General features: G+C 40.9%; 2 protein-coding genes and 1 non-coding gene across 3 annotated transcripts; 1 reads left to right on the forward strand and 2 right to left on the reverse strand.

Annotated features, from left to right (window-relative positions):
• Positions 1 to 21,643: 21,643 nt before the first annotated feature.
• On the reverse strand, positions 21,644 to 94,514 carry LOC124553591 (heat shock protein 60A). The gene is made up of 11 exons (XM_047127445.1): positions 94,301 to 94,514; positions 93,915 to 94,076; positions 83,761 to 84,013; positions 71,824 to 71,972; positions 63,569 to 63,692; positions 51,561 to 51,729; positions 47,873 to 48,080; positions 43,427 to 43,582; positions 38,306 to 38,462; positions 26,178 to 26,356; positions 21,644 to 22,953 (listed from the first exon to the last, which is right to left on the reverse strand). The coding sequence occupies exons 2-11, from the start codon at positions 94,074 to 94,076 to the stop codon at positions 22,795 to 22,797; spliced, it is 1,716 nt and encodes a 571-aa protein (XP_046983401.1). The 5' UTR covers positions 94,301 to 94,514; the 3' UTR covers positions 21,644 to 22,794.
• A 460-nt stretch (positions 94,515 to 94,974) lies between these two features.
• On the forward strand, positions 94,975 to 96,740 carry LOC124553593 (10 kDa heat shock protein, mitochondrial). The gene is made up of 3 exons (XM_047127446.1): positions 94,975 to 95,134; positions 95,297 to 95,464; positions 96,320 to 96,740. Exons 1-3 carry the CDS (start codon positions 95,132 to 95,134, stop codon positions 96,461 to 96,463), a joined length of 315 nt encoding a protein of 104 aa, XP_046983402.1. The 5' UTR covers positions 94,975 to 95,131; the 3' UTR covers positions 96,464 to 96,740.
• A 38,093-nt stretch (positions 96,741 to 134,833) lies between these two features.
• Positions 134,834 to 134,908, reverse strand: Trnar-ucu. Its single transcript has one exon. It is a non-coding gene; the product is annotated as a tRNA-Arg (tRNA).
• Between the last annotated feature and the right edge of the window lie 6,027 nt (positions 134,909 to 140,935).

Consider the following 140,935-nt stretch of genomic DNA (forward strand, 5'->3'; position numbering starts at 1 on the left):
TACTGATTTGTTTATTGAACAACATCATTTTTTGCTGCTAAAGTTATTCACTTACTCTGCCAATCTTTGTTTACATAGTTTCCCTCCATAACCAGCAACACTTTCTTGATGGGTTGCTTCTCTCTTTACTACATCTCGTGACTAAGCAGTAATGGTTATTTTGTCAGAGTGCAGAGAAGTACAGTATGTGTCATTTCCTAGATACATCCTACAACATTAGAAAACATTTGTCAAAGTTTGAGAATATTTATAAAAGCTCTTAGAACATTATGAAACAATCTCAATTTTTTCCATTTAAAGTGTATTGATGCGAAAGAGACAGAAGATGTCCAAGCGATCACCACAATGTGATGGTGACTACTTCAAACACTCAGTTCTCCACAGCCACAAAAGCAGCCACCAGAGTGCACAACAGTGAACTCTAGAGTATTGCCATACTTGAAAACCAGTGATTGGCACTCAGTGGTTAGAGGTTTCGTCAGCACCACCCACAAACACTAAATTTTGATATACTTATATTGATTTTGAATCAATGATGTAAATTCTGCATAAATCTGTAGTTAATATTAAACAAATCCTGATTTTGTCAGGCTGATAGTGTTCTACGTAAAGTTACATATGTGCTTTATTATAAGAAAACGGGTGCTGAATAGTATAGGACGAGGTACTGCAGCTTTTAGCAACATGACTGGTTTTCTCTTTATATATGTGTGCATAAATTAAAGTCCATACTTTTCAATATGAATAGATTAGCATTAGTCATAACTGGTAGCAACAAAACAACTGCAGAGCAATTTCAACTAATTGAAATGGGATTAGGTTCTGCATGTGGAAAAACAACTCTGTGACAAACATGTAATGCTACACTCCAGACAAAAGACTTCCTAACACTTCAGTTCATACACACTATTAACCTTTTATTCCTTAACAGATAATCTTTTCTTGCTATAGCCAGTCTGCATTCTATATATCCTGTTCTACTCTGACTATCAATTATTTTGCTGCACAAAAATTAACTGTACTACCATTTTTACTTTTGTCACGTCTTATAACATCCTTCCAAGACACTAACCATTCCATTCCATTAAACTTCCAAACCCTTTGCAGTCCCAAATAGAATTACAAAGTTATCAGCAAACCCTGAAAGAGCTTGAAAGTTTTCTCCATGAGCTTTAATTTTCTTTCCAAATTTCTCCTTGGTTTCTCTCAAAGCTTGCTCAGTATGCAGACTGAATAATGTAGGTGATAGGTTACAACCCTGTCTCACTCTCTTCTCAACCACTACTTCCCTTTCATGTCCTCTGACTCCTTTGACTCCAATCCGGTTTCTATATAAGTTGTAGATAATCTCTTGCTTGCTATGTTTTGTTCCTGCTATCTTCAAATTTTTAAACAATGTATGCCAGTCAACATTGCCAAAAGCTTTCTCTAGATCTACAAATGTTGCAAATGTAGGTTTGCTATTCTTTAACCTATATTCTACATTAAGTCATAGGGAAAGTACTGCCTCATATTCGTTTTAAATATCCTGAAGAACCTGGCTTAAAGAGATGTGTATATACTGGGTGATCAGGAATATGTTTACAAACTGACATGGCACATCAGGCATACAATAAGGATCAGTAATCACAAAGGAATTGGGGATCACAAATGCCACCGAAGCTTAGCTGTGAGTGTCATCTTCACTGCTGACACTGTATACTCACTCGAAGGTGTGGTGAACGCTCACAACCTGCCTATGTGGGTGGATGTGCTACACATACGTATGCCTGACAACGCAAATTTGCCCTTAACGTGTGGGCTGGCATCGTTAGACACTGTTCAAATTGGCTGTACATTCCCCCGGACCGACTTGATGGTAGCACGTATTTGAAATTATTGCAAGAGGTTCTGCCAAATGATGTCCCCATGCCTATATGTTGCTGCATTCGATTTCAGCACGACAGAATCCCTGCTTATTTCAGCAAGGTGAGGGCACATCTGCAGGCAACTCATCCAAACCACTGGATTGGTCACGGTGGACTAGTCGCATAGCCACTGTGATCACCCGATCTGTCCCCGATCGATTTTTTCCAGTGGGGGTATCTGAAGGGACTCATGTATGAAACACTTGTTACATTGCTGGAAGACATAGAGGACAGGATTGTTGCAGCAACACGATCTCTTCAAGATACTTGTTCAATACAGTGTCTACATCTACATCTACATTTATACTCCGCAAGCCACCCAACGGTGTGTTGCGGAGGGCCCTTTACGTCCCCCTGTCATTACCTTCCTTTCCTGTTCCAGTCGCATATGGTTCGCGGGAAGAACGACTGTCTGAAAGCCTCCATGCGCGCTCTAATCTCTCTAATTTTACATTCGTGATCTCCTCGGGAGGTATTAGTAGGGGGAAGCAATATATTCGATACCTCATCCAGAAACGCACCCTCTCGAAACCTGGAGAGCAAGCTACACCGCGATGCAGAGCGCCTCTCTTGCAGAGTCTGCCACTTGAGTTTATTAAACATCTCCGTAACGCTATCACGCTTACCAAATAACCCTGTGACGAAACGCGCTGCTCTTCTTTGGATCTTCTCTATCTCCTCCGTCAACCCGATCTGGTACGGATCCCACACTGATGAGCGATACTCAAGTATAGGTCGAACGAGTGTTTTGTAAGCCACCTGCTTTGTTGATGGACTACATTTTCTAAGGACCCTCCCAATGAATCTCAACCTGGTACCCGCCTTACCAACAATTAATTTTATATGATCATTCCACTTCAAATCGTTCTGCACGCATGCTCCCAGATATTTTACAGAAGTAACTGCTACCAGTGTTTGTTCCGCTATCATATAATCATGCAATAAAGGATCCTTCTTTCTATGTATTCGCAATACATTACATTTGTCTATGTTAAGGGACAGTTGCCACTCCCTGCACCAAGTGCCTATCCGCTGCAGATCTTCCTGCATTTCACTACAATTTTCTAATGCTGCAACTTCTCTGTATACTACAGCATCATCCACGAAAAGCCGCATGGAACTTCCGGCACTGTCTACTAGGTCATTTATATATATTGTGAAAAGCAATGGTCCCATAACACTCCCCTGTGGCACGTCAGAGGTTACTTTAACGTCTGTAGATGACTCTCCATTGATAACAACATGCTGTGTTCTGTTTGCTAAAAACTCTTCAATCCAGCCACACAGCTGGTCTGATATTCCATAGGCTCTTACTTTGTTTATCAGGCGACAGTGCGGAACTGTATCGAACGCCTTCCGGAAGTCAAGAAAAATAGCATCTACCTGGGAGCCTGTATCTAATATTTTCTGGGTCTCATGAACAAATAAAGCGAGTTGGGTCTCACACGATCGCTGTTTCCGGAATCCATGTTGCTTCCTACATAGTAGATTCTGGGTTTCCAAAAACGACATGATACTCGAGCAAAAAACATGTTATAAAATTCTACAACAGATCGACATCAGAGATATAGGTCTATAGTTTTGTGCATCTGCTCGACGACCCTTCTTGAAGACTGGGACTACCTGTGCTCTTTACCAATCATTTGGAACCCTCCGTTCCTCTAGAGACCTGCGGTACACGGCTGTTAGAAGGGGGGCAAGTTCTTTCGCGTACTCTGTGTAGAATTGAATTGGTATCCCGTCAGGTCCAGTGGACTTTCCTCTGTTGAGTGATTCCAGTTGCTTTTCTATTCCTTGGACACTTATTTCGATGTCAGCCATTTTTTCGTTTGTGCGAGGATTTAGAGAAGGAACTGCAGTGCGGTCTTCTTCTGTGAAACAGCTTTGGAAAAAGGTGTTTAGTATTTCAGCTTTACGCGTGTCATCCTCTGTTTCAATGCCATCATCATCCTGGAGTGTCTGGATATGCTGTTTTGAGCTGCTTACTGATTTAACGTAAGACCAGAACTTCTTAGGATTTTCTGTCACGTCGGTACATAGAATTTTACTTTCGAATTCACTGAACGCTTCACGCATAGCCCTCCTTACGCTAACTTCGACATTGTTTAGCGTCTGTTTGTCTGAGAGGTTTTGGCTGCGTTTAAACTTAGAGTGAAGCTCTCTTTGCTTTCACAGTAGTTTCCTAACTTTGTTGTTGTACCACGGTGGGTTTTTCCCGTCCCTCACAGTTTTACTCAGCACGTACCTGTCTAAAACGCATTTTACGATTGCCTTGAACTTTTTCCATAAACACTCAACATTGTCAGTGTCGGAACAGAAATTTTCGTTTTGATCTGTTAGGTAGTCTGAAATCTGACTTCTATTACTCTTGCTAAACAGATAAACCTTCCTCCCTTTTTTTATATTCCTATTAACTTCCATATTCAGGGATGCTGCAACGGCCTTATGATCACTGATTCCCTGTTCTGCACATACAGAGTTGAAAAGTTCGGGTCTGTTTGTTATCAGTAGGTCCAAGATGTTATCTCCACGAGTCAGTTCTCTGTTTAATTGCTCGAGGTAATTTTCGGATAGTGCACTCAGTATAATGTCACTCGATGCTCTGTCCCTACCACCCGTCCTAAACATCTGAGTGTCCCAGTCTATATCTGGTAAATTGAAATCTTCACCTAAGACTATAACATGCTGAGAAAATTTATGTGAAATGTATTCCAAATTTTCTCTCAGTTGTTCTGCCACTAATGCTACTGAGTCGGGAGGTCGGTAAAAGGAGCCAATTATTAACCTATCTCGGTTGTTGAGTGTAAACTCCACCATAATAATTCACAGGAAGTATCCACTTCTACTTCACTACAGAATAAACTACTACTAACAGCGACGAACACTCCACCACCGGTTGCATGCAATCTATCCTTTCTAAACTCCGTCTGTACCTTTGTAAAAATTTCGCCAGAATTTATCTCTGGCTTAAGCCAGCTTTCTGTACCTATAACGATTTCAGCTTCGGTGCTTTCTATCAGCGCTTGAAGTTCCGGTACTTTACCAACACAGCTTCTACAGTTGACAATTACAATACCGATTGCTGCTTGGTCCCCGCATGTCCTGACTTTGCCCCGCACCTGTTGAGGCTGTTGCCCTTTCTGTACTTGCCCAAGGCCATCTAACTTAAAAAAACGGCCAGCCCACGCCACACAACCCCTGCTACCCGTGTAGCCGCTTGTTGCGTGTAGTGGACTCCTGACCTATCCAGCGGAACCCGAAACCCAACCACCCTATGGCGCAAGTCGAGGAATCTGCAGCCCACATGGTCGCAGAACCGTCTCAGCCCCTGATTCAGACCCTCCACTTGGCTTTGTACCAAAGGTCTGCAGTCAGTCCTGTCGACGATGCTGCAGATGGTGAGCTCTGCTTTCATCCCGCTAGCGAGACTGGCAGTCTTCACCAAATCAGATAGACGCCAGAAGCCAGAGAGGATTTCCTCCGATCCAGCTGTGTCCAGATATCAGCTGTATCTTGATGCATCTGGAAAAAACTTTGAGCATTTCGTGTAGTGGGCATCCATTTGTAGCCTGTGACTAAATAGCTGCAATGCCATTTAGTAGCCTCGGATGACCTTTGTGACCCCAGTTCCTATGTGATTACCGATCCTTGTTATATGCCCGATGTGCCACATCAGTTTTTAGGCATCATTGTTTTGATAACCCTGTATATATTGATTTACTGAAATGCAGCAATCATATTTTGTGTTTTCAAAAAAAGGGGGCTGTAAAACTAAATATACATGTGGCACTTGCAACAACAAAAATATGTAGTATACAGTACAGGTATTTTGCAAAACAAGAAAAGTACCATCTGGCTTAACACACCCACGCTGGGTGGCTGACGCTAGAGCCCTCCCATTGCACGATATGTACCACCAGGGACTCATGTTTGACTCTACCAATTATGCTACCAGCACAGCACTAATGTAGGATGTATTACGTGTTGGCTGGGTGCAATGAATCGCTGTGATTACAATTTTGTTTGACCCTTCAACAAAACAACTTTTTGAACAAATGAGATATCACATAATTTGTGATTAATTTAGTGGAAAATTATTGATGCCTCTTTCAAAATAAAAGGTCAATATATTAAAATTAGAAATTTTGAAACACGTGAGGCAATACTGACCCTACGACTTATCTTAGAAAATAGATTAAGGAAAGGCAAACCTATGTTTCTAGCATTTGTAGACTTAGAGAAAGCTTTCGACAATGTTGACTTGAATACTCTCTTTCAAATTCTGAAGGTGCCAGGGGTAAAATACAGGGAGCGTAAGGCTAATTACAATTTGTACAGAAACCAGATGGCAGTTATCAGAGTCGAGGGGCACTAAGGGGAAGCAGTGGTTAGGAAGGGAGTGAGACAGGGTTGTAGCCTATCCCCGATGTTATTCAATCTGTATATTGAGCAAGCAGTGAAGGAAACAAAAAAAATTCGGAGTAGGAATTAAAATCCATGGAAAAGAAATAAAAATGTTGAGGTTCACCGATGTCATTGTAATTCTGTCAGAGACAGCAAAGGACTTGGAAGAGCAGTTAAACGGAATGGACAGTGTCTTGAAAGGAGGATATAAGATGAACATCAACAAAAGCAAAACGAGGATAATGGAATGTAGTCGAATTAAGTCTGGTGATGCTGAGGGAATTAGATTAGGAAATGAGACCCTTAAAGTAGTAAATGAGTTTTGCTATCTGGGGAGCAAAGTAGCTGATGATGGTCGATGTAGAGAGGATATAAAATGTAGACTGGCAATGGCAAGGAAAGCGTTTCTGAAGAAGAGAAATTTGTTAACATCGAGTATAGATTTAAGTGTCAGGAAGTCGTTTCTGAAAGTATCTGTATGGAGTGTAGCCTTGTATGGAAGTGAAACGTGGACGATAAATAGTTTAGACAAGAAGAGAATAGAAGCTTTTGAAATGTGGTGCTACAGAAGAATGCTGAAGATTTGATGGGTAGATCACATAACTAATTAGGAGGTATTGAATAGAATTGGAGAGAAGAGGAGTTTGTGGCACAACTTGACTAGAAGAAGGGATCGGTTGGTAGGGCATGTTCTGTGGCATCAAGGGATCACCAATTTAGTATTGGAGGGCAGCGTGGAGGGTAAAAATCATAGAGGGAGACCAAGAGATGAATACACCAAGCAGATTCAGAAGGATGTAGGCTGCAGTAGGTACTGGGAGATGATGAAGCTTGCACAGGATAGAGTAGCATGGAGAGCTGCATCAAACTAGTCTTGGGACTGAAGACCACAACAACAACAGCATATTAAAACAATATCCTAGAGCATTTCACAATAATTGCTGGCCCACCACGAGAAACACGATTCTCGGCACTGGCAGGAAAGTGTTAAGCAGCTAGTAAATGTATACGACACACACATTCTACGTACATATTAGAACAATATGACAGTGGCTACAAAGTATATAAATGATAAATCGTAAGTGACTGTGTTAAAAATATGTATGAATATATAAATAGTTATGATACAAAGAAACACAAACACATAATTTCAAAGTAACAAGTTTTAGATTTTAGCTGTGTCACAAAACCAGTGAACTTAGTTGTAAGTTTCTATTTGTGTTCCTGTTCTTTTGTTTTACTTTATGAATTATTTGCATGTTATCAGTTTTGTAAGCTTTAGATAGTTTTGGATTGAATACACTCTTTGGAATTCTGCAGTTAGGAGGGATAAAATAGTAGGAATGTTACGTTATCTATAATTTGTACAAAAACCACATTGCAGTTACAAGCTGAAGGACATGAAGGTGAAGCAGAATTTGAGAAGGGAATGAAACAGGGTTGTAGCTTATAACTGGTGTTATTTAATCTATACAGCACAAAGACAAGATTTAACTATTTACGGCACATACTGAGGCACTTATGCAATCATACTTTTCACACTCGGTATGTGAATGGAACAGGGAGGAGCTCTAGTTACCGGCACAGTGGCAAATACCCTCTTCTGTGCACTTCAGTGGTTTGCAGAGTATAGATGTGGGTACAATGACCAGTAGTAAAGTAAACCAAGGGGAGATTTGGAAAAGGAATTGAAAGTTCAGTGAGAATAAATTAAAACTATGAGGTTTGCCAGTCACAGAAAGCCTGTCAGAGACTTGGAAGAGCTGTTGAATGGAACAGGTAGTGTCTTGAGAAGAGGTTATAAAATAAACCTCAACAAATGTAGAACGAGGGTGATGGAGTGTAGTGGAATTAAATCAGGTAACACCGAGGGAATTAGATTACGAATGAGACACTAATAGAAGTGAGTGAGTTTTTATGTTCCATAGGGCCTGCAGAGTAGTATAAGTCAGCAAGTGACATATTTAGTGTCCAGACTTGCTGCTGAGTGATATTTTTATTTCTTTCCCTTTCACAACAGTTTTGGCTTGGCTAAATTGCCATTATTGAGTGATACATATTCTCTAGATGGGTCAACACACATATAACATCATTGGCAACAGTATTTTGATGGTTATTTTATATTTGCTGAATTCAGGTAGTAATTAATTTGTTACGACAGTAATTTCACTGTTTTGCAGCTACAATGCCATGATGACAGGAAAGAAAAAGTTTATCGCTTACTGCATTTTCACTGTTCATGCAATAAAAGTGCCACATCAGACATGATCTTTCAATTTATTATTCCTTTACTAATACATCCATTCACAACACATTTTGCAGACAGTAATTGCATATATTGCTGAATGTATATGGAAAAATATATCATTGTACAATACACATTTCAAGAGATATGACATCATAAACAATGAGCTGTGTGAAAAATGAAACTGCAGGGGCAAAATTCGTTAGAGGGGCAGGTGAAAGAAACAGGGTGTACATAAAGTCCAGGAACACTTTCAATTATTTATTGCACAAGAACCAAACATTGTACAGATAAGCCATTTTGAAGAGAAACCCAGAAAGTTTTTTTCATGTATGCCGCCACAGTGTAGTTTGGTAATTTGTCAATAACCAGCGCTAGTCGCAAACGTGGCGAGTTCAGGTGTGGAGAGAGCTTTCTGTGTGTTGGAGTTCGACAAAAACAAGTGTGCTACAACTGTTCAAAGGATATTTAGAACCAAGTACGGTGAGAAGCCACCAAAAAGGAAGGCCGTTTACCACTAGCACAACAAATTCGTTACGATGGGTTGCTTGTGCCCAGCAAAGAGAAGCGGACATCCCAGTGTGAGTGAAGTGAATGTGGAGCACATACGACAGACATTTGGTGCATCGTGCATCCTTTGAACTCGAAATGGCCCCAATGACAATGTAGAAAGTCCTGCGGCAGAAGTTGTCTATGAAACCATTCAGATTGGAGCTAGTGCAGAAGCTCAATGATGATGATGAAGACAAGCGTTTTGAGTTTTGTTTGCAGTTGCAACAATTGAATGAGGATGGGGATGGCATTGTTGTTAGCTTAATTTTCAGAGACGAAGCCACTTTACACACTTACGTGAAAGGGAACAGGCATAATTGTCGAATCTGGGGCACAAAGCATCCACACAAATGGATTGAATTTCAGTGCGATTCCCGAAGGATAAATGGTTTTTGGTACCATATGTTTTCGCTGAGAGACTAAATATTCCTACTTAGACATGTTGCAGCAATGGCCGATGCCTCAAATGCAGTCGGAATCTTTGTTCATCTTGCAGCACAATGGGGCTCCACCCTATTTTCATCGTGAAGTTTATGGGTACCTGAACACGGAGCTGCCGCATCGATGGACCAGCCGTGCTACAGAAGGGGACAGCTGTTTCATGAAATGACCTCCTTCATCACCAGATCTCACTACGTGTGACTTTTTTCGCTGGGGACACATTAAACATCTGGTGTATGTACCGCCTCTACCACGTGATGTAGCAGAGCTTCGGGAGAGAATACGGAAAACGACTGCCACAGTCGACGATGCTGTGCTGGGACGGGTATGGCAAGAATTCGATTACCGTATTGACGTCTGCCGGGTCACTCGTGGTTCACATATCGAATTTTTATAAAAAAGCGTTCAGAGTTTCTCTTCAGAATTCAATATGAATGACACCTGCACAATGTTCAGTTCTTGTGCAATAAATGATTGGAAGTGTTCCTGGACTTTAGGTACACTCTGTATGTAAATTTTGTTAAATATATATGTTGTGCTTATTTGGGCAAAGCCATGGGTAAAAGCACCCTCTAAATCCCTAGATCGATTTAAATCTAACTTTGTAATATTGGGTGATAAGTTCAAATTTTGGCCACCAGGTGCAAATTTAGTGCTGTGAATGCAAGAACACCCTATGGAAATGTTTCCATATGTAATGGACTAGGAATAGGATGGTGGGTGGAAAAGGTCAAACAAGCAAGAAAGGCGTGATGTGGATTTTATTATTAATCACTGCTTACACAATTTGTTCAGTGTGGGCACCACAGACATCAACAAGATGCTGTACAGCACCATATTTGCACCTGGTGGCCAAAATTGGAATTATTTTTTTTCCTGTGAAAATCAGTTCTGCAGTAATGCATTAGCATATTTATCAAGTTTCACTGACGTGTGATAATTACAGTCCACACTGGACTTCTGTGACTGCCTGCCTTTAATTATAATCTCCTGGTATATTACTTTCTCTGGAAAGACACGTTGTGGGGATAGGAGCGAACAACCTCCTGCTGATTAACATAAACAGAGCAGGGGGTGGAAGAGAGGGACAGGCAGAGAAGGAGAATGAGGAAATGGACATGAAGAGGAGAGGGGGGAGGAGATGGAATAATAAAATTGGAGTAAATACATACCTGGGCAACACTAGGTAGCTAGCTAGTCTAATATAAATTTAGGTGTTAGGAAGACTTGTCTGGAATGCAGCCATACATTCAAGTTGAACGTGGACAGTCAATCATACAGACAAGAGGGAAATAGAAGCTTTCGAAGTGTGGTGCTACAGTATTATTATTATTATTTGAATAGATGGGTAGATTGAGTAATTAACGAGGGGACACTGAATTGAAGAAAAAGGAAAGCATCTTTTTATTAAAGATCACCAATTAAGAAAATTTTTAACTGCAAGTCTCTGAAGACAATTCACCAAGCAGAAAGGTGGAAGGAGTATATAGAGGGTCTATACGAGGGCGATGTACTTGAGGACAATATTTTGGAAATGGAAGAGAATGTAGATGAAGATGAAATGGGAGATACCATACTGCGTGAAGAGTTTGATAGAGCACTGAAAGACCTGAGTCGAAACAAGGCCCCCGGAGTAGACAACATTCCATTAGAACTATTGACAGCCTTGGGAGAGCCAGTCCTGACGAAACTCTACCATCTGGTGAGCAAGGTGTATGAGACAGGCAAAATACCCTCAGACTTCAAGAAGAATATAATAATTCCAAACCCAAAGAAAGCAAGTGCTGACAGATGTGAAAATTACCGAACAATCAGTTTAATAAGTCACAGCAGCAAAATACTGACACGAATTCTTTACGGACGAATGGATAAACCTTTAGAAGCTAACCTCGGGGAAGATCAGTTTGGATTTCGTAGAAATATTGGAACACGTGAGGCAATACTGACCCTACGACTTATCTTAGAAGCTAGATTAAGGAAAGGCAAACCTACATTTCTAGCATTTGTAGACTTAGAGAAAGCTTTTGACAATGTTGACTGGAATACTACTCTCTTTCAAATTCTGAAGGTGGCAGGGGTGAAATACAGGGAGCGAAAGGCTATTTACAATTTGTACAGAAACCACATGGCAGTTATAGAGAGTCAAGGGACACAAAAGGAAAGCAGTGGTCGGGAAGGGAGTGAGACAGGGTTGTAGCCTCTCCCCGATGCTATTCAATCTGTATATTGAGCAAGCAGTAAAGGAAACAAAAGAAACGTTCAGAGTAGGTATTAAAATCCACGGAGAAGAAATAAAAAACTTTGAGGTTCGCAGACGACATTGTAATTCTGTCAGAAACAGCAAAGGACTTAGAACAGCAGTTGAACGGGATGGATAGTGTCTTGAAAGGAGGATATAAAATGAACATCAACAAAAGCAAAATGAGGATAATGGACTGCAGTCGAATTAAATCGGGTGATGCTGTGGGAATTAGATCAGGAAATGAGACACTTAAAGTAGTAAAGGAGTTTTGCTATTTGGGGTGCAAAATAACTGGTGATGGTCGAAGTAGAGAGGATGTAAAATGTAGACTGGCAATGGCAAGGAAAGTGTTTGTGAAGAAGAGAAATTTGTTAACATCCAGTATTGATTTAAGTGTCAGGAAGTCGTTTCTGAAAGTATTTGTATGGAGTGTAGCCATGTATGGAAGTGAAACATGGACGATAATTAGTTTGGACAAGAAGAGAATAGAAGCTTTTGAAATGTGGTGCTACAGAAGAATGCTGAAGATTAGATGGGTAGATCACATAACTAATGAGGAGGTATTGAATAGAATTGGGGAGAAGAGAAGTTTGTGGCACAACTTGACCAGAAGAAGGGATCGGTTGGTAGGACATGTTCTGAGGCATCAAGGGATCACCAATTTAGTATTGGAGGGCAGCGTGGAGGGTAAAAATCGTAGAGGGAGACCAAGAGATGAATACACTAAGCAGATTCAAAAGGATGTAGGTTGCAGTAGGTACTGGGAGATGAAAAAGCTTGCACAGGATAGAGTAGCATGGAGAGCTGCATCAAACCAGTCTGAGGACTGAAGAGCACAACAACAACATAATGCAATATCATTTGGATGTTTTTACAACACACAGTTAGATACAATAAAGAATGCAGAGTGCAATGAAAATTTAGGGATATGTCAGTGTGTACAGGACAGGCTGTTCCAAAAGTCTCATTACTCCCTCTACAATGCATACATTGGTGTGAAATGTTCTTCTAACAGCATGGATCTGAGGAGAGGAGGGTGTACCATCAGATCATCACCATTTATTGTGTGCAATCTGTCATTTTCATGGCACAAAATTATTTGCCTCCAGGTGCGATGTGAAATTCGCTGCAGTATTGTTGGTGTGGTACAAGAAAATGCACCAAGCGAGGTGGCACAGTGGTTAGCACACTGGACCCCCATTCGGGAGGACGACAGTTCAAACCCATGTCCGGCCATCCTGATTTAGGTTTTCTGTGATTTCCCTAAATCGTTTCTGGCAAATGCCAGGATGGTTCCTCTGAAAGGGCACAGCCAACTTCCCGCCCTTGGTGACCCTCTTCCAATCTATCTGTCTCTGGATACATCAGTTAGGTGTTCCCTTACATATATTACAAAATGCACCGATGCTCCACCTTGTTGGAACCAGATATGACAAAGAAATCCCAAATGTTCCAATTCCGGTACAAACCAGTCATGTAGCATGGAGAGATACATTCCCTGATTCACTGGCATGGCAGCATGAGTTTCGGAATTTTCAAAGAAATATGGACCAATCATATGTGTGGCACACATTGCAGCCCATATCATGACATGAGGCAGGTTCATTTCCAATACCTCAAAGAAGTACGAGTTCTCCCGACTCCAGAAATAAACATGTCTATCTTTTGCTCTATGGCACACAGCACATTTGTCTGAGAACATGACTTTTCCATGTTTGGGAATTGTGCCAATGCCTCCGGTAACAACGCACAGGTGTTACGTTGATTCTCCAAGTCTTTGTCACTCAATTTATTCCCTGAGGAGGGTCTGAACGGTTTTAGGTTTAAGTCTGCTCGCAAATGCTGCTGTAGATTCGTTAATGGGATGTTCATTTCTAGTGATCATTTGCTAAGTAACTTTTGTAGAGGATGTTCCACCATTCCTGCAACTTCTGCACATCTGTCCGCTCTTTTTCTCGGTCTTCCAGAACGTGGTCTGTCTTTTACGGAACTAGCTTCTTCTCCCAACGTAATATTGTTTGTTTCAGTGGGGCAGCCATATTTAATCTAATCGTGAAATCATTTTGAATCTCTCTCAGTGTTTCACCAGTGTGAGATTGATTAAAAACAGTCTTGGTTACAATTTTTTTTCAACTATACGTTTTGCCTTATTTAGGCATCTTAATTTGGTATTTCTTAGAACGGTCCTTTATACAGTGTAGCCAAAGGGCATTGTTGAATACATCAGGCCATCGCCTTCGTTAAACTCACTACCTGAGCCCCATCCTATTCTATTACTCGCTCCTGTGAATGGGAACGCGTTATGCGGGTCTTGGCTACACTGTATAAATGATTGTTCTAAGAAATACCAAATTAAGATCAACCTGAAGATGTCTAAATAAGGCGAAACGCGTAGTTGAAAAATAAAAAAACTAAAATTGCAACCAAGACTGTTTTTAACCAATACTGTTAAGCACTGTTTTTCTGTATGCCACATATGGATTGGAGGAATTTCTGTAGTGTTAGATTATTAATGAACCCAGGTACTCATGACAATTCACTGTTCCAGGATGTAATTGGATTCATCTGCCATTCTTCTCACAAATCAATATCACTCACAACAAGAAACAGGAATTAGTTCACAGTTAGGTGTGGGATAATGGAACTTTTGGTACAACCTGTAAGTAAACACTGTATGGCACTATGCAGAAAAGCCATACATTTAAATTAGTAACATTACAAAAAAATGCAATAGCATATACAGTGTATAATGGATATAAACATATGAGCACACAAAATTACTGCACGATTCCATACATTAATATTTGATGTGAATGGTAACGATACAGCCATTTCTTGTTAAGGTTCAAGAAAAAGTTGTACAGTAACAATATACTATATGGCCCAAGCAGTCCGTAATCAGTAATGTCATAGCAGCAGTAGTTTGAGATGAGATGTCTGAAAACCTTATCCAAACAATCACTTTTATGGAATCTTATCCTTAATATTTTCCCCACATATTTGTCAATTTTTATCTGTTTATATGTTCATGGTATGCAATACAAGTTATAGCAATACATAGTTGAAGAAGCATAAACCTTCGCATTCATGGTTAATACATTTTGGACAAAATTACAGTTACATGGGACATAAGATGACCTCTGTAAATTCAGTAACAGAACAAAAGGAATGCTGGAGCATTATATTGGTAACATTCTTCCTGAAAGAGTTGTTGTTATTTTTGACAGCCAGATAATTTATTACACAGTATGCTCCCTGTGTGCCTCACACTTTCATGGCATTTACTCAGTCTGATTTTTCAGATTAATGTTACTATCACCACAGGTGTGAAGAACATGTACATTATTTTTTTAAAGAGATGGGCATTCTTATTTACAAATGGAACAGTCTCTAGGATGTATGCGTGGGACGGGTAATATTCCCAGTTCTTTACAGATTGGCTTGGTAGGTGTATGTAGTGATGCTTTAATCATGATCTTGACAATTTGCTTTTGTGTAACATATATTTTCTAATGTATTGACCCACAGAAAGGAATGCCATATGAGATGACTGAGTTAACTAGTGCAAAGTGCACGGTTTTAATGGTAGTCACATCACACCTTTGACTGAGAACTCTGAAGGCTTAGAAGAGGCTACTCATTTTACACAGTAGTCTGTCTCTGTGGATATTCCACTGGAGTGTGTTGTCTATCCAGAGTCACAGTAATTTAGTATCACTGACCAGTTTGATAACTTTCTTGTCTATGACTAACAGTTTTGTATGCCTTGTATGGATCTTTGATGGGCAGAATATTACGTGTGCTGCTTTTTGCGTATTAAGTAAGAGGTTGTTAACATAGACGGACTTAGATGGTGACTGTTCGGGTCTGCCGAGCACTGTTAGAAGGTGGGGTGAACGCAGCCCTTGTGAGGCCAATCGAGGAGCTACTTGACCGAGTAATAGCGGCTCCGGTCACAAAAACTGACAACAGACAGGAGAGCAGAGTACGACACAGCGGTGTCGCTACTGTTGGGCCTTCTGAGGCCTGTTTGGATGGAGTTTAGTTTGTTAACACAGAACCAAGCCTCTTGCTGCTGTCAACTAAGTTGGCTCACATTTGCTGTGGAGAAATGTTACAAGAGGGGTGGTTTGTATCACTGGCAACTAACACAGGTATTGTTGTGGGTAGGTATTCTTGAGAGGTCATTAATAAAGAGAAGAAAGATGAAAGGGACCTAAGCTTGAGCCCTGTGGGACTCTGAATACATCTGAATAGCTTGTTCTTCCATCATGTGGTGTTATTTTTACGAGCTGCCCTTTGATAGATATGACTGAAACCATTCGTTACAGACACTTCTCATACATGGTGTCTGGGCTAGAGGTATACACAACCAAATCCTTATAACAAAAGTACTCAAAATGAAAATATGAAATCAATAGATACAGTCTCCAAGTTGTGATCATCACCGTTTCACAAACAGTACTGAGACATGTGGCGCACGCAAGCCAGCGACGGGGCACGCCTACCTCGGCGTTCCACAGTTGCCATCCGACGTCATTTTCTAGTACGATGCTGCCCCGTTTTCAGTTGCGTGGATGTTGACACATTTTTCCATGACACATTTCCTGAACAATGGATCAGAGGGGGGTGTCCTATTGCCTGGCCCCGTCTTTGAATCTGACTCTGCTGGATTTCAGTGCTTGGGGGCTTATCCAGGACACTGTTTACAGGACAAGGATTTGAGATCTCTCAGATCTGAGACAACGGATCTACACCACAATACAGGCCATAACACCTGTCATGCTCATGAACATATGGGGAGGAGTTGAGTGCAGTTTCGATATATGTTGAGCTACAAATGATGCCCATTGTACAACTGTGCATAAAAATGTTTGAGTTCCTGTGTACAATGTTAGGCTTACAAAGCTTAATAGGTACTGAAATATAAATAAATGTTTTTGTGTATATCTAGCTCAGACACCCTGTACAATAGTTTGTGATCTTCAGTTGTAACACGTTGACTGCCACCGGTGCAGAAGGGAAATGGCAGTTAACATTGGTTTGATGCAACTCTTCACACTAGTCTATTCTGTGCAAGCTTCTTATCTGTGCCTAACTATCCCAAGCTACATTCATTTGAAGCTGCTTACTATAGTCAAGCCTTGGTCATCCTCTACAATATTTTGCCCCCAACCACCTCTCTCTCCACTAGGAGAAAACAAAAAAACACACCATCTGAACAGTCCTTGAGGGCCCAACAGGCCACTGTTTCAATGTCAGCCCTTAGTTGTTACTAGATGTGGATTCGGAGGTGCACTTGGTCAGCACACCGCTCTCCCTGCCGTTGTGTTTTTGTGACCGGTCCCTCCATTAGCAAACTGATGATTTCTTGGTACCTCACGCTGCGTTCCACCAGTCTATCCATTCTTTTAGTAAAGTTGCACCATAAATTTCGTTTACCCCAGTTCGGTTAAGTACCTCATCACCAGTTATTTAATCTACCCATCTAATCTTGAGCATTCTTTTGTAGCGCCAGATCTCAGAAGCTATTTTCTTTTTGTCTCAACTGTTTTGTCCATTTTCACTTCCATCAAGGCTGTACTCTACACCAGTGCCTTCATGAAAGACTTCTGAACATTTAAATTTATATCTGATGTTAACAAAAATAAGGTAATGAAGGTACAATGTATTGATGGAAGACTAATGATGATATGACTGAAGGGTAGTTCAAAAGATCTGGTGTTAATACAAGTATATATGCCACCCAGCCAGCATAGAGATGAGGCAGTTAAAGAATATTATAAGAAAATACAAGAACTCATCGAGAAGGAAAATAGAAATGCCTGCATTATCATCATGGGGGACTGGAAAGCAGTGGTGGGTGAAGGAAGAGATGAAGATACAGTAGGAAAATTTAGAATAGGAATAAGAAATGAGAGAGGTGAACAACTACACTACTGGCCATTAAAATTGCTACACCAAGAAATGCAGATGATAAGCAACCACCTCCTCTGGCCGTAATAACGGCCTTGATACGCCTGGGCATTGAGTCAAACAGAGCTTGGATGGCGTGTACAGGTACAGCTGCCCATGCAGCTTCAACACGATGCCACAGTTCATCAAGAGTAGTGACTGGCGTATTGCGACAAGCCAGTTGCTCGGCCACCATTGACCAGACGTTTTCAGTTGCTGAGAGATCTGGAGAATGTGCTGGCCAGGGCAGCAGTCGAACATTTTCTGAATACAGGAAGTCCCGTACAGGACCTGCAACATGCAGTCGTGCAATATCCTACTGAAATGTAGGGTTTCGCAGGGATCGAATGAAGGGTAGAGCCATGGGTCTTAATACATCTCAAATGTAACGTCCACTGTTCAAAGTGCCGTCAATGCGAACAAAAGGTGACCGAGACGTGTAACCAATGGCACCAAATACCATCATGCCGAGTGATACGCCAGTATGGCGATGACGAATACATGCTTCCAATTTGCATTCGCCGCGATGTCGCCAAACACGGATGTGACCATCGTGATGCTGTAAACAGAACCTGGATTCACTCGAAAAAATGACATTTTGCCATTTGTGCACCCAGGTTCGTCGACGAGTACACAATCGCAGGCGCTCCTGTCTGTGATGCAGCATCAAGGGTAACCGCAGCCACGGTCTCCGAGCTGATAGTCCATGCTGCTGCAAACGTCGTCGAACTGTTCGTGCAGATGGTTGTCGTCTTGCAAATGTCCCCATCTGTTGACTCAGGGATTGAGACGTGGCTGCACAATCCGTTACAGCCATGCAGATAAGGTGCCTGTCATCTCGACTGCTAGTGATACGAGGCTGTTGAGATCCAGCACGGCGTTCCATATTACCCTCCTGAACCCTCTGATTCCCTATTCTGCTAACAGTCATTGAATCTTGACCAACGTGAGCAGCAGGCTACAATCCGACCTTTATCAAAGTTGGAAACGTGATGGTACACATTTCTCCTCCTTACACGAGGCATCACAACAATGTTTCACCATGCAATGCCGGTCAACTGCTGTTTATGTATGAGAAATCGGTTGGAAACTTCCCTCATGGCATGTCATCTTCGTGGTGTAGCAATTTTAATGGCCAGTAGTGTAATTAGTTTCTGTAAAGAAAATTCATTAACAGTGGTTAACACATTATTTGAACACCACAAAAGGAGACATTACATATGGATATCAAATTTGAATAGGGGAAAGATATCAGTTGGACTAGATCCTGATACAACAAAGGTTTAGGAGCAGTTTGAAGAATGCCAAAGCTTATCCATGAGCAGATATAAATTCAGACCAGAACCTAGTAGTGGGAATAATACAAGTGAAGTTGAAAAAAGTCTGGAGAGGTAAAGCAAAAGAAAGACTAAACGTACAAAGACACAAGGAGGTACGAAAGGCACCAGAATGAAATTTTCACTCTGCAGCAGGGTGCATGCCGATCTGAAATTTCCTGGCAGATTGAAATTTTGTGGCAGACCAAAACTTGAATTGGGACTCTGGTGCTGCAGATTGGTTGTAATTAATGAGGCAGAGGAAGTCAGATTTACTGTATTAGCTTCAGTATTGGATAATAGTACAGTAAATTTAAAAGCTTACGAGCTACTTACATACAGTGGTGTATTGCAGCCTTGTACATATTGTGTATCCCTGTTGACAGTACTAGAAACTCATTCCTGAGTTTTGACACTGAACATGTATTTAAATGTGCTTGTAACAACTGGGTTGCTGAAACAGTTACTGCAGCTTTTGAGTATTTAGAACTCGTGTACAAGAAAGAAAAGAGCTCTCCGTAAAATTTTTATTTGCTGTCTCTAAGGCCCTTTTTTCTTCAAATATTGGCAAGCAAAAATGTCAACCTAGCACAAAAGGTTTTTAGAGAAAGAACTGCAGCTGCATTCAACATCGCTTCTTTATGCAAATCATTTGTAACTGCTGGCACCCTGTGAATGTAAAAGGTGCTTATGACTGAAAGATTAAAGAACCAATACACGCAATCTATTAAAGTAAATAGGGGTGCTTCGTGTACAAACCTTGGGAAAAACCCACAGCTGGCACAGCAGATTAAATGGCTGTTGCCTCCTGCATCTCCTGCCAAGATGGTTGTGAGTGCTTCCCGAGTAGAGCGTAAACAATTATGCAGTCTGACTAAATTAAGCTTGCCTTTACTTACCCTTCACTTGTATGGAGATTGTTCGCATACACCTTATCTTTTAACATTCCTGAAGATACACAGATTTAAATCTGGAGAATGAGGAGATCAGCCAACTATCTCATCATCAAAAACACTGATGCATGTATGTAGTTATGCTGTAAAGAAGGAACTTTTTTTTAAAAAAAATTAAGGTTTGCATCTCTTCAGTGCAATCTGACAAGGAACTTTAAATATCCATTCCCAATGACTTTGTATACAACCATGGAAAGTTGACAGTTCCCATTGAAAATGCTGCTCTTGCTCGAAAGAGAAGATTCCACTTTTAATTTGTGTGAGAGTGAGTAATAAGATTTTGGGACATACACATTTTAAATTTTGACATGTACCCTTGAATAACTGAATATTTGTGTATTTTCAAGCAAGTTGCTGATATATAAAAAGGTCCAGAAACAGCTACTTAAATTTAGTGCAACAGAAATGGCAACTATGTGAGAATGTGTAGATTTCAGCTCACCGACCACTAATGGCTGCCGTTCAGCCATGGTACTACTATGCTAATGTGACGAAGTGCACCAAGGATAGTATTTTTCCATCAGCTCTTTTAAAAGTTATTTAAGTCTTAAGTTGTAAAGTCAATTTTAGTATTGGTCGTATTACAATTTCAACTGGCAATAAGCCATCAACAATGGGGGGGGGCCAAAAGATGCTTTTGCATGCCAATAACAGTAATTAACAGAATTAATGGGGTCTTCCACTACTATAATCCTACTGTGTACATGTTTTATTCGGAGCATTACAGGAAACAGGATGTCACACATATGCAAACATAGAATAAGACTAAAATGGCAATGAGTATTTTGGGACACTATGGTGATTTCTATAAATGGACAAGGGTAAACCTGTTGTGTGAATGGTCCCAATATGGTTCATTGCACTGTGGTATTATGGAGACATACTTTTCTTTTCCTTGTCAGAGATTGACAGCTGATCTAGTACGTGGTATTGAGATGAACTGACTTGAGGGGAAAGTTAGCCTGAGAGTTAGATTACCTGTCAAGACAAGAAAATTGTATATGTCATCCCCCATGACAGTAATTCTGCGTTTACTAGCACCTTAAGTGGGGACCCAAACTGGAGTCAGAAACCTGTCATTTTCTTAAACTGTGAATTAGCAGCAAATTCAGTTTGGTGCTGACCTGTCCATAGTGCAGCCAATTTCTGTAAAAATTCCGAGATGTACACTCAGTTATCATTTAGTTATGGTGAAATACAAGACCAACTTTGGTGTTGAAATACTGGTAGATTTTCGGTACGCAGTTTGTTCTAAACTTGTCTGATAGTGTTTCAGTATAAATACATGTTCTTGTAGTCGGTTCAGTGTGGATGCTTTTGATGGACCTGTGAAAAACTTTTTTTTAGTTTGGCGTAAATCTAACCGATCACTTGCTGAAAGATTGTACTGTTATACACTGCAGTAAATAGTGTAAGTAAACACTTTTCACACTCCAAGTACCAGCCAGAGCCCAATAACAACAACAACAACAACAACAATATGTAAGTGGTGAGTACATGAAGAAATTATTTACTACCTGGCAGCTGAGAGCCTGACATGGTAGACTAAGGGAGCATTAAGGATATCCAGTCAAGAATAGTGTACAGGATCAAATTGCAGGTGCGGATGGGAAAAATAAAACAATGACTGTAATACACATATAAACTTTATTTTTATAACAAAAACATGTTAACTACAAATTTTGTGCTGTGATGAAAAGTAACAAAAGAGAAAGACAAAAACTAGTGTCGAACACAAACAGGGAAGAGACACCTTCTTAGCAACCGTCTATATAAACAAGTTAGGACAGTCGATAAGAAAAACAGTAGGGAAAACGATCTTCCTCAGAATTTATTTAAAGCTGCAGTTTATGATTATGGAAATGAGACGAACCAGTCAGTTGGGACTGAATGAAGATGCACCCTCCTCTTCATTGCTGATCCAGTGCACGTGCCCCATGGGAAACAATGCACTATAAAACTCTGGAATGACAGCAAACAAATGCCTACGAACAGCTCAACAATCATACACATACAGTCTTTGCACGGCAGCCACAACTCTGCCCGAATCTGCGCGCGGTGGACACTACAGAAAGCTAGTCTGGTATTACTACAGTAGGAGAACTTCCAGAAACAACACACTGTTCCCCATTTCTGTCACCGATGCAGTTCCCATAAGCTCACTCCTCGAGAAAGACTTAGTGCAGGGGCTGCAATTGTCACAGAAACTTGGAAACGAGCTGCTTAACTATTGTCACCACAGAAGGCGCCAAGTAGTTCTCTCAACAGTTCACAGGCTACGGTAAGATCAACCCACTTATCATCAGTTTCTAAATGTTAGCAGTCTCGCCACTGTGCAGGTAAGACACAGAGATGCTCAGTTTCTCATTATGATTTGGGCAAGATCTCTACATGCTTCAGCACATTTATACCCAACCGAGATCTATGTAAAACAATGTTCACAAGGTTCCACTGTACCCACAACTTTTCTTGGAAACCAAATGTCCAAACCTTAGATGCTCCGATTTCCGAAGTCTGCCAAGGAGATTCTGACTTATCTGAATATATCACTAATTACAGGGTGGTACAATTTTCCTCACACAAATGGCGACACATGCACACTAGAAACACTAAATATAACACAATCCACACAAACACGAGTAATTTTGCAGCTCTGTAAAACTGTCACAGTAGAACATTTGCACCTCCTGCAATGACAGAAACAGGCGACACTGGAATTGACGAGACGATTGGCACAGATCCAAAGGCGGTGTCGTGGAGCACCAGGGTCACTGGCCTTTTACATCATGCCACCCATACCGCCCATGCCACCCATTCCTCCCATACCGCCCATGCCAGCTGGCGCCGTCTCCTCCTTGGGGATCTCCGTCACTACGGCCTCCGCTGTCGTTAACAGCGACGCGACCCCTGCAGCGTCTGTCAGGGCCGTTCGCACCACCTGCATGTATGGAAATTGAGCCATTACTAAAATTATATCCCTACAAATACATAAATGACTACAGACATAATAGCCTTTATTTCTCTGTAATAAACAAGATATTCATTAATCTTCAAACACTTGTTTGCAAATGATGCCATCTTTTACTGCCAAATAAAATCAAAACATAAAAACTCAATACAAAACTATTTAGGCAAGACATCTGCATAGTTAAAACGTACCCTTGACAAAAAAGGGTCTAAAATTTGTCACTTTTGGTGAGACACAAAAGCACACAAAATTAAAGGTTCTCGATTCAAGCAATCGCCCAGTAATTTGAATTATGAACAACATAAACTGGAACCATCACACACAATTTTAGTGGGAATGTTGACTAAATGACTGCACTTTATTAGGATAGTTGCATTTTCTGCCAATAAAGATGCTGCTACACTGCTTGGTCCATCCTCTTTTGGATTACTGCTGCATGGCATGGTATGATATCCTTACCAGATAGGATTAATAGAGGACATCAAGAAGTACAAAGAAAGGCAGTTTATTCTGTATTATAGGAAAACCGGGGACATCGTCAGATTTGGTAAGTGAATGGGGGTGGCAATCATTAATACAAAAGCGTTTATTGTTGTGCATAAAGTTACATCTGCCAACTTTCTCCACTGGGAGAGATGACCTTTGTGATACAATAAGACAAATCAGAGCTTTCATGGAAAAATTTAGATGTTCATTTTTTTCTCCACATACTGAAGCAGTAGAGAAATAAAAGTGGTTGTATGTACACTCTGCCAAACACTTAAGCATAACTGCAGAGTAATCTTTCAGACACAGTTGAAAAAATTGGTGGGCACAATCAACCCACTGCTGCTTGTGGTCTTCTGGAAGCATTTGTGGGACTCACCATGCACACGCCTTGTGATATCGCCAATTTTTCACATAAAATTGTCTCAACTGAGCTAGTTGAAATCTCGGTAAACCGAAGAGCTATTTCTCGGATGGTGATCCTTTGATCATTAGTCTCTTGACCTTTTTGACAGTGTTGTCTGAAGTGGAAGGTTTTCAGCTCCAGCCTTCATTATGAATGCAAGCAGCAGATAACTCCCTACACCATTTGCAGACATGTTTAAGAGCTACACACTTCAGTCAAATTTCGCACAATTGATGACGATTGGCTATGTGGATCCCCAGCAGTGTTTAAAAACCAAATAACTGCACAGATTTCACACCTGATGGTAGTGGCAATCACAACTTCCTATACAGATAGCTGATATGCGAACAGTGCAACATCTGAGAGAAGTGGGGAAGGTTGGGATTGAGAATGGGGAAGCTGCTGTGAATGGGAATGTTGCCAAATTCTGCTTTGCAACTCCCTTGCAGACCCTTTTAAACCAACTCTCCTACACTAATAAATTCCACTTTGGGAACCGTACTTTTTGATCAATCTTCATACACTAATAAATTATCATGAACTGCAGGAATGAATAAAAATTACCACACTGGCTGTGATTCACATTTTTAAGAAAACTTCTGAATGTATCAACAATATCTTTATTAACAGTACTTGAGAAATAGGCCATTGATTCAACTTGTGGTTTCGTGTCGGTATACTGTAGACTTTATACATTAATGTTACAGCTTCCACTGTTCTTTTTCAGGACAGAGAAATTCAGAGCTGCGATTTGGGAGTGGGCACCTCTGAAGGGTGAAATATAAATTCTGATTGACTGCCCCATGTTAACAAAATGTCTGACGTAGTTTGTCAAATTTCCACAATGCACTTTTGGCGAGAAAGAGTTTTTACTGAATTTATTTCACTGTATCGTGAATTTCCAGAATTGTGAAAACTATAACTACATTCAAAAAGTTATATTAATAAACAAAAAACACTGGCAATTACTAAAATAGTAGTGGTGGTGTTTTTTATGGCCATAAATTACAACGGAATACTATAAAAAGAAACTCCAATTTGATACACAACATATAAGTGGGAGTGCAATAAACTAAAAAATAAAAGTTGATGTATCATTGCACCGGCATTTTTTTTTCTCTTTTTCTTCTTCATACACAGTGCTAAGAGTCAATGCTAGATATGCTTGTCTGCATTGGTAGTCATTACCACAAGTTTCAAAATACGAGTAATTAACGATACAATATCCACAGCTGCTTCAAAAGGGAGGTTAAATCTGACAAACTTTGTTGGTACACCTGTACACTTGTTTGACAAACCTGTTGACAGGAAACACTAAGTTTGACAAACTAGTTTTATCATTTACAGTGTCTTTGGAGTTTGGCAAGGGAATTCGGTATCTCCAAAATGTTATACCACCCAAATAAGTTTTAGTTTTGGCGCTCCACTTTTGCGCATTTTACAGTCTAGTATCTTCGCCTAAGAAAAGGGCAATTTCTTTTTACTATTTGTCAAAGTTACTATGCTGCTTTAAATTAAGTAAAACACTGCACATTATTTTAAAGAGTTTTCAGAGGTAAAAAAGCATTGTGTAAACTTTGCATATGGTTGATTGTAGCTCTCACATTGAAACATGTGAGATGTAGAAAGATATCCACATTTTATTTAAAACAGAGCAGAACAGTATCTCCTTTCATTCTCAAGTAATTGATTTTTATACCTGACCAATGGTCACACCCAATACACCCATTTCCATATCTGCAAATCTGAAATTACATGGTCATAAAGAGCATATATAGTGGGGAATGGCGGAGCAAGACGTGTATACACGCCCACAGCAGCGAAAGGGTTAATAGTAGTACTGTAGCTGCAGATGGGAGCTCGTCTGTGCCCCACTCTCCTCCTGCACCATCAATTAGTACTCGTACAATAAATTTGTGTGTAGGACTTAAAGCTGCACTCCTTCGCTTGCCGAGACTGCAGTAGTCTATCCTACAGTGCTGTTCACTTCATCTCGCACCTGGAATGAAAACTGAGGGTAACTGTCCAGCAGCTCAAACTGACAGCTGTACCCAAGGTGCGCTAATGACAAATTCATTATCGAATATTTCCCTCTATTCCCAGACAGACATTAGTAACAATAGGTAACTGCAAACTGCACTGGATTCCATTAGAGTGAAATATTCCACGACTGACATGAAAAATGTTATGTAAATTTACCATAGTAAATACAAAAGTACCATGTGCAGCACAACACTGCAATCTGTTAGTACACAAAGAAGGAAATTGCACAGACAAATGAAAGAGAGAATGTATCACTCACCTTTGTGGGATCAATAATGCCTCTGTCAATCAAGTTAACGTACTCATTGTTCAAAGCATCATAACCCATGTCTCCCGTGGCATCTTCCACTTTCGAGACGACGACCGAAGCATCCACTCCAGCATTCTTTGCAATTTGCATGCATGGCATACGCAGGGCTTTCTTCACTATTTCAATTCCTGTTTGAAAACAATAACACTCATTAAGATGCTTGGTTATGTCACTTTCCACGATTAAAGGAAAACCTCAATAATTTGGGCAGATTTTCCACTGCAAAGTGAAATGCCACATTATTGTACCAATCATCATTTTTGCTTAGCTCATACGCTGCAAAATGCTGAAAGCACCCCTTCCCGTGCACATTACCTGTGACTGATAAATAGCATACAAATCTTGTTGGTCACAAGCATGCAACACAGTCAAAGTCCATTTTGTTTGCTTGCTGAAGCTCTCAGGCTAAGTTGTGTAAAATTCTGTCTCTGTGGCTGCTTAAAATGGGATTAAAGTTTTTAACAGTACAATACAGCAACCACGATGAATGTCAAGAACAAATATAAACCATTTCATTTAGATGATACAATACGAGTGCTTGGTAATATCCGAGCCAGTTCTCCTGTTAAGAAAGTTGTTTTAATTGCCATGTTGACTTTTTACAACATTAACAAAACCTCACTAAACTTTGGAGTTTGTGCTGAAATAAGACAAACTAGCTAGAAAATGAAGACAGACAACTGACAACCATACACGATGCTGTGTACAGTTGGTACAATGTTCTGTAAGAGGAGTCTGACTGCAGGCTGTAGCAGAAAGATTTGCAGATAAATTAGGCCAAACAGTTTTCAAGGCTACTATTGGACACCTGTTCAAATACTGTAATCGGGTCAGTGTATGAGATAAAAGTGCGTAGGGACACACAGTAAATAAGTGAAGACTATTTAAGAATAGAGATTTTTCTTTGGCACAGATCTACAACACACACAAAACTGGCTCGTTTTCACCTCCACAACTCAGAGGGTGACAGGAAAGACAATTCAGCACCTAAATGTAAAGTAAGCAATGAATCTTGTCTTGTGCACCAGTACTGATGACACACACAGTTTAAAATCACTTAATTGGGAAATCCGTAACCCAGGGACAACCTAAAACATTATGAAGCATCTCCCAGTCATCTACAAAGCTACCAGAAAAGCTCAAGTTACTGAACAGTTATTCAGTAACCGGAAGACCTCAGCCCTCAACTGTTCAACTTTGAGGTCCCTAGTCCATTGTGACACATTTTTCTTTGTAGGAAACAGGTAGACGAGCAACGACCTATAGGATGCAGTGCAGAAAAGGAAAGGAACTGGTGAGAGAAAATGGAAGAACAGAGGCTGCTCTACCTGGCAACACCTATTATCACTGTGGCAGACTCATCAGATTGTACATTCTGACTGGTTCAAGGAAGACTTTAGTCAACATATAATATGATATAACTCAAAATTCTTTTCAAGCAGTTTAGTACTATATTCTGCTGACCTCTAGTTTATATATATTTCATTTGACCAATACATATCCTGTTATATATTCTTATTTATAGTCCAAGATAACTATTATCGAAAACATTTCCATAATTTGCACTGGGACTTGCCCCAATTAGCGAGGTTTCACTGTAACCTGTAGCTCGACAAAATTTCTCAGGGATGATAGTGCCTGAGGAAGTATACTGTATAATCTTTTTCAGTTAAATACAAGCAGCCAAGAAATGCTGGTATTGAAGCAATGAATAATTTAACCTTTACTCCTATGTTTCACCCATGAAACATGCATTCACAGTATCTTACACCTAACAACTCCATGAATCGGTAATGAGCAGAGTCTTACCACAATTGTCCTCTAACCAGGCTATTTTACCACAGCACAAGTTGGAAGAGTAAGTGTAAAGTAACTTGTTAAACTTCCATTTCCTGTGGCAAAAATTAACAGAAGATTTACTTTGGTTTCCCTTTAACTGAAATTACAAACCAATTTTTCTTTAACAGTAATGGAAGCTCTACTAAAATCCCAAACATTTTTTTAAAACCCTGAATGAAAATAAAATTATGTAAAAAATTACACCACTGCACGGTGTCTCCTGGAACAAATGTTTCTAACAAGGGAACCTCCCCATCGCACCCCCCTCAGATTTAGTTATAAGTTGGCACAGTGGATAGGCCTTGAAAAACTGAACACAGATCAATTGAGAAAACAGGAAGAAGTTGTGTAGAACTGTGAAAAAATAAGCAAAATATACAAACTGAGTAGTTCAGGGGAAGATAAGCAACAATAAGGACGATAGAAACGCAGGAGCGCCGTGGCCTCGTGGTAACGTGATCAGCTGCGGAACGAAAGGTCCTAGGTTCAAATCTTCCATCGAGTGTAAATTTTAATTTTTTATTTTCAGTTTATGTGACAAACTCTTATGTTTTCATCACTTTTTTGGGAGTGATTATCACATCCACAAGAAAACCTAAATCGGGCAAGGTAGAAGAATCTTTTTACCCATTCGCCAAGTGTACAAGTTAAGTGGGTCGACAACACATTCCTGTCATGTGACGCACATGCCGTCACCAGTGTCGTATAGAATATATCAGATGTGTTTTCCTGTGGAGGAATCGGTTGACCTATGACCTTACGATCAAATGTTTTCTGTTCCCATTGGAGAGGCACGTCCTTTCGTCTACTAATCGCACGGTTTTGCAGTGCGGTCGCAAAACACAGACACTAAACTTATTACAGTGAACAGAGATGTCAATGAATGAACGGACAGATAATAACTATGCAAAAATAAAGAAAGTAAAATTTTCAGTCAAGGGAAGACTTGAACCAAGGATCTCTCGTTCAGCAGCTGCTCTCGCTACCACGGCGCTTCTAAGCACACTTCATCCATGATGTTGCTTATGTGGCCCATGGACTACTCAGTTTGTATATTTTGCTTATTTTTTCACAGTTCCACACAACTACTTCCTGTTTTCTCAATTGATCTGTGTTCAGTTTATCAAGGCCTATCCACTGTGCCAACTTACAACTAAATCTGAGGGGGGTGCGATGGGAAGGTTCCCTTGTAAGTAAGTTCATCAATTGTCTCGAGTGTTCCGATATGCACAGATTATAGAAGCACAAAGCTTCAGATTTTTTAATTTCATTTGTCTGAACTCTCCATTACTAATGCACTGTAGATGTAGCCCAAAAAGGACTATGGGTGGCAGTTACACTTCCTGCCCTCTGCTGGTAACTAAGAGGACTACACAAGGAAGGGTCTCCGCAGTGTAATACCACATAGCATTTCAATTCTGAACTATGTGTACTCCACAGCACTTTGTATGCTGCCACTCAGGTGGCTAGTCCCGTACCTCTTCTGTCTGCTACCTACATCTTTGTTGGCCCACTGCTGATGTTCTACATAGTTTTGACACGGAAAATTTTGATGAGAGTGATGTTTTTAATGCTCTGGGAGAACGCTGAACAAAACTGTTCTTTCATTAATTAGAGAATTGTCTTGTGACACAAGGCAACACGCATTCTTCTAAGTTTCTTGGAATGAACATAACAAGGGGTTGACATTTTACTGAAAAGATACCACCAACTAATACATATCACTGCACCCAATACACATTTACAAGGGGGTTTGATATCAGAGGGGGAAAATGAACTGAAAATGTGTCTCTTGATGGTATCCAAATTGTGATTTAGCTCTCTGAATGCCTGAGTGTTCCCAAAAATAACACACACACAAATTATGTGTACGAATTGTGTGCATTCTTTTAAATTTGGAATAAAAACACAATGACAAAAACTTTTTGTATATCTGCTAATTTTTGTATCCTGTAACAAGACTTACGAAACATCACACAAATTTATTGTGTTCACAATTACGAAGCAATGGATTTTGAAAATCTTAACAGTGGTCCAGCTACCCCATCCATGGTGATGGAGGCCAGCCTTGAATGGGTTCCTAAATATTTCAGGACAGAAACAATGAACACAAAAGTAAAGCAATGAACCACATGTGCACTGTAAGATTCCTAAATTGGTAAGAGGGCAGTTTTAAACAAAAAAACTGCAACACCACCTGCATTCACGACCATATCTGAAAACTGTGATCCAGAAACATGAATAAACTAAACAAGGCATATTAGCAGGGTTGCCACAAGTTTCCCCGAAGTGAAATTCCCAGATATTTCCCTAATTTCCAGACAAGTTCTAGCATTTTTCCCTGAAAAATGCTGAGATCAAGGGTAAGTAGGTACGGACTTCCATATTTCTGCCCCATTCTATTTTGTTTTGTGGAAAAAAACCACTAGGGTCATACGCACCCATGCCAAAACTGTGAAACATGAAGACAAAGAGAGGAGTTCAAAACAACTACATGTCAAACCCCAAAAAATGGAAGAAAAGACAGCTAGAAACAGGGCAACGGGGAGAAAGGTCTATAAAATAGACCATAGAGAAATGGAGGTCCGGACTAAAAATTGAATGGCCTTCACCCTATTGCTACAATGGGTAAAGAGAAATGTGGTCAACAGCTTACGCGTTCGCTGAAACGGCCGAAAATTCAGACTCTCAAACGTGAATGTAACTGGTCGAAAAAAAGATCATTCTGCCAGGAAATGGTGGACAGTTAAAATTTGTGCACAAAGTGCTTAGGGAGCGCCACTTAAATGGTGACGGCAAAAAGGCAGTGCCCCATATGCAACCTAGTTAAAATGACCTCACATGGAGGGAGGGGGCGAGAGGCGGTCATCCAAGCTGCTGGGAGAAGCTTAATAACCCGGGGCTTATTCCCATGAAGGGAGGACCACCTTTTGACAAATTGCAACACAGAGGTCATCAAAGGGAGTGTAAGAAATAGTGGGCCTTGTAAGAACTAGTGAGGTGAAGTACGAGGACTGCAGCCTTGGCAGCAGCGCGAGCAGCCTCGTTTCCTGTCAGAGCGGCATGACCAGGAACCCACGAACATCACAGTGGTTCCATCGAGAAGCTTGCTGGACCCATTGCACTAACAGACAAATGATGTACAGTGCACAGTGACTTTAAAGGGTGCTGAGAGTCTGAGCAGATGACAATTGAGAAACTTGTGTTGCTGGATGTACTCCATGGCTTGACACAGAGCAAAGAGCTCTGCCATAAATACTGAGCAGTGTGCCAGAAGCTGATATCAAAAAACGTCGGCACCAATGACAAAGGCACATCCGACACCACACTCAGTCAGAGCCATCAGTGTAAAAAAAGGTACTATTGCAAAATTTCGTGTGAAGGCTGTGAAACTGAAGGTGATAGGAAGCGAATGCATGGCAGACAAACGGTACACACACCTGCTGAACAGGAAATCATGGCTGTACGACAGCAGTAGTTTAGTTTGGCAGCTTCTGCATGCAGACTCTAAACTGGGCTAGTGTAAAAGGTGCCAGTGGCCAAATGAATGCCAGGCAGGGTGATAGTGGGAGGAACTCTAAATTTCTGCAAAATGGCGGCCCAAGGTATTGGAGATAGCACTAAAGTCCATCTGCTACAGTTAGGCCGGAAACTACGGAATGGATCTTGATCCCAGAGGGCCGTCGGAGGTTAGCCTACATGTCGGAAGAGGGAATGGAACCGTTAAAAGAACTAGTGAATGGAATCCAGCTAGTTTTTTTTGTTATTCTGAAGAAAGTGACAACACTGTGCACACTTTTGTTAATAATGAATGCAGTTTGCCAGCATAGGATGACTGTTAAAAATGTGGAGAGCACGTCTCCGTGCACTAATTGCGGCACACTTCAGTCCACCACGGGACAGAGACACGGTGTGGTAAAGAGGAAGTGCTAGGAATGGAACATTGTGCAGCGGTAAGGATAATGTTTGTACGATATCCCACCTGGTCATCAGAACTGGGATAGCCGTGTTTGTCGAAGGTCACCAGATAGGAGTAAAGCCCCGAGTCAGCCTTAGTAAGCTGCGATTTGGGTGGGCACAGAGGTGGGGTAGGAGTCAGCAAATGGACAGGACACGGGAAATGGTCACTCGAGTAGGTGACAGAACAGACCACTCAAGACGATGGGGAAGTGCAGAAGGTTAGGTCCACACAGGAATAGGTGTGCGAAGAGTCTGAAAGGAACGTGGGTACTCCTGTGTTAAGGCAGAAAACGTTTAGTTGATTAAATAAGGTCAACCAAGAGGGCACCTCTCTGACAGGTTCTGGGAGAAGCTCAATTGGGACGATGGACAGCAGAAACGCGTGAGGTAGCTGCCCAATAAGCTGGAGGAAGTCTGCCCTGGAGACAATGAATGACGGAGGGATGTAAATGGTACAAAGGGAAAAGGTCAAGTGAGGAAGGAAAAGGCAAACTGCAACAGCTTGATGGGTAGTCAGGGAGATGGGTTTGCTATGAACGTCATCCTGTATGAGCAGCAAGACTCCCCCACAAGATGGAATGCCGACCTCGGGCGGAAGGTCAAAATGGACTAGGTTGGTTGGTTTGTTTTGGGTTTTGATGGGGGCTAAACATCGAGGTCATCAGTCCCCAGTTCCAAACAGACACACTTGTAAAAGGCCTATACAGTAAAAGTGTGACCTCTGCACCTAGAGGGAGGGAACACCAAGGGGTAAAGAGCTAAAATGAACACCGCAGTAACACAAAAAAGAGGACACTTAAAAGGAGCAGAGCAAATAGTTGACCAGAGTAAAACAGACTACAGTGGTTGATGGATCCGGTAAAAGGTCAATCACTCAACTACAAACGAAGAACCCCCAGCTGGAAAGAGTTGATAGAGGTACCAACACAACTTGTTACCATAAAAGACACTATTTTGGTATCCACGTCACAGAAGTCACTGGAGTGGGTGTAGCCTGAGAATTCGTGGTAGAGCGTCCACACTAGAGTGAGTGATAAAACCCAGCCGCACGAATAAAACGTAAAAGTGAGTCAGCTATAGAGGCATCGTCACCGAGAATTAAAGGAAGTGCAGTTGGTAAATTAAAGGACTGCTGCAAGGGGGCTAAAAGGGGGCAGTCCATCAGAAGATGGACCACTGTCAGCCCTGCAGCACAGCGACACTCGGGCGGGTTCTCACGGCAAAGGATATAGTTGTGGGTCAACTGCATATGTCCAATTCAGAGACAGCAGAGAACAACTGGGACACTACGCGTGCTCCTCAAGGATGAGTTCCATACGGCCGTGGACGACTTTACCGTGCGGAGCTTATTTGGCGTGTTCGAGACAGACCATTCAGAGCTCCAGACATCGCGGACCTTGCAATGTAGGGCTGACCGGAGGTCTCTTTCCACGAGACCGAACTCCAGGGAGGCGAAGTGGTGGCCTGCTTGGCCAACCGATCGACGAGTTCGTTTCCTGGAATGCCGATGTGGCCCGGGGTCCACACAAACTTCGCTGAACGACAAAAATGGACCAGGAAGAAATGCAAAAGCTCATAGCAGTCGTGAGGATGCTGCAATTCTAAACACAGCCATAAATCCTTTTTGTTGGATGGAAGGCTGTGAACGTTTCATTGGAAGAGTCACAATGAGGAAAAAATGAAGCCTGCGAAGACTTGCTGCTACAGGGCACTGAGGTAGGAGGATCCTGCTTCACGAGGCCCACAGAAGGGTCGGCTTTCTTCTACTGTCGGCCTGCAGAGTCCTCCGCAGAAAAACGGTCGGCGGTGCGCACCGGCGACACTGAGGCCGGCCAGGTGAGGCATCACACGGCGACACCGTCTAAGAGGATCTTCGAGTCAGCGAAGGAGAAGACCGTTTGCATTTGTTGGACATCTTCGAGCCTTTCCAGTTACCAGAGGAAGACTCGGGTGTCAGTTGGCTGGAGGGTCATAGGAAGCCTTCAGAGGAGCATTCCTTCTGTTTTTTCCAGCCTGCCGGTTACGTAGCTGGTGACTTTGCCCAGTGAGGCGAGAGTTTGATAGTTTGTTGCACAGCTGGACAAGGGGACTGCAATGCTACCACAACACTGGGCAATTTCACAACCTCAGAGCAGAACTTTAGGTCGAATATGTGTGTGGCTATGTCCTTCACGGAGCAAGATGTAGCAAGAACAGTACTGCTAATCCCAGACAGTAGAACGCAGGGTTTGCAACTAGCCAACAACTTGCGAGCGACTGGGTAAAGAACTTTTTCCTTTACCAGAGTCTCCTGGACAGCCCGCTCATCGAGATACACGAGACGATCTCCAGAGAAAGTGGCACGGTCACCACTGCAATTGATACAGCAGAGAGGAGGTGGACAATCGCCCTCGTGTGGATCCCTACCACAGGTTACATAATTGGCAGGTGTCGACAAGACATTCGAGTGTGGTCGAAATGATGACACTGGTGGTAGTACACTAGCTTCGGAATGTGCAGTTAGACTATGAGAACCTCATACATAGTGAAGGGGGGGGGGGGGGGGGGGGGGGGGGGGAATTATCACGAGATAGATAAGGATGCTTCGCAACTTTAAACTGAAAAGTAAATCAAATAAACAGAATTAGACCATAAAAGATAAACAATACTAAATCCAAGAATGCAAAACAGAGTATCCCAGAGTCCACCAGGGAGCATCCCAGAGTGACCCAGAGAGCATCCCAGAGAGCTAAAACACTAAGAAGAATCGCTTCTCGGCTTTTGGCAAGATCAATGTGTAGAAGTATATATAAAACTATATGGCGGGTGACCTTGCACGAGTTTCGCTCGACCGCCGCTAGAGCTCGGAGGATCGCGCTATAGTTCTAACTAAGCGCGATCCGCTACTAAAAATGCCGGATGTGGGCGCCATGTTGGATTATCAGCGTGCTGCTTCCTGCCGCGCCCTGCCTGACGGAGCTTATCAGTGGGGACTTCCACAGTACAGGCAGCTGCACGCTCATTCGACTCGAGGCAGCCGCACTGAGCGCACAGCCATGCCGTACAGGAGGAGAAGATATAGCAGAAGATCAAGAATGCCTGTGTACAAGACTGTGGATACATTTACTCTCACTCCTAATAATGTAGCACAAGAAGAGCTACTAAATGGACCTATTACTTTTGTTGGAGCTAAGATTAATTTTTCTTGTACAACTACAGAGGTTGTAACTGGTAATAGTTGGTTAACTATTGCTATTGTAAGGGGCAGTGATAAGCCTCTGTTAGGTTTGGAGTCCTATTATGATAGAGACATTATTTGTTACCGTACCTGTTCAGAGAGGTACATCTGGATTTTGTCCTCGGTCAAACCATCAAGCAGCCTAGCGTAAATAGCACAACAGGATGTATTAAGTGTTTGACGGGCCTCGATACGAAAAGTATAGCCGTGGAGAAGTGAAGCGGCAAGCAGTAGTTGTGCTCGAGAACCAGTAGTAGTCTCCAAAGGCTAAGTGCTATTCCGTAAACAAGAGCACGATTTCACAAGACCAGCAACTGCATCAACACTTTTCTGAACAATAAAGGGATTTACCATTGTGAAGGACTGACCGCCTTCAATACGTAAAACCACGAGGAACCGTGGTGCAGCTGGGAGAGTCTTTGAATCATTAGCCTCATTCCATTTGTTTTGTAGATGTAGACTGTGAGGATGATCAGCTCATTCTGAGAAAATTCCCCACGATTGCCAGTGTCTCTGATTGCACACTCTTTCCAACTGGGGTCCTCCTACACAAGGGGGCGCACACACGTTAGGTAACTGTTCAGACCTCAGGTCACACCTCCCTTTGGCGCAATTTGGGAACATAGCAGCTCTCTGGGCCTGGCCTGTGCTACAGGGTACGTGCGAGCCCTACCTGCCGACCCGGGGCTGGGAATTGCACGTTATCCAGTCACCTGTTACGTGTCAGATGCCTTCAGGAGTGCACTGTAAGGAAAAAGAAAAAAGAGGAGCTTCAAATGCTGAAGCAAAGGGATGATAGGAGAAGGTGAACGAAGAAAGGAAAAAGGAATGCAGAACAGTGGTGAGACTTATGTCAGCTACAGACAGTGCACAACATTCCCAGAAACACCCCAGACATGTTTCCCAAGACAGGGGGGAAAGAGAACAGCAAGAGGATAGACATGCAGCACAGAAGGGAAAAGATGCTGCCAAGGCTGAGGCCCCGTGGTAGATTTCTCTCCCCTGTGAGCAAAATCTTAAGTATTAACATCAACATCTTTTGTAATGAACTGTTTTTAGATGGAGAAAGCAAGGCAAATGGTGTGTGTGTGTTCCAATAAAACCACTGTTATTTTATTTCAATAAAATGAAACACATTTGTGACAAAAATACCCATTTCCTTGGAGGTGCAAGACAGATATAAAATACCTTCACTGGTTTCAGAAGTAACCTCAGAAAAAAGTAGTCTTCTTGAAATAAGTGTATAAGACAGGGAAGAGTTGTATAAACCAACACTATGGGGGGGGGGGGGGGACCACCAATAAAATGTTTGTTCTACTAAGTTCATATTAGTCACTGTGTTATGTCTATTATTTTACAGGTATTGTGTAATTTTTCTTTCCAGAAATATGAGTCATAGCATACAAATCACCAGCAACTGTCACAATTTTCTTCTTCTTGTCATCCGTACTTTCTAATACACACATATTTTCGAAGTGACAAAATGTACTAGAATAAATAAAAGCATATAGAATGCCGCACTGGACAATACACTTGCGGCAAGACAGTCACAATTCCTGAAATCCATCACCTGTATGTAGCCTCTGGTCTGCCAAGGAGCACCACAGTCCTGGGTCCTTGGATGAACCACGAAAATCTTCCGCATCATGCCACATGCCCACAGACGCAAACTGCAGGCAGATTGGTGAGACTAGATCCGATGGGCAGGGCTTACACATTAGTGGGAAAGGTTGGGCTTCAGATTGGCAGGCCCGATCCATTAGATACCCAATGGTCTGCGGTTTTGGCCTGTCGTGGAATTCCAATTGTGTGGCCAGCTATTTACATGTCACAGACACCATGTTGATGAAATGAGACCAATGAGATTTTTCCAGCGTTTTTTTTCCTTCAAATTTCCCTGATTTCCGTGACGCATTTGAAATTCTCTGATTTCCAGAACTTGTGGGAACCCTGACTATCCACCTCTAAGAAATAAAACTCTGAGATAATAGTCATTATATCATCCTATAGCACTTTTTCCTTTCTTTGGAGCTCCAACAAACTGTGCAGCCTGAGGCATAGAATCTATTCAACACTTTTCCTGGCCATGAAAGAAAATTAGAGTAATGCTGTACCCAGCAAAAGACAGCTTTGGTCTCAACAGTTCCTACAAATTTATAAAATTTCTTGTGAATTTAAACAGGACAGTCTATGCGCAATTTCAGACTAATGAACGCACGAAGCACAGACATCACATTAAATTAAGCAATTTTGACATATCTACAGCAGCTGAATGCAGCCTCATAAACACACAATTATGTTTGAGATACTAAAATCTTATACAACAGATGTATCAACTGTGACTATCACTGAAGAAGCTGTTGAGTTCACAATGTGCAAAAACCAGTTTAATTGGGACAGCGGCTATAGCCTTAATAGTGCAAGGAAATGGGCGCTCAATGCCAAAATGCTACACAGAAATGAACTGTGTTATCCACCGTATCAGTATCACTACTAATGTTACAATAGTATCACTACTAATGTTACAAAATTATTAATGTTTTAGGGTTTGTTGACATGTTGTCTATCTGCTTTTTTCTCAGGATATTTGACTGCTGCCATCATCACAGATTAATCTTCTATTGCAGGTGGCAAACTTTCTGCCACCAGCAATCAGCTGAACATCCCAAGTTGGGGTGGGGGGTGGGGAATTGCAACTACTAACATTCCTCCATCACAGACATCAAGCATGCAGAAGCTCCATGATATTTCCACAACATTAAAGTACCTCATGGCCTATTATTACACAACAGTTAAATCCTGTCATGGCGACAGAGGAAGTTGTGTAGAGCTTGAGTTCATAAAAATCTTATGTGGAGAGAAATATGACACATTCATTTAAGCCCCCTCCTGCAGTGATATGATTTCTGCACCAACACTAGTGTCCTCTTTGGCCACCGGTCCCATTACAGTAAAGAGGTAATGCATTATTACAGATATTGGGTAAACATCTGGGGGGGGGGGGGGGAATAAGAAAAAAAATCAAGTAGGTAAAGGCCAGATTAGAGATGTACACACTCACCTGTTGCCTGGTCAGCATTGGTTGGCTTTAGTTTTTCGAGTACCGGGCTGCAGCGGAGCAGTGCTGTACCACCCCCGGGCACTATACCCTCCTCCACCGCCGCTCGTGTTGCGTTCAACGCGTCATTCACGCGGTCCTTCTTCTCGTTCACCTCCACCTGCAACAAAGTCAAAGCAGTTAATTTAACTCTTCAAGAGTTCCAGTTCCTTTATAAATACTTTACCAGATGAACGTGGATGAAATTTATGAAATGCTGACATGTCTAAAGGTATGTAAAATCACATTTGCTCTTTCCCATGCTCATGACAGTACACATCAGTAAAACAAACTACATTAAGGTTTTTATGATGCACTATTAAAATGAAAATACAGGAATGGTGAAAGACACAAAAGAGTGAGCCTGGACATTGGGGTTGGCCAGTAACTGGGTATGCTGGCCATCCTTTGCACACACTTAAATGTACTTAACAGTTTATGTTGGTCAATGCCACACAAAACAAATAATCTTTCCTCATCACAAAATTGAGGGACGGATCTATTAATGAACAGGCTGCTTCTTTCCTATCATTACACAAAACACACTCAGCTAAGCGATTTCAATACAGTGTGATCCATGTATCACTGTATGGGGCAACAGGGGAAGCGGGGAGTAAGGCATGCCTTAGCACCCCATGGCACATGAAGGTGGTGACAGAGAGGAATGACACTGACTTGTCTTAGTTATAACTTCTGGCTAATTAGTCACAGTCCAGATCCCAATGACATTTCATGCCTTCTGGTTGGGTAGGGTGAGAAGGGAACAACACTTAGCTGCCAAGCTGTAGAGGTCACTAGACAGACTGGTGACATTCCTCCCATGGTAATGGATGTGGGGAGGGGGGTTGACAGTATTCAGAGAGGAAAAGCAAGCTTACTAGAAAACATAAAACTGGACCCCAATTACACATTGTTCTGCCCTTTTTGACACCCCCCCAAGACACAAAAATAACCATACTCCACAACTGTGAACAACTCAGAGAAAGGTATGTCATTTCCTAAATACACACGGCTGCAGGCAAAAGGATGAAAGACCTAGGATACACTACATTCTCTGTTCCAGGGACACTCACTCAGAAACATTATCGAATGTACTAAACAGATGTTAGCTTTGATTTACATTTAGATAGATGAACATGCAGTGTGTGTGACCACCTCAGTAACTACATTACTTACATCTAAAACATTCCAAGCTGTTATCCTTTGACTAGTTTCGGGGGTATCACCATCACTAGTGAGCTTTTTGTAAAATATGCAGAAAATATAAATTCTGAATGCAACTGCACTGAGTAAGAATCTTTATTTCCTTGTGTTTCCTAATGATGGCAAAATGATTGCTCGAACTAGTTTGGGGATAAATCGTGTGGTTGCATCAAAGCAGACCTCCATGTCCCATTTTGTTTTTCTACTGACATGTAAAAGTGAGGACAAGTGTAGAGACAAACAGCATAGCTGAGTGAGATGGTGTACAAACACGAACAACTGGAATTGATTACTGCCCAGCACACAGTTTTAGTCGGTCTGGAAATTTCATCATGGCAAGCTTTCCACTGTAGAGGAAAGTCAATTGGGTCCTCGGGCACGGAAGTAGCAAAAGGAAATCTTTTCAAAGATAACACTTATGGCTTGGAGCTTTAAGCTTTGAGAAGTAACTAGTAAGTGTCCACAGACCAACTTGTGCTAGTGTCACACCATTTACTGTGGTCAATCGCATCACTTCTAAATGTCTAACAGCATTGTGTTGCCATCTCAGAGAAATTAAATATCATCATTCCACCAGACAACAATAATAAAAAACCTGACTGGCATGTTACACTGCCTTTTCATGCATGCCTAGTGGCATTTGGTAGCATATTCTGATGGCCAGAACATTCAACATCACTTCTCAGCATAAGTCAAGTACTCTTTCTTATATTCCGGCCAAATCTCTGGGCGGGGAGAAAACAACACTCCCTACAAATGTAAAAACCCAAGTATCAAATTGACCAGTGTGAAGCCCCAGGTTTCACTGTGACGAAATAAGACTTTTGGAGCTATTAACTTATGACATTCTTGTGTGGCTCGATCATGCAATTATCTGTGCCCAATATTTCTTCGTACTGTAAAACTGTAGCCCTTTTTCATGCCACTGAAGACTAACAACACGTTCACCAGACATTGTCATGGCTGCTGCCTAGCCCAAGTGAAGGTACAGCACTATCAGCCATGAAAGGTGGCAGTAACAATGAACCACGAGTACCACAGTCAATACATTCCGAAGGGCGAAACAATGACCACTGACCAGGATTCCAAATCTTACTTAACAGATAACCCTTGTTTCTATTTATAACCTGTGCCACTCTAGTTTCAATGGATTCTTTTAAAAAACAGCCCCAATAGGGAGAGATGGGGGCAACACTGTCTTAGAATGTAACATTCGTGTCCCTCAGTGTTTCCAACAGCAGATATCTCTCAGGCTGCAACAATCTTGTGTGGCAATGGTACTCAGTACATCTGTAAATGATGCAAATCGTTTGGCCAATATATCTTTGAAGGTATGTCCCCAGCATATGACAGTAAAGCCACAAATCCACATGCATCATCTACTGGTTCCAGCAAAGTGCCTAACTCAAAGGCATGACAGATCTGTTTGCACATCCATTCCACTTGTGCATCAGCTCTTGGGTCAAGCATTTTTACATCCAAGATTGCATATGCCATCTTTATTAACATCTGGTGGTCCCCCATGCAATTAGTCCAGTCCGTGCGCATCAGCTTTTGATAAAAACTGCGTCCCAGTGGTCTACTATGCTTCCTGTACACCAACACACATAGAAAGGGATGTTTTCCATTCCTTGTAACCCCCACTGTGAACTTATTACTGGGGTGAAAATAAATTATATGGAAATGGTCTACAGTGTGAATTCCATAAGCCCACACCAAAAACATCAACATTCCTCCAAAAACAGGTACGTTTTAAAACCACGATTCTCAATGTACTGTCTTTAAAATCCTGCACAAATAAGTTCGTGACAGTGGGGTAGTGGAGTCACTTTAGCCACTCCATCCGTTTATTCATACACACTCATGTTCACCGAGCGAGGTGGCGCAGTGGTTAGCACACTGGACTCTCATTCGGGAGGACGACGGTTCAATCCCGTCTCCAGCCATCCTGATTTAGGTTTTCCGTGATTTCCCTAAATCGCTTCAGGCAAATGTCGGGATGGTTCCTTGGAAAGGGCACGGCCGATTTCCTTCCCCATCCTTCCCTCACCCAAGCTTGCGCTCCGTCTCTAATGACCTCGTTGTCGACGGGACGTTAAACACTGATCTCCTCCTCCTCCCCACTCATGTTCAGAAAAAACACATGTCCAGTTGCCTAGTAGGCACAGGATCCACCATGAGCCAAGATTAAATTGTTCCATGTGTGATGGCATCAACGCACGTTAAGGCACTAATGGTGTCCTGTGGTATAGCCATCCATGCTGCATTCACCTGATTTCAAAGTTCATCTGTGGTAGTCGCCACTGGCTCACAGTGCTGCACCCATCATTTCACCACATCCCACACATTTTCGACTGGAGACAAGTCTGGCACCTGGTGGGCCAAGGCAAAAGGCAACATGTTGCCATGTATTGTCTTGCCAAAAAATGGTGTCTGGGGTGTCGCGTATGAAGGATATAGCTACAAGTCGGACGATGTCATTCACGTAGGTCATACTTCTCACAGTGCCCTGAACACACAGTGACTGATTTGTGGTTGTACCCAATAACACCCTACACTATAAGGCCTAGAGCTGGCACTGTATTGCCATGTGTGAATAGTCACTGTGATGCCGCTTCCGGTCTGTGGCAAACCAAAATGATACCATAATTTTCGAACAAACAGAACCTGGATTAGTCCGAAAACACTATCTGATGCCATTCCTGTCCCCAGTGACATTGTTCCATATGCCACTGCCATCTAGCATGGCAGTGCACAATCGTCAAAAGTAGGCAGAGAAATGGACGATGTGCACATAACCTGAGCTGTAATAAACGGCGACAGACTGTCACCCCTGATAGTGTACAATGTGTTACGGTGTTCCACTGTAGCCACCAGAGCCAAGGAAGATGCAGATCTATCCAGCAATGCCTTTTGGATGAGTTGTCAATCTTCTTGTGTGTGTGTGTGTGTGTGTGTGTGTGTGTGTGTGGTGGCAGCAGCAGGGGCGGCAGTGGTCTGGGCGGCGTGACGCGACCTACCTCGTCACGTTCTATGACCATTTTGCACACACCATTTGTACTGCCGGAACACTTTGTCCAACTTGAGCAGAAATTTCCCAGATGGATGTATCACATTCTCTCATGCCAATAATGTGCTCTCTTTCAAACTCACTGATTTGACAGTATGGTCGTGTAACATCTGTGTGACATACTGCACATCTGCTCAAGTCATTCCGATTCATTACCTTTGGTTTATAGCGACGAAGAGGCTTTCATGGTTCAAATGCTAATCATTTCTACAGAAATTTCGTATCTCTAATTGTTCGAGGTGTCCATTTTTCTGATCATGAGTGTATTTGTCATTAAATAGAAGTTATGTAGACATCACATGATGGCCAAGCTTTGTCAGTTCCATATTCTGATTTTCACAAATTAGAATCAAGGATTCTTTAAGAGGAACAACCACAGTAGAAAGAGACAATACATCAAAGCTCACAAACAAATCCAAGGGACCAAGCCACAGAATTCAACTGCTCAATAAATCTTGTAGAACTGGAAATATGGTGTTCACATTTCCTGATATGAGGATAAGTCCCCCACCCCCTCCAAATACAAAAAGCTGCTAGCATTCTTCTCTCAAACAGAACCCCTCCCCGAATGCTTCAGTCGTATCTGAAGATTTCTCCTGGGCCTTTTGCTTATTTTGAGATCCAACCTTTCTGCATTCTTGTCTCATTGAACTACTGACTTCCTACTCTGCTTAAAATTAGTATTTTATGTTTTAAAGCCGAGCAACTGCTTTTTGTCTGAATATCTGCATTATGCACTGCAGAATAACACTGATTACTCCATCACATAACATTAAAACTTTTGCTCGGGACCACACACTGCAATTACTGACCTCGCTGGATCCGCCGACCTTCAGGACTGCGACTCCAGAAGCGAGTCTGGCCAGCCGCTCCTGCAGTTTCTCCTTCTCATACTCCGACGTTGTCGAATCTATCTGGTCGCGGAGCTGGTCAGCACGCCTGTCGATGTCCGACTTCTTGCCCTTGCCCTGTTAATGTGGCAAAGAATATTGACAGTCAATTGTTAGGTGCAATGTTTATCCATTTAACATGTGCTCAAATTGAATTTTAACTCCCAATTCACACTAGGAACCAATTTACATGGGGAAAGGTGACGCACTACTCACCTACGTAACTACTTACAGAGGGCTGGAACAGAATGGGGATATATTGTTAAGAACTCCACAGAGGCAACAAAATATTTTTAATTCCACTATCCACTCAGCTGTATTTATTGGTTTCTAGTTAACATGCTATCAATTTAAAAACAATGTGGCTTCATCTACAGGCACAAGGATGCTGGAACCTATGTACAAGGGCGAATCAAATACAAATGGGATTTTTGTTCCTGAGCGGTTGGTAGCACTGGACCTACACTTCCAGTATTGTTGGGTGGGGGGAGAGCCAGCTATTACATATTTTCAATGGCTTTGCCAGTAACACTATGTCTGGGAAACAGATGCACCCCTCCACTGCACAACGCATAATTATAAAATTTCTTGCTCCTGAACGAGTTCAATCGTCGGATATTTTCCAGAGATTGAATGCAGCATTCAGTTATCCAACACTGGTCACGGACGTGTGTGTGCCTGGCATAAAGAGTTCAAGGGTGGATGAGAAAGTTTAAAATAAGCAATATGATCATCACCCTCGGACCAGCGTTACAGACGAAAACATCTGTGCGGTTTGAGACATTCTTCAAGGCAACTGACGGGCAAGTTTATCAGAAACAGCAGAACAGATTGGAATGATTTATGGGAGCTGTTAAGCTATCATCACAAATGATTTACAGTTCCAAACGGTGTGTTCCAGATTGATCCTTCTCTTCACTGAAAATCAGAAGTTGAGACGTTTGTCAGTCTGTCAGCAGTCTGTCTTACAGCAAGGTTTGCTAAAGAAGGAGATGCATTTATGAGCCAGAATGTCACCTGTGACTGGATCCACCACTACACTCCCGAATACAAACACGCCAGTAAGGGGTGGCAGAGGAATGGTGATTAAGCCCCAATGAAACCCAAGACTCAACTGCGTTGGCTAGATGCTTTTAACTCTCTCACTCTTTTTTATTTAATCATCAGTGAGGCGTCTTGCTCACTGATTTTTTTCGTGAGTCACACATAATCAATGCTGTGCTACCACATGCTATCGAAAAAGGTGGAGAGATGCATGTGGCCGCAAAAGATGCCACCAACCATTCAATAGGTCATCCCCCTCCACAAAATGCCAGGTCCCATGCCGTGGCTGTAATGGTCATCACAAATGCTGCGATAAAATATAGAGAAAATGCACTGGACTCAACTTTATCATCCTCATTACAGCCCTGACCTGTCGCTGTGCGATTTCCTTTTGTCTGAACCACTTAAAGACCTGGGAGGACACCGATTTGAACATGACGAGGGCACAGAGGAATTTGTGCATGCTTGGCTCCTGGCACAACCAGCTTATTTCTGTGATTCTGCGATAAAACTACCTTCCTTCTCACAGGGAAGGAATGTATTTCTAAAATGGGAAACTATGTGGTAAAATAAACATACTGCCTTTAGTATTTCGATAAATGACTTTTTTTTTTTTAAATATCCCACTTATATTTGATTCACCCTCATATGGCTACAACATATATAATTTGATAAATATCATTAATTATTAATCCATACAGCTATCTGTAGGATACGATCGATGGCATTTAAACTGGAAAACAATAACTACAGTTGAGACGACTCACCAAGGCAGTAGCACTGCGTCAACAGATACACAACAGAAGGTACAGAGCTATGCTTTGCTAGCTTTTCAGAATGAAATTCCTCTGTGTGTGTGTGTGTGTGTGTGTGTGTGTGTGTGTGTGTGTGTGTGTGTGTGTGTGTGTGTGTGTATTGTTGACGATGGCCTTGATGGCCGAAAGCTGTAACTGTGAGAGTCTTTTTGTTGTGCCTATCTGCGACTCAGCATCTCCACTATGGTGAGTAGCAACTTTCCTTCTCATAATATTGCTACATTCCATCTTTAACTTTTCATGGTTTGATGTACAAATAAAAAGAATTTCTGTACCCTTTCAAGTATTTCCTTATGACAAGGAAACCCCTCTAATATCTCAGCTTGGCAGTCAATACCCATTGTACAACAATACATTTTGGTTTGAAGGTAGAGTTTCATTGACTCACTTTGTTCAGTCATTTCCACACTTTCATGCTTTTTATAAATAATATGGATGTTGAGTTTATTCTTCCACTTCAACACTAATATGGCAGTGCAGCTTCTCATTATGCACTCCCCTAGCCTAAATTTTGTTTTAACAAAATCTCCTGCCAATTTTTTCTATTAAAATGTACTGTCCCAACAACATCTGTTTCATTTTCAACTAAACAGTTTCTGCAAAGACTACCTCTTATCCATATGCAAAGTGTGTCATTTATTTAGTGTTGACTTCGGTAACTTCATCATTAAGTTTCAGATGCAGTGTAATCAAGATCTCTATCATTTCTTAATATATTTTAAAATTACAGCAATTTACAGAATTTTATTGTAAATCTGACTGTTCAAGAGATGAAATTATTTATACTACACGCATGTCTTCAATTTCATTAACAATTCGTCAGTCGTGATGTTCTCTTCATTGTGTGTACTACTATGAATTTTTTATTAAAATAGTTTATCACAGGTATGACTTTATATAATTTATCATCTTGTTAGTCAAATCATTAGTTACAAAATTAAAATATTTTTAAAGTAGCATGCTTCTATGATGGCTCTTTTAGACCAGTACACCTGTTTTTTAACACGAGCTATTATTACACGTAATGCAACTTACATTTTAATTTCATTACAATTGGCAAAGATCCATTTCTTATCAATTTTCTTTCTTATATTTTCACTGATCAATGTTTGTTCTGTGTACTGGTTCATTTCAGCAACAATATTATCCAGAAACACATTGTCGGACATTATATATAAAGAAGTCTGCTCTAAAACTAGTGTTCTTTCCCCAAGAGTTGGCATACACTCCCAGATTTTTGTCTTGTTATTTCTTTCCAAACCCATTGCTTCCATGACTGCTACTGTCTTCATTGGGAATCAATTTCAATGATTAATCTCTTTGGACTTTTGGGCAGGAAATACACAATACCGCGACCACCAATATCACTATTGGGAGAATCTACTGAATTACTGTCCATATAACAACTCACTTATCACTACTATAATCAATTTTAAATGTTTTTTTATTGACATGACATGGGAATATGGGTTCTTTAGTTACTTTAGGGATTTATAACTGACATGTTCATACAGTGAAGGAGTACCCGAAACTGAACTAAGGGACCAGGCTTGGCTTGTGTACATGTGGTCCACACCAAGTGTGTGGCAGGCTCGTGCTTACTGTTTACGGCCCAACTTTACAACGAGTCTCACTCATGGCAGAGAGGCCACGGGGTTAAGAAAGGGCTAATACAGTAGGTACCAAAACAAAGAAACTTCAAATAATAATAATAATAATTATTATTATTATGAAAAGCCTACAATTTTTTAATATATACAACAAAAGCTCATAAGTGTGAAATATAAACTAAGGGGAACTGTGTGTTTATTTGTCACATCACAATACTGTCAACAAAGATGTTCAAACTTCTAATGAAAGTATGAAGCACTAGACAATCATTGTCAAGACATGATAGCATTCTTCATTGCTCTATTAACAAGTGTTGAAGTTATTAACAGTTCTAATATCTTTGTCAGAGATGACTGTATAATTCCATTAACTACATTTCCAATGATTGTGTGTTATGTTATAGATGGAACATTGCTGTCAGTGTTCCAACTATACACTGCAGATGCCCAAGTTTCAAACGAAGGTAGTCATGTTCTGTTGCTATTTGAAAGAATGGCCACACAGAGGTTGAGATCGAAATATCATTTCTATCTGATGGTAGAAGACTGCTTTTACCACTGGCACCAACTCGACAATCGGCTGACTGCGAAACTAGTGCTCAACCCTTAAAGGATCTGTGTAGTTCCCTTGACAATGCTCTGATAGAGCATTTGTACCTTAGTTGTACAACTTAAGAATTGTGTTGGTATGCACAGTAAAACACATTTGATAGCTGCATGATCGAAAAATTCTGCTCCCCTAAATACATCACTAGGACACACTGAAACCTGGAACGGGTGCCTGCCTGTCAACACCTGGTCCGTGTGTCACGCAGCAATCTATCCTGTTGTTACTATGGCAGTACTGCATATAACACACTTCAGCAATTTCAAATTGAGTTTCTGTTACAGTCTCATACCTTGAGCATAAGTGTATCATCTTTCGTGATGACAATTTCTCCTACTTGGCCGAGGTCGGACGGCTGCAAGTCCTCCAACTTCACTGGGTTCCCCTCGTCGCCGAATACGATGCCACCTGTCGCTATTGCGATGTCTTGCAGTGTAGCCTTACGGTTGTCACCAAACCCTGGCGCTTTCACTGCTGCCACCTGAAGACCAATCTTCAACCTACAACAGTAATTATGTTACTCAACAAAACCAGGAGAAACTCAACAACAAATCGTAGCATCATAACCTATGAATACAAAGGATAGTCTTACTATCAAAAGAGAGAAGAAAAGAAGAAGAAAAAAGAAAGGGATGAAGAAAGGTCAGGCAAGGAGAGGAATGAAACAAATTAAAGAATGAAGGAAGGAAAGAAAGAAAGAACAGTGAGAGGACATGACTCTCACTGACTTTTACCAATGTTTACAATATTATAACAATGGTGCAACAAGAACTTCCAATGTTTGAAACTGAAACACACAATGTTTCCCCAACTCTGAAATGGAAATTAACAAAACAAATCTGTTTTGGCAACATTCCATTAATACTCACACATGTAACCAAATGCTGCCCTCAACCAACACAGAAATGTTTCCTTACAGAGCTGTGGTACTAAAGCAGTTTCCAAGAAAACAGAGGTCCTAAGTTACGCCAACAGATCATTTCCAAACCCTGACAAAAAGCACTTAAATTCTACCAGTGGCATTATGGTATCTCAGTTAATCTGTCAGATATGTAGACAGCATACAAAGTATCCTTAACAATATGTTTAACATGTTTTTACATGCTTTTGAGTTCATGCATGTGTTGTAGCTGAATGTTCCACTTGGGGGCAGTATCTTATAGTCAAAGTCCTTTGGGGTATTTTTCGTAATTATTTGTCAAATTTTGAAACCAATATTATATCTGAATTTTGGGAAAAGTGTGTGTGTGTGTGTGTGTGTGTGTGTGTGTGTGTGTGTAGGAAGGGGGGGGGGGTGTGAGAGAGAGAGAGAGAGAGAGAGAGAGAGAGAGAGAGAGAGAGAGCGCCCATTGGTTGGTGAAAAGAACCTCCTGGCTTCTAAGAAAAGCATGGTTTAAAAGATAAGAATCTTATTTCTCACAAACATGCCTTCTACATGTTGACCACTATACTAGATTTTTTGGTTAATTTTGCATTGGTTCACATGATCTACATATATGCCCCACAAACCACTTTGAAGTGTACTTGGGAAGGCAGTACCATATTGCTCCCCTCTTTTCACTTAAATTTGCAAATAAATTTTCCAACTGCACCGATTTCGCAAAAGATATGTGCAAGTAATATGATGCTGCACTCTTCCGGGGTGTTGTAAGGATACCATTATCGACACCCTTACTAATAGTCAATAACAGCCACCCACATCTGCCGACTACTATACTGTTGGCCTTTTACACCCAAGCTGCTGAAACTTTGCACTTGACATATTCATTTCTAAAGGGCTAACAAGTGAAGAACAAGAATACGAGGCACTAGGTGTATGGATGGCATGAACTAATCCCAGTGTGGTAATCGCTGCTGGTCGTGATGTCAAAGCTCCTGTGTTGCCGGCTTTGTTTTGTGTGTACATTAACAATGTGCACTGTGAATCATTTCTACATGTGCTTGTGCTGTACTGAGCTTAGTTTCACTGCGGTTTAGAAAATTCTGATACTCGAAAAAAACATTGTTTGCAATCCTTTGTGCCAACGTGTGCAGCTAGACAGCGAGGAACTTAAGTTACTATAGAGAAATCTTGACTTTTACGTGCAGGAGAAAGAATATGCAAGCATTCATAGAGAGCCATCAGTTCCTGCTAATGAACTAGTGGAACGGACATCAAACACTCTTGGAATTAATGCAAAAGTTGAAGCTGTAGACATTTTTAGCGACTCCTGGAAAGAAGAAAAAGCAGCCTCACCATGTCATCGACTTAGGTCTTTTAAGACTGGTGCACGTCACAGGCGTAGTTATGCTTACTACAATAGGAAAGAGTATGCTACAGTAACAAAGTTACTAGTGTCATTAAAAGAAAATTAACTTTTCAAGGGTGGGAAAAGTCACTAAAAACAGAGCTGAAAAGCACAGATTTCCATTACAAAGCACTAGACGAATGCAAGTCCTGGCTCTAAATGTATTCTTGTACAATATTGTGGGCTAAGACATTTATTTGATTTGTCTTTGTGAGACAACCATGAAGAATTATGGCACTAATTCAGACTACAGTGACGATGAGGTGGTGGATGGAATGGTGAGGGAAAAGCTACAAATATCCATTATTTATTGCAATGTCATTATAAGATGTAGTGCGAGAAGTTACAATCTTTGTTACTACTAATTTTGTAATCGATGTACCGTATTGTTTTCAAGATATCTGTCTTCATAAAAACCTTATTTTCTATATTTCTTTGCTCCGTTATTGAAAGCATGGTCTCTACCAACAGATGTTGGTGATGTTTCAATATTATTCCACCCCATTCAATGGTTAGTCACAGAGTGGGACTTCACTTTTGACACTGGACACTATTGATGAACAAGTGCCTTAACACAAATTCCAGTTTGTTAAGCACAGTAGTTCTGTGAATGACTCATATTTGCGCAGCAGCCTTGGATTCTTGCATTCTGTTCACTCATGCTACAAAAATACTACACTTCTGAACCAACATTTCATTTCACCTTTACAATGCCATTTTATCAGTGAAGTCTTTACAATGCCTGTTTGACATGTTAGGCCATACTTTCCCACTGAACTGCAAAATATTTCAGTCATGCTGAATTGGGACATAATAGCCTTCTTAGTGGAAACATTTGCAAATCATTCCAGTTTGTCAAATTGCAAGGGACTTAGAAGAGGAGTAGAACAGAATGGACAGTTTTGAAAAGAGGGCACAACAACAACAACAACAACAACAACAACAGTAATGCAAGGATGACAAGTGTAAAGTAATGTGATGATGGGGGAATTACATTAGAAACAGAGGGCTAAATAAGTACACAAGTTTTACTATTTGGGCAGCAAAATGCAGACTGTCAATAGCAAGAACGCTTTTGAAAAAGAAAAATTTATTAATTTTTCTTTCTGAAAATGGAATTATTTTAACTTAATAAAAACTGAAGTGTTAGGAAGTGTTTTCTGGAGGTTATACTGCTTGAAGTGTAGTTTTTACAGGAAGTGCTATGTGGTCAATGAACAGTACTGATTAAAAAATCTTTCAAAATGTGGTTCTACAGAATGGTGACGATTAGATGGGATATATCAGATCACTAATTAAAAAAGTACTTAATTGGGAGGGAGAGGGACAGGGAGAACGACGGCTTCGTTAACAGAAAATATTGGTTGATAGGACACCCCCTAAGGCGTCAAGAAACCGTCAATTTCATGATGGAGGGAAGTGTGGGTGGTAAAAATTGCAGAGGAAGACCAAGCATTCATTATAGTACGCAGATCACCAATAAATTTTATTAACTTTTATAGTTTTGGAAGTGAAACTACTGCTATAGCGAACAGGAAGTTAACAATAAGGACCACTCCATAACTATACCAACATTCTGCAGTAATTCCATTTTTGTAAAGCATTTTCTCTTACATATCATCCCCCCCCCTCCCATTAGAAAGAAAAGAAGTACATGTAGCTATTACTCAAGAGCTCAATAACAATTCTTACCTGTTAACAACGAGCGTACTCAGTGCCTCTCCGTCGACATCTTCAGCAATTATCACAAGGGGCTTGCGCTGAGAATTAGCCAATTCCAATGCTGGAATTATTGACTGAACACTGGATATCTTCTTTTCACTAAGTAGCAACAATGCATCCTGGAATTCTACTTTAGCACCTGGAAAACAAAACCAGCGCCATTAAAAATGAACCTCAAACTGGTAAATGGGAAGAATGACAAGAATACAGTACGAAAAGCTAACAGTGATTAAAGCATTTACCACCCAAAATTTTAACACTTTATTCACGTAACTCCAATACATTCTGCCACCATCTTCACACGCAGAATTACGGTGAATGAAGATTTCTAGAATATACATTTGGGTTACATAATTCAAGTATATTATTGCAAAAGGACAAACTGAAAAGAATAGGAACACAATTCAATCAGCAGAACAATTTTGCGTATCAGCCTATTTTGAGCCTAACAATTTCATTGATAGTAAAAATTCTCTCTCCTGTCTCTCACTCAGAACAGTAGTCCCTATCACTATTCATCCTCACTGTGCATTTATTCCAGTTTCTTCTACCACCTTCCATTTCATTCCAGCAGCAACGTATGTATGGCCCTTCTGTCTTATCAGTTCTCAGTGCATTACACCCTTTCATCATTCTAAGAAACTAATTACCAAAGACTGAATGTCTCTCTTGTAATCTGTGGCCCATCACTGACTCTCATGCAATGTTTTAATAGCTACTGTTTTTACAAAATTTGACCTTTGGTTTTTTTTCTCCCCCTCTCACACAACACAAGACTGTACCTGTACCTGCACCTGCAATACTAGTGGCGACTGTCAAAACATAAAAGGTGTACAACTTTCCTTCTGCCGTTTGCCGATAGGTGGCAACAACAGTAAGTTGCGGTCGAAAGAAACAGATCACAGACGTCAGACAATTAGCTTGGACCTCTGTCAACATAACCTCATTCAAACATTAGTCAATTTGTGTCTGCATCATAAAGTTGTTCTTGATTGAAAATGTCAGTTTACAAGCATAATTCTTGTCATTTGCGGTAGGTGTTACTGCTTTGCTTCAATATGAAGAAAACAGCGGCTGAGTCTCACCAAATGTTCTCTAGTACATACGGTAAGGACACTATTAGTGGAAGAACGTGTTGTGAGTGGTTTCAACACTTCAAGAACGGCGATTTTAATGTCAGACTGGCATAGTGGTGGAAGAGAGAATGTTTTTGAAGATGTAGAATTGGAGACATTGCTGAGTGAAGACTAGTGTCAAACTCGAGAAGAATTGGCACGATTAGAGGGAGTGACACAGCAAGCCATTTGAAAACGTCTCAAGGGTATGGGCACGATTCAGAAAGAAGGAACTTGGGTCCCATGTGAGCTGAAACCGAGAGACGTTGAACGGCGCTTTTGTGTTTGTGAACAGTTGCTTCAAAGGCAAAAACAGAAAGGATTTCTGCATCGCATTGTGACCGGGGACAAAAAATGGGTTCATTACGATAACCCTAAACGCAAAAAATCGTGGGGATATCCCGGCCACGCTTCCACGTTGACAGCCAAACCCAATATTCACGGCTCCAAGATCATGCTCTGCATTTGGTGGGACCAGCTCGGAGCCGTGTACTATCAGGAGTTAAAACCAAGTGAAACAATCACAGGTGCTAGTTGTCAAATGCAATTAATGCTGAAGCAAAGTTGTACACCTTTTACATATAAAAAAAGTTGAGAACAGTCTTTGCCTCAGTGTACCAAGAATTTCCAACACCCCTTGACAAAGCAGAAGCAACTAAAATATATCGTTTGATCACTATGATTTCCCAGGCACCAATGGGACATTAGTAACTGTGGTTTTGTATCCACAGAACAGTATGCTTGGCGGAACAAAAAAGGACTTTACAGTACACACCAGAATGTTTAGCAGGGGGCATAACGCTAGTGGTGGGTAGAAGTGGGCCCTGAACTGGAGCGGTACACAGTGCATTTCAGCACGCCCAATCCACGTTAAGTGGACTGGCCTGCTTGGGACATTGTTTTGACAGACTAAGCAGCAAAGCGCAATCTGCCAAGTTCACATGCCTCACCTGCCTTTCGCTGCCCCCAGCCAAGTCAAGTAATCTCAGCTGGCCTATCAACTCCACTGCATTACACAGTACCTCCATCTGAAAATCCCCGTATCATCCTTCACTTTTCTTTCGATGGGACGTCGACAGCTGAACAGATGGTCAAGTTTGCCTGTTTCCCTTTAATGCCAGTATCTATTCTGTCCACCTCCACCCAGTTACAGTATCCATGTTAGCTATTTTTTATTTTATAATTACAGGTGTGTGTGTGTGTGTGTGTGTGTGTGTGTGTGTGTGTGTGTGAGAAATAAATATTACAAAATATTTTTGAGTTCTGTAGATCGTTTTAGTTATACTCCTTAAATTCCTATATAGTTCACATTGAGCATATGCTGATGGAAATGAAAGCTTTCCATTCCTTTAGGGTGCACTCTGAAAATTGTGACGCGTAATAGATGCCAAGTAGTATACGATGTCAAACATTCGTTTCCTCATGGCAAGTTGACTCTGCCGAAAGATGCAAATGCGCCTCAGCACAGGCAAAGACATAAGCGGAGAGCACAGTAATATACATGGCTAGGCCTGTGGGTTGACCTATACGGGCCAGTAGGTGACACGTACTGAGCAGGACGAAACTGGTACCGTACACATCTCCACGTCAAATAGACTAAAGAAATTGGCTGCACTTTTTATGTTCCAGCAGGCACTAGTAGCACTGAAGACAATACGATCTCTAGCAGCATGACAACAGTAGTCTGGATGAAGCTGGTGGTGATCACCAAATATTTTAGTTTTTATCCCAATTTGACATGGCAAGTATGCTGAGAATCTTTTATACAGCAATCATCTCTATACTCTCTCCTGGCCAGGTGGCAGAACAGAGGTACAGAACATTTTGACAAGCACCACACATGCTATCTTCTGGTAAAGTGTCGAGATTCTGCAGATGGCCCAATACTTCTATGCAAGGGAGGACTATCCTCTCGTCTTTGCTGTGGGCATCAGAGTCTCGTATGCGTGGTCTCGAATCTCTGTACGGCCATTCTCAATTTTATTGCTTGCTAACCAATAATGCGCTCACAGTATACTAAATGAGGCCCCAGAGATTAGAAATGATGTCTGTATAAATACTTTAACTCACCAGCAGGTCCTCATTGCCTCTGAACTGCCTTCATATGCACCAAGACAATTCACTTGTCTCTGCTACTAACTCAAAACTTATTGCTCTAGCCAGTTGTCAGGTACAGGTGGACCATACGTTGTCAGGTACAGGTGGACCATACTAGCGTAGAAAGGTGACTGTACATGAACTTTTAGATTACACTCGTGGACACTCACTGTTGCCACTACATAGACAACTCCTCAGTGCATGGCAATTATCGGTACACTGACTAATTGTTAGCAGTGAATATCCCCCCTCCCATGCGTGTGCAAAAATGTATTTTGAAGGCCAGTGTAAATTTATTAAACAAGAATAGAATCATTTTCTTTACACTGGATGAACTATGTATCTGAAGTGTTTATAGCACTGAACATTTTCTAGACATCACTCTTCCTCTTATGGGGTCAGCTGCCAGATATTTGCACTAAATCACTTAATTTCTGTCCTACACCCTACACCGTCTCTTAAAACATAGCTTTGTTAGAGCTATGTGAGTCCAAGTTTGTCATTTTGACCTTGTTATTGCTGCACTTCACCAGCAAGATTGTACATTCAGTATGCGGGAGTTAGTCAAAGAGCAGGAACTGATTGCAGTGCCACCATTCTCAAACTTGTTATACTCATTGGAACTACAATGGATAGGATGGATGTGAGTATAGCACTGACTTAACAGTGACCTCTTGATTCCTGATGTATTTAACACTCAACTTGAACTCTTACTTATCTCTTATGATCTGTATGATATGGGTAGCCATGAAGAATTGAGAATGCCCAACCCCTTCCTTCTGTCCCACCCAAGCATGATCTTGTCGCCCACAGTCAGATGAAGGGGACAGCAGCTTTCAAATATTAATGTAAGGACACCTGTGATATCGCAAAACTTTGCCAAAAGGTGACTAACACAGCACTTTCCGAAATGCCACAGTTTCTCCACACTGCCACCTGGCTAATAATCTGGGAGCTTTTCGTCATATCCATTTGTTCCAACTTTATGTTTCAGTAAAATTTCTCAAAGCTATTTATCACATCCAAAACTGCCCTAGAATAGGATTACATATAAAAGAACCACAGTAGAGGAATCTCCCAAAGAACCTTTTCTATAGGCTCCTTTATTGGACTTGAAGCCATTATATTTCTGTAAACAACAACAGGTTAGACACAAAATCAGCAAAGAGATGAAGCGAGTCAAATATCAAAAGAGGGGGGTTCTTCATGCTTCACATTACAAGAACAGTAATGATTTAAAAAACACCAAAGAGCCATGTAATCAAGTGTTTGCAATGATTAAATCCACAATCCATGTGAAGGAGTTTTGTGGTAGTTATGCACTGCACTTTTCCTCTTGCACCCATACGCAAAGCAGCCAAGTCACTCGACAACTTGATGCTGAGACAAAGTGCAAAAAAGAGAACGTACATTTACAAAATGTAATTTAATCTGTACAGTCTCAACACCACTACTGAAGAAGAGTGAATTTGACAAATATTGCTCCAAAAAATATTAGTGTTCTGAAGAGGTTAGAAGATTTAATATATTATGTCACTCAAACTTCATCCAGTTTGTCTCATAATTGCACTTTCAAAAATGTCAACAGAACAGCACCTTTAATGAGTCTCACAAAGCACAGGCTTGCTACTGCATGCTGTTCACTCTTCTTAGCAGAGGACAGTACTTTTAATTCTTCCCTCTTCTCTTCCAGGAGAAATAGTAGTTAGTGTTTCACTAATACTTTTATATATAGAATCATGGTGGGAAAGCCATTTTAGACTTGCATTTGCCAAGAAAAAAGAAAAAAAAACAAAAAACTCAAAACCAGCATTTTCTATCAGGAAAGAAGTGCTCAAGGAAGTGAGTAAGATTACTAAAACAAATCTCTATTTAAAAAGAGCAGCTAGAACACACTGCATAAGTAAAGCATTCTACACAAAGATTACTTACAAAACTCAACAGTAGAGGTTAATGACAGAAGGGGCAACTACAACACCCTGCCACATTACAATATATGCTCACAATGTAACTTTTAAAAAAGAAAATCACTTGTCAAGATCTACAATGCAAGCTAGTAATATCTCTTCTTTCTCCCGAGAGCAACATCTCTCTCACCTTGAGGGGATGCTGACTCAGTTTTTCAGGTCGACTGAACAGCTGATCCAGAGATGTGCATGGGGCATAGTAGCATGTTTGTGTCCTGAAGTCACGAGGGGATGTCCAATGATGCACAATGCCTAACTTGTAAAATAGTTCGTGCAATTTGTGTATGATCAGAAGAACACTGTACAATAAGGATAAGCTGAATGACACAGGGAAGACGTTGATTTCAAATTCGGGTGGATGAAGTTTGCTCATTCTGGCCATTCAGATTTATTTCAATTTCCTAAATAATTTCTGGAAATGCCTTGACGGTCCCTTTAAGCAAGACAATGGCCAACAACATGTCCTATCCTCATTAAACATAATTATATTCTCTGTCTGTCCATCTGTCTGTGCGTGAGAGCCAGAAAAATCAACTTTCCTCTTTTTCACTCTTGTAATATGTCTGACTGTCCAGTAAATTTGTTATAGCATCATTTCTCATATTTAAGTCTACAGTTTCTTAATTCTTCAGAGCTCTAGAAATGTTGACTCCCATTGGTAGCCTTCCTAAAATTTTCTACCTAATGTTTTTCAGTCAATGAAACTAGAACAGTGCTTGCATATTTTTTTAAATTCATTCTACCTTAATCACCAGTTTTAATTTGCATTTTGACAGACTAACAGGCATGAAGCCAACATCCACCATGGTAGTACAATTTCATATGCTAGAGCTCCACATATTAAGAGATTGATTGAATATACTTGATAACCTAAAAGAAATTATTCACATAGTTGAGGGAGAGAAAAGTTTCATTTTGATGGGGTTCTGGCATTCAATAGTAGAAAACAAAGGCAAGGAAAAGTAATACAAGGATATGGATTGTGGGAAAGGAATGAAAGAGAAAGTCACCTGGTAGAATTTTGCACAGAGAACAATTTAATACAGGACAATTTAATAATCAATAACATTTTGATTACGAATCATGAAAGTTGTTTGTATGCTTGGAACAGACCTCGAGATGCCAGAAGGTTTCAGATTGATTACATATTGGTAATACATATTTAGAATCCAGATTTTTAAGTGTTCAGACCTTTCCAGGGGCAGATGTAAACCGACCACAATTTACTGGTTACGAACTGTAGATTAAAACTGAAGAAATTGCGAAAAGGTTGCAAATTAAGGAGATGGGGCCCGCATAAATTGAAAGAATGAGAGGTGGTTGAGAGGCCCACAGGGGCATTATGCAGTGATTGACAAACAAGGAAAAGTAATATAACAAGAGAGCTTTGAGAGATTAAATAGTGAAGGCAGAAGAGTATGAAATAGGTAAAATGATGAAAGCCCAGTAGAAATACTTGGATATCAAAGGAGATATTAAATTTGACTGAGGAGAGGAGAAAGTAGAAGCTGTATGAATGTCAAGAGCTCAAATGGAAAACAAGTACTGAGCAAACAAGGGAAAGTCAAAAGGCGGAAGGAATATACGGAGGGGATGTACAAGAAAGATGAACTTTTACAACATTGCCTTAAAGAGGTGAGGGTTTATGTGAAGATGAGGCAGAAAATATGACACTGCAAGACAAATTTAACTGAGCACTAAAAGACCTAAGTCAAAACAATGTCTCTAGAGTAGACAAAATTCTGCCAGAACTACTGATATTTGGCAGAGAGAGAGAGAGAGAGAGAGAGAGAGAGGCATGACAAAATTATCCCACTTGGTGAGCAAGATGTACGAGACAGGTGAAATACCATTAGACTTCAAGAAGAAAGTAGTAGTACAATTCCAAAGAAAGCAGCTGCCGACTGGTTGTGAATATTACCCAACTGTTAGTTTTGTAAGTTCTTGTTGCAAAATACTGACATGAAGAATGGAAAAACTGACAGATACCAACTTTGGGGAGGATTACTTTGGAATTCAGAGAAATATATGAAAACGCTGGGCAATACTGACTCTACCACTTATCTTAGAAGATAGGTTAAGGAAGTGAAAACATACATTTATAGCATTGGTAGACTTAGAGAATGCTTTTGACAATGCTGATTGGAATACTCACTTTGAAATTCTGAAGGCAGTACAGGTAAAACAGAGGGAGCAAAAAGGCAAGTAGGTACATTTGCATATCAGATGGACGTACCACTACAGTTTTAGGTTGACCGATTGCACAACTGACACAAACCACTATTCGATCAGAAGTTACCAATTTGCTATGTATAATTATCAATGTAAAAGTGCACAATTTATTTAAGTAATTACTAATGATTCAGTGGTTCCATTTTTGATAAATGATTCTTGTCACAAACTTATTGCTTTGCCTTCGGTAGACTTATTACTAGGGGGTAGTCAAAAATTTGAAGTTTTGATCAGCAGCTAGTGACGGTACTTCACAGTAGTACACAACAGCTCCAAGCACCATTTCTTTGTGTAGTCTAGTAATGGTTACTATTACAGAAACCGGTAACCATTAATAATTAACAGAATAAATTACAATTTAGTCTCGTACTTATTACTTTTATATTTAAAGAAAAATTTCCAGTATGTAGAATCTTTCTTTCCTAATTATCACTTTGAAAAATAACAGTGCAGATTTTTGTTTGTCAGGCATTTCTCATCAATACCGGTCCCCATACCACAGTGCCATAACGCGGCGCGAAAAAGAGTCAAAATATTACGGCACAGCCCACTGGCAAAGTGGAGAACACCTGCATCTTTTGGCTCCTCTAGTGATGAGCAGCATGCTACATTAATGTAGTTCAGGTATTTCAATATGTACTATAGCAGCAGACACAAACCTTTAAATCAACAAATCACCTATGTTTTCAAGGGGATAATTAAAACTTTACGACTACTACTCATTTTTGTCTTATCAAAGTTGTATGCCAAATAAAGTTATATTTCTCACAAATAAATAGTACATCTACACATGTGAAAACTATCACATTCCAATTATCACTGTTTTCTTTTGTGTGATATTTTGAAAATGTCCCTATTTTGCTCTAAAATAATATAAGAACTATATACATAACAGCAAATATACTACACCTCATCTCACACCCACCTTGTCAATAGCTTTAAGTAATTTATATCTAAAAAGAAAGATGATGAAACTTACCAAACAAAAGCGCTGGCAGGTCGATAGACACACAAACAAACACAAACATACACACACACACACACACACACACACACACACACACACACACACACAAACAAAATTCTCTGACCAATCCAGTATCAAACAAAAGCGCTGGCAGGTCGATAGACACACAAACAAACACAAACATACACACAAAATTCTAGCTTTCGCAACCAATGGTTGCCTCGTCAGGAAAGAGGGAAGGAGAAGGAAAGACAAAAGGATATGGGTTTTAAGGGAGAGGGTAAGGAGTCATTCCAATCCCGGGAGCGGAAAGACTTACCTTAGGGGGAAAAAAGGACAGGTATACACTCGCACACACACACATATCCATCCACACATACACAGACACAAGCAGACATTTGTAAAGGCAAAGAGTTTGGGCATTTTTTGGGCAGAGATGTCAGTCGGGGCGGATGTACAGAGGCAAAGATGAAGTTGAAAGACAGGTGAGGTATGAGCGGCGGCAAATTGAAATTAGAAATTAGCGGAGATTGAGGCCTGGCGGATAGCGAGAAGAAAGGATATGCTGAAGGGCAAGTTCCCATCTCCGGAGTTCTGACAGGTTGGTGTAATTTTCATCATACTACAAGAGGCTGGTTCAACAATGTCGTCCCCCTCCCCTACCCTCGCCCCAGGCCTCCGCACAAAGGTACCTGCGACTCATTTGCTGGACAGGATACCCATCTGGTGGCCCTTTTGCACCACATTCTTGCTTCCTTCAGCCATTTGACTGAGCCTTTGCCCACCCCCATTTACGGGCATTCATTCGCGGCGTATGACTGAAGGCTGCATCTCAGCTGTCTACATGTGAAGTGTCTAACTACCCCTGTAAATACATAGGCATTCAAGCTGGAACAGCCCCCACTGCATGATACTTTTTTCAGTCTTAAATCGTAAGAGTAATGGTGCCTCCAGTGCCGCAATAGTTTCCGCCCAAACAAAACACTACTACCTAGGCTCACCACTTTAAAAAAGTGGAAAACAATGGATTTTAGTCTTACTGCAGCTCACTTTATTTACAGGTAAAATTTTATTCCTTTTGAATTTGTAAAATCGGCCAAATACTTCACTGGTCGTACTGGTTAAGTGTTCTGACAAGTTTCGTGCAGGCGATCACTCCTGGCCATTCGGGTGGATTTAATTTTGAGCGCTAAACAGTATGGTCGTCGGTGCCTGTTCTTAATACAGCAGCCCAAGTACTCACTGTTAAAATTAAAAATAAAGACTGTATCTACAAACACAATCACTAAAATCTTGCACATCTTTTCACCCGTATCTCCAGGTGTATAGCTGCCACACATTTAAAGTAATGATGAACAGTTCACTGCACAACACAGACAGCTGACTGCACTATTAATACGATGGACCAGCCATTGACGAACACCATGAACTCTGTCCGATCATATTGGGCATCAATTCTAACGCCACACAACATTGCAACGATTTTCCTGTCACTGAGAAAGTTTTAGGGTAAGTCTCTCTAAAGGCAAAACACATCTCTTCTCAGCATATAAAACTGACTTTAAAACACGATTCACTTTCATGTTAGCTAACAAATACCGTACTCCAAATGGTATTTGTACAACAAGCGGTAAGTTTGTGCCAGTGGGCAGACTAGCCACTTCATCCCTCCTTTGTGACTTTAAAGTAATGTACCACAGTCGGGTTGTCGCTCTGCATCATCATGCTTCTCCCTTCCTGCTACTGTTTCCCACTCAGCCATCACCCATTTGTTACCCAAGACACTACAGAACCTGTATGAGAATACGAACGACAGTTTTTCCTGGCAGACTACTTTAGCTGCTCTACAAAGTACCTGCCATCCAGCACAATTTCACATTATTGTAGGAAAAAGCAGAAATACCCTGGGCCACCTGAATTATTTTCTACAGATATACTACTTATCAACAGCACGAGAACACAGAAAACAATGACAACTGCAACGTTAAAGACCTAAAGTTGTGGATAAATATTGTGTGTCTTTAATGCACTGGTAAGAATGCTGTAATTTCAGTTCCAAAAAAGACAGGTGTGAATACTACTGAACAATCACTTTAATACATCATTGCTACAAAATACTGACACAGTATTTACAGAAAATGGAAAACTGGTAGAAGTCCAACAATGGGGAAGATCAGTTTGAGTTCCAGAGAAATGTAGGAAAACACAAGGCAATGCTGACACTATGACTTTTTCAGCCTGAAATGGTAAGAGTAATGTGACTCCAGTGCCACAATTAACATCGAGAAAACTGTCGATGAAACCAAGGAGAAATCTGGAAAGGGAAATAAAGTTCAGGGAGAAGAAATAACAACTTTGGGGGTTTGATGATGACTATTCTGCCAGAGAGCTAATGACTTTGAAGATCAGTTGAACAGAATGGGTAGTTTCACGAAAAGATTATATAAGGTGACCATAAGTGAAAGTAAAACAAGGCTAATGAAATGTAGTCAAAGCAAACTGGCAATGCTACATTAATTAGATTAGGAAATGAGACATTAATAGTAGTAGATGTGTTTTGTTATTTGGGCAGCAAAATAACTGACAACTGACAAAGTACGGAAGATTTGAAATTCAGACTGGTAATGGCAAGAAAAGCATTCTTAAGAAAGCGGAATTTGCTTTAATATCTATGATAAAATTAATTGCTGTAAAGCCTTTCCTGAAGATATTTATCTTGAAAGTAGCATGGTATGGAAATAAAAAACGGCCAGTAGGCAATTAAGACAAGAACATAGAAGCTTTTGAAATGCGGTGCTATGGAAGAATGCTGAAGGTTGGGTGGGTAGAGCGAACAAATGAAGAGGTACCGCATCAAACTGAGCAAAAGAGAAATTCATGGAAAAAACACGACTAAAAGAAGGGACTGGTTGATAGGCATGAAGGGTCGTCAGTTTGATAATAGAGGAAAGTGTGGAGGTTCAAAAATTTTAATGGGAGACTAAGATTAAAATACAGTAAGCATGTTCAAGTGGATAAAGGTTGAAGTAGTTTTGAGACTCGCATGAAGAACTGCATCAAAACCAGTCCTCAGGCTGAAGACAATCTCCAGCACAGTTGTTTCCATTGCCTTCTGCTTCCTCATGTCATTGATAATTACCAATTCTCCCACCTTTAGGCGGAAGCTTCTCACCTCAAGACCAGTATGTTGCCCTGAATCCTTATCTCTTCCTTCCCCAACTTTGGTAATGCTGGTGCCATCAAAAGGTGTTTCTTTCTAACAAAGTCTTCAGCTGTCATTGCGAATTATTTTTATTCAAAATCTGAACAGTGGCCAGGATATGTTTACCCAATCATCTAGTTTGTCTCCCTGCAGTTTTGACCTAGAGTAGTTCCAGAAAGAACCATTATTATTCCAGACACAGTTTGCTGGATTGAGTAATGGAAAAGCAAGTCTTAGGATGAAAACATGATTGAACTACAAAAGCAGTGAAGGGGAAGTTACAATTTAAATAAGGCTTGGCTGACAAGAGTAAAAACAAACTCCTACTACATTACAACAGCACCACTTTGTGTAACCATGTGCAGTACTTGCAGCTCTTTAGAACAAAGTTTATTTACCTTTAGCAGTGTTGATGAAGTATGGTGAAATGTAGCCCCTATCAAACTTCATTCCTTCAATGACTTCAAGTTCATCTTGAAGAGTCTTTCCATCTTTAACCGTGATGACACCTTCCTTTCCAACCTGGAAGAAATCAGTACATTATGTCCAAGTGTTAAGTTGTAAGTATGTTAAGTTTACTGCTCACAATTTTAAAATTTGGTTTACAATAGGAGAACACCACAGGCTATGCACCCTGATACTCATTCACAGGATATGAATTAAGTTTCCCTACAACAGATGACCAGATGACACTGCATTGTCACTGTGTGTAACACTAACCATTTCTTTATCTCCCCACACCCCCTCCTATTCCTTGCAGAAGCAGGGAGGCATTTCCCAGGTTTAAACTCCAGATTTTCCTGAATCAATTTTTATTGTAACTGAGAGCAAGTTTTATGTTACTTGTTTTGGTAGTGTAATATCGACTGCTGGAAAAAAGGCTTATCTAAAGTGAAGATTGTGATACCCATAGTAAAGAGTTGAATAATTTCAAGACTGTATTATGCTGCCAGAATAAAGAGTTGAATAATTTCAAGACTGTATTATGCTGCCAGAAAACGTGCTTAATTTATTAATTTAATTATGAATATGTTCTATGTAATGAAGAATGAACTTGTTTAAGATGTTAAATGAGTATTCAAATAATCTTTGGAGTGTATAAGGTCAGTAGACCAAAGAAGCTAAGAAGTGGGAATATCTGCAACTTCAAGACATGTTGGCTTGCCCGCCACTTCTTTTCCAATCTTGGATGAAGACAGTTGTGCTTTTGTAATCAGCGATTTATAACGGAGTTAGATAATCAATGCTGATAGTAAAAATGCTAAGAAATGCAAACTTACATTGCAAAAAGTGTAGTGCGGAACAAAAAGTTTGAATAAATATAATGTTTAGCGACAAGTATTTCCAATCCGGTGGAGTTTATTTAAACAGAAGAAAACCCAGGCCATGATAGATGTTGGAATGATCATTTTGCAGACGAAGAAAACGATGAAACCCTCTAGACAAACAAGATCTGCCGTTATTGGGTATGTAATCTTTCAGCAACTACTAACAAATTTGTGCTGAAATTGTGCTGGTACTGGACTTATTATTCCCATTCAAATAGCTTTTTGAATGGAAACCAATAACACGTGATGAAAGTGCTGTCCTAGCACACTATACTGTGTAAGGTTCTATAAACAATTCTTCAGACATTTAAGAAACTAGTAAGATAACAACCAGTACAGTAGACACAAATGAATTTTTTTTGAGTTGCCACATCCCTTATAAACAATTATTAGGAGTTCAGTTAGGATCCACAGTTTTCTCAACAATTCTGTATACTTTCATAGTGATATTACATTTCATACCGGACACACTTAACCATATGTCCAATGTTGACTAAGCATGATATTGTGAAATGACTGGGGAAGTACTACTTTGGATTGAAATTTAGTGGAAAAAACTTGATCTTTAATATTCACTGCTGATCTATGAAACACATATATTTACATAAACAAAAAAGCCAGTTTGCTTCTGTGTGAATGATTAATTCATGGCTACGTACTTACAATCATGTATTTGAAAATGGCCTCTCAGCCTGAAAACTCACGGATAACTATCAAGAGTCCCAACAACAGAGCACGCAGGAAGCAGACACAATTGAGCAAGAAACATTGCTACAACTCAATGAACTACTTCCACGGGAGGAGCTGGGAAACTTGGAGAATTTTTACAAAAATTACTTGTTTTAGTGGGCAAATGCTCATTTAGAAATTAACTGATGATGAGCACAAACAATTATCAATTTCCATTGTAGATTATACACAACAGAAATTAATGTAGCTCCCCTACACTGTTCTCTGCAGCCTATGCTCAACATATCATCGCAGAAGAAGCTGAGTACCACCATGGTGTAGTGGTTATGATACTAAACTGCTGCATCGAGGGTAGTGGGTTCAAAACTCACCTAGACAGTACAATTTCTATATTCGGTTCGAGTACATCCTAGAAGTATCCACAAATGCCAAGAATCATGTACTGGAATGTTCTGTAGCTATATATATATATACTGTATGTGTTCTGACTGGAGGCAGTTTACTCCACACACTTGTATGTCTAAGTGCTGAATAAACCTTTGTTAAGTTAGTGTTCGTGATTCATCCAACTACACCTTGTTCTACGTGACATTATTCTGGTGGAGATGCTGGGTATTTGAACTTCTGGCAGCGCACATATCGACGACACAGTGGCTCCAATCAGGCCACGGCAGAGCCACCATTTAAGTGGCAAGAAACCTGAGTTCGAGCCATATTCAACAGATTGCAATCTATCGGAGACAGGTGAAGAAGAGGACATTACGATGACAGAAACTGCGTGCCACCACATAACACATCCTTCTGGGTTCTCTGTTGATGATCGCCAAGATCCAAACAAGTGTCTGAAGGTATATGATCGTATAGCCAAATTTAACAAATGGGATGACACCATGTGTTAGGCCAAAGTATTTTTCTACTTGGAGGGCACTGCCAAGCAATGGTATGAGAACAACGATGAGAAGTTCACAAGCTGGGAAGTATTCCAGGCAGAACTGCGCAAGTATTTCGGCAACACACAACGACAGAAGTGCAAGGCATAAGTACAGGGCACAGCGTCCAGAAGAAACTACAGCATCCTACACTCAAGATGTCTTGGAGCTGTGTAATAATAGTGGATCCTAGAATGGAGGAGGAAGATAAGGTTGCACATCTCATGAAAGATGTTGCCGAGGACACGTATCAAGCCCTACTGCTGAAGGAGGTTTCGACAGAAGACAACTTCATAAAACGGTGCAGGTATATCGAGACAATACATTAAAGAGAATTACATGCAAGAAGTTTGAACGGCTTCCAAACGTCGTATTGATATCTGTGATGGAAGAAGAAAATGATTTCGCAAGTGTTCTTCGTCAGATAGTGAGAGAGGAAACTCAGAAGGCACTTGGATTGCATGGCAAACAAACAAACCGAGACACTTCAAGAGGTCATATGGGAGGAAGTGGAACAGACATTGAACCCAATGTCTTTTCCTCCATTTCCCTTTAAAACGGTGAAAAAGTTGAGACCCAGGCAAAGTCACGTTCCTACAATGCTGTTGGAACCTGTTTGGGCACCAAGAAAGACTGACATCTGGAGGACTCAGGATAACCAACCATTATATTTCCACCGCCAACGACCAGGTCAGGTGGTGTGCTATTGTCTAGAAAGGCGGCGGGTATTTGATGACTCCTGCGCCAGAAGATGTGGGTGCTGGACGACGTAGGTCACCATCGCTGCAAGCTAGCCGCTGGAGAGGACACTCCCCAACACGCCGGTCACGGTTTCCATCACCGATTAGAAGCTCCAGCCGATCACCAAGCCGCTGCAACCTGGGAAACTAAAGGGTGCAACCAGTCGGCAAGAGAACGAACCCAACACTATGCTGAAGCAGCATAGGGCAACCTTTCTTGAAGGTGAGGCCGCCGATGAGAAAAATCCTCTGCCGTCCATCATTACAAAAATGATAGGAAACTATGTTGATATCCTCATGGATGGCTGACCGGCCCAAGCTCTTGTGGACTCTGGAGCGTCATATTCAGTCGTTTCGGAGAAGTACCGTCGCCAGTAGCAGAAAACCGTATTTGTCGATAACAAAACATCTCTGCTGAAGGTGTAATGGGAAATATGTAAAACCTACAGCATTCGTGTCGGTATAAGTGGTCATACACAGCCCTTAGAATTCATTGTCTTACAAGAGTGTAGTCATGATGTCATTCTTGGATGGGACTCTGAAAGATTCTCATGCAACTATAGATTGTGTTCGCTTGAAGATAATGCCAGACGTGATGAGATACTGTGGACAGGAAGATGTGCATCCGAATGTATGAAGACTACGTGTGCTGGAAGAAGTGATCATACCTGCAGTCAGCGCTAGAAAGGTAACTGTCATGTCAAACCATGCATCAACCCATGGGTCTTTTAGTGGAATGTAAGAGAATCATACCACTGAAGAATAATTTGGTCATCCCAGCCTCTGCTGCCGTATTTAAGAACGGATTAGGTGAATTGTGGATAGTTAACTGTCACTGAGAACCGCAGATCCTTCCAACACGCAAGTGCATAGCAAACGATGAGCCGTTAATTGCAGAACAGCTAAGTATCATAGAAACCTCCCATGCCGCGTCTGTGGCGAAATTAGCGCTACCACTACGAGACAAGTTCTTCTAGCTCGACTATCACCAGATCTCACTAAGGAACAACAGAAGAAGCTACCTGCTATTCTTCAAGAGTTCTCTGAATGCTTCAATCGACAGGCGAAGAACAAATTAGACAAACTGACGGCGAAGCACCGGATTAGCACTGGAGACCATCAACCAATAAGCCAGAGAGCATAGGAAGCTTAATAAGACAACTAAAAATGATGTTTACCCCCTTCCACAAATTGACGATACACCAGATCGTCTGAAGGGTGTCTCTTTGGAGACAAAGAGATCAAAATACTTTGACACCTTGTGTCAAACGAAGATGTGCGGCCAGATCCAGAAAAGGTGAGATCTATAACGGAATTTCCTATTCCTAAAAGTATTAGAGATGTGAGAAGCTTCCCCGGATTATGTTCTTATTACCATCGTTTTGTCAAAGACTTTCGTATCAAAGCCAGACCACTCCAAGAGTTGTTAAAAGCTGATGCTAAATTTATCTGGGGTGGTGCTCAACAAGATTCTTTCAATGCTCTGTGAAAAGCTCCGACTGACCGATCCTGTACTTGGTCTGGATGATGAGAGCACCTACAGAACTACACACAGATGCCACCAGGTATCGGATCGGTGCTGTTCTGATGCAAATTTTGGATGGAAAAGCGAAGGTTATAGCCTATGCTTCCAGGATACTTACAAAAGGCAAAAGAAACTACTCAACTACAGAAAGTTAATGCCTTGCTGTGATATCGGCCATGTGCAAATTTCGATAGTCTATGGAAGGCCATTCACAGTTGTTACAGACCATTCACTTTGTTGGTTAACAGGTCTTAAGGATCCAACAGGACAACTCGCCAGGTGGGCACTACGTCGTCAAGAGTATGACATTACCATAGTGTACAAAAGTGGAAGAAAACACCCAGATGCTGACTGTCTCTCAAGAAACCCTGTGCAAGACCATCAAGACTTTGATGAAGATAGTGACTGTCTCGCTGCACTCCAAGATTTCTCTGCTAAGCAGAAGGACGCCAAGATATCTCAAATTATGCTTGCCTTAAATCGGTCAGAGAATGTGAAAGGACAATTTAAGGTAGTTAATGGATTACTTTGCAAGAAAAACTTTGATCCGTTTCGAAAGAGGTGGCTACCAGTTATTCCTAAACATATGCACTTACATGTCCTACAGAAATGCCATGACACACCTGAGGCTGGACATTTATGATTTATTAAGGCTGTTATTTTATGGTAGGTACGATAGGCAATTACATCTCTCATTAAAACTTTCAAGTCCAGGTACACTAGACACTCCACTACTTCCTCTCACTATGGCAACAGTGAACCATCCATTTCCATGTGAGAATGTGTCGTTAATATCCAAACTAAAATTAAGCGAACATCCAAGAAATACACAAGGTCCATCGACGAGGGCGTGAGCTGCAACACACTTCACTGGAATGCGGTTTTTCTTGTCTCCTGGTGTTGTACCAAGTTCAATGTTTTCTATATTTTTGTAAACAGTTGTGCGACGACGACGTCGATATCTCCTGTAGGGCATGTTGACAGCGTTCAATGTAGTTGCCTGTGCAGCAGCAAGACACAGAATGAGCGTAGCACGAGAGCGGCTTGCTTATATACTGTGTGTGGACTTAGCGTTTTCACAGTGGCCAGCGGGAGCATTATGCCAGACGCGCATACCGGGTGTTCTAGGTATGCGTGTCCCCGCTGGCGCGCCACCAACACCGAGCCATACATGTTACATAACCACAGTCTAGACGATAAGCGGGCAGTCTGGTAGCTGGAGGCCCAGCATGGGGAACTATGTTTACAAGAATATATAAAACATTGAACTAACTACAACAACAGAAGACAAGAAAAACAGCATTCCAGTGAAGTGTGTTGCAGCCCACACCCTCATCGATGGACCTTCTGTATTCCTTGAATGTTCTCTTAATTTTAGCTTGGACATAAACGACACTTTCTCACATGGAAATGGATGGTTCACTGTTGCCATAGTGAGAGGTGGTAGTGGAGTATCGAGTGTACCTGGACTTGAAAGTTTTAATGATAGAGATGTAATTGCCTATCGTACCTACCATATGTTTGAACTTGCTAATAAAGACAGGATAATAAGATAGGATCTGCAAGAGACTTTTCTGGCCAGGTTTAAGAGTGTCCGTCACTGCGTGTCACACTGTCCAGAGTGCCAGAGGAGAAAAGCAGTTCCTCAGAAACCACCTGGCTGACTCATACCAATTCCACCAGCCAAAATGCCTTTCCAGCTTATTGGGATTGACCTCCTCTGACGATTTCCAATGTCTGCTAGTGACAATAGATGGATTACTGTTTGCACTGACTATCTGGCATGCTGTGCCATTACAAAAGCGGTGAAAACAGCTGAAGCATTCGAGGTAGCCAAATTCATTGTGGATGACATTGTATTAAAACACGATGCTCCAAGGTCTTTAATTACAGATCGAAGGAAAGTTTTTCAATCGAATCTTGTGACAGAGAAACCGTCGGTGCAACATTACTCATCACATCACGACTGCCTACCATCCGCAAACTAACGGGCTTACTGAACGTCTTAATAAGACCTTGGCCCACACGCTATCAATGCTCATCAATGTTGAGCAGAGCAACTGGGATGAGGAGCTACCTTCCGTGACGTTTGCCTACAACACCGCCAAACAAGACACCACAGGATATACGCCATTTTTCCTGGAGCATGGGCGTGAAGCGACGATGACGATGGACACTGTTTCCGTTACATCCTGATGACTTAGACGACTACATCGGCCAGGTGTTAACCAGAGCTGAGGAAGCTCGGCAGCTAGCTCAACTCCGCATGCTGCCCTGTTGTCTACCAGCCTGGTGACCTCGTCTGGATCTTCACTCCTGTTCGGAAGATTGGTCTCTCTGAGAAGCTCCTCAGGCACTACTTTGGACCTTATAAGGCTGTAAGACAGTTGTCTCACATTACTTATAAAGTTGAAGATTTTGACCCTGACAAGACGACAAAGATCGGAGATACTGTCCACATCCTTCGTATGAAGCCCTATAAGGATCCTGCAACCCAGGGTAAATTCGAAACTCCAGCGACAGGCAAGAAGCGGAAAGATGACGAAGAGCTTAGTGGCAAAAGAAGCTCTAAGATCACCGCCAGAGTGAGAATCAGTCATCAGGAGTCTGATTAAGCAGGACCAATGACTCATTACCGGACTAGGACGACGTACCACTGAGATGCTCTTCTCTTAAGGAGGGAGTAATGTTGCAGAAGAAGCTGAGTAGCACTGTGGTGTAGTGGTTATGATACTAAACTGTTGCATGGAGGGTCGAGAGTTCAAAACTCACCTGGACTGTTCTATAGCTGTATATATACTGCACGTTTTCTGGCCGGAGGCAGTTTGCTCTGCACTCTTGTATGTGCAAGTGCTGAATAAACCTTCGTTAAGTGAAGTTAGTGTTCGTCACACATCTAATTACACCTTCTTCTAAGTGACAAAGTGCATTTTGTTTGATGCTCGATCATTGATCCCGCTGTGACAACATTTACTTCATATGTCGGAAACACACAGTTTCAATTTATATTGCCCATTAAAACATTCACATATTCTTTGCACACTATATTATGAAAAGGGAAGACTGCTACTCACTATTTAGAGGAAATGTTGAATTGCAGACAAGACAACCAAAATACTGCCAAACGTGCTGAAATTACTTAACCCCCCTACACACACACACACACACACACACACACACACACACACCTCTGGCAGTTGAGGTTGGACTGCGAGCTACTGCGCCCGATGGCAGAAGCAATCTCGGTGATAGCGATAGGGCAAAGAGGAGGCTGGGGGTGGGGATGGGGAGAAATAGCAGGGGTAGGAGAGGAGGAAGGTAAAGCGCTGCCTGTGGGGAACATGCATAGACATGGTTCCAATTTTTCCAATAAATTCAATTCCCATATTTTCCAGAAAATCACTACCCTGAAATGAATTTGTCAAATTCTGAAACGCTCACCTTCTTCATGGCCTCCGAGATAAGTTGACCAACTTTCTCATCTCCATTGGCAGAGATGGTTGCCACCTGCGCAATCTCCTCAGGTGTGGTCACCGGCTTAGAGAGTGTCTTCAGATGATCAATAATGGCATCAACGGCCATCATCACACCTGCCGGCAAATGCAACATGATAAGAATGAGATACTTTTACAATACACACACATACCTAACACCTGCACTGAATAAAAGGAACATTTTGAGACTAACATAGACCAGATGAACACACATTTCTCAATTGTGTCCAAAGTTCACTATAAATATCGGCAGTTATAGTGAATCACTGTATCACAGAACAGACATACGTACGAGTATCACAAAACAGATAAACTCCATTTCCGTGACAGTCACATATGTAGAACAAAATGAGTCTGCCAAAATGGCAAACCTTAGAGCTCCAGACTGGATAAACACACAAAAGTCACTACGAACAAAAACATTTTTAACTGTCACATTGCTTTCCTTTTTTTGTTGGGCGTTCAGTCTTCTGACAGGCTTGCTGCACCCTTCACAACTTTTTCTTCTGTATCAACCTCTTAATCACTTGCACAAGGCTGCCTCAATTACTTAATAATAATATTACAATAAGGTCAGACTGCTACTCGTCATACAAAGGAAACATTGAATATAATAGAGGGAAAAATTCCACGACACACACACACACACACACACACACACACACACACACACACACACACAGACAGAGAGAGAGAGAGAGAGAGAGAGAGAGAGAGAGAGAGATATGTGTAAATCATAGTTTTACATGTGTCTGCCTGTGTCTGTATGTGTGCAGATGGATGTGTATGCGCGCGCAAGTGTATACCTGTCCTTTTCCCCACCTAAGGTAAGTCTTTCCACTCCTGGGATTGGAATGACTCCCTACCCTCTCCCTTAAAACTCACATCCTTTCTTCTTTCTCTCTCTTTCCCTCTTTCCTGATGAAGCAACCTTGGGTTGCAAAAGCTTGAAATGTGTGTGTGTGTTTTATTGTGTCTATCTACCAGCACTTTCCCGTTTGGTAAAGGAAACATTGAGTCGCACACTGAGGGGGAGGGGGACCTGCTATACATTTGGATTTTTGGCCAAAACAAATACCTTCTTGTCAAGTAGAGAAACCACCCCCCCCCCCCTCCCCACACACGCACACACCCAAGACACACAGGCACATGACCAACGTGTCTGGCCTCCGAGGCTGGACTGTGTGACTCAATGCTTCCTCTATACGGTAAGTAGCAACCTACCCTTTTTCATAAGACTGTCTTTATTCCATCCTGGATTTTTCATTGATTGGCCTTAATTTGATGGGCCTCAAATAGTTCTTTAGGTTCTGACATTTAATTAATTCCAATGCTAAGTGTTTGTAAAGGTACTCTCTGAATTCCTTTCTATGCTAATGTGGCCTTCATTTAGTTCTTTGATACCTTAATCGCAACACAGTTTGCCACTGGTTCTCTTCGAATAGACAGTGGCGCTGTCAAATGTGCCTACATTAGATATCTGTATTACATTCAGTCTACATGCTCACTTTCATGAGGTTTGTACTAAAGCTGGATTTAAATGTAAGTACAACACTAATTGAAAATTCTGTATACGGAATACCAAGATATATACTCGTGTTATGTACGTATATGCTATAGCTAATTTTCTTCTACACTTTTTCCACAGCTTCAGTCTAATAACGACCTTCTGAAATGTGTAACATTTAATACGAACAAGTGCAATCAAGACCTTTCCATATTTCAAAGTTATGTTGAATCTGAATGGTCAGCTGCTTCTACCATGGATGTATTTCTGCATCAAGTAATGGGATAAGCAACTCTGACAAAGAACAGAGTGTAATGGTTTGCCACGTGGGAATGAGCATTTCTGAAACGGCAAACCTAGTCAGCTGTTTGTGTTCTACTGTTGCGAGCAACTACGCAAAGTAGTTGAAGGATGGTGAAACCGTGAGTAGGTGACGAGGTATTAAATGTCCACACTTCATCATACAACATGGATGTTGGAGGCTTATCTTCTAGGCAACAAGTTTTGGAAGATTCGATGACAGGGTAAAATGCTGCTGCAGGCAGAAGTGTATCACTGCACACAGTTGAGCACATGTCAAACATGGGGTTTCAGCAGCAGAGAACACTTACATGTTCCCACATTAACCCAGCAACCTTGTTAATTATGGCTCCAGTGGGCATGGGATTGCAGAGTAGTCACGTAGATGTAGGTCACTGAGAATGGACTGTGAATAAGCTGCCCAGTTGAATAGATAGATCATTTCTCGTTACATCAGGCGTGACTCGTGACTTGCTCATACGGAGTCACTTCCATTCCTACCATCAAATTATCACAAAAATTGTTGTCTACACTCCAGAGTTCCCCAGATAGCTTTATCAGTAGAGCACTCTACTACAAAAAGTCCCAGGTTCAAGTCCCAGCTAGACACTCAATTTTAATCTGTCAGAAGTTTCCATTCATTAACATTCCTGTGGTGTTGCTTGTAGCTCCATCTTATTGCCAAATATGTGTCATTCACTGGATAAAGGGCAAGTTGTTGAGTGAGAAATTAGGGAATCATTTCAACATACGGCACAGAATTAACAGTTACTGCATCGCTATCCTTACTGTTCTTACACTGATGGAAAGGACCGAAATCCACAAAGCCATTTGCCAAAATTGCACATAAACTAACTTCCCCAACATAAAGAGGCTTCTTATAAGCGCGCGCGCGCGCACACACACACACACACACACACACACACACACACACACACACACCCCCTACGTTGTTCACTTTTGCATCAATTTATCACTTTGGAGACCAAGTCTGAGCATAGCTCGGGGCACAACTGTGTTCAAAAGCCCACACCTGAGTATAGGTTGGGCCACATTTCTTAGACGCGCGAGCCATGTATCGCTCAACAACTGGGCTCATTTCATAAGAGAACAATGTAGGGACATCTCGCTACCTACCACGTAACTGGTGCAGCGTTCTGTTGCAAATTTCTATAATTATATTGAAAGAAACATTACCGAATTTAACAGCGGCCATCGCGAATGGGTGAGCCAATGAAATTGCATTAATGTAATAGTGTGTGTATTTGTTAGTGTTTGCAGTTTGCCTTAATTCTGCTATAAATATGTCACATTTGCTGTGTGAGCAAGAAATTTCAGAAGCTCAAGTGCATGAAACTGCTCAATAACTCACGTCGTGCTTTTTTCTTGGGGGCATAATTATACGTTGTTGTACTTTTTTTAAAATCTGTATTCTCTCAAAGAACCACAGTAAATATGAAAAATAAATTTTGAAGCTTGGCCCTTTTTAGTATTATTACTCCTGAAGACGCCCCCATGAACCATGGACCTTGCACTTGGTGGGGAGGCTTGCGTGCCTCAGCGATACAGATAGCCATACCGTAGGTGCAACCACAACGGAGGGGTATCTGTTGAGAGGCCAGACAAACGTGTGGTTCCTGAAGAAAGGCAGCAGCCTTTTCAGTAGTTGCAAGGGCAACAGTCTGGATGATTGATTGACTGATCTCGCCTTGTAACAGTAACCAAAACGGCCTTGCTGTGCTGGTACTGCGAACGGCTGAAAGCAAGGGGAAACTACAGCCGTAATTTTTCCCGAGGGCATGCAGGTTTACTGTATGATTAAATGATGATGGCGTCCTCTTGGGTAAAATATTCCGGAGGTAAAATAGTCCCCCATTCGGATCTCCGGGCGGGGACTACTCAGGAGGACGTCGTTATCAGGAGAAAGAAAACTGGCGTTCTACGGATCGGAGCGTGGAATGTCAGATCCCTTAATCGGGCAGGTAGGTTAGAAAATTTAAAAAGGGAAATGGATAGGTTACAGTTAGATATAGTGGGAATTAGTGAAGTTCGGTGGCAGGAGGAACAAGACTTCTGGTCAGGTGAATACAGGGTTATAAACACAAAATCAAATAGGGGTAATGCAGGAGTAGGTTTAATAATGAATAAAAAAATAGGAGTGTGGGTAAGCTACTGCAAACAGCATAGCGAATGCATTATTGTGGCCAAGATAGATATGAAGCCCACACCTACTACAGTAGTACAAGTTTTTATGCCAACTGGCTCTGCAGATGACGAAGAAATTGAAGAAATGTATGATGAAATAAAAGAAATTATTCAGATTGTGAAGGGAGACGAAAATTTAATAGTCACGGGTGACTGGAATTCGAGTGTAGGAAAAGGGAGAGAAGGAAACATAGTAGGTGAATATGGATTGGGGCTAAGAAATCAAAGAGGAAGCCGCCTGGTAGAATTTTGCACAGAGCACAACATAATCATAACTAACACTTGGTTTAAGAATCATGAAAGAAGGTTGTATACATGGAAGAACCCTGGAGATACTAAAAGGTATCAGATAGATTATATAATGGTAAGACAGAGATTTAGGAACCAGTTTTTAATTGCAAGACATTTCCAGGGGCAGATGTGGACTCTGACCACAATCTATTGGTTATGACCTGTAGATTAAAACTGAAGAAACTGCAAAAAGTTGGGAATTTAAGGAGATGGGACCTGGATAAACTGAAAGAACCAGAGGTTGTACAGAGTTTCAGGGACAGCATAAGGGAATGACAGGAATGGGGGAAAGAAATACAGTAGAAGAAGAATGGGTAGCTTTGAGGGATGAAGTAGCGAAGGCAGCAGAGGATCAAGTAGGTAAAAAGACGAGGGCTAGTAGAAATCCTTGGGTAACAGAAGAAATATTGAATTTAATTGATCAAAGGAGAAAATATAAAAATGCAGTAAATGTAGCAGGCAAAAAGGAATACAAACGTCTCAAAAATGAGATCGACAGGAAGTGCAAAATGGCTAAGCAGGGATGGCTAGAGGACAAATGTAAGGATGTAGAGGCCTATCTCACTAGGGGTAAGATAGATACTGCCTACAGGAAAATTAAAGAGACCTTTGGAGATGAGAGAACGACTTGTATGAATGTCAAGAGCTCAGATGGAAACCCAGTTCTAAGCAAAGACGGGAAAGCAGAAAGGTGGAAGGAGTATATAGAATGTCTATACAAGGGCGATGTACTTGAGGACAATATTATGGAAATGGAAGAGGATGTAGATGAAGATGAAATGGGAGATATGATACTGCGTGAAGAGTTTGACAGAGCACTGAAAGACCTGAGTCGAAACAAGGTCCCCGGAGTAGACAATATTCCATTGGAACTACTGACGGCCGTGGGAGAGCCAGTCCTGACAAAACTCTACCATCTGGTGAGCAAGATGTATGAAACAGGCGAAATACCCTCAGACTTCAAGAAGAATATAATAATTCCAATCCCAAAGAAAGCAGGTGTTGACAGATGTGAAAATTACCGAACTATCAGTTTAATAAGTCACAGCTGCAAAATACTAACACGAATTCTTTACAGACGAATGGAAAAACTAGTAGAAGCCAACCTCGGGGAAGATCAGTTTGGATTCCGTAGAAACACTGGAACATGTGAGGCAATACTGACCTTACGACTTGTCTTAGAAGAAAGATTAAGGAAAGGCAAACCTACGTTTCTAGCATTTGTAGACTTAGAGAAAGCTTTTGACAATGTTGACTGGAATACTCTCTTTCAAATTGTAAAGGTGGCGGGGGTAAAATACAGGGAGCGAAAGGCTATTTACAATTTGTACAGAAACCAGATGGCAGTTGTAAGAGTCGAGGGGCATGAAAGGGAAGCAGTGGTTGGGAAGGGAGTAAGACAGGGTTGTAACCTTTCCCCGATGTTGTTCGATCTGTATATTGAGCAAGCACTAAAGGAAACAAAAGAAAAATTCGGAGTAGGTATTAAAATTCATGGAGAAGAAATAAAAACTTTGAGGTTCGCCGATGACATTGTAATTCTGTCAGAGACAGCAAAGTACTTGGAAGAGCAGTTGAATGGAATGGACAGTGTCTTGAAAGGAGGATATAAGATGAACATCAACGAAAGCAAAACAAGGATAATGGAATGTAGTCTAAGTCGGGTGATGCTGAGGGAATTAGATTAGGAAATGAGGCACTTAAAGTAGTAAAGGAGTTTTGCTATTTGGGGAGCAAAATAACTGATGATGGACGAAGTAGAGAGGATATAAAATGTAGGCTGGCAATGGCAAGGAAAGCGTTTCTGAAGAAGAGAATTTTGTTAACATCCAGTATTGATTTAAGTGTCAGGAAGTCCTTTCTGTAAGTATTCGTATGGAGTGTAGCCATGTATGGAAGTGAAACATGGACAATAAATAGTTTGGACGAGAAGAGAACAGAAGCTTTCGAAATGTGGTGCTACAGAAGAATGCTGAAGATTAGATGGGTAGATCACATAACTAATGAAGTATTGAATAGGGTTGGGGAGAAGAGAAGTTTGTGGCACAACTTGACCAGAAGAAGGGATCGGTTGGTAGGACATTTCTGAGGCATCAAGGGATCACCAATTTAGTATTGAAGGGCAGCGTGGAGGGTAAAAATCGTAGAGGGAGACCAAGAGATGAATACACCAAGCAGATTCAGAAGGATGTACGTTGCAGTAAGTACTGGGAGATGAAAAAGCTTGCACAGGATAGAGTAGCATGGAGAGCTGCATCAAACCAGTCTCAGGACTTAAGACCACAACAACAACAACACTCCATTAACTGCCTCGTCTCCAAATAATCTGTAGCACTTTGCCTCATAAGTTTGTCATGGATAATGGCCTGGATCAAGAGAGTACAGTATATGAAGTTTGTAAGAATGATAACTGAAGGCTCCATGGAGAATCACTATGTGTCACTTCAAAATTTTGTTAATATCATCTGATGGAACAATCCAGTTACACAGTTATCTTAAAACGATGCAGGAAGGCATGTCCCATTTTCACCATATCTTCAACATTTTGGAAATATGCTTTCAGTGTGTAATGACTTTGTCCATCAAACAAAAAATCCACCGCAAATAACCAGCTAGTTGTGCAGACAGTGGGGTTTAACACACCCCTACCATGTTTCACCACCCCATGTCACTGGTGAAAATTATACCTGGTATCAAGACACTTAGTACTTTAAACTCTAGCCGAAGTTTCAGCTCATACACCGTATGCTGCTGGAACACAGTTTTCTCTGAATATGAGCACAACTGATGCCTTTGTCAAATCAAATCACTAGCACTTTCTTTACAGCACTGTGGTGTCACTTGCAGTAATTAAAACTAATTCTGATGTTACATTTCAATTTCACACCTTTCTTGTGCAGCCACACCTCAGGTTGCATCAGACACCAACAGGAATCCTGATTGGCTGCTGCTGCTGTTAAAGAGTCTCCACATGCAATAATTTGGAAACACGCAAAGCTGCGAACGGATAAACAACATAGCAGTTTGTGGCACCCACTTGAGACCAGTTACACCAGTCACAAAGCAAACTTGCAGCAAATCTAATTCCATGTGACACAGACTTTACCCTTACTTTCAACATGCCTACTGAGTCAACTATTCTGCCCAATTGCACAATTTGTCATTTTTAACTGCATTGTCAATTATACGATGTCCTCTATGTGGTTCTTCATTAGCAGTACAGAAAATTTTGTAACTATGGCAAACAAAGGAACAAGTGCGCGTGCGTGCATTTTTAGCCCTAGAAACCTAAAAATGCGGCTGCAACTACACACACACACACACACACACACACACGCGCGCGCAGTGACAACTCACAAGCTATAGGGTAGCACAGTTAAAAGTAGTCCCCCATACCCTTTGAATGCGAATGCAATATTTCAGCCACTGAAATGGAGTACAGCTACGACAATGGACAGTTTTGTGTAATTATCCATTGTTAGCATTCTTCTGTTGGCATTTCTGTTTATTTCATCAATCAATTTAGACATTTCTCTTTGTGGTGTGCAAAACGACTTCCTCAATAGATGAAAGAATTGAAATTCGGGAAGCAAATGTGAAAACAGGTCTGATTAAGGAAATCTCAAAATTTTCAGGTCAACTATCCAGATAGAGGACTACCAGCACAGAGAGCAATTCAGAGTCTTTATAACGATTGGCACCCCTATGGATCTGCGCAAAACGTAAAATGACAGACTTCCTTTAGTTCGCACACCCCAAGTTATTGCAGACATTCACTGAATAATTATTCAGAGTCCAGAGAAGTCTACGGGTAAATTGGCCCAACAGGTGCACGTAAGTGGGAGGAGTTGCCAGTGGCTATCGAAAAGTCTTAATCTGAAGCCATATCATGTGACAGTTGTACAGCATTTATGGGAGGCTCACAGAAACTTCATTACTTCATGTGGCTCTTGAATAAGATTAATGATGGTTTGTTAGATACTTTCCGTTACATCTTGAGTGAAGAAGATGGTTTCATCTTTCTGGTTACCGTATTTACTCGAATCTAAGCCGCACCTGAAAAATGAGACTCAAAATCAAGGAAAAAACATTTTCCCGAATCTAAGCCGCATCTGAAATTTGAGATTCGAAATTCAAGGGGAGAGAAAAGTTTTAGGCCGCATCTCCAAATTGAAACAAAGTTGGTCCATTGTAATATGACACACAATTTAGGTTGAATGAATGACGATACAGCTACAGTGGGTTGGTTCGAGTCGTAACCTTGGCAGTTAAGCTTTACCAGGTAGTCATTGCTATGCGTCAGGCATTCCGTCCGTATTTATACAGGTACCCTTCCTTTTTCATGTGCTTCATTTTGAATTGATTGCTTATTTTTCTTTGATCTGAAAAGCGTCGTTTTCTTTGTTATAAGTGTTTACGTCACTGTAAGCTGAAAATGCATTACTGTAGTGTGTCTTGCATTGTTTGTCGCATTCTGACAGTGCGTGTTTACGGCCTGTCGCCGCTCGCAGCATGGATTGCTTTAGTGCGCACTACCACCGCTTAAAAAAATGAGAGGAATCATCTCATAGCAAAACAATGGCAAGATACTGCTATTTGTTGTTACTTACACTGCGTATGATAGAAGATGTTCTGAACGAGATTTTAGCGACAATTTTTCTCCGTTTGAAAATCTTTGCAGACGCCTCTTTAGTACATTACATTCTGCACAGAAATTAGAGTCATCTTATATTTAAAAATCTAGTCAATTGCTGTGCTTCATTCCTGACTGTATCACTATTAGGCATAAGAATAATACGAATATATACATGACATATGTATATTCTTCCGCAATTGGTGTTGTCTCACTCTAGTTTCGTAGTTTATTAGGCAGACAGGATTGAAATGAGATAGCAGCAAACACGAAACAATACATGGCAAAATGTTTATATTCGTATTATTCTTATGGTGAAGAGAATACTGCATACGATTCACAATTCATAGAAGTTCCTATTAGCAACCATCTCTTCTCACAGGTAGGATAAAATTCAGAACGTAGAGTTGGCCATATTGACAAACATCCCAAACAGTCTTGCCAGTCGGATTTTCGTAGTACACTGAAATGCTGCTACATTCGAAGATGGACAATATGGAATTTGTATTTACTTCGTTGGATAATGTATGAAAATGCAGTGGTTGAAACTCGGGGCGGAGAAAAAAAAAAGCTAGTCTTCCACGTTTTTTTTTTTTAGTTTATTTGCTGACGCAGAGGATATGGTCCTAGTATTTATCTTTGTGCCTACTGCCTACAGAGCTTGCCTGTGTAGCGCTACATATATTCGACGGCAGAAGTTAGTTGTGGCGGCACCCACCAACGTTTTTCAGAACTTCCGCTTGCTTTGCACTCGATTCTAAGCCGCAGGCGGTTTTTTGGATTACAAAAACCGGAAAAAAAGTGCGGCTTAGATTCGAGTAAATACGGTATGTGAATTCACAGAACACAAGGTACTGGGCAATGGAGAATTCTAACATTGTGCGTCAGTAACTATTATATAATGAAAACAAGTCAACATTTGTCGCAGTGTAACAGGAACACACAGCACTGGACCGATATATTTTTGACATTACACTCAAAACTGTTGCATATACGGAAATTTGACACATTTTGCACTCCACTCGCTGAAAATGAAAGACAATACTGCCTCTACTAGCAAGATGGGGCAACATGTCCCAGGTTTAGAGTATCCCTGGAGCTAGTCCACAATGTCTTCACTGAGGAAGGAAGTGTCAGCAAATATTAATGGCAACCACATTTGCCAGATCCAACAACATGCTATTTCCTCAAGTGGAGACACTAAGAGCACGGCCAATGATACAAATACACACACAATACAGGAACTGAAAGACAGCAGCAGCCGTGAAGCTGTCACCACTGATATCTGAACTTAACGCCAGATGTATCTGAATATGCTTAGACGTGCACAGCTGTGGCAGGGAGTCACTTTCAACATCATCTATAAATGTTTTTTTTTCACTGTAAATGAATGATAAGTCCATTTCAACTCTTAATTTCTGTAATTTCATTGCATTGCCTTTATAATTACATGGCTACAGCTATCTGCTCCACCCTGTAGCACCACCTCCGTGCTCTTACATGAGTAATGCACACCATCAAGCAGCTGAAGGTGAACAGTTGCTTTCTCATTTTGTTGATGATTTTAGAAGTTCTGTCACTTTAGTAACCTACAGTGTGTTTCTAAAACCACTCACATAAAATGTCTGCAATGATTAAATCCACACATCCAGGGGAAGGAACTGTGTGGTAGTTATGCAATGCAGTTTTCATATTGCACCTCTTTGAAAAGCATACAAGCCAATTTGTCAACTTGCTGCAGAAACAAAGGTGCCAACATACATTGCAAAACACAGTAAGTGTTGCTAATTAAGCAGCTAGAAGAAAGTGTCTGTTTTCCTTTAAAAACCCCCCATATTATACACATTCAATAACTCCATTAAGCCTTCTACACTTTGAAGTACAGATGGTCTCTAGTTAAAGCAGATGAAGTGACCCACTAAGTATAATACAGGACAGCCAAACTGGAAACTGAGGAGGAGGAGGAGGAGGAGGAGGAGGAGGAGGAGGGGGAGGGTGGTGGTGGTGGTGGTGGTGGTACATCAATTGTCCTAAGCCCTAATGCCTCCCACTGTCACTGTCAACAGATAGCAGTCACTGAAACTGGTTGTACAACAATACTGCTTCTTACATGCAGCTCCAACTACCATAATGTAAACATACTATTAGCCAGAAGACTTCAGATGCCTGCCGGGCTGCGAACAAACGCGAGCTGCGACAGTGGATTCTGTATGCTATGAAGTTCAAGGGATACCTTCCTTACTTTCCCCACCTTACAATGCAGCCAGTTATATAATTGGCCTGGAAACGATGTTTTCAGAAACACACAAACTTCTGACAACCTCTGCACAATATCAGGTATATACGCACACAGGGAAAAAAGTCCTGGAGTTTTCTCTGATTTCCCAGATAAAAATACACTTTTACCCAGGTGAAAAGACACAATACTGCTGGCAAAAGTACTTTTTTTGAAGTTAAGTGACGATGTACTTTCCCTCGGAGCTGCAAAACTTATCAATCCTTCAAATCATGAAGATTTTATACACTGGTGTAGAACTTCCCAGCAATTTAGGAAATTGAACCAAGCAAAAAGCAATGAGTTTTGGAAAGATCTCTGATGAGTGGCACCCTAATATATTTGGTTGATAGTTTGTAGTAAAACTGTTTCTCACACAAACGATTTTGTATTCACATGTAACCCCGCCCCACCACTGTAAAGTTACACATACAAATACCTCAATATTTCGGATGAATTCCTCAATCAGTAACTTTTGCAGGTACAGATTAGGCCCAACATGGGTCATAACACCTTTAAATAAGAAGGCAAACTAGTTTCAGTAACTATTTACCATTAACACAGAACCTAGCCTGTAAACCTACACAGTACCCAGATTCACCCCCTACATCAGAAAGATAGCTTCTTATACAGAAACATTTACCAACAGGAAATTAAGTGAGACAGTACACACCTCTGCGAATTTCTATAGGGTTGGCACCCTTGCTGATCTTTTCGAAGCCTTCTTTGGCGATGGCTCGTGCCAACACGGTGGCAGTCGTCGTGCCGTCTCCAGCCTCCTCGTTAGTGTTGTTGGCGACATCTTGCACCAGCTTGGCACCGATGTTCTGGAACTTGTCCTTCAGCTCCACACCTTTCGCGACAGTCACGCCGTCTTTGGTTATCTTCGGACTGCCCCAGGACTGCTCCAATATTACGTTGCGGCCCTATAACGATGATTTGAGTCAAAATACTACTCAAAAAAGTAAAGATTGTAGAGTTACAGACCATTCCCTGTAACACTAATGCTTTTCCTGTTGAGTGATGACAGATGAATCTTTATAAGTTTTGTCTAAAGAATTTTATTAAACATGTCAACATAAAAAGAATTTGTGGATTTTCTGTTTCGTTTGAGCACCTGACCTTGTGACACTGAGGCCTGGTGCTTTTCAGCAGATGCCACAGCACAGGCCAATATGACTGCCAATTGCCTGTGACTGGAAGAAGATACTGCCTGCATCGTAAAGAGCTTCACTGAATATTATTATAATATCAACTGCCAAAATATGTTATGAAAGATGTTTTAACATGTTGAATTCTGTAGCAGTATGTTCCTGCTGAGTCTACTGTTCACGAATGTGATCTGATATTGTACATTGCAGTTACTGTAACACTCTGCAATAAAATTGTTCTCCGTAGTGAAGAATTACTGGAATTTAAACTGTGAGGGACATTTACTTCATCCAAAAAAATCCTTTTACGGTACATCAGGATAAGAAGTAGAATTTTTATCTTCAGAAAGTGAACAAGTCAAATTATTCTGAAGTATCTCCGAGAGGGGTGTGGGTGGAGGCCACGATAGCAAGAATAAACCTTAAAAAAAAAATTGAAACACTGACATTAGCAAATTACTCTGTAATTTTGCTTGTAACTAATAAGAGTTTTATGGAATTAAATCACAAACATATTTTCTCTTCTCATGTTATTGGAGTTGAAGATTCTTCAAAATATGTTTCTGCTCAGGAAAAACAGAACACCTTTACTTACTAGAGACAGGATGTTCATATTCACATGATATGTACATTAATACATTCTGCAGAAATAATTAGCATTTGAGTCATGTCAACCTGCGGGGAACGTCAACATGGGTATCCATGGTGCAACACAACCTACCGGTAAAATGTGCCTGCAGCTCGTGTTGTTGCTATGACCCGAAGGTAACGGATGCGCAAATGTGCAGGATGCCTCACAGACGAATGCACGAACCGTAACGTCAAATCAGTTTGTTTGAAGAAGGGTGCACTTTTGCCATGAGAGAATGTGATGCAGGGAAATTCATGCTCGTGTTGGAAGAAGTGTTTTGGCAGTGCAACAGGTGTGTGCAGAATGGTTCACGGACAGCCACAGAACACTAAGAGACGGGTCAAGTCGCGCCACCCGGACCACTTCCCGAGTTTGACACCTGATCCGAATGCCACGGCAGAACAGATCTGCGTCGTCCTCGCCTTTGGCACAATGGTGAAACAATGTAATACATTGTACACTGTCAGGGATGACAGACTGTCACCATTTATTGCGGCATGGGTTATGTAACAGTTGCCCACTTCTCAGACTACCTTTGATGAATGAGCAGAAACATGCTAGACGGCAATGGAGTATGGAATGACATCATTGGGTTGGTTGGTTGGTGGGTGAAGGGATCAAACAGCAAGGTAATCAGTCCCTTGTTTAAAAGGTGGTCTATTCGGGCAGATTTACATCTCAGAAGAGTCACAACGATAAAAGGTAAAATGCTAAAAAACGTAAAAGTGCAGCTGTGTTGCCAATGGTGAAAACAAAAGGAGGGAAGTCAGCCGGTGGGCAATCCCAAGGCTATGCTAGAGGCAGGAAATATCCCACCACTGATGCAGTACAAGCAAGACCACCTGCTATTCAAAAGCGTTCACCTGCTAGAATGTAAAAGTGCGTATTGTAGGAGGAGACGAACCAAATCCAAAAAGCAATAAAAACAGAGTAAAACGGAAAGAAAAGAGAATCTTTGCCAGGGAGGGGAATCAGGAATCTCCAAACACAGCTTACAGTGGGAGACACCCCAACCCTCACCGCCCTGCCCCTACTCCAGAGGGAAATTAAAAACCTTAGAACTGAAAATAAAAACCACTTTCGCAGAGGAAACCGAGAACCAGTTCAACCACCTGGGAATCATCTGCCAATATTAAAGGTAAAGTGCAGGGAAGTCAGTACTTAGTACGCAGAGCCAAAAGAAGGAGCATTTCACTAAAATGCGGGCTACCGACTGGAAGCTCCACAACCACAAAGTGGGGGTGGCTCATTATGCAAAAGAAAACCATGGGTCAGCCTGGTATGGCTGATGCGGAGATGACACAGGGTGGTCGAGTCCTTTTGGGAGAGGCGAAAGGAAGAACACCACGGGACAGGTGTCATCTTAATCGCACGAAGTTCCTTAGACAGGGAGGTAGTCTCCCAAGATTGGCCCATGTCTGGGCGAAGTGGGATTTGATATGAAGCCATAAATCCGCCACAGGAGGAATTACAGAGAAGGGGTGGGGCGTGGGGTAAGAGACTGCTCCCCAGCCAAACAATCAGCAAGTTCATTACTTGGGATACCCACATGACCAGGGACCCAAAGGAAGTCAACGGAACAAGCAGCATGGTGAAGATCAGCAAGACGGTCATGGCTGGCAGAGACCAAGGGATGGCGGGAAAAAAAAAACACCGATCAATAGCCTGAAGGCCACTCATTGAGTCCATAAATAACAAAACGTGGTAGAGTTGCGACTGTTAAATAAAGGTAAGGGCCTGTGAAATTGCCATCAATTCCACAGTGAACACCCCACATGCAGTTGGCAGGAAATGTTTTTCCATGCCAACAGAGGACATGAAGGCATATACCACACGACCAGCAGATTTAGAGCCATTGGAGTAAAAAACAACAGCATCCCAAAACTCCCATAAAATTCAGCGGAAAAAACAATGGAACACCATCGTGGGAATGGAATCTTTTGGACCTCGGCAGAGATCCATCCGGGGCCGAGGAACTAACCAAGAGGGGGGAAAGGGGGGGGGGGGTTTGGGACATAACGCGGGTGACAGGACAAAGAAGGTGGCCGACATCCTTGGTCTGGGAACAGGATAGAATAGGAAGGACGAGTGGGAGAGGAATGGACAGTGGTTGCATAAGAAACCAGAAGCTGAGACATCAGAACAGAAAGGAGAGAGAGAGAGGAAATCCCAGCTCCAACCAGGAGACTATCTACAGGGCTAGTACGGAAGGAACCGGTGGCCAAACGGGATACCACAATGGTGGACCAGATCCAAGAGGTGCAGTTTGGAAGCAGCAGACAAACCATAAACTTGACAACCATAGTAAAAGCGAGACAGCACTAAAGCCCGATAAAGGCGGAGAAGAGTGGAACGATCAGCACCCCAAGGGGTGTGGGCAAGGAAGCGAAGGACATTGAGTTTACGGAAACATCCTATCTTCAGAAGTCTGATATGAGGCAACCAAGTGAGCTTGTCGAAAACAAAACCCAGGAAACTAAACTGTGGGACCACAGGTAACCGTGCATCGAGGTAAATCTCTGGATTGGGGTGGACTGCAGTACGGCGACAGAAGTGGACCACCCGTGATTTTAAAAGAGAAAATGAAAACCGTGTGAGAGGGTCCATCCAGAGGCACGCCGTATAGCACTATGGAGCTGTCGCTCTGCAGAGGCTATCGAAGAGGAACTAACCCAAACGCAGAAATCTTCCCCATACAGAGCAGGGGTGACCAAAGGCCACAAGTCCATCTATAGCCATGAGGAAAAGTAGTACATTCAATACGGAACCCTGTAGGATGCCATTCTCCTGGGTCCATGGAGAACTAAAAACAGTACCAACCTGAACCCTGAACGACTGATGGAACAGGAACTGGCGGATAAAAATCGGTATTGGGAAATGTGAGTAAGATATGATGGCACCAAGGCCTTGCAAAGCTCGAAAAATACTGCAACCAAATGGCGGCGCTGGGAAAAAACCTGCCGAGCCGCAGATTTCAAGCGAAGTAAATGATCGGAGACTGTACCTCTCGGAAGCCGCACTGGTAATGGGACAACAGTTCCCGAGATTCAAGGACCCAATTTAACTGACGGACTACCATCTGTTCAAGTAACTTGCAAACAACGTTTGTCAGACTAATTGTCCGATAGCTTTCGACGAACAGAGCGTTCACAACATACCCGTTTGCTCTGTTTCATTAAGTAACGGGCTTTGGCACGAAGGTGTTTAAAGGTAATAAGACTGACAGCGAATGGATGCCTCTTAATGTGTTGAAAAGCTTGACGGCGGCAATACTTTCAATTAACTACATTTTCCTATTGATACATAAGTGGCAGTCGTAAAAGATTCTTTCCTCAACTTCTTGGAAAATGTTGTCAGCCTCCCATACATGCAGATGAAAATATGCCCAATTTTCAATTCCCAATCAACCCCGTGAATTCTTAGTTGCCTGCACGACGTGAAGTTTGAGGGTGGATCCCTGAAAAATTGGACTTTTTTGGTGTGTGTGTGTGTGTGTGTGTGTGTGTGTGTGGTGGCTGGTAACAAATAAGATTTTATCTTCTTTCTGTCCGTTATATCTGTGCTAGTATTTTATTATATACTACGAAAGACTGATAAGGCTATTACGAACCTCTGAAACAAATTCCATAGAGCACGCTGAAGAGGAATGGGCAAGATTTACTTAGTACCTTGTTCTGCACTCATAAGTAGCAAACCACACCTAGTACACGTCCATCGCAGCACCTGGGGGAGGGGGGGCCAGCAAGTTACGACACCTGGAAGATGGGCTTCTAAGAGCCCAAAACCGGACGTGTGATAATAAGAAAAACTTTACAACTGAAGTGGTATTTCAACCTCTGGTATAATGCTCAGTTGCGGATGTTCGTCCAACAGCATTATTTTCATTATTGTAAAGTTCCCACTCCTTATGCTTCGAGTGACCAAGCATAACAACCTTTTAAAATTATGACGTAATGTCATGCTCAGTGAACACCAATGATGAAATGTAGGTGACTGCACATATCAGAGCACATCAGTAGACCCAGAAGGAGACCACTGTAACCATGGCCAAAACGCTGGTTTCCAGTGTAGTTTTCCTACGTTATGACACAGTAAGATACTCTGAAAATCGTCGGGCTACTTAGCACTTTCAGTCAACATGTATTTGGTTCCCATAGGGAAGAGTTCTCTGTGAAGGCACCTCTGAGTAGAAGTAGTTGGGAGAAGCGCAATTTCATTATCTCTCAACAGCAGACATTAGCAATTTTCAAGTCTCACAGCCAATACTGTCTTGATAACTTGCAGCATGTGTTTTGCTGCCTTTGGATGAATTGAAGATTGAAATAATGTCTGTTCTAGAATTAGCAAAGTCAGCTACTCCTCTTTTTCTGATTTTGCTGTAGCTGGTAATGTACTCGATACTTTTTCTATCTGCTCAACTTCATATTTGTAATTTCACAAATCTAAAGCTCTGTTTAAGAACTGTAAAAACTACAATCAGTCTTATAATCTCTAAATGCAGTGGGAACAGCACTGTTTGAAAAGTACAGGTAGATTTCAAACACATGCTCTACTTACACCTGACTGCACAAATGGCTTAAGAACAAATCAAAAGAACAGGGAGGCGATGACATTTTCTCCTCTTCAATAACGACTTTGTTTACCTGCGAGTCCAGGAGTAACACAACTGCATAGACAGTGGAAACTATCAAGGAAGGAACATCAGAATTCCTAAAGTGAAGAGGATACTAGAATATTGACTAATATAATAGAAGGAAATATTCCACGTGGGAAAAATTATATATAAAATCAAAGATGAGGTGACTTACCGAACGAAAGCGCTGGCAGGTCGAAAGACACACAAACAAACACAAACATACACACAAAATTCAAGCTTTCATATTTAAATATGTCTGCCTGTGTCTGTATGTGTGGATGGATATGTGCGTGTGTGCGAGTGTATACCTGTCCTTTTTCCCCCTAAGGTAAGTCTTTCCGCTCCCGGGATTGGAATGACTCCTTACCCTCTCCCTTAAAACCCACTTCCTTTCGTCTTCCCCTCTCCTTCCCTCTTTCCTGATGAGGCAACAGTTTGTTGCGAAAGCTTGAATTTTGTGTGTATGTTTGTGTTTGTTTGTGTGTCTATCGACCTGCCAGCGCTTTCGTTCGGTAAGTCACCTCATCTTTGATTTTATATATATAATAGAATATTGACTAATGTGCATTTACAATGTAACAGGGTGTTGTACTGTGCACAGATGTAGGCAATTCGGTGCTGTCAGTAGTAGCCAACTGGGTGATAGTACAGAGTGGTAAATGTGAACCTTTGAATCTAATGAATTCTTTCATAATTAAATATGGACTGATTACATTTGTTTTCGAAATGGTGTCAGAATAACTTTTGCTGAAATGGTTATTATGAATTTTAAGGTTGATTATCAATTTTCATATATCTTTGATGATGGTAAAAAAACTACATGTACTGACACGCTGACCTGTAGCATAGCATAATATTTTGCTTAAGAATTACAGGGGACAACAAATCTCAACACAAAAATTGCAGTTCCTTTAATATGATGTGTAGTAGGTCCAAAGATGTATATTTGTCACTGCAGTAACCTACTTCTATGCCATATTTCCATTTTTGTACAAAATTGCAATTCATTGCAACAACAGTTGTCAACTGCAGCTTGCAACTGAAGAGCTGGATACACTGTTAAGTGCACTTTTACAAAAAAAGTCTTAAGAGAGACTGAGGGACACCCAGCAATAAGTAACCTGACACTGGAAAGAGAAACAGACAGGGAAATGTTAAGTGAACACTTAAAAATTAGAATATCTAAGTAGAGCAATATACTTCAGATGTGTAGAGCCACAAACTTAGCTGAAGCAAGTAAGAAATGGTGGCTGCCAACAAACCAGTCACAGGAATGATTACAGAGAATCTGCCAAGGTAGTTTAAGGAGAGTTTGTACCTTTGTAGAGGGCGTAAAACAATTTTTTTTCCCCTCATAAACATTCCTTGAAACGTACTTTACTAGATAAGTATGTTTCTTTAATAGCATCCTAATAATTAAAAACTTTTAATTTTCATTTACTTGAAGGGCAGTACAAGTTGCCATGCCTCCCTTTTGCCTTCTATCAATTTGAAACTAACTTTATTTTACGTTGTTTGTTGATTTAGGATAGTATTCCATGCTCATGACTGGCTCCCCTGTTCGCATGCAACTTTCACTCATTGCTTGCATTTATGGTGTTTTTTCTGTACATGTTTAAATCGGAAAGTATGTTTTCGGACAAGATGGCTCAAATTGAAAGCAAAAGTATACAAGAAATTTGGGCTGTTCTAGGTTAAATTCAACATGTCCTGAAACTTCCTCAGTGATTACTAGTATTTTTCTAGCAGTAAAAATATTAGTACCAGTGCTTCCAGAAGATATATGAACATTGATTCAAGTGTGGAATCTTTAAGTACTAAATATAATAATGAACAGACAAGTGGCAATGTAGTCACTGATACTAAAGAAGTGTAGTCAGTTACAATATCTTCATTTGCAGTTTGTAAAGTATGTCATGTTAGTGACAGTTCATAACAAAATAAAGATACCACTGCAAGATATGGATTTTCTACTTAACTATTTCTGAAAGGCAAGAACTGTAAAGCTCAGTATCCATCTATTACCAGTAGGAAGATTGACAGTGTGTATGGAACTAATGTTAGGTTTGTGTATGGATTGGGTACTATTTGTAAAGGTGAATTAGCTGGTACGACCCTATGTGCAGTCATGAATTTCCCAAGTGGCCGAACAAGATTTCAGAAGTATACAGGTACATTATATGAAGCTGCTAAGCATTTTGCAATTGCCTCTATGAAGATGGCTGTCAATGAGGCAACTAAAATTAACGATAATTCTACAGATATTGCTGTGGCTATTGATGGAGCATGGCAATGTAAAGGGCATACATGTCCAAATAGTGTAGTATCTACACTGAAGCACCAAAGAAACTATTACAGGCATGCATATTCAAATAGAGAGACATGTAAACAGGCAGAATACAGCACTGCAGTCAGCAACGCCTATATAAGACAACCAATGTCTGGCGCAGTTGTTAGATCAGTTACTGCTGCTACAATAGCAGGTTATCAAGATTTAAGCTAGTTTGAACATGGTGTTATAGCTGCTGCAAGAGTGATGGGACACAGCATCTCCGAGGCAACGAAGTGGGGATTTTCCCGTATGACCATTTCAGGACTGTACTGTAGATATAAGGAACCCTATAAATCATCAAATCTCCAACACTGCTTCAGCTGGAAAAAGATCCTGCAAGAAAGTGACCGGCGACGATTGAAGAGAATCATTCAACGTGACAGAAGTGCAACCCTTCCACAAATTGCTGCAGATTTCAATGCTGAGCCATCAACAAGAGTCAGCATGTGAATCATTCAACAAAACATCATTTATACAGGCTTTCAGTTCTGAAGGTCCATTTGTGTACCCTTGATGTCTGCTTGACACAGAGCTTTATGCCTCGCCTGGGTCCGTCAACACTGTCATTGGACAACTGCTGACTGGAAATACGTTTCCTGGTCAGACAAGTCTCATTTTAAGTTGTATCGAGCAGATGGACATGTACAGGTAGAGAGAGAACCTTATGACTCCATGGACGCTGCATGTCATCAGGGGACTGTTCAAGCTGTTGGAGGCTCTGTAATGGTGTGCCGCGTGTGCAGTTGGAGTGATATGGGACCCCTGATATGTCTAGATACGACTGACAGGTGACATGTACGTAAGCATCCTGTCTGATCACCTGCATCCATTCATATCCACTGTGCATTCTGATGGACTTGGCAATCCCAGTAGGACAATGCGACACCCTGAACGCCCAGAATTGCTACCAAGACATGAATGTTATTGAGCATATCTGGAATGCCTTGCAATGTGCTGTTCGAAGGAGATCGCCAACTCTTCGCACCCTTATGTTTTTATGGACAGCTGTACAGAATGGTTCAAATGGCTCTGAGCACTATGGGACTCAACTGCTGAGGTCATTAGTCCCCTAGAACTTAGAACTAGTTAAACCTAACTAACCTAAGGACATCACAAACATCCATGCCCGAGGCAGGATTCGAACAGCTGTACAAAAACAGAGCTCATGATAACTTAGCAATGCAGCTATTTTACTGTGTATTGCAACATTTCTGTATGAGATAAGCCCTAAAAGTTTACTTTCTTTCCTGAGACCGGACCTTGTTATGATACATACATGCGATGATTCACTCTACTCACCATACTTAACAGTAGGCTACTATTAAAATGCTGCTGAAAATAAAACTGAAAACAAATGAAGGAAATATGTCAATAGGTGGAAGGAAAGGCCACATATAAAATAAAACAACTGAATTGCTCAACCAAGCAAACTGTACGTCCTTCAAGATCAACTGTGTGTTTTGGAAACTGACTAGTGGCTTCCTTTACCATTCTGTATTCATCCTCTGATACAGGACACATTGATTAGCATTCAATTCCTCACCGCTTCTAGTTGATTTACACGATCATGTTACTCCAAAATTCCAGCACACGATGTCTTCAATTTGTGAATAATTGTGAGCTTATCTGTAATATTTTCTGGAACGTAAACTCTGATGAACGAAGAACATTGATTCCATAATCCATTTGTTTCTCTGTTGCATTATAGAACAACTAAGCACTATTTTCTACACCTTTACACATGATCAACTGTTTGTAGAAAGTTACCAGTTAAGCTCTAGCTTCTGTGTGCACTACGAGATTTCGCGTTGGCTTCGATCGTTGCTATCTATTCATTCAATGATCATTTTATAACTGTGTACGATTTGTCAACGTCATACATGGAGAAATATGAGTTATTTGCTGTACGAACACGTAAAAATTCCCCTTTAAAGAGGACGGTATGTTATGCATTGATACGTGTAGTTTATTTTTTATGCTAGACTCAATTCTGATAAACATTTACTTGTATTCAGTAGCCTAACCAGAGCTCCATTAACATTTAGCTAAAATTTAAGAAACTTGGCCGTAGACTTACCTTTGGTCCCATGGTAACAGCAACAGCATCTGCTAGAATATCTACACCTTGCAACATTAATGCTCTTACTTCTGGACCAAACCGAACATCTTTTGCGAAAGATCGCACTTGATAAATTTGCTGCAAAGCATTTGATCGAAGTACTCTAGGTAGGCGGTACATCTGAAATAAATAACAATGTTGTATTATGCCTTCCTCAAGTAATTTAACACTATAAGAAAAATACAAGTCCAATATTAAGTGTTTTCATACATAGATATGAAACATCGCCGCTCCTAAACCGGGCCACCATCCTTTCGTTCTTTTTCGAGAGATACGTGAAAATAATAAACATATTTTCACTGTATACGTTGCTTAAGCTATGGGGGTGTTTACTTCATACGTACCTTGCTTAATATTGTTAAACTTAATAGAATTATACGTTTATTGTAACCCAAACGCCGGCTCGATGCTTCTCCCACGCCGCACGCAGCTTCAGATGAAAGTGGTGGCACATGGGAAGTGTAAAATCACGCGAGGACCCAAATCGAGCATGTCTGTTGATATACCTAATAAAGTGTGCATATATGTGACGAAAAATGTTTCCTGTGAGAACTTATATCCATCCCAGAAAGTTATAATGTGGTTACAGAAAGCGCTACGGCCATTTACAAGTTGTAGTTCTTCGAAGGAAAGAGATTTATGAGTTAAAAAAATGTTAAATGCTTGATTCAGGGCCTCATTCTAGAAGCTACTACAGAAGATGATGTAACAGTGTAAAGTATCGGTCTCTTTGATATTAATCTTCTTTCATAATTTTTTATTCAATTTAAGCATTTTACAATGCTAATAACTTTTCAGATTTTGATATATCGATAGGTAATATTTGTTTACACATTTAAATGACCATTCTTATCTTATCATTGATGAATAAATTGAAGAGTAGCATGTAGACAGAAATGTCCTACTCACTATTTGTCCTGCCATCTAGTGTTGAAAATTTATAACGAATCAAGATAATTCGTTTTATCACGTAGAAAACCGATATAGTTAAAAACTTTGCTTAAGAGATGTCGCTAGCAAGTTGGGCCTAGGTGTGTCATTAGATGTGACCAGTCTATTGGAAAGAGAAACAACTGGGATCTGTAGCGGTCTTGAACTTTGGGTTATCGCGTGGTGGAAACGAAGCTGCTGGAAAAGCCGGTGTCGTTCTAACTCAGAGGTGCACATTGTAGAAAATGGTAAGAACTAATCTCTACTGGTTGGAATTAATGCGAGGTGTACAGCTTTTTTGGGCTGCGCAAAAAGATTAAAATTGGAAATGTTACTTACGCTGAATTTGTTTTTGAATGGTTTAATTTGCGTAGCAGGAAGGTGTTTACGCATTACATTCTAATTTACAGGCTGCTGCAGCTGCTGCGAAGAAATTGCTTCCTATGTTTGATAGAGTGTTGGTTCAGAGGGCAGAGGCAATAACGAAGACGAAAGGAGGAATTGTAATCCCTGAAAAGGCGCAGGAGAAAGTGCAGAAGGCGACTGTAGTAGCTGTAGGACCTGGCGTAAGAAACAATGTAGGTAGTAACGTGTAAGAAAAATTTGTTTACTTCTTCTTATGCTAGAATTACGAAACACACGCAAAAGTACGTATGTGTACGGGGAGTTACGTGTGAAATGTTCGTAAATTTCACTGTTAATGAAGTTGCTAGGGAAATAGTATTTATTTCGTGTTAGTTATTGGCCTATGGTGTGCCTTAATAATTAAACATAACCGGTAGATTGTGTACGATTCGTGCTTCCACACGAACTTGTTGGAGAAAGGTAGATCAAACTTTCGTACCGGCCTGTCACTTTCCAGTAGTTCAGCAGAAGTCGTATTTGGTGGACATTGTATCACAACTTTAATACTGTAAACATTTCGATGCATTATAGACAATGAAAAATATTGTGCCAGTTGATTAATAATATAACAGTGCAAAGTGGCAATTCAGCAGATATACGCCCTGAAAGACTAAATGGCATCAGTCTTAAACCCAGCTTCTGTGTAGTTGTACAAGGCAAAACTATTTAGAACTGTGTCATTGTTTATCTGTAATCATGTGATAATTTGACACGAAAAATTTTGTTAATCGCGAAAATGAGTATGGTAAAACAGGCGTTTAGCCGAAATTGGTAGATTTGGTGATGACAGACTGATATGTGGTGTAGCTTAAGGTCTAGGATAGTTTGAGGTGATAACCAATGATTGTGAATTACTTATATGTTGTCCTAGCAGATTGATCTGTAGTGTAGCCAGTTATGTTCGCTCTGTATTTGGCCAGTTTGAGCCAAATGTCAGTTGTGCATTTTAGTTGCTTGTTAAAATTACAATGTTGTTAAAAGTAGTTGAATTGTTTTCATTGTACTTAATGCTGGCCTCTTTTTTCCAGAAAGGAGAACACATTCCCCCAACAATAAAAGTTGGCGACCAAGTCTTGCTACCAGAATATGGGGGAACAAAAGTAATTTTGGATGAAAATAGAGAGTACCATCTCTTCAAGGAGTCAGACATTTTGGCTAAACTAGACGGCTGATGTATTAAAAGTTTGTGAAGCTAAAATCAGATGTGCAAATGTAGTAAATCTTAGAACTGTGCGATCTGAACCATGGATTTGTGTTGGAAGTGAATGTTGGACTACAGGAACTGTGTTAGTGCAGTGTGCACATGTTAAATCTGACAGCCCTGAAACTGAGCTAACTTTGTTATTGAGTTAATTTTGCCAAATGTTAGATAACTATAATTGTTATATAAAGTATAAGCTGTGTTCATCTGTTTTACAGTAAGTTTTCAATAAAAGCCTTCTGGAAAGATGACGGAGTTAATCTTATAAAACCCTCCAACTGGCCATTTTTAGAGAGTTAAATTTAACAAATTCTTACAATAAACATGATAATCTGTGGACTGTGGCATCAAGCTTGTTCAGACTGCATTTAAAGTACGCATCGCCTACCCCCAACTAATTTTCCTGATGATTGATTACCTTCTTTTTAATTTCGTGGAACATGAAGCAAACTGCAGAGTGTCGATAAAGATTCTGTGTATTGGAGAATGATGCATGTGCGAGCTAATTACCGTAAAAGCTTGTTTGGGGTTTCCTTATAACATGTTTTTACTAGGACCACCATTACAGTAACACTTTAAAACTGGGAAACGCAGCTCACAAGTGTAATACTGACTTTTTGTGACATAAATTTGCCCGAAATTGCTATCTATGTGTACAGGTTAACTACTTCCGTCACACCTATTCGCAGCGGGAGACTGTAATCTTTGAAGGTAGCGAATGTACCGACGTACATACATCGCTGATGCTAATCGATAAACTGTCGGGCCAGCATTTTACGGATGAGATGGCTGACGTGAGAATGTGAAGTTCTGGGCGTCATTCTTATGCACTATCTGTAATCGTTCGCCTACAAATCCGTCTTCATCGTGGTGCGCTTCGCGTGCATATAATAGACGCGCGGACTAGACGTACCGGGGTATAGGAGCGCTGAAATAACGACCCGTGTAATGCGCTACCAGCAGCGGCAAATTGACTCATAAGATCAGATTATCAAATCATTAGGTTAGTGGTTTTTGCAAGTTGTAATACATACGTAAGTAAATTCAAGTAATGTGCAAGAGATGTTGACTATGATTGCCTTCGCCGCGCGTGATATTCAATGATACACCTAATGAGTTAGAAGTTGCTAGTGTTCCATTAAGGAAAGATTTACATAGTGTGCGAGCTCAAGTTATTCGCTCTTTAATTTGTACTTCGTTAGGTATGCCTGCCTTAATAATAATAAAAAAAAAATGTGCAGCTGTGAAATTCGTAAATGTCATGGGTGGTGGAAGAGTATGATGCATGTCACAAAACATGAAACTATATTCTACTAAAATTGTAGATTAGTACTGCGCTTTAAATAAAAACGAACTGTTGTGACATTTTAAGGTTGTACTTTGCATTGGATATCACAGAGAAAAATTTGTAATGTCTTCATGAATACTGTGATTTTCTGATCTTTGAATTGTATTTTTAACATTTTAATTATCTGAGATGGCAAAATATTTGAAAGAGGAGCTGAGTGGAACAGTGTCTTGAAAGGTTAAAAGGTAAACATCAACTAAAGTCAGGCAAGGTTAATGAAATTGAATTCAGTCAGGTGACGCTGACGGAATTAGATGGAGAACGTGACATTAAAGTAGTAAATGAGTTTCACTATTTAGGGAGCAAAATAACTGATGGTGGCCGAATTAGAGACAGTATGAACTCAACGACTAGAAGAAGGGATCGGCTGGTAGGACATGTCCTGAGGCATCAAGGGATCACAAATTTAGCATTGGAGGGTAAAAATAGTAGAGGGAGACCAAGAGATGAATACACTAAGCAGATTCAGAAGGATGTAGGTTGCAGTAGGTACTGGAAGATGAAGAAGCTTGCACACGATAGAGTAGCACGGAGAGCTGCATCAAACCAGTCTCAGGACTGAAGACCACAACAACATGAACTCAACACTGACAGCTGTAAAAAACCAACACTGGAAAAGAAAAAGTTGTTATAATGTAATATAAAATTGTTAGGAAAGTTTTGTTTCAGGGTGGTTGTCTTGTAGGTAGCCTTATACTGAAGTGAAACATGGTTGATAAGCAGACGAGATAGGAATAGAAACTTTTGCAATGTAGTGCTATAGAATAAGGCTGAAGACTAAGAGGGAATGTTAAGTAATGGAGGAGAAAAAGTAATTTGTGGCACAACTTTACTATAAGAAGGGGTTTGGTGGAGAGGACACATCCTGAGTTATCCAGAAATCACAAATTTGGTAATGGAGGGACATGCGGGTTGGTGTAAAAATTGTAGACAGGCGAGGCTTCAATAAATAAGTGGATTTCAGTAGACATACAGAGATGATGGATATCCACAGTGTAACTAGTGTGGAGAGCTGAATCAGACTAGTCTTTGGGCTGGTGACTGCAGCTACAACGTATTCTGTGAGCTTTCCAAATCCTTTGTGCAGACCACATAATGCTACGTAAAGCGAGCTCCTCATCCAGACCAAGGAAGTGCAAGGGGTGTCTGCTGTGACATCCTCTGTCATGAGGTGTCATACAGATGTATTATGGTTGTGCATGTGATTAGCCCACCATTCTCCCATCATTTTGCTTACTGTGCAGACTGTAGAGCTGCTACTCCTCAGTCAAATGACTCCTCAGTTGACGTCACGAGGCTGAGTGCACCCCGACCAGTCATCTCACTGAGGAAAAATCCTTGGCAGTAATGAGAATTGAACCCAAGTCCATTGTGTGGCAGCCATCTACTAAGACCACTCAGCTATGGAGGGGCACATGGAATTCTACAAGGCAGACTAAAACGTTATGACTTTAACAACTTCCCTCTTGTGTGGAGGGCCTTCATAAGAGGAAAAAAAAGGGGGTTATTGACAGACTGTCTCAAGAATGAAACTAACCTCAGTATGGGGGAACAAAACTCCAGGGCCCTCAGAAGGATCTGTACTGTGACTGCTGTTATTCTTAATGCACAAAGTGACCAAAGAATCTGTTAACACCTGTGAATTCAATACTTCACGGAATAATCTAAGCACTGGGGTAAAAACTGACAAACGTACTTGAAATGACATGAGACTTTATTGAAAGAAAAGAAAACTGTACAAAATGACCAACAAATGGGTTGATTTTTAGCAAAGATGATGTTCTTTATAACAAATGCTCAACATGTTGGCCGTTATTCAACAGTACACATATTGTAGGGACAGTGTTGTGCAGCACCGTATTTCAGTAGGTATGGTGAGAAATTGCCATCAGATGTTGTCTTTTAGCATCCCTAATGAGGCCGGGTGATTGCAGAAGACTTGCAACTTCGGGTAACCCCACAACCAATAATCACACTTTTTCAGCTCTGGTGACATGGGAGGCCAAGCATGGTGGGTGTGGTGGCTCAACACGTGATCTCACCAAACGCAAGAGATCGTCCACATGTCTAGAACTATGGAGAGGAGCACTGTGCCACAGAAAAGTCTTACCTTCCAGCAGTTGTTTAACAGTCAGGCCAGAGGTGATCTGAATGCTTCCCTCACCACAGCTCATTTTATAAACGATTCTCGTGCAGCATCTGTTGGCCAGTTTCTGCACTTGCTTTCAGTTTCAATAAAACCTGATGTCATTTCAGGCATGTGTGTCAATTTTTACCTCTCTACCTCCATTCTTCCGTGAACAGTTGCATTTTCATATGTTAATGAACTTCTCGATCACACACAAATAATCTAGTAATTTTAAAATTTCATACAGAAATTACAATGTTTGCCCATGGCACAGTTGTTAAAGTGAGGGAGCCTCCATGGTATACAGCCACTGTACGGAAACTTATAAAGAGACATAGGCTACTGCATAACAGGTGAAAGCAAAGCATGGGACTATAGATAGAGATGCTGAATGAAACGTGTTTGACTGCCAGGAGAGCAATACGTGATGCCTTCAATGACTACTGTAGCAGAATATTTTCAAATGAAATTTAACAAAAAACAAAGAAATTCTGGTCATTTGTAAAGGCTGTTAGTGGCACCGAAGTTCATGTTCAGACCCTAGCAAATGAAACAGGAACCGAAATTGATAGTAACAAAGTGAAAGCTGAAATGCATAAGTCCATTTTCTAATGTTCCTTTACAATGGAAAACCCAGGAGAATTCCCCAATTCAGTCCTCGTACCACTGAAAAATGGATGAAATAATGTTAGTGCTAGTGGTGTTCAGCACCAGCTGAAATTGTTAAAACTGAACAAAGCTCCAGGGTCAGATGGAATCCCTGTCAGATTCTGTACTGAATTTGCAGCTGAGATAGCACCCCCCCCCTCTTCTAACTGCTGTAATCTATAATAGATACCTCTATCAAGAAAACTAGTTCTGTGAAAAAAGCGTGGGTAACACCTGTCTACAAGAAGTGATTCACAAAACTACCATCCAATATCCTTAACATCAATTTGTTGCAGAATCTTAGAACACATTCTGAGCTCACACATAATGATGTATTTTGAACAGAATGACATCCTCAATGCCAACCACCATTGATTCCAAAAACATCAATCATGTGAAGCCCAACTTGCACTTCTCTCTGATGACATAATGAAAGCTTTGGATCAACGCGATCAGGTAGATGCAGTGTATCTAGATTTAGAAACCAACACGTTTGACTCGGTACCACACCTACACTTACTGTCAAAAATATGAACATATGGGTATCAAGTGATATTTATGACTGGACTGAGGGCTTTTTGGTAGGGAGGACACAGCATGTTATCTTGGATGGGGAGTCATAATCAGATGTGGAAGTAACTTCAGGTGTGCTCGAGGGAAGTGTTTTGGGGGCCTTTACTGTTCGTTGTATATTAATGACTGTGCAGACAATATTAATAGTAACCTCAGACTTTTTTGCAGACGATGCAGTTATCTGTAATGAAGTACTATCGGAAGATTTTGAAGTGGTGGGAAGATTGGAAACTTGCTTTAAATGTTCAGAAATGTAAAATTGTTCAGTTCACAAAATGAAAAAGAAAGAAGCCTAGTGACCTATGACTATAATATCAGTGTGTCATTGTTTGAATTGGCCAACTCACAAATACCCGAGTGTAACACTTTGAAAGGATATGAAATGGACTGACCACATAGGCTCAAGTCATGGGTAAAGCAGGCGGCAGACTTCAGTTTATTAGCAGAATACTGGGGAAGTGCAATCAATCTACAAAGGAGATTGCTTGCAAATAACCCATGCAACTTGGTTATAGAATATTTCTCGAGTGTGTGGGACTGTACCAAATAGGACTAATGGGGGATCTTGAATGTATACAGAGAAGGGCAACACAGACGGGCACAGGTTTGTTTAATATGTGGGAGATGAACTGAACTGGAAGACTTGAAGGCAGACGTAAACTATCCTGGGAAAGTCTATTAACAAGTTTCAAGAACTGGCTTTAAATAAGAACTCGTAAGAATGTCCTACAGTTCCCTACATATCGCTACTATAGGGATTGTGAGGATAAGAGTAGAGAGAATAATTACTGCATGCACAGAGGCATTCATTTAATCAATCATTCTTCCCACACTTCATATATGAATGGATTGGCAAGAAAACCTAATAATTGGTGCAATGGGGGACATACTACTTCATGGTGGTTTGCAGAGTATAGATGTGGATGTAATCATGGGGCCAAACACACAGGTAATAACTCAAAGGGAATGCAGGTGCATCTCACAAGCAGTTCAGTCTCACAAAGACTTATATTATCTCAACGGAAAATTCAGTTGAGAAAACTATCAATTGAGACGGAATTCCTGACCACTACATAATTTCGGGAACCAAAAATTGTAGCAGCCTTCTGCTGATAGACTGATGTTGTTGCGGTTGTCTTCACTCTGAAGACAGGTTTGATGCAGCTCTCCATCTTAATGTACTCATTGCATGTCCCATCATGACTGCATAACTACTCCAACCTATGTCTACTTGAACCTGCGTACCGTTTTTATGCCAAGCTTCCTCTACAATTTTTAGCCCCCTCCCTTCCTCCCCCCCACCCCCGTTTCAAATTTCCCTTCATTAACAAATGGACAGTTCCTTGATGCCTCAGTATCTCTTGTTTTATTCAAGTTGTGACCACATTTTCTCCAGTTTGATTCAGTACCACCTCATTTGTTATCCGATCTACCAATCTGATCTTCAGCATTCATCTGTAGCACCACGTTTCGAAAGGTTCCAATCTCTTCCAGTCTTAAGTGTTATCATTCGTGTTTCACCCGCATAGAAGGCTACTTTTGTTAACCACTGTCGCCAGCTTAGTAAAGGCTTTGTCACTACTGCTGTGGAGGCCGATTTGCCACCGTTGTTACGGTAGGCGAGTTTGTGAGTTCATGAAATGGCTTCTGGTGCAGTACACTGCTAAGTCAGTGTGTTCCCACCACTATTACACAGCTGTGCTCCAGAGTCAGGTAACAGGATAGGAGAATGAAGTATGTACAACACTCCAACTAATTAGTGACGAAGTCACGCAAATGAGTTAAAAAGGTTTACTGATCTTTGTAGCTTGTTGAATAATGAAGTTTGCAACATAACTTGTAATATAACACAAAATAAAGGCCCTCAATGGCTGAGTAATTGTAGGTAAACTTCACAGTACATAGCAAATGCAATTTACAACAACTGTGTGTTCATTGTAGTATTGTTACATTCTATCCTGGATTTTCCGTTGTTTAATACTTAAATTAGATGATGACAAATTTCTCTTTTTCTCATTCTGGAAACAACCCCCAGGCCGTGGCTAAACCGTGTCTCCGCAATATCCTTTCTTTCAGGAGTGCTAGTTCTGCAAGGTTCGCAGGAGAGCTTCTGTAAAGTTTGGTGGGTAGGAGACGAGGTAGAGGCAGAAGTGAGGCTGTGAGGATGGGGCGTGAGTTGTGCTTGGGTAGCTCAGATGGTAGAGCACTTGCCCGCGAAAGGCAAAGGTCCTGAGTTCGAGTCTCGGTCTGGCACACAGTTTTAATCTGGTAGGAGGTTTCAATGGGGTCACAAGTTCCCCTAGGGAGGATACCTGTGCCTTCAGCCTGTATCTAGTGCATATCACATTGCCAGATGTGACATCATTTTTTAAAGTGTTTGCACATTGTGTAACTGTTGTGGAATCTTGGAAGCAGCCCGGTGTTTATCTAAGTGAATGTGAAAAACTGCCAAAAAACCAAGTTCAGTCTGTCTGGCATATCGGGACCCATTGTTAATATTTGAAAATTTTATTTTTGTGGGGGTCCACAGCCTCAATGTCTTTTGAGAATTAGAACAAGCTCCAGGTAGACTATTCTTTTTATTATCTATGTGATTGGCCAATTTCAACCTTTGGTCATTTTCAAGCACTTGTCTTAAGCTTCCAGCTTCATTTTACATTATAGTGCGTAACTATCCTTTCCACATGTATCAGGGATATATTATTATAATGCAAAATAAGATATACGCTGGAAAGTGACCAAAGATTGAAACTGACCAATTGCACAGATAATAAAAAGAATACAGTGCGCCTGGACCATGGTTTCATTCTCAAAATCCCATCATTAATCTGTAAGATCTGTAAGGCAGATTCAATCTGGGGATGGTGCACATTCCTGTGTCCCGGAAGCAGGTGCTTTAACGTGCTATCAGGGTTGTTTGATCGACTGTAACTGAATAAAAACTGCAAAATTCTGGATTTATGTGTAATTCATTTGAAGCTTCCTGGCAGATTAACCCTTTAACTGCTGTGGACATGTTAACGCACGCGCCTTTGTATCTGTCCCTTTGTGCTCTGAACGTGTTTACGCATGCCACCAGTCCTTCCTGGTACTCTGAACGTGTCTAAGCATTCTTGTAATGTTCTGAGCCCGTTGTTCTTTTTTTTTTAGAAATTGTGTTCCACAAAAATAGTATTTTTTTTACTCATGAAAATGTCTTTTAATGAATGACATTACATATTCCTATATATAAAAGGCAATGTTCTAACTGACTCATTATTGTGCAGCGCAAACAACTAAGGATCTAAGGATAGAAACTTGAATTTTGGAGAAGGTGTGGCTCTTTTTACTGTAGGTGTCACTTAACAAGGGGTTGTTCAAAATTCCAACTCTATTGGGGTGAAATAAGGGATGAATGGCTTTTTTGAAAAATCTTGCTATTAAGGAAACTAGACCTACGAAGGCAACTAGACCTACAAAAATTGGTATTTGGTTTCTCAGTCAGAAATAAAGAATTATGTGTTTCAGCATTTTTAAAAATTTAATCCTATGGGGGTGAAATAGTGGATGAAAGCCTTTTTTGTAAATACATCATTATTAAGGAACTAATAAAGTATATTTAAAGTTACATCTATGAACACTGGTATTTGGCTTCTTGGTTACAATTAAAAAATACATGTTTCAGTGTTTGTTTTGTTTTGTTTTAGGGCTTCAGTGTGTGTGGAAATTTGACCCCTAAGAGAGTGCAGTAGGGGATGAAAATTTTTATGAAAATAATTCATTACATTAAAAAATTTAAAGTTAAATTTATGAAAATTAGTATTTCGAAAGTTGCTATTGAAATATCTCCACAAGAGTGTAAAAGGCATGACTAACAACAATTTTAGACTCTCGCTACTAGAATTGCTTTTTGGTCAGAAGTACATTCAGAAGTACATATTGTCTTAATTAGCAGGAAAAACTTATTAAGTGCTGCAATTTGTGAACAACATAAAAATTTGATTAAATAGAAAGAAAAAAAAAATCTCTGCATGGCATACAGTCTACATGAGCGAAGCATTGGGTGCTAAGCTGTACCACATACAACACTCTCAGTTTTCTGCTCCTATTAAGTGGTGCACATGTGTAGTCAGTAATCTCGGTTTTGTGTGTTACCCTATTATCCACCTTTAAGCTCCCAGGTTTTCAAATTTTTTCCGATGCAGTCCCCAACAATCAGTCTTTCCTTCTCATCCCATCTGGTAAGTCTCCCATGACTTGGGGTTTCGGGTGACTTTTGCGGATGCTCCATATTTCCTAAACTTCACCAGTCCTTTTCCTTCACACCTCTTCCTTCTCCTTCTGCCAGAAGAAGCCATTGGCTCTGAAAGCTTGCAAATGTCAATACATTTTTATATCTGTGTTCTGCTGCCTCTGGTTGGTTAGTAGAGCTTGAACAGTTCCCTGCTGACTTGCAGGTTCCATGGATTCATGAGGCTGTCTCAAGATGTAGGGAAGATTTTAACAAAATAATAGTAATATAACAAATAAATAATACATAATTCGTCAGTTTCTTCTGGCATATTTGTTGATCAAACAGTGCACGGGTGTACTGGTCGGCATCGGCAGGTACGGTGACAGACTGGCCTCCTAGGAGCACGCAACACACTTATACCCCTTCCCTATTAGACAGCTTCATATACTGTCCACACCTGAGGGTGCACAATGGTGGCCGAAGAGGCAGCTGCTTTGGCGCATCCAGTTGGCGACACCAGGCCCTGGTAGTATTAGCGTGGATTTAGAAACTCTGTTGAGTGGTGGCAGCTGGTGCACCCAAGTACAGGTCAATGTATGTTTTCTTCTGGTATACACTGTGATGCAGGGTACCATCAGCACACACCCGCTCGGGTATGGACCGTGTACTGAGCAGCCCATAAGAGGAGGGGACAAAGTCAGCCGTACGACCTGTATGTCAGTATGCCTGATGATGGTGATGTATCTGACTGCTGAAGCATTGTGCCCATTGGACACTCTGAAGTGACAGTACGTCTTTGCAGTGCTCAGTCGAGTAAACATTAGGTTACCAGTAGAAGATAATGAACTGCTATTTTGTCTAACTCAGAAAGCAGAAGTTTTTTCCCCCAAAATAGCAGTTTTCTTTCTAATTTACTGAGCTAAATTTAGACGGGATAATAAGGAATATCATAAGACAGTATAGTGTCACTATATTGTTGGGGATGTTGTATACAAATTTAGTGTCTGTGATGTGTCTGCCTTTTATTAAAATATGCCCCTGAGGGCTGTCCTTCCTGACGTGATGTACGAATCATGATGAATGAATTAATGTTACCTCATCCTCTTACAGCGTACGTGTCTCTGGAATGCAGCGTGCACTATTTGTAAAAGATGCATACTGAGTTTGCCAGTAAGTAGAAGCTGTTAGTGATCTGTGTGAACTTACATAAATGCTCTGTAACAATACCAGAGAAGGAAAGTTGCTCCTCACCATATAGAGGAGATGCTGAGTCGCAATAGGCACAACAAAAAGATTCACACAATTAAAGCTTTCGGCCATTAAGGCCTTTGTCAGAAGTAGACACACATACACCCCCCCCCCCCCCCGAAAAAAAATACACACACACACACACACACACACACAAACACGCAACTTGCACATGAGTCTGCAGACTCGGAGAGCTGAAATCACACTGCAAGCAGCAGCACCAGTGCATGATGGGAGTGGTGACTGGGTGGGGGTAAGGAGGAGGCTGGGGCAGGGAGGGGGAGGGGTAGTATGGTGGGGGTGGCGGACAGTCAAGTGTTGCAGTTTAGATGGAGGGCAGGAGAGTAAGTGAAGAGGGGGGAGGGGTAAATAGTGGAAAGGAGAGAAATTAAAAGACTGGGTGTGGTGGTGAAATGACGGCTGTGTAATGCTGGAATGGGTACAGGGAGGGGGCTGGATGGTTGAGAACAGCGACTAACGAAGGTCGAGGCCAGGAGGGTTACGGGAACGTAGGATGTATTGCAGAGAAAGTTCCCACCTGCGCAATACAGAAAAGCTGGTGTTGGTGGGAAGGACCTGAATTGTACAGGTGGGAACTTTCTCTGCAATACATTCTACGTTCCCATAACCCTCCTGGCCTCGATCTTCGTTAGTCGCTGTTCTCAACCATCCGGCCCCCTCCCTGTACCCATTCCAGCATTACACAACCGTCATTTCACCACCACACCCAGTCTTTTAATTTCTCCTTTCCACTACTTACCCCTCCCCCCTCTGCACTTCCTCTCCTGCCCTCTGTCTAAACTGCAACACTTTACTGTCTGCCACCCCCACCATACTATCCCTCCCCCTCCCCTCCCCCAGCCTCCTCCTTACCCCCACCCAGTCGCCACTCCCGTCATGCACTGATACTGCTGCTTGTAGTGTGGTTTCAGCTCTCTGAGACTGCAGACGCGTGTGCAAGTTGCGCGCACGCGCGTGTGTGTGTGTGTGTGTGTGTGTGTGTGTGTGTCTCTACTGCTGACAAAGGCCTTAATGGCCGAAAGCTTTAATTGTGTGAATCTTTTTGTTGCGCCTGTCGCGACTCAGCACCTCCGCTATATGGTGAGTAGCAACTTACCTTCTCTGGTATTGTTAAATAAATGTTTTGTTTGAAATATTAGATAAAAGTAGCAACTGAAAAATATATTATTGTATTTCACTGATATTCTTTTATCTTTTTATGTACATACTCCTGGAAATGGAAAAAAGAACACATTGACACCGGTGTGTCAGACCCACCATACTTGCTCCGGACACTGCGAGAGGGCTGTACAAGCAATGATCACACGCACGGCACAGCGGACACACCGGGAACCGCGGTGTTGGCCGTCGAATGGCGCTAGCTGCGCAGCATTTGTGCACCGCCGCCGTCAGTGTCAGCCAGTTTGCCGTGGCATACGGAGCTCCACCGCAGTCTTTAACACTGGTAGCATGCCGCGACAGCGTGGACGTGAACCGTATGTGCAGTTGACGGACTTTGAGCGAGGGCGTATAGTGGGTATGCGGGAGGCCGGGTGGACGTACCGCCGAATTGCTCAACACGTGGGGCGTGAGGTCTCCACAGTACATCGATGTTGTCGCCAGTGGTCGGCGGAAGGTGCACGTGCCCGTCGACCTGGGACCGGACCGCAGCGACGCACGGATGCACGCCAAGACCGTAGGATCCTACGCAGTGCCATAGGGGACCGCACCGCCACTTCCCAGCAAATTAGGGACACTGTTGCTCCTGGAGTATCGGCGAGGACCATTCGCAACCGTCTCCATGAAGCTGGGCTACGGTCCCGCACACCGTTAGGCCGTCTTCCGCTCACGCCCCAACATCGTGCAGCCTGCCTCCAGTGGTGTCGCGACAGGCGTGAATGGTGGGACGAATGGAGACGTGTCGTCTTCAGCGATGAGAGTCGCTTCTGCCTTGGTGCCAATGATGACCGTATGCGTGTTTGGCGCCGTGCAGGTGAGCGCCACAATCAGGACTGCATACGACCGAGGCACACAGGGCCAACACCCGGCATCATGGTGTGGGGAGCGATCTCCTACACTGGCCGTACACCACTGGTGATCGTCGAGGGGACACTGAATAGTGCACGGTACATCCAAACCGTCATCGAACCCATCGTTCTACCATTCCTAGACCGGCAAGGGAACTTGCTGTTCCAACAGGACAATGCACGTCCGCATGTATCCCGTGCCACCCAACGTGCTCTAGAAGGTGTAAGTAAACTACCCTGGCCAGCAAGATCTCCAGATCTGTCCCCCATTGAGCATGTTTGGGACTGGATGAAGCGTCGTCTCACGCGGTCTGCGCGTCCAGCACGAACGCTGGTCCAACTGAGGCGCCAGGTGGAAATGGCATGGCAAGCCGTTCCACAGGACTACATCCAGCATCTCTACAATCGTCTCCATGGGAGAATAGCAGCCTGCATTGCTGCGAAAGGTGGATATACACTGTACTAGTGCCGACATTGTGCATGCTCTGTTGCCTGTGTCTATGTGCCTGTGGTTCTGTCAGTGTGATCATGTGATGTATCTGACCCCAGGAATGTGTCAATAAAGTTTCCCCTTCCTGGGACAATGAATTCACGGTGTTCTTATTTCAATTTCCAGGAGTGTAGATATAGTGAGATACATGAAAGTAAAGTAGTGTGATATGATGGATACAATTTTTGCAGTGCCTTTGGAATAGCAATAACAATAATTTTGTGTGGTTCAGTGATTGGGTGCAAGTGTTTCAATTGGATGCCATCTCAGTAGATTCTGTGACCCTAACCTACTCCAATTATCCAGCCAGAGAAAGGGGTCCTATGGTTTAACAAGAATCTTAACCACTTGTCATTTCTGGCAAGTCTCCACATCTTTGAGAGGTGAATGCTAAGTTAAAAGGCAGACTGAAAAGTCTGTAGTCCAATTGGGCTTTGATCTAGGACCTTTCGGTTTTCAGGCATGTGCTTACCTGTAGAGCTCCAGGGGTCCAGTGTTGGGTCACACAAAATTTAGCAATAGTAGATAGTGAAAAATCATACAGCTTTTCACATATTATACAGCTTATTATCTTAACCATTTTAGTACTAACAATACATTTTGTTAATAAAGTAACATTTGTCACTTTACAGTTTATACATATGGTAGAAAAATGAAATTCTGCTGACAATATAGCACCATTTTCCTCAGTGAAATGACAATCACAGCCAATACCTATCTTAATGTGTTCCAGTTGTTTGTTGTGCCACAGATTCAGGACATTCCAGACTTAATTTGCCAACAAGACGGTGCACCAACTCATTGGGGATTAGATGTTTATGCTTGTTTGGATACAACAGACAACAGTTTTGGAAGATGGATCGAGTGTGATGGTTCCATCAACCATCCTCTGTGATCACCGGACATAACGCCACTGGATTTCTTACTTTGGGATTATGCCAAAGATCATGTTTACCAAACACCAGGCACAGAGTTATTGATATCATAACATCCATCCTCCATGAAATGTTGACCAACACACAGGTGGAACTGGAATATTGCGTGGATATTCTTCGAGTAATGGAAGGAGCACACGTCAAAATTTTTTAAGAGAGAGAGAGAGAGAGAGAGAATGTGTGCACTGTAACTTATATGTGTTTATGTATCATATTCTCTGTCTTATGCAGATTTGTAATCAGGGAATCATATTCTCTGCCTCATGCATGTTTGTAATCAGGGAAAGAATTGTATGACACCCTGTACTTTATACTGTTAAATATTTATTGACATCGTAATTGCACTATTTTATAATAGCACTATCATAGAAGGTGCGCTTTAGATGTTTGTCTTGAAGCATGTAATATTTTGTATTGCTTAAATGTGGCCAGGTAATTTGTTCTAATGCTTTTTCACTGTTGTAGTGGTCCATTTTGCTTCAATTTTGTGTGTTGCAGCTTTTGTCTGGTTTTGTATACGTGAACGTCCTGGTTTGTATAAACAAGTTTGTCTCTGTTCTCTAGAATTTTCTTGGCAAATTATGTGATCTCAAAGAAATATAGGCAAGACAATGTAAGGGGCCATCCATTTTTAAACAGTGGCTTGCATGAGTTTCTGTAAGTTGTTTCTATTTTCAGGATATTTTCCCCACAAAAATACCTTAACAATGATTTTACTTGTGTATGGTACGTACTTCTTATAACCTGCTGTGTTGTGTAACCTATAAGAATTTTCATACAAAAGAACATTGCACAATAGGGTCCAGCCGGAAGAGGCAGTGCAATTGCTAAGGAACAGACCTCTTGGATTTTACTCCATCTGGCCATCTTGATTTTAGTTTTCTGTGGTTCTCGTAACCACCTCCTCTACTCTTGTAAAAATGTCCTTGTATATTCTATGTGTATGCACGTAAAATAAAGGGAAGTCAACCACTCATCATAGCTGAGTGATGTGTGACACATAGAAACACACAACAAGAAACCGTATTTACGGCAGCTTCTGAGTTCTTGCTTTGCATCAAAGACTTCTAACAACCCTGCTCAGCTAAAACATTATAAACTCTACTGTAAAATTCTTGCCAAAGTAATTAAAAACTCTTAAAAGTATGTGTATAGCATCTGAAATTACTAATTCTGAAAATAAAATTAAAACAATCTGGAATGTGATAAAGAGAGAAACAGGGACTGTAAACTACACCAAAGACAAAAATATTGTTTTAACTGTTGACAACTCAGAGATAACTAATAGTGAGGAAATTGCTGAAATCTTTAACCAACATTTTTTAACTGTCCCAACACAGATAGGTTGCCATGGTTCTGTAGATAAAGCTGCCTGTATAATGAAAAATAATTTTCCAATTTTCCAGAACCTTTCAGTCAAATACGTGTGCTTCCCATTACTGCCAATGAAATCAAAAAAATCATACAGTCTTTGAAAAATAAACATTCTGCTGGTATCGACGATATTTCAAGCAAGCTGTTGAAGGCTTGCTGTAGTGAAGTGACCGAAGTTTTGTCTCACATCTGCAACACATCCATGCAACAAGGAGTGTTTCTAGACAGAATGAAATACTCTGTTGTCAGGCCCCTGTACAAAGCAGGGGATGCTACAAATGTGTCAAACTATCGCCCTATCTCTCTATTAACATTTTCAAAAGTCCTAGAAAAAGCTCTGTACAACAGGATTGTGGCACACCTTGGTGACCTGAACATCATTAACAGTCAGCAGTTTGGTTTTCAAAAGGGAGTTCAATAGATAACGCAATTTTCTCATTCACAAATGATGTTCTAGAGTCTATAAACAGCAAGAGGCTGCCAATTGGTGTGTTATGCGACCTATCAAAGGTGTTCGACTGTGTAGATCACCAGATACTCTTCAAGAAGGCCTGTCATTATGGAATTACAGGACCTGTAGGGAACTGGTTAAAATCGTACCTCGAAAATAGGAAGCAGAAGATTATTCTAGATGTTTCAGATAGTGTCTCACAATATATAGTGGACTCTGAGTGGGGAATTGTGCAGCATGGAGTGCCACAGGGATCAGTGCTTGGGCCCTTGCTGTTCCTCATATATGTTAATGATCTGCCTTTATCCATCAATAAGCAGTGTAAATTTACAATGTTCGCTGATGATACGAGCATTGTGGTGGATAATGTGTCAACTACTGACTTAGAATCCGAGGTCAATGATATCCTTAAAGAAGTTCTGGGTTGGGTTGGTATTAACTGCCTTTCAATAAACCTGAAAAAAACCAATTTTATCCAGTTCCAGACTACCCACAAAAACCCAAAAGAAATAGTTATCACACAGAATGTTCAGATGATAAAGCAAGTGTACTTATCAAAATTCCTAGGCGTATACGTGGACAGTAGGCTGAACTGGGAACATCACATTCTACAAACACTAAAATGGCTGACGTCGGCAACATTTGCTTTACGAATTTTGTCACGCTTCAATGACATTACCATCTCAAAGTCAGCTTACTTTGGCTATTTTCATTCAGTCATGTGTTGTGGCATCATCTTCTGGGGCAATACACCTGCCGCAAAGAAAATCCTCACAGCACAAAAAAGAGCAATAAGAATCATTTGTGGTGTACCCCCACAAACCTCATGTCGAAATCTTTTTAAACGACTTGAAATACTGACAGCAACATCTCAGTACATATATTCACTGATGTGCTTCATAATAAATAACCCCACTCTGTTTGAAACGAATTGCCTACATCATGAACATAACACCAGAAGAAAAGAGGATTTTCACTGTGAGTTAAAGAACTTGACACTTATTCAGAAAGGGGTAAAGTACGCTGGAACGAAAATTTTCAATTCCCTACCCAACAGCATCAAAAGTATAAGGAGTAGTACATCAGTATTTAAACGTAGATTGAAAAATTATTTACTTGAGACCTCACTTTATTCACTAGAGGAATTCTTTCAGAGAAATAAGTAAAACCCAGATTGGAAAGATGTTTTTAAATTTTTTGACACTGTTTGCTGTTAAACTAATGTAATAATGCCCTAATGTAAAAATTCCTGTTTTTCTCATTTCCATTTTTGGGTCACTTTTAAACCCATAGTGGGAAGTTGATTTTTTGATTACTGTTCAAGGTTAAAATAGATGCAATAATGCCCTTAATATGAAACAGTTATCTTCACATTTATGTTGACTGGTTTTTAAGCTAATAAGTATGACTTTTGTGCACTGTTATTAATACTATAACAATGTCTTTATTCTATGTATTTTATTACGTACATTGACACGTTCCACATCTGAGTGACTTGCTCACATTTACAGATCTATGGAACAAGTATATAAATAAATAAATAAATTTGATGAGGATAAGACAGATGATCAGCTGCGGCCTTGCTGAAGGGACCATCCCAGCATTTGCGTGAAATGAAAAGATTTAGGAGAACCAGAGAAATCCTTAATGAGGATGGCCAGACATATGTGAAGTCAGTGTCGTAACAACTGCATTGCCTCTTCCAATTAGACCCTATTCTGCAGTATTCTTTTGTATCAAAATTCTCACAGGATAGATAACACAACAGGCTATAAGAAATGTGTACCATGCACACCAGTGTGTACTTCTACTAAAGAAAGAGCAAGGGCTTGAAAGGTAGTATAAATGCTTTTTAGTGTCAATCGGCTTTAGGTGAAGAGTTGCCTTTCTGTTATTTTATGTATTGTTCCATCCAGGAATTTTCATTGTTGTTATACTATGTGCATGCATGGTTGAGCTATTTACAAAAGCAATTGTAAAAGTAAGTTCCATTTGGTAATAAAAAAGGAATTGGATACAGATAAAGAAAGCAATTTATTTCACAAAAATGTGTAACACACTACTTTTCAACATAGCCCTCATAATTTTCCAAGCATTTCTCATAGTGTGGTATAATTTTATGTATTCCTTCGTTATACAGGGTGGTCCATTGATAGTGAACGGGCCAAATATCTCACGAAATAAGCATCAAACGAAAAAACTACAAACAACGAAACTCGTCTAGCTTGAAGAGTGAAACCAGATGGCACTATGGTTGGCCCGCTATATGGCGCTTCCATAGGTCAAACGGATATCAACTGCGTTTTTTAAAATAGGAACCCCCATTTTTTATTTCATATTCGTGTAGTACGTAAAGAAATATGAATGTATTAATTGGACCAGTTTTTTCGCTTTATGATAGATGGTGCTGTAATAGTCACAAACATATAACTACATCATATCACGTAACATTCCGCCAGTGCAGACGGTATTTGCTTCGTGATACATTACCCATGTTAAAATGGACCGTTTACCAATTGCGGAAAAGGTCGATATTGTGTTGATGTATTGCTGTTGTTATCAAAATACCCGATGGGTGTGTGCTATGTATGCTGCTTGGTATCCTGGACGATATCATCCAAGTGTCCGGATCGTTTGCTGGATAGTTACGTTATGTAAGGAAACAGGAAGTGTTCAGCCACATGTGAAACATCAACCACGACATGCAGCAAATGATGATGCACAAGTAGGTGTTTTAGCTGCTGTCATGGCTAATCCACACATCAGTAACAGACAAATTGCGTGAGAATCGGGAATCTCAAAAATGTCGCTTTTGAGAATGCTACATCAACATCGATTGCACATGTACCATATTTCTATGCACCAGGAATTGCATGGCAACAACTTTGAACATTGTGTACAGTTCTGCCACTGGGCACAAGAGAAATTACGGGACAATGACAGATTTTTTGCACGCATTCTATTTAGCGACAAAGCATCATTCACCAACAGCGGTAATGTAAACTGGCAGAATATGCACTACTGGGCAACAGAAAATCCACAATGGCTGCGACAAGTGGAACATCATCGACCTTGGCGGGTTAATGTATGGTGCGGCATTATGGGAGGAAGGATAATTGGTCTCCATTTTATCGATGGCAATCTAAATGGTGGAATGTATGCTGATTTCCTACGTAATGTTCTATTGATGTTACTAAAAGATGTTTCACGGCATGACAGAGTGGCAATGTACTTCCAACATGATGGATGCCCGGCACATAGCTCGTGTGCAGTTGAAGCGGTATTGAATAGCATATTTCATGACAGGTGGATTGGTCGTCGAAGCACCATACCATAGCCTGCACGTTCACTGGATCTGACGTCCCCGGATTTCTTTCTGTGGGGAAAGTTGAAGGATATTTGCTGTTGTGATCCACCGACAATGCCTGACAACATGTGTCAGCGCGTTTTAAATGCATGTGCGAACATTACGGAAGGCGAACTACTCGCTGTTGAGAGGAATATCGTTACACGTATTGCCAAATGCATTGAGGTTGACGGACATCATTTTGAGCATTTATTGCATTAATGTGGTATTTGCAGGTAATCACGCTGTAACAACAAGTGTTCTCAGAAATGATAAGTTCACAAAGGTACATGTATCACATTGGAACAACCGAAATAAAATGTTCAAACATACCTATGTTCTGTATTTTAATTTAAAAAGCCTACCTGTTACCAACTGTTTGTCTAAAATTGTGAGCCATGTGTTTGTGACTATTACAGCACCATCTATCACAAAGCGAACAAAGTGGTCCAACTAAAACATTCATATTTCTTTATGTACTACACGAATGTGTAATATAAAATGGGGGTTCCTATTTTTTTAAAATGCAGTTGATGTCCGTTTGACCTATGGCAGTGCCATCTAGCGGGCCAACGATAGTGCCATCTGGTTTCCCCCTTCAAGCTAGACAAGTTATGTTCTTTGTAGCTTTTTCGTTTTTGACGCTTATTTCGTGAGATATTTGGCCCGGTCACAATCAATGGACCACCCTGTAGAATGTTGCCACCTGTGTTTTCAACCATGTGGTAACATCTCCTTTTACCTCTTCTTCATTACTGAAGTGCTTACCACCAAGGAGCAACTTCAGATACTGAAAGAGATGAAAACTGCTAATAGTAAGATTGGGACTGAATGGGGGATGGCCAAAAGCATCCCAGCTAAAGCTCTGGAGGAGTTGCTTTGTCACATTTGTAGTGTGTGGTCAGGCATTGTTGTGAATGGAAACCACACCTTTTGAGAGGATTTCTCTGTGCTTGTTTGGTATTGCACAGTGCAATTTCTTAAGCATCTTGCAGTTATCATCCTTATTGATGGTTTTACCTTGCAGTAAAAAATCGGCCAGTAAAATGCCTTGTCTGTCCCAAAACACTGTGCACATAACTTTTTGGGGTGTCAAGAGTTGCTTGGGTTTATCCTTTCCTGGGGACAAAGTGTGCCTTCATTCCATTGATCATTGTTTCATTTCAGGGGTGTCATAAGGAACCTAAGTTTAATCCCCTGTGACTATCTGGAATAAAAATTTATCATCATCATCATCATTGTAACATGTCAAAATATCAAGTGTGCTACCCATCCAATGTTGTTTGTGTTGTTCGCTAAGAAGTTTTGTCACCCAGCATGTGCAAAGTTTAAGAAAACCCAGTTTTTTCAATAACAATCTCATAAATTACACTGTGAAATTTGTGGAAGTTGATAAGCAATAGCATTAATTGTAAACCTATGATTTTAATCATTTCTTTGACTGCACTAACCAATTCATTAGAAGACACAGATGAAAGTCCACTTCATTCTTTGCTATGCACTTGATCGTGCCCTTGCTTAAACTGTTGGACTCATCTTCTCAGTGCTGAAGCACTCATTGCATTTTCTCCACAAAAGTCACAGATTTGTCATTGAATGTCACTTGATTTAATCTTCTTAACATTTGGAAAACAAACTACAGATCTCAATTCACATGCTGTGGGATTTTTGATCACTGATACCATTATGAACAATGATTATGAATGACACAACACAGAGAAAGCTCAAAATGGCATCATTTCATTCTGCTGGAACCAGAGATACTACTGTTTATGAGTGGAGCTGCAATTGCAGCAGTGCTGCTGAGAAAAATCAAAAGGGAACTTACTTTCCAAACTACCCTCTTATTTTCATTGTGTTGTGATGACAAATCCTACATCATTACTGGATGATATGTGGAGAGATGAATAAAAAAATAAAAAATATGAAAATTACTATAATGTTTAGTAATTAGTGTAATTTTTGTATAATTCTCCCTTTCATCCCATTTTAAATTATCTTGTATCTGCAGACCAAGGTAGTTAATGGCATATACAGTTTCTAGTTTCTTTTTAAATGGAGTTACTTCTGGAGTTTGTAGGCATTTCCTTCGTGAAGGATGAAATTGCACTGCATCTGTTTTTTCTGCATTTCTAATTGTGTGATTTTTTTGAAGAACCGTTGTGAAATCCTTGATACACAGGCTTCCATTTCATTCTGCAGCTCATCTGCAGTCTTCTTTCTAATTATGAGATATGTGGGCTAACATCTGGAAATTTCATACATTTTAGGAAAAGGTTGGATTTTTCTTAGTCATATATGTAAAGTAGGACCCATATTGGGTCTACAGTTAAGCTGTGGGATACAACATATTTAATGTTCTGTTTTTCTAATTGGTATACATGTATACTGTTTCCTTCTTGTGCATTGACTTCAGTTACTTGTTGACCATTTTGAAAGTAACGTGACACCTATTTGAGGGCAGTTATGTTTTCCTACATAGCTGCTTTTCAAGTGTTAATAAAGTAATGTTGTAGTAATTCCCATAGTGGTCAGTGTAAGTAGGTTAGCACTGGTCATAATTTGTTGTAAGTGCAGGGGTATTCAAAATGTTGAGACTCTTTCAAGTGATTGCAAAAAGTGTTTGTATTGAGGTAAGGTAATATATGTATAGAAACACTAACTCCCAAAGTTTTTTGCATCATATTCACAAATGTTCATCTTGTGAACCGTTAGTCACACGACACATATCCAGCCTATTGTCCAGCTTGGCTCACTGTTCCCCCAAAGTGTCTGCATTGCTGTAAGTCTCAGCTTCCCTGGTACAGCCTCATAAGTTAGAGATGTTGTGGGAAAGTGGAGGCATGGAAACAGTGTCTTTGATGTGACCTCATAGTATGTCATGTGAGAAAAGTGCAAGCTGGGTTTCACATGATCGATGTTTTCAAAAACTGTGCCAGTTGGCATTGACACGGTTATTCAGTTCAAGGTACCTCATTATGTTTGAGCTTAGAATATGTTCTAAGATTCTACAACATATCAATGTCAAGGATATTGGATGGTAGCTTCGTGGATCACTTCTATACCCTTCTTGTAGACAGATGTGGTAGAGCACTTGCCTGTGAAAGGCAAAGGTCCCGAGTTCAAGTCTTGGTCGGGCACACAGTTTTAATCTGCCAGGAAGTTTCATATCAGCGCACACTCCACTGCAGAGTGAAAATCTCATTCTGGAAACATCCCCTAGGCTGTGGCTAAGCCATGTCTCTGCATTATCCTTTCTTTCAGGAGTGCTAGTTCTGCAAGGTTCGCAGGAGAGCTTCTGTAATGTTTGGAAGGTAGGAGATGAGATACTGGCAGAAGTAAAGCTGTGAGGACCGGTTGTGAGTCGTGCTTGGGTAGCTCAGATGGTAGAGCACTTGCCCGCGAAAGGCAAAGGTCCCGAGTTCAAGTCTCGGTCAGGCACACAGTTTTAATCTGCCAGGAAGTTTCATATTTTCAGTTGTATGAGGATTAAATTTGGGCAGTTCTTCTGGGTTTTCCATTGTAAAGGAACTTTTGAAAACAGAATTAAGAATTTCAGCTTTTGCTTTGCTACCTTCAATTTCAGTTCCTTTCTCATTTGCTAGGGACTGGACACTAACTTTGGTACCGCTAACAGCCTTTACATATGGATTTTGTGAAATGTCATTTGACAATATTCTGCTATGGTAGTCATTGAAGGAATCATGCATTGGTCTCATGACAGCCAAATGTGTTTCATTCAGCATCTCTCTATATATAGCCCTACACTTTGTTTTACACCTATTATGCAGTAATCTCTGTTTCTTTAGAAGTTTCTTTACAGTGACTGTATACAATGTTCCTGCCCATTATGAACTGTTGTACTGGGTACATATCTATCCAGTGGGTGGTCAACTATTCTTTTAAACTTGAGCCAGAGTTCCTCTACTTGCTCGTTACCTGAGCTGAAAGTTTTAAGTTCTCCATTGAGATATGACATTATTGATCTTTTGTCCAGTTTACTGAAGATACGTATATTTCTGCTTGTTTTAGTTATCCTTTGTACTTTGGTAATCATTGTTGCCACAACTGCAGCATGGTCACTGATACCAGTTTTGATGCGGACATCCTCAAAGAGATCATGTCTATTTGTTGCCATTAGATCCAGTATATTTTCATCATGAGTGGGGTTCCTAACTGTCTGTTCTAGGTAGTTTTCAGAGAAGGCATTTAGTAAAGTTTCACAGGATGTCTTATCATGCCCACCACTAACAAAATTGTAATTTTCCCAATTAATTGTTGGATTATTATAAAGTCTCCACTGATAGTTACAGTATGACTGGGGAACTTACGTACAAGTGAACTGAGGTTTTCTCTGAAGTTTTTTGTTAAAGCAGGAGATGAGTCATGTGGGCGATAAAAGGATCCAATTAATGCGAGTTGTCATTGGTAATATATTTAATACTCCACAGCCCTTCTGGCAGCCTTTTACAAAATCGAGCTCACTCTGGTATAAATCACCAATTCCCCTATTCCACAACAACTTTCTCACACATACATTTACATAATTTTAATACAATATCATATTCTCATTTTACTTATGTCCTCCATTCACTCTCTCTGTCTCTCCAAATTGCTCACAGAACTAAAACATGATGAAATAATAATTTTCCAAAGTACTTTTAACTACATCAGAAATATATGGTAATGAAACTATAGAAAATTTTGGAAAATCAGATTATGTGAACCTATCCTGCAAGTTATAGTTTGAATTTATACTATGCATGAAAACATTACAGGCCCTAACTCAGTTTAACAATGCCAGCACGGTTATTATGTGTTTTAGGCAAAAATTTATATCTCCAGAAGTATTGACATTATTGATTTGAAATATTAATGGTATGGTAGTGTTATCCATAGAATTTATTATTCTAAGTATGAAAAAGATCAATTAATATTTAATAGTACTTCTTCAGATTCATAGAGTGTGTGTGTAACATATTGCACGCAGCGTTAGACAAGTAGACGGCTTGCTCGACCCAGTAGCCAGTGTCAGCTGTCCCAGTATGAGAACCGAACAAAATCTGCTCTCCCCCCGGCTCGACAGCAAGCTACGCTTTCATTGCAAGATGACACTTGATAATTTCCTACATTACAAACTGTTAGAACTGTTTATGTCACAGTTCGGAGTATTTCAGTTTCTGTTTGATCCTTTTATGTGCTAGAGTAAAAAAAAAGAAACACCACAGATATACAGGCTCCTACTTGGTGTTGTATGGACTAACAGTGCAGCATTTCTGCAAGTGGACTGGTAGCAATGAGAGTAGAGGGGTGGGTTACCTGTCACCCATTGTCCCTACACCCTCCATCGAACAGTTTCCCCTTCTTCCCCTACCTCTGCCCTTTCACTCCTAGCCAATTGACACACCCAAGTCACCTTCAGTGTGCACCTCTCCTCACTGGCTCCTACATTCGTGTATCACATACCTAGCCCATATACCTGCCAGACACGGTGTGTTTATTCACAAGAAATATGGCTTGTCACTGTAATTGGCACAGAAATAAGTAAATTTCACAAAACAAAAATCATTATTACTGAAATGAAATGTGCTGTGCACACATTGAAAGAACACCTCCTAGCACCTGCCTAAGTCTCTTTTAGCCACACACAGAACAGATTTCAAAACTGCTCTTAGCAGGCTCTAATACAACCTGCTGCAGCTAGCTCGCAACACTGACTCTCCCCTATTACACAGTGCTACTAGGAAAAGTGTCAGAAAGGGAGGGGGGGGGGGGGAGGAGGAGGAGGAGGAAGCACTAACCAGTACCAGGAAGGCCAACATGGCCTATGCTAGCTTAATATATTTCAACACATTTACCAATATTTGGGAAAACCATCTGCTATCTCACACATAAAATTCTCAAACATCTGTAATTGAAGTTTTATAAGACTGTTGCTCTAGTAGCACTATTATCTCTCTCTTTCCAAGCATTAATCTTGACTTGTGAGGTCTGCTGTTATGGTTAATCGGATGTGGCATGTTAATTTTAAGGCGTGGTCGGATGCCTTTCCTGACGCCACCCCGTATCCCCCGGGATGGAATTTGTGTACCCCAACTGTCTGCGTCTAGTGTAATCCATGGAGTAGTGCAAGCCGTGTAACTGAGGTGGGATGTGGGGACTGGCCTGGTATTCACCTAGTGGGATGTGGAAAATCGCTTAGGAACCACATCCAAGCTGGCCGGCACATGGGCCCTCATCGTTAATCCGCCGAGCGGATTCTATCCGGGGTCGGCGCGCCTACCTAAGTCCAGGAAGCAGCGCGTTAGCGTTCTTGGCTACCCTGGCGGGTTCTACTAGCACTATTATATAGAAATTAATTTTAGATGGTGAACAATTGGTGCATATCCAGAGTACAGAGAGAACATTTCTAGGAAGTACCAAATGATGTAGAAAGAAGGGACATAATAACAGATAAATCAAACATAGGCAGTATGATGATATTATGGAAATGGTAGTTGCTACTCGCCATATAGTGGAGGACTGTCAGAAAGGAGGCATAGGCCAACAAGGCCTTCATTGGAAATAGACAAAAAACATGCACAAACAAACACAATTCACACACATACATGGCTACAGTCAGGTGACAAGTCAAACACAGGAAAGAAGAGAAAGAAGGATGGACACTGAGTATAGTAATGAATTAGAAAATAGTAATAAAGGAGAACAGCACTGGGTTACAGGATGGAAAAGCCATTAGGCAAAACTGAACAATGGATAATCAGTATGGAATATGAAAATATTATGAAAAAGATCGTAGCTACTCACCATATAGCTGAGATACTGAGTCACAGATAGGCATAACAAAAAGACTGTCAGAAAGTAAGCTTTCAGCCAACAAAGCATTCATCAGAAATACACAACATACACATGCACACTCATGCAAACACAACTCACACAAACATGGCCACACTATCCTTTGCATGATATTGTCATATTCCATTCTGGATTTTCCCTTGTTTAAACATATGCACTATAATAGAAAGGCAGAAGAAAATAAGATATATTAGACTGAACTACAAAGAGCGAAAGATTACCAGTAAAAGCACAAGTAAAATTTGCCAGTAAAAATACAGAAATACAAACCAAAAAGCAAAGTAGACCAAGGAAAAATTGGGATCAATAACAGGGAATAAAGAAGTAAGGAATTACATCAAGAACTGAAAAAGTGTCAAATGATGTCTCTGTTATAAAAAGATTCCACATTATTCCCCCAGCTGGGAGGGTAGTGCCAAGAGGGAGATGATGATGAAAAGTTAAATACAGGGTTACAATCTGTAAGTCAGAACACGGAATGTCAGAAATCTAGGACATATTATAATGGTAGAGCAGAGAGTGAGTTATTGTGAACAGTGTAGTGATAGGATTATTCATATCAGAATCAACAGATAGCAGCACTAACAACAATAGCTCAGGTATACATGCCAGTGTTATGGGCAGAAGATGAAGACATAGGAAAATATTGAGGATCTGATCTTGTAATTCAGTGTGTAAAGGTAGATGAAAATCTAATAATCATGAGGGATTGGTATGCTGTCAAAGGAGAAGGGATAGGATAATATGAGCTTATATAGATGTATGAGGCAGCCAAAAAACTCTTTGAGCTCTGCAATCAGTTTCATCTAGCAGTAGTAAATACACTGTTAAAAAATTACAAGAGGAGGAGGAATAAGTTGAAGAGGTTACGAGATGCAGAAACATGCGAACTGAATTATGAGAGCACGCTACAAATTATTGCCTTAGAATTTTTTATGTGGAAGCTGTGGTAGAACATTAATAATATTTGTTTTATTTAAAAATCTTTAAGATTTAAACATCTTAAAGATTTTTAAATAAAACAAATATTATTAATGTTCTACATCTTTAGTCAATATTATGAAAAGGAAAGTTACTGTTCACCATCTAGTGGAGATGCTGAGTTGCAGATGGGCACAAAAAAAAGACTGTCACAAATAAAGCTTTTGGCCAGTAAGGCCTTTGTCAGAGGCCTCGCTGGCCGAAAGCTTTATTTGTGACAGTCTTTTTGTTGTGCCTATCTGTGACCCAGCATCTCTGCTATATGGTGAGTAGTAACTTTCCTTTTCATAATGTTGCTACATCTGTATTCTGAGCTAGAGGTAAACACAAACAAATCCTTCTTGTTGTTGTGGTCTTCAGTCCTGAGACTGGTTTGATGCAGCTCTCCATGCTACTCTATCCTGTGCAAGCTTTTTCATCTCCCAGTACCTACTGCAACCTACATCCTTCTGAATCTGCTTAGTGTATTCATCTCTTGGTCTCCCTCTACGATTTTTACCCTCCACGCTGCCCTCCAATACTAAATTGGTGATCCCTTGATGCCTCAGAACATGTCCTACCAACCGATCCCTTCTTCTGGTCAAGTTATGCCACAAACTTCTCTTCTCCCCAATCATATTCAATACTTCCTCATTAGTTATGTGATCTACCCATCTAATCTTCAGCATTCTTCTGTAGCACCACATTTCGAAAGCTTCTATTCTCTTCTTCTCCAAACTATTTATCGTCCATGTTTCACTTCCATACATGGCTACACTCCATACAAATACTTTCAGAAATGACTTCCTGACACTTAAATCTATACTCGATGTTAACAAATTTCTCTTCTTCAGAAAGGCTTTCCTTGCCATTGCTAGTCTACATTTTATATCCTCTCTACTTCGACCATCATCAGTTAATTTGCTCCCCAAATAGCAAAACTCCTTTACTACTTTAAGTGTCTCATTTCCTAATCTAATTCCCTCAGCATCACCCGACTTAATTAGACTACATTCCATTATCGTCGTTTTGCTTTTGTTGATGTTCATCTTATATCCTCCTTTCAAGACACTGTCCATTCCATTCAACTGCTCTTCCAAGTCCTTTGCTGTCTCTGACAGAATTACTATGTCATCGGCGAACCTCAGAGTTTTTATTTCTTCTCCATGAATTTTAATACCTACTCCGAATTTTTCTTTTGTTTCCTTTACTGCTTGCTCAATATACAGATTGAACAACATCGGGGAGAGGCTACAACCCTGTCTTACTCCCTTTCCAACCACTGCTTCCCTTTCATGCCCCTTATAATGAAAGAACTCAAAATTTTATGTTGTTGGGTAAATACGTGATCAATAAAGAGACATATCCAAGATGTGATCCTCATCATTTCATGAATAGCACTGAGTCGCATGGTGTGTGCACACCAGTGACTAGGCACACCTATCTCAACACATTGACGAACTATATAGTTCCACAAATTCCATCTGATGTCATTTTCTGGCATTTTCCCCCACCCCTCCCCCTTCCCCCTGCACTCACTATTATGGGGATGTTACCACATTTCTCCATGAAATTTTTCTGAGTGTTGGATTGGAAAAGGGGGGGGGGGGGGGTTCCAATTGCCTGGCTCCCTTGGTATCCAGTCTAACTCTGCTGAATTTCAGTGCATGAGGGTTTATGATGGACATTGTATACAGAACAAGCGTTTGAGGTCTGATAGATGTGAGGCAACACTGAGTAAGGCCATAACACCTGTCATGCGTACGAACTTGTGGTATGAGTGGAATACCATTTCGATACCTATAGATGATGCCTGCATGGAGCTGTAACAACATGTGTAAAAATGTTTGACTTCCTGTGTACAATGTTGGACAAATAAACTTTTAAACCTAACAGGTACTGAAATATGAACTAGTGTTTTTGTATACCTCTAGCCGGAATACCCTGTATATCAGTTTCTCCTTCATGAATCTGATATTAGGTGAATCATTATTCAACTCTTCCAATAAGTTTCTTACATGTCTTGCTTCTCTGTAGATATCACAAACACTCTCAAAATGCTGCTGACCTTATTTGATATTTCATTTGTGTACACTGAGAACATTAGACAGTGTATTACACTTTGTCAGATGCCTACCCAATACTGTACATGTTTCTTTGCCTCCATTATTGCGCAGAGGCTGCTATTTCTAAAAAAATTCTTCATGTATGGATAGAGGGATTTTGATTTTATGGCACTGTGGTGGGACATTATTAGTGCTCTCTCAACAATGTCTAAAGCTTAGAAATTGAAGAACTGTAATGTATCAAAAGAGTGTTTGAGAAAGTGGAATTCACTAGATTTTCATAGATTATTGAGCACTTTGAGGTGAAATGGAAACAATGTATTAACAATTTCTGTAAGAAACTCAACTCGGTTGCATTTATTATAAAATAGCTATTGCAGTATGCAGACAAACAGCTTGTGTGTGTAGTATAGTGTAGACTCTTTGAACCTCACCTGTGGTAAGTCTGGGAAACTGAAAGATACAGGAAATAAAAAGTGGGTTTATACTTTGAGGTTTGCCAGTAGACATCCAGGGTGGTTAAGTTGCAAAATGAAAATGAGGTGAATCTGATAAAAACCTTGTGGCATTTCTTCTGCCATTAGAGATTCTTATGACCCAACAGGGGCCATTACAGTTCTGGATAGAAGAATGGAGAGCAGGAGAAGGATGTGTTGTCAGATTAGGAACCAGCATCCAAGAGAGTGAAGTATTTCTCTGCTGGTCTTTGGCTCCCAGTCCCCAAGATCCCATGTGAGCCTTTCCTGCACTCCTGTTGGTTGAGGGTTGTGAACGGCACTTGCCAGGGTATCCACCTATTACCAGTCCTTACTGTGAGAACTGTGCTTAGCTCAGAATTACATTCTGGGATGTTGAACAGGTTGTGAGAGCGGACTCCCAACAAGCAGCAGACTCTATCACAGAAACAAACAGTGGAAAATTCAGCATGAAATGTAACAATATTATGAAAAGGTTAGTTGCTATTCACCATATAGTGGAGATGCTGAGTTGCAGATGGGCAAAACAAAAAGAGTGTCACAAAATAAGCTTTTGCCCAACAAGGGTAAAAAATAGACACCAGGCTTCAACTTTCAACTGCCAGAGACCGTGGTCATGTGTGTGTGAGGTGTGCCTGTGCACGTGAGAGAGACAAAGAGAGAGAGAGAGAGAGAGAGAGAGAGAGAGAGAGTTGCCTATTTTTGACAAAGCCTTGTTGGGTGAAAGCTAATTTGGTGACAATCTTTCTCTTGTGCCTATCTGCAACTCAGTGTCTCCACTATACAGGGTGGTCCATTGATAGTGACTGAGCCAAATATATCACGAAGTAAGCATCAAACAAAAAAACTACAAAGAACGAAACTCGTCTAACTTGAAGGGGGAAACCAGATGGCGCTATGGTTGGCCCTCTAGATAGCACTGCCATAAATCAAACGGATATCAACTGCGTTTTTTTAAATAGAAACCCCCATTTTTTTATTACAAATTGATGTAGTGCTTAAAGAAATATGAATGTTTTAGTTGGACCACTTTCTTCGCTTTGTGATAGATGGCAAGGAAACAGGAAGGAACGTCAACCATGACCTGCAACAAATTATGATGCCCAAGTAGGTGTTTTAGCTGCTGTCATGGCTAATCCGCACATCAATAGCTGACAAATTGCTCGAGAATCGGGAATCTCAAAAACGTCAGTGTTGAGAATGCCACATCAACATTGATTGCACCCGTATCATATTTCTATGCACCAGGAATTGCATGGCGATGAATTTGAACGTCATGTACAGTTCTGCCACTCAGCACTAGAGAAATTACAGGACAATGACAGATTTTTTGCACGTGTTTTATTTAGCTACAAAGTGTCATTCACCAGCAGCGGTAGCATAAACCGGCATAATATGCACTATTGGGCAATGGAAAATCCACGATGGCTGCAACAAGTGGAACATCAGCGACCTTGGCAGATTAATGTATGGTGTGGCACTATTGGAGGAAGGATAATTGGTCCCCATTTTATCGGTGGCAATCTAAATGGTGCAATGTATGCTGCTACAAGATGTTTCATTGCATGACAGAATGGCAATGTACTTCCAACATGATGGATGTCTGGCACATAGCTCAAGTGCAGTTTAAGCGGTATTGAATAGCACATTTCATAATAGGTGGATTGGTCGTCGAAGCACCATACCATGGCCCGCACGTTCACCGGATCTGACATCCCCGGATTTCTTTCTGTGGGGAAAATTGAAGGATATTTGCTATCATGATCCACCGACAATGCCTGACAACATGTGTCAGTGCATTGTCAATGCATGTGCGAAAAATTACGGAAGGCGAACTACTCACTGTTGAGAGGAATGTCATTACACGTATTGCTAAACGCATTGAGGTTGACGGACATCATTTTGAGCATTTATTGCATTAATGTGGTTTTTACAGGTAATCACGCTGTAACAGCATGCGTTCTCAGAAATGTTAAGTTCACAAAGGTACATGTATCACATTGGAACAACCGAAATAAAATGTTCAAATGCACCTATGTTCTGTATTTTAATTTAAAAAACCTACCTGTTACCAACTGTTTGTCTAAAATTGTGAGCCATATGTTTGTGACTATTACAGCGCCATATATCACAAAGCGAAAAAAGTGGTCCAACGAAAACATTCATAATTCTTTATGTAATACACGAATATGTAACAAAAAAGGGGGGTTCCTATTTAGAAAAACACAGTTGATGTCCATTTGACCTATGGCAGCGCCATCTAGTGGGCCGACCATGGTGCCATCTGGTTTCCCCCTTCAAGCTAGACAAGTTTCGTTCTTTGTAGTTCTTTCGTTTGACGGTTATTTCGTGAGATAGTTGTGTCGGTCATGGTCAATGGTCCACCCTGTCTGGTGAGTGCCAACTATCCTTTTCATAATATTGTTCAAAATAAATATTTTAGTAAATAACACCCACTCCCTCCAAATGGGTACAAGATGAATATTGAAAAAGTAAAATGAGGGTAATGTAATGTAGTCAAATTATATCTTGTTGCTGACAGATAGAGATCAGAAAATGAGGTACTAAAAGTAGTAGGCGAATGTTGCTATTTGAGCAGAAAAATAGCTGCAAAATAAACAGGAAACGAAAGTGGACTGACAACAACAAGAAAAATGTTTCAGAAAAAGGGAAATTTGTTAATATCAAATATAATATTAAAAGTTAGGAAGTATTTTCTGAGGGTATTTGTCTGGAGTGCAGCATTAAACGGGAGTGAAAAATATTAGCTTTTGATACAGAAGAATTTAGAATATTAGATGGGTAGATTGAATAAATAATGGGGAGCTACCAAATCAAATTAAGGAGAAAAGCAATTTATTGCAGAACATGACTAAAAGAATTGATCTGTTGATAAAGCATGACCTGAGGCATGGAGGAATCATCAATTTGGTATGGAGAGAACAAGGAGAAGGGGACATTGTAGAGGGAGATCAAAGTTTAACTAAAGTTTGCAGGTTCAAAAGGATGTTGATTCCACATGATAGACTACTGTGGAGAGCTGCATCAAAACAGTTTTTGAAGTGATCCCAAGAACAACAACGGCAATAACATGTTAAAGGAGAAAAGGCTGTTTGGATCATTTAAAGAAAAAGGAAGAAATTCCCTCAAAATCTAGGTATTGTAATCATTACATCTCTGTGCATACAGGGTTTTTATAAAGAATGGTGCAGTTTCAAAAATTAGCAGTATTGTGTGTTTGAGAAAAGTAATGAGAATGACAACACTTCAAGCGATCTGGAAATGCTGCATTGTTCTGCTTGTGTAGACTGGTGTATTCATGCCTTCCAGATGCACAGTGCAAGTTCAAGTTCCATACAGCCATCATGTAATTTTTTAGAGTGCCATATCAGTTAATCTGTGTGTATTAATTTTTTTTTATCTTCAACTTAAAAAACTGATGAAGTGTGCATGCTCTTGTGAAATCAGACTGACATTTAACAATAATGGTTATGGCTGACCTGCTAAACTTAAACACTATCATTGCACATCCAATTTTGACTGAGGTTTTGTGCATACAAAAGGTTTGTGCCAAAATTGTGTAAAAAAAAAAATCCCTCCCAAATGAGAACCATGTGGATTGATCTTCTTGAGAGGATTACCAATGACCACCAATGGTTCAGTCGTTTGACCAGAGGTGATTTTTGAGTAAGATTCTGAGACAATGTGGCAGAGTGAGGAATGGCATGCTGACACATCTCCTCGACCGAAAATGCATGAATCAGCAAATGTAGATCAAAACAATGCTGATTTGCTCTTTTGACAGTAGGCATAGCGTGCATAGAGAATTTGTTCCTCCAGGGCAAACTATCAACCACGTATTTCAAAAAGGTATCCTCAAAAGGCTCAGGAAAAGCATGAATCGGGTGAGACCGGCCTTGCAAACAAGTGGATGCTGCATCGTGACAATGTCCCATGTCACACGGCCACTACCGCCGTGGAATTTTTGACCTCAAAAGGCATTCTCAATGTTCTACAGCCCCCCCCCCTATTCACCTTATCTGAGCCGTTCTGACTTTATATTTTCCTGAAATATCTTAGAAGGGTGTCATTTTGGGGCTCTGGAGAATATTCAAAAGAATGTGACCGACGTGTTAAAGGTACCATCAGTTGAAGCCTCTTAGTGGTGCTACCAAACTGGGGAACAATGACTCTGCTGGTGTATAGCTGCCAAAGGGAACTACTTTGACAGGGAGAATATTGTTATTTGAAAACAAATGAAAATTTTGTAGAGAAAAAAATTAATCTTATTACTTTTTCCACACAGCTCGTAAATCAATTTATTATTTTATATGTGCAAATCATATGCCATGAGCAGTGGCAACTGTCAACATTTTATGCACTACCCACTGTTTGCTTGTCATGTTTTCTGCACAGGCACAGCATCAGTTTCCAAGATGCTGCTGCAGCAAGAAAACACTTTCTGAGTGCTCAGTTTCAAGGTGTTCAGATCTGTGGTTACAGTGCAGTGTGAGTTTCATACATGGTTTAGGAATGATCCACCACACAAGAATAACAAGGGTAGTTGGTACTGACAGTTCATGGAAACTGGATGCCTTTGTAAGGGGAAGAGCTCGTGTGTCTGATGCAAGCGTTGAAAGAGTGTGCAAGGCACTCTCTGAAGTCCTCGCAAGTCACTTAGTAAGGCACGCAGGAAGCTGTGCTGAAGATTACAGTATAGGAGATGTTGCATAAGCGACTATGTTTGAAACTATACAGAGTGGGATTAATGCAGGCCCTTACACTAGCAGACAAAGCGAAAAGTGTGTCTTTTGTGCATAGCTGTAGTTAGAAATGGAGGATGCTGATTTTGTACAAAGACACATTTTCTGTGATGAAGCACTGTGTACATGACAAGGTGAACACACAAAGTGCTCTCATCTGGGGAAGTGAGAAACTACACATGCTGATGGAGCATCACACTGACTCTCCAGAAGCATATCTTTTCTGTGTGGTGTCGTGTGAGAAAGTGCACTATTTTTCTTGACACATGTCGAAAACCTGGTTGTTACCCAGCTGAACACCAGTTATGGTGATAGCATTTTGTAACTGGATCTCTACATCTACATCTACATCAACGTGATTACTCTGCTATTCACAATAAAGTGCCTGGCAGAGGGTTCAATGAACCACCTCCATGCTGTCTCTCTACCATTCCACTCTCGAACGGCACGCGGGAAAAACAAGCACTTAAATTTTTTCGTGCAAGCACTGATTTCTCTTATTTTATCGTGATGATCATTTCTCCCTATGTAGGTGGGTGCCAACAGAATTTTTTCGCAATCGGAGGAGAAAACTGGTGATTGAAATTTCATGAGAAGATCCCATCGCAATGAAAACGCCTTTGTTTTAATGATTGCCACTCCAATTCACGCATCATGTCGGTGTCACTATCTCCCCTATTTTGTGATAATACAAAACGAGCTGCCCTTCTTTGTACTTTTTCGATGTCATCTGTCAGTCCCACCTGATACGGATCCCACACCGCACAGCAATACTCCAGAATACGGCGGACAAGCGTGGTGTAAGCAGTCTCTTTGGTAGACCTGTTGCACCTTCTAAGTGTTCTGCCAATGAATCATAGTCTTTGGTTTGCTCTACCCACAATATTATCTATGTAATCGTTCCAATTTAGGTTATTTGTAACTGTAATCCCTAAGTATTTAGTTGAATTTACAGCCCTCAGATTTGTGTGACTTTTTGCGTAATCGAAATTTAGTGGATTTCTTTTAGTACTCATGTGAATAACTTCACACTTTTCTTTATTCAGGGTCAATTGCCACTTTTCGCACCATACAGATATCTTAGCTAAATCATTTTGCAGGTCGTTTTGATCATCTGATGACTTTACAAGACGGTAAATGACAGCGTCATCTGCAAACAATCTAAGATGGCTACTCAGATTGTCTCCTATGTTGTTAATAGAGATCAGGAACAATAGAGGGCCTATAACACTTCCTTGGGGAACGCTGGATATTACTTCTGTTTTACTTTCCGTCTATTACTACGAACTGTGACTTTTCTGACAGGAAATCATGAATCCAGTAGTACAATTGAGGCGATACTCCATAGGCACGCAGTTTGATTAGAAGACGCTTGTGAGGAATGGTGTTGAAAGCCTTCTGGAAATCTAAAAATATGGAATCAATTTGACATCTCCTGTCGATAGCACTTATTACTTCATAAGTATAAAGAGCTAGTTGTGTTTCACAAGAACGATGTTTTCTGAATCTGTGCTGACTCAATGTCAATAAATCATTTTCTTCGAGGTACTTCATAATGTTCGAATACAGTATATTTTCTAAAACCCTACTGCAAATCGACATTAGTGGTATAGGCCTGTAATTCAGCGGATTACTCCTACTTCCCTTTTTGGGTATTAGTATGACTTGAGCAATTTTCCAGTCTTTAGGTACTTATCTTTCTGTGAGCGAGTGGTTGTATATAATTGCTAAATATGGACCTATATTATCAGCATACTCTGAGAGGAACCTGACTGGTATGCAATCTGGACCGGAGGCCTTGCCTTTATTAAGTGATTTAAGCTGCTTTGTTACACCGAGGATATCTGCTTCTATGTTTCTGATGCTCCTCCCCACTTTCACAGAAATGTACAAGACTTCTTAATCATATTCATCACCAACACTGGGTCAGACTTGTTGCAACAGCAGACAACAACCTTTTCCCTTGGCCACCTTGTTCATTGGGTTTAACACCCTGCAATTTCTTTTTCGGGGGTCTGAAACTGAATTTATGTACAGCTCCAATGGTTGAGCCCCTTGAGGAAGCATGTGATCAGATAAAGAAAGCACTGCAGACCCTCACAGAGGACATGCTACAATAGAAACATTGGAAAAATCCGTATATGAGAAACCAGTGCAGAAATGTTACTATTCAGTAGAAGAATTCATAAGTGACAACCTGAAAATTTGATCAGGAGAGAACAAGTATATAGGACTGTTAATTTTCAAAGGTTTGTTACTTTTGAAGAAAAATTATTGGTTGTTTAATTAAATAATTATTCAGTTCTGCATATTATGTTACTGATATTATAAAGAAAACTGTAAACCAGTTTTTGTGTTTTGACGTGCCTCATGTACATTAAGTCAATGGCTTGAAATTGTATGTTACAAGAGAATAAACTCCTATTCTATTCTAAGTATGGGAAGGATATGATTACTGTGTAGATGTATGTTGTGTGACCAAGGATGCACATGTTGGCGAACTGTGATTAACATATCAAAAACTTGTACAGTTGCCACTGCTTATGCTTTGCTCATATAAAATAATAAATCAACTTCTTATTAATTTTTGAAATCACACCATTCATTTATATACATCCTAAATATGAACAGAAGAAGAAAATAATTCAGACTGGATAACAGTTTGAAGTGTCCATAATCAGAAAGTATGGAGAATCAACTATATTTCACTCCACCAAGTGACAATGCGTTTTCTGGTATGAAGTTCATATACATCTGCCCAAAAATATGCATGACAGTAACTCTACAAAGAAGCTCAAAGTCTATCCAGTGGAAAAGAAATATTTTGATGTTAAATAAATTGAAATTGTAAATGCCCTTCTTTGTAATCACTGGAGTTTGAAAGTCTATTCAAATGTGATGATAATATTTTTCATTCATGTGCCCCATGTAGCACATACACACACTGTACATGATATAAGCCTATAGAATTAAATAAAAGTCAAATCAAAGTGAGCAGTGAGAAATGGAAGAAGTTGCCATTTCCCGGGTTTATCCTCACAAAAGGGTTGATTTTCAAGTATATGTGTTTGAAGTGGAGCTGATGTTTTCATTCCAGATTTTTTTGTGCATGTGGGAGGGGTTTGCCTTATGACATCTTTGTTTGGGAAATTTAGAATATTATATGCAGTGCTGGTTTGAGATCATTTTTCCACACTTGTCATTTGATGCCCTCCCCTTCCACCCATACATTTTTACCTGTGTCATTTCTTGCTGTTAATTGTGATACATTCTGTATACAGGTCTTGCACTCAGTTGCCCCTGACACCCATGTCAGCTTTGTGACTGCTACTAATTGCAATATATCCTGTATAAAAGTTGTACACTTGTGGCACCTTTCAGCTTGGTGCCCCAAGTGTGGCTTATGTCCCATGACCTTAAACTGGATCTGATTGTCAGATGTGGGATAGTCTTTGTTGTTTAATGGAGCTAGGAAACAATTATTATGCACACATCAAAAAAAGTCTTGCATCACCTCCGTTTCGAGAGTTCCGGAACCTGTACAGAAAATTGGAATACAGATCAACGTAAACATCATTTCCGCCCCTTTTACTGCTCATGAAAACCACACATTGCATGTTGTACCCACATACAGTGGCCCAGATTGCTGTACACTGCAGGATCTCCCATACCCAATAGCACACCCTCTTGCATTGATGCATGCCTGCATTCATCATGGCATACTATCCACAAGTTCATCAAGGCACTGTCAGTCCAGATTGTCCCACTCTTCAACAGCAATCGGCGTGTATCCCTCAAAGTGGTTGGTGGGTCACGTCGTCCATAAACAGCCCTTTTCAATCTATCCCAAGCATGTTCGATAGGGTTCATGTCTGGAGAACATGCTGGCCACTCTAGTCGAGCGATGTCGTTATCCTGAAGGAAGTCATTCACAAGAGGTGCATGATGAGGGCCCGAATTGTCATCCATTAAGACAAATGCTTTGCCAATATGCTGCTGATTCGGTTGCACTATCGGTTGGAGGATGGCATTCACATATCCTACAGCCATTACAGCGCCTTCCGTGACCACCAGCTGCCCACATTGGCCCCACATAATGCCACTCAAAATCATCAGGGAACCTCCACCTTGCTGTACTCACTCGACAGTGTGTCTAAGGCGTTCAGTCTGACCGGGTTGCCTCCAAACACGTAACCGACAATTGTCCGGTTGAAGGCATATGCGACATTCATCGGTGAAGAGAATGTGATGCCAATCCTGAGCAGTCCATTCGGCATGTTGTTGGGCCCATGTGTACCGCGCTGCATGATGTTGTGGTTGCAAAGGTGGACCTTGCCATGGATGTCGGGAGTGAAGTTGCATATAAATGATGACTAACTGAAACCCTCAGCTGCCAACAGGTGTTGTTGATTTACCTCGATGTGGACAGCTGATAATTTTTGCCCCAACCGGGACTCGAACCCAGGATCTCCTGCTTAGATGGCAGACGCTCTATCCATCTGAGCCACTGAGGGCACAGATGAATGGCGTGACTGCAGGGACTTATCCTTGCATGCTTCCTGTGAGACCCACATTCCCAACTGTCCGCAATTCTACATATGTATTGTACCTTATAGACATTTGCCCACCCATTCATTACTTGTGCACACTTTGGCGATTCCCGTAAGAGTTTGGGCAACCTGTGCACATTTGCACAGATGAAAGTCAATGGCTGGGTAGCCTTTAACTATATTTATGGAAACAGTAACTGTTATTTTGAGAACAGTTACTGTTTCCATATATGAGGTTGCATATCATGCAGTTTGAGCCATAAAAGCATTATTCAACATGGTGACATTGCTGTCAGGGTTCCTCCGAGCCATGATTGATAGGTAGCAGTCATCCACTGCAGTAGTTGCCCTCAGGTGATCTGAGCAAGGGATGTCATTGACAGTTCCTGTCTCTCTGTATCTTCTCCATGTCCGAACATCATCACTTTGGTTCACTCTGAGACGCCCGGACTCTTCCCTCGTTGAGAGCCCTTCCTGGCACCAAGTAACAATGCGGATGCAATCGAACCACGGTATTGACTGTCTAGGCATGGTTGAACTACAGACAAAACGAGCCCCGTACCTTCTTCCTGGTGGAATGACTGGAACTGATCGGCTGTTGGACCCCCTCTGTCTAATAAGCACTGCTCATGCATGGTTGCTTACATCTTTGGACAGGTTTAGTGACATCTCTGAACAGTCAAATGGACTGTGTCCGTGATACAATATCCACAGTCAACATATATCTTCAGGAATTCTGTTAACTGGGGTGATGCAAAACTTTTTTTGATGTATGTATATACCTGGTGGCCCAGGCATGCTGTCCTCCAATGACTTTAGTTAACCCTGAGTACTGCAGATGCTGAAAAGTTTGCCTAAGCAGAACAGTAAAGGGGACTCCACACCGACAGAGAGGAGACTCTGCTAAATGTGAGAAACAAACACTTTACAGCTGTAACTGGTCCTACAGCTTGTCGCTAGAAAACTTCTTTGGTGTAGGAGAAGTGCTGGCTTTGATTCCTGGACTGACGGAAGGTGTCTGTGCAGAAGACAGATTGTCCCTGACCAAAACAATGAACATAAGGGACAAAGCATATTAATTATCTGTTTCAAGGCATATCAACATATGACAGCTAATTTATTAACAACACATAAGGCACAAATTCGTGCTTCACAACTGGCAATATTACATAAATGCTATCATATCTTTGATTGCAATAAAGAACAATGACTATAATGAATATCATAAATGATGCTCCTTTAAGCCTATATTATAGACTGACAGTTTTATAATTGCATTATTCATAATACAAATGTTCAAACACATGTCTGCCTTGTTCAGTGCACTGACGTAAGCATCGCTCGGTCTTTGCATGGACACCTCTTAATGTTTCTGCAGATCTGAAGTGCAAGCATGACAATTCATTCTTTTAACACATGTGGATTTTCCAGTTCCATTTTGATGTAACCCCATCCAAAGGCATTGAATCAGGCAATCTCACTGGCCGCTGAATGCAACCACCACAACCTATCTAATCTTCAAAGTACACATTGTTGAGATATTACCTAACCCGTCTACAATAATGGAGTAGCCCACCATCATGCTGAAATCAGTGCCTCATGGCTAACTCGGGTGCAATGTCTTCTAGGAGATCCCAAGATTCAGCTCATTCTGTATGAATTGCAAATACAGCTGACCAGTTAGTCTGGGAGCCAAATAAACCAGTCAAGTGCTGTGGTCTCCTTGAATGCCACACCACATGTGAGGTCAGATGGAAGTCTGTTATAAAACGTGGTATCTGTTGTATGTCAGATGGAAGTCTGTTATAAAAGATGGTCCCTATAGAATGTGGACTTGCAATTCTGTGAAAAGTTTCCCTTCCCCATGTATTATACCTATGTAAATTTCTATTTGTTTCATTATATTCTGAATTTTGTTGGACAAACATTATTGCCTGTAGGATGTACATAGAGCAGATGGTTTGTATTTTATATTTTCTGAAGATTTCTCTACAAGGTTTTTTACCTTGGCTACCACTCTTACTGCCTTTTCATGTAATCTGAAGAACCTGGCTGTGTAAACTTCTGTTCCCCCCCCCCCCCCCCCCCCCCCTCCCTCCATTATCTCAATACCATACTGAAGATGGGGATGCATCACTATGAAGTATATTTGTCTCAAGCCGTCATGGTACAGCAAGGCTGAGACTCTTTTCAGTAATACACATATGAAGTGGTCATAACCAGTGAGGATTTGCTGGAGCACAGTAATGTCTATTGACAGTGGCATCACTGGCGTAGTAGCATTCATCTCTACATAAAATCTGCCTGATGAAACCCAGATTTACAGCTACTTTCTTTATGAGATGTCTGCAAAACAATACCCAGCTTTGTAAATCTTTTCCGTATGTTGTTGGTACAGCCGTAATTTTTCCCGAGGACATGCAGCTTTACTGCATGATTAAATGATGATGGCGTCCTCTTGGGTAAAGTATTCCGGAGGTAAAATAGTCCCCCATTCGGATCTCCGGGCGGGGACTACTCAAGAGGACGTCGTTAACAGGAGAAAGAAAACTGGCGTTCTACGGATCGGAGCGTGGAATGTCAGATCCCTTAATCGGGCAGGTAGGTTAGAAAATTTAAAAAGGGAAATGGATAAGTTAAAGTTAGATATAGCGGGAATTAGTGAAGTTCGGTGGCAGGAGGAACAAGACTTTTGGTCAGGTGATTACAGAGTTATAAATACAAAATCAAATAGGGGTAATGCAGGAGTAGGTTTAATAATGAATAAAAAAATAGGAGTGCGGGTTAGCTACTACAAACAGCATAGTGAACACAATATTGTGGCCAAGATAGACACAAAGCCCATGCCTACTACAGTAGTACAAGTTTATATGCCAACTAGCTCTGCAGATGATGAAGAAATAGATGAAATGTATGACGAGATAAAAGAAATTATTCAGGTAGTGAAGGGAGACGAAAATTTAATAGTCATGGGTGACTGGAATTTGTCAGTAGGAAAAGGGGGAGAAGGAAACATAGTAGGTGAATATGGGTTGGGGGGAAGAAATGAAAGAGGAAGCCGCCTTGTAGAATTTTGCACAGAGCATAACTTAACCATAGCTAATACTTGGTTCAAGAATCATAAAAGAAGGTTGTATACCTGGAAGAATCCTGGAGATACTAGAAGGTATCAGATAGATTATATAATGGTAAGACAGAGATTTAGGAACCAGGTTTTAAATTGTAAGACATTTCCAGGGGCAGATGTGGATTCTGACCACAATCTATTGGTTATAAACTGCAGATTGAAACTGAAGAAACTGCAAAAAGGTGGGAATCTAAGGAGATGGGACCTGGATAAACTGAAAGAACCAGAGGTTGTAGAGAGTTTCAGGGAGAGCATAAGGGAACAATTGACAGGAATGGGACAAAGAAATACAGTAGAAGAAGAATGGGTAGCTCTGAGAGATGAAGTAGTGAAGGCAGCAGACGATCAAGTAGGTAAAAAGGCGAGGGCTAATAGAAATCCTTGGGTAACAGAAGAAATATTGAATTTAATTGATGAAAGGAGAAAATATAAAAATTCAGTAAATGAAGCACGCAAAAAGGAATACAAACGTCTCAAAAATGAGATCAACAGGAAGTGCAAAATGGCTAAGCAGGGATGGCTAGAGGACAAATGTAAGGATGTAGAGGCTTGTCTCACTAGGGGTAAGATAGATACTGCCTACAGGAAAATGAAAGAGACCTTTGGAGAGAAGAGAACCACTTGTATGAATATCAAGAGCTCAGATGGCAACCCAGTTCTAAGCAAAGAAGGGAAGGCAGAAAGGGGGAAGGAGTATATAGAGGGTTTATACAAGGGCGATGTACTTGAGGACAATATTTTCTTGTACTGAAGACCTCAGTAGCCCCAGGTCTGCTGTACCTTTTCTTTGTCCTAAATATGGTGAGAAATAAATATTTATAGGCAAATTGCATTCTTAATTTTAATAATGACAATAATAGTATTACGAGGTGTGTTTTTTAAGTAAGTACTGTTTTGCCACACCGCAGCCGCAGTGCTGCGGTTGGCATTCTGCACATGCACACTGAGTACCTACATCTGTTGTCTATGTACTGATACCATGACAGTCTGATTTTTTCTTGTTTACGTTGTGTACTGAGTGTTTAAGATGCCTCCGATAATCGTGAGTCCCGCCAACTGTGAAGTATGGGCTGTTATAAGATTTCTTACTGCTAAAGGCCTAAAAGTGATCGATATTCATCGTGAGATCTGCGCAGTCTGCAGAGAAAACATTATGAATGATGTAATGGTAAGAAAGTGTGTGAAAGCATTTAAAGATGGCCGCACAAATGTGCACGATGAACAACGGAGTGGGCGTCCTTCGGTCATTAATGAAAGTTTGGTGCAGGAAGTGGACAATAATGTGAGAGAAAACAGATACTTTATGATTTCCTCCTTGCAGGATGACTTTCCTAATGTTTCTCGTAGTGTTTTGTATGGCATTGTGACCGAGCACTTGAATTACCAAAAATTGTGCGCACATTGGGTACCGAAAATGTTGACGAATGTGCACAAAACCAAACGTTTAGACAGTGCATTGACTTTCCTTGAACGGTACCACAACTACGGTGATGATTTCTTAAGCCAAATTGTTACAGGCAATGAAACATGGGTGGCCTACGTCACACCAGAATCAAAGCAACAGTCCACTGAATGGCGGCATTCAGATCCACCCAGAAAAGTGAAGTTTAAGCAAACAATTTCTGCCCGGAAAATCGTGTGCACAGTGTTTTGGGACAGAAAAGGAGTATTGCTTGTGGAATTTCTGCCTCGTAATGAGACAATCAATGCAGCAGCTGCGCTGTTCAGTTCAGAACAAAAGATGTGGCAGGTTGAGCAAGGGCATAGTTTTGCTGCAAGACAATGGCTGTCCGCATGTGGCGAATCAGACCAAAGATTTCATCACATTTTTTCAATGTCAAACTCTAGATCATCGTCCGTACAGCCCCGATCTTGCGCCCAGTGACTACCATCTGTTCCTGCACTCTAAGAAACATCTGGGTGGTCAGCGTCTTCAAGACAATGACAAAGTCAAAACATTGGTTATGCAGTGGTTAACAAGTCAGGTGGTAGACTTCTATAAGGAGGGTATTCAAAAACTGCTGCAATGTTAAGACAAGTGCCTCAACATTCATGGAAATTACGTACAAAAGTAGATTAAGGTACAGGCTTTCATGTAAAAATAAAATTATTGAGATATTTTAGCATGTCTTTTTTTTTTAATTTCAAAATGGTACTTACTTAAAAAACACGACTAGTATTCATCCATTCATTCATGTCATTTTTGCCCTTATGGACAGTGTTTGAACTCAAATATTTCATTATAACACAATTTTCACTTCTTTCCTTTCTTCATTTTCTCTTACCAAAATCTCTTCATCCTTTAACTATACTCTTGTTTCCTTTGGTCCGTCCATAATACTCCCGTCTTCCTCTTCTCATTTACCATAAATTGTGTTCCTAATTATGTTCCTGAATTCCTTTCTGTCTTTTGTCATTTGTTTGTTGATCCCCAGCTGCCTTATGTCTTCCTCTATTTCATGATACCAATTTGTTTTAAGGCTTGAATGTTTTACTACACAAAAGATTCTCTTTGTAAGTCTCTGTATGTGTCAATAGAAATTTAGTCTGCATTTTCTGATCATGTCTGTGAGTCTGTTAGTGTGTTGGTATAACTCATTGGTATGTTATTTCATCCCTATGCCATCTTTGTGTATTGGTCTGAATATTTTCCTGAGAATTTTGCATTTTTTCTGTCTCTGCAATGCCTGATGCTCCAATTGTGATTGTTTCTGATGCATATACTGCTTCCGGTAATACGACTGTTTTGTAGTGTCTAATTTTGGCCTGTCTTGATATGCTTTTCCTATTATAATGTGATCATGTGAGTTTGTATGCTTTCTTGAGTCTTTCTGTTCATTCTATGTTGGATGCCTTGTTTTATCC

This window comes from Schistocerca americana, chromosome 11, assembly GCF_021461395.2.
Source record: "Schistocerca americana isolate TAMUIC-IGC-003095 chromosome 11, iqSchAmer2.1, whole genome shotgun sequence".
NCBI classification, from domain to species: domain Eukaryota; kingdom Metazoa; phylum Arthropoda; class Insecta; order Orthoptera; family Acrididae; genus Schistocerca; species Schistocerca americana.

What these genes read in the sequence shown, in the direction of transcription:
- LOC124553591 (XM_047127445.1), bottom strand. Translation starts at nt 94,076, where the DNA reads ATGTACCGCCTACCTAGAGTACTTCGATCAAATGCTTTGCAGCAAATT. An exon ending in CCCTATAGAAATTCGCAGAG is followed by an intron (nt 71,973 to 83,760) that starts GTGTGTACTGTC and finishes ATTTGCCGGCAG; the next exon opens with GTGTGATGATGGCCGTTGAT. An exon ending in CAATGCTGACCAGGCAACAG is followed by an intron (nt 26,357 to 38,305) that starts GTGAGTGTGTAC and finishes GTTTTCAAACAG; the next exon opens with GAATTGAAATAGTGAAGAAA.
- LOC124553593 (XM_047127446.1), top strand. An exon ending in GACCTGGCGTAAGAAACAAT is followed by an intron (nt 95,465 to 96,319) that starts GTAGGTAGTAAC and finishes TCTTTTTTCCAG; the next exon opens with AAAGGAGAACACATTCCCCC.